The sequence below is a fragment of the Prunus avium genome, chromosome 2, assembly GCF_965620075.1.
Source record: "Prunus avium chromosome 2, drPruAviu1.hap1.1, whole genome shotgun sequence".
In the NCBI taxonomy this organism is placed as follows: Eukaryota; Viridiplantae; Streptophyta; class Magnoliopsida; order Rosales; family Rosaceae; genus Prunus; species Prunus avium.
Window position 1 is genome coordinate 5,584,417 of NC_142285.1, and position 135,616 is coordinate 5,720,032.

The 135,616-nt window shown below is 36.8% G+C and overlaps 10 protein-coding genes, 1 long non-coding RNA gene and 3 pseudogenes across 29 annotated transcripts; 5 read left to right on the forward strand and 9 right to left on the reverse strand.

Moving 5' to 3' along the window:
- Window positions 1-3,851: 3,851 nt before the first annotated feature.
- On the reverse strand, window positions 3,852-7,496 carry LOC110771709 (long chain acyl-CoA synthetase 7, peroxisomal-like). Of its 10 annotated transcripts, none has more exons than XR_015834006.1 (8): window positions 6,879-7,495; window positions 6,664-6,781; window positions 6,461-6,529; window positions 6,157-6,367; window positions 5,938-6,067; window positions 5,714-5,831; window positions 4,248-4,411; window positions 3,852-4,097 (listed from the first exon to the last, which is right to left on the reverse strand). XR_015834006.1 is itself a non-coding variant. In XM_088249408.1 (8 exons), exons 5-8 carry the CDS (start codon window positions 6,161-6,163, stop codon window positions 4,707-4,709), a joined length of 342 nt encoding a protein of 113 aa, XP_088105534.1. In that variant the 5' UTR covers window positions 6,164-6,218; window positions 6,304-6,367; window positions 6,461-6,529; window positions 6,664-6,781; window positions 6,879-7,496; the 3' UTR covers window positions 3,880-4,706. The 10 variants fall into 10 exon arrangements, 9 of the variants coding, with proteins under 9 accessions (XP_088105532.1, XP_088105534.1, XP_088105535.1 ...); XM_088249408.1 differs by having other exon boundaries at window positions 3,880-4,793; window positions 6,157-6,218; window positions 6,304-6,367; window positions 6,879-7,496; XM_088249403.1 differs by lacking the exons at window positions 3,852-4,097; window positions 4,248-4,411 and adding an exon at window positions 4,492-4,793 and having other exon boundaries at window positions 6,879-7,133; window positions 7,321-7,495.
- A 954-nt stretch (window positions 7,497-8,450) lies between these two features.
- Window positions 8,451-9,993, forward strand: LOC148296332 (uncharacterized). Its single transcript, XR_015834037.1, has 2 exons — window positions 8,451-8,649; window positions 9,795-9,993. It is a non-coding gene; the product is annotated as an uncharacterized LOC148296332 (long non-coding RNA).
- A 1,046-nt stretch (window positions 9,994-11,039) lies between these two features.
- On the reverse strand, window positions 11,040-15,298 carry LOC110770364 (Intron maturase, type II family protein). Of its 4 annotated transcripts, XM_088249457.1 has the most exons (3): window positions 14,968-15,298; window positions 11,791-13,830; window positions 11,554-11,687 (listed from the first exon to the last, which is right to left on the reverse strand). In XM_088249457.1, the coding sequence occupies exons 1-3, from the start codon at window positions 15,082-15,084 to the stop codon at window positions 11,682-11,684; spliced, it is 2,163 nt and encodes a 720-aa protein (XP_088105583.1). In that variant the 5' UTR covers window positions 15,085-15,298; the 3' UTR covers window positions 11,554-11,681. The 4 variants fall into 4 exon arrangements, with proteins under 4 accessions (XP_021830183.1, XP_021830184.1, XP_021830185.1 ...); XM_021974491.2 differs by having other exon boundaries at window positions 11,040-13,830; XM_021974492.2 differs by having other exon boundaries at window positions 11,040-13,958.
- A 1,246-nt stretch (window positions 15,299-16,544) lies between these two features.
- LOC110770355 (protein FAR1-RELATED SEQUENCE 5-like) lies at window positions 16,545-17,838 on the reverse strand (annotated as a pseudogene).
- Window positions 17,839-19,933: 2,095 nt separating this feature from the next.
- FY (Transducin/WD40 repeat-like superfamily protein) lies at window positions 19,934-31,250 on the forward strand. The gene is made up of 19 exons (XM_021974482.2): window positions 19,934-20,209; window positions 20,522-20,758; window positions 21,193-21,284; window positions 22,784-22,852; window positions 22,993-23,097; window positions 23,840-23,935; window positions 24,030-24,112; window positions 24,213-24,284; window positions 24,356-24,453; window positions 25,297-25,356; window positions 25,449-25,509; window positions 25,594-25,681; window positions 25,802-25,865; window positions 26,138-26,216; window positions 26,693-26,782; window positions 27,760-27,848; window positions 28,208-28,728; window positions 30,138-30,389; window positions 30,513-31,250. The coding sequence occupies exons 2-19, from the start codon at window positions 20,560-20,562 to the stop codon at window positions 30,579-30,581; spliced, it is 2,187 nt and encodes a 728-aa protein (XP_021830174.2). The 5' UTR covers window positions 19,934-20,209; window positions 20,522-20,559; the 3' UTR covers window positions 30,582-31,250.
- A 64-nt stretch (window positions 31,251-31,314) lies between these two features.
- Window positions 31,315-36,212, reverse strand: LOC110770357 (putative disease resistance RPP13-like protein 1 pseudogene; annotated as a pseudogene). 2 transcript variants are annotated; one of them, XR_015833585.1, is made up of 2 exons: window positions 36,053-36,212; window positions 31,315-35,873 (listed from the first exon to the last, which is right to left on the reverse strand). The product of XR_015833585.1 is annotated as a putative disease resistance RPP13-like protein 1 pseudogene, transcript variant X2 (transcript). The 2 variants fall into 2 exon arrangements; XR_015833584.1 differs by lacking the exon at window positions 36,053-36,212 and having other exon boundaries at window positions 31,315-36,031.
- An 8,166-nt stretch (window positions 36,213-44,378) lies between these two features.
- On the forward strand, window positions 44,379-51,607 carry LOC110770360 (SNF2 domain-containing protein / helicase domain-containing protein / F-box family protein). Of its 2 annotated transcripts, XM_021974483.2 has the most exons (9): window positions 44,383-45,172; window positions 45,993-48,605; window positions 48,697-48,910; window positions 49,006-49,293; window positions 49,387-49,446; window positions 49,556-49,686; window positions 49,950-50,064; window positions 50,136-50,282; window positions 51,233-51,607. In XM_021974483.2, exons 1-8 carry the CDS (start codon window positions 44,628-44,630, stop codon window positions 50,277-50,279), a joined length of 4,110 nt encoding a protein of 1,369 aa, XP_021830175.2. In that variant the 5' UTR covers window positions 44,383-44,627; the 3' UTR covers window positions 50,280-50,282; window positions 51,233-51,607. The 2 variants fall into 2 exon arrangements, 1 of the variants encoding a protein (XP_021830175.2); XR_015833819.1 differs by lacking the exons at window positions 49,950-50,064; window positions 50,136-50,282; window positions 51,233-51,607 and having other exon boundaries at window positions 44,379-45,172; window positions 49,006-49,187; window positions 49,556-49,635.
- Window positions 51,608-53,666: 2,059 nt separating this feature from the next.
- Window positions 53,667-56,178, forward strand: LOC148296333 (uncharacterized). Its single transcript, XM_088248488.1, has 3 exons — window positions 53,667-54,879; window positions 55,136-55,290; window positions 55,411-56,178. The coding sequence occupies exons 1-3, from the start codon at window positions 53,667-53,669 to the stop codon at window positions 56,176-56,178; spliced, it is 2,136 nt and encodes a 711-aa protein (XP_088104614.1).
- An 11,759-nt stretch (window positions 56,179-67,937) lies between these two features.
- LOC110770363 (PH, RCC1 and FYVE domains-containing protein 1-like) lies at window positions 67,938-77,233 on the reverse strand. Of its 2 annotated transcripts, XM_021974489.2 has the most exons (9): window positions 76,599-77,233; window positions 75,852-75,938; window positions 74,115-74,204; window positions 73,050-73,130; window positions 72,611-72,802; window positions 70,450-72,528; window positions 69,768-69,914; window positions 68,936-69,312; window positions 67,938-68,363 (listed from the first exon to the last, which is right to left on the reverse strand). In XM_021974489.2, the coding sequence occupies exons 1-9, from the start codon at window positions 76,665-76,667 to the stop codon at window positions 68,231-68,233; spliced, it is 3,255 nt and encodes a 1,084-aa protein (XP_021830181.1). In that variant the 5' UTR covers window positions 76,668-77,233; the 3' UTR covers window positions 67,938-68,230. The 2 variants fall into 2 exon arrangements, with proteins under 2 accessions (XP_021830181.1, XP_021830182.1); XM_021974490.2 differs by lacking the exon at window positions 73,050-73,130.
- Window positions 77,234-90,635: 13,402 nt separating this feature from the next.
- On the reverse strand, window positions 90,636-92,262 carry LOC110770353 (two-component response regulator ORR9). Its single transcript, XM_021974477.2, has 5 exons — window positions 91,859-92,262; window positions 91,601-91,710; window positions 91,413-91,490; window positions 91,099-91,169; window positions 90,636-91,008 (listed from the first exon to the last, which is right to left on the reverse strand). The coding sequence occupies exons 1-5, from the start codon at window positions 91,959-91,961 to the stop codon at window positions 90,813-90,815; spliced, it is 558 nt and encodes a 185-aa protein (XP_021830169.1). The 5' UTR covers window positions 91,962-92,262; the 3' UTR covers window positions 90,636-90,812.
- Window positions 92,263-94,002: 1,740 nt separating this feature from the next.
- On the reverse strand, window positions 94,003-97,960 carry LOC110770352 (protein NRT1/ PTR FAMILY 5.4-like). Its single transcript, XM_088249124.1, has 5 exons — window positions 97,793-97,960; window positions 97,450-97,667; window positions 96,988-97,239; window positions 95,921-96,195; window positions 94,003-95,160 (listed from the first exon to the last, which is right to left on the reverse strand). The coding sequence occupies exons 1-5, from the start codon at window positions 97,863-97,865 to the stop codon at window positions 94,275-94,277; spliced, it is 1,704 nt and encodes a 567-aa protein (XP_088105250.1). The 5' UTR covers window positions 97,866-97,960; the 3' UTR covers window positions 94,003-94,274.
- Window positions 97,961-105,357: 7,397 nt separating this feature from the next.
- On the forward strand, window positions 105,358-107,682 carry LOC110770361 (subtilisin-like protease SBT4.3 pseudogene; annotated as a pseudogene).
- Window positions 107,683-107,965: 283 nt separating this feature from the next.
- On the reverse strand, window positions 107,966-111,792 carry LOC110770362 (protein NRT1/ PTR FAMILY 5.4-like). Of its 3 annotated transcripts, none has more exons than XR_002528734.2 (6): window positions 111,378-111,792; window positions 111,070-111,287; window positions 110,736-110,987; window positions 110,034-110,293; window positions 108,809-109,726; window positions 107,966-108,198 (listed from the first exon to the last, which is right to left on the reverse strand). XR_002528734.2 is itself a non-coding variant. In XM_088248754.1 (6 exons), the coding sequence occupies exons 1-5, from the start codon at window positions 111,505-111,507 to the stop codon at window positions 108,871-108,873; spliced, it is 1,716 nt and encodes a 571-aa protein (XP_088104880.1). In that variant the 5' UTR covers window positions 111,508-111,792; the 3' UTR covers window positions 107,966-108,198; window positions 108,830-108,870. The 3 variants fall into 3 exon arrangements, 2 of the variants coding, with proteins under 2 accessions (XP_088104880.1, XP_021830178.2); XM_088248754.1 differs by having other exon boundaries at window positions 108,830-109,726; XM_021974486.2 differs by having other exon boundaries at window positions 107,966-109,726.
- Window positions 111,793-114,672: 2,880 nt separating this feature from the next.
- Window positions 114,673-117,802, reverse strand: LOC110765223 (Major facilitator superfamily protein). The gene is made up of 5 exons (XM_021968310.2): window positions 117,637-117,802; window positions 117,276-117,493; window positions 116,932-117,183; window positions 116,330-116,601; window positions 114,673-115,727 (listed from the first exon to the last, which is right to left on the reverse strand). The coding sequence occupies exons 1-5, from the start codon at window positions 117,728-117,730 to the stop codon at window positions 114,854-114,856; spliced, it is 1,710 nt and encodes a 569-aa protein (XP_021824002.1). The 5' UTR covers window positions 117,731-117,802; the 3' UTR covers window positions 114,673-114,853.
- Between the last annotated feature and the right edge of the window lie 17,814 nt (window positions 117,803-135,616).

Below are 135,616 nucleotides of genomic sequence, written 5' to 3' on the forward strand. Positions count from 1 at the left end.
AAATAAAGATCAATATACCAAAGGAAATCAACTAATATGCTTCAATAAATTGTATATGAAATACCACAAACTTGAGGAACACAAGCTCGAAGTTGAAAGCGATTTGAGAGCAAAGCTACTGAGATGATTTAACTCCAAAGCGGTTTGAGAGCAAAGCTGCTGAGATGATTTGAGAAGAATGGAACTGCAGTAGTTTATTTATGCTGATGGATGGAGACTACATAAAGGCCTTCTGTCTTTTGTCTTCATTTTTCCTGTAAAAATTTTGAATATCGTGTGCACGCGTTCTGTCTTCTGTGTAGAAAAACTCCTTTGCACTTCCTTATCTATCTGTATGGCCAGCCACTCTCCGTTGTCTGCCTTTGGAATGAGTAAATTTGCCTAAAAGCCTTATTCCTTTCAACTTTCAACAAAGAAAAGCTACTTTCAACAAACAAAAGTTCGTAAAGCAACATTTGTTGAAAACAAAGTTGGTACTTTAAGACAAAATATAGCTAGCATACCAAGGAATAGAAATATAAAAATACACTATGGCAAGCAATGTGATACTACATATAATATAATTATAATTAATATAATTAATTAATTATAATCGGGCCGGGCCGGGCTTTTAAAGGGCTTAGAAATGAGGCCCAAGCCCTACATATTAGACTTCGGGCCGGGCTAAGCCCGCCCATTACTTCAGGCCGGTTAAGCCCACATATCAAAAAATCGGGGCCGGGTTCGGGCTAGCCCATCGGGCCTGGGCTTTATTTACAGGCCTACTTTGTAGCGCAATACTTTGTGCAACGAAGTTTAGTAATTCGTCGCGCAAAGTCATGCAAAGATTTTAAAAATAATTTTTTTATTTAATTTTGTAAAGACTTTGCGCTTTGCGCGACGACATGTACGTCGTCGCACAAGACTTTGTGCAACGAAGTTTATTTTCATCGCGCAAAGTAACTTTGAGCGACGATGTTTTGTCGTCGCGCAAAGTGACTTTGTGCTACGATGTGTGTTTCGTTGCGCAAAATTTAGTCGCGTAAGACTTTTAGCAACGAGTTTTTTACTTTCGGACTTTGAGCGACGAATTTTGTTTCGTCGCATAAAAGTTGGTCGCTTAAGGGTTTTTTGTTACTAGTGAATGGACGTAGGCCATGACTAGGCAAGAGCAACTCAGGGCCAAGGGGACAAGCAATTGCAGCAAGTGTTGGTGGAAAGTGGAGGTCAGCTAGAGCATACGTCTTGTTCTTTGTTTTCTTCCTTTTTGTAGTAATGGCCTAGTCTCTTACTAGGGTCAAGTCCTTTACACATTTTCCGAACAACTATATTTTAATTTTGAGGATGCTTATTTCGTTTCGAACCATACTTGTGTTTTGCTTCTTGATTTTATGTATTGTTGATCCCTAAAATTGATTCAACAGAAGATGAGCTCTTCGAGACTGAGGTCGGGCAATTCTTCCCGTCTAGGTTAGCGTGACCAACCAAGTCATCGTCCAGAACCTGCAAAACATAAAAGCTAACAGTGGGCGACACCAGTGTGGTGCCAACCAAGGACCCTCCAACGCTTAAGTCAGTCGGGTGTTTGCAAGCAGATTGCACAATAGATTCTGGTGCTTATAATTGCATACTTTTGACAAAGAGTTCCTCCGTATTTTATATCATCTCAGACCACCTAGTCCATCTCATAGTAGAACTCTAGAACAACCTAGCCCTCCTTGAACTAGGACTCCAACACAACCTTGTCCTCCTCAGACTAGGAATCTATTTAGATAGGCGTCTCGGTGATCTCGAAATATCATAGCTTCTCTAAGACTAGGAGTCCTTTGAGTGAACACTGCGTAAACTCAATTGATGTCAACCTCAGGCACACCGGGCCCAAGCCCATGGACCAATGGGTCAACAAGCCCAACTAGGTCAAGGTGGAAAAATATATGGCAATAAGGCTCGAGCCCAGCTCGACCACTAACATTGAGCTCATCCCTACCATATGGGGCTAAACTCAACTCTGTCATCGTGCTTTAGCCAAGCTTGGTCTAGATGTATTTTACCTCATAAAAAGAAGTCCCCTAAATCCCCAAACAAGAAAGTTCTGTGTGGGGAGTTGCATTTTAATCATTTGGCCGAGCTAGCAATATTAAATCATATCATAAATTTTGTAGTAACTAACACATCGGCACCATGAAGAGTCCCCAGATCTCCATAAAAAAAACAAGTGTGGCAAAAGGACTTGGGCTGTAGCGAAGAAAGTAATAATTTGTCGTGCAAAGGAGAAATATAACTTGATGTGTAAATGGACTAATGGTATATATGCCATGTATCATGATGACATTAGTGAAGGAAGCTTAATTAAGGTTGATGAGTCTCAACGTCGGATCTTCGCCAATTTGAGGCTAAGCTCAGCACGTCGTGAGGTCGGATTTCCACCAACATGAGGCTGAGCTTGGCAATTTGTGGTTGATTTTCTTACCAATCTAAGCCTAAGCTCGACAAATGTTGAGGTTAGACTCTTGCCAACCCGAGCCTCAACTCGGCTAGGACTCCTGCCAACCTAAAAGCTTGGCAATTCGAGGTTGGTCCCTTGCCAACCTGGGCATGAGCTTGGTGATTTGATGTTGGTTCCATTCCAAGCTGAGTATGAGCTTGGCGATACAAGGTTGGTTATTTGACAACATGAGCATGAGCTTGACGAGGTGAGGTGGGTCTCATGCCGACCTGAGCACGAGCTTGGCGAAGCGATTTGATGTGGGTACCATCACCAACCTAAGCATGAGCTTGGTGAGTTGAGGTTGGATCTTTTGTCCATCAAGGTGCGATAAAAATTTGAGCTTGGAACTCTCGTCCATATGAGCTTGACAAGAATTTAGATGGGACATTTTTCCCATATGCGCTTGACAAAATTGAGCTTGGACCTTTTGTCCATCAAGGCGCGATAAAAATTTGAGCCTGGACCTCTCGTCCATATGAGCTTGACAAGAATTTAGCTGGGACATTTTTCCCATATGCGCTTGACAAAAATTGAGCTTGGACCTTTCGTCTATATGAGCTTGATAAAAATAGAACTTTGACCTTTTGTCCATTAGAGCTCGCCAAAAAATGGGCTTGTACCTTTCGTCCATCAAAGTTTGACGAAAATTGAGGTTGGACTTTTTGTCCATATGAGCTCAATAAAAATGGAGCATTAACCTTTATTCCATATTAGCTCGAGAAACAAGGAGCTTGGACCTTTCCTCCATCAGAGCTCCATATAAATTGAGCTTGGACCTTTTGTTCATCAGAGCTCGACAGAAATTGAGCTTGGACCTTTCATCCATATGAGCTCGATAAGCATGGAGCCTGGACCTTTCTTCCATCAGAGCTTAACAAAAATTGAGATGGGCCCTTTCGTCCATCAGAGCTGGCCAAAAATGAGCTTGTTCCTTTCGCCCATCAGAGCTCAGAGAAAATTGAGATTGGACTTTTCATCCATATGAGCTTGATAAAAATGGAGACTGGACCTTTCGTGCATGTGAGCTCGATACACATGGAGCTTAGACCTTTCGTCCATTACAGCTCTACAAAAATTGAGCTTGGACCTTCCTGGACCTTTCGTCCATAAGAGCTCGACACAAATTAAGCTGGGACCTTTAGTCCATATAAGATCGATAAAATAGAGCTTAGACCTTTTGTCTATCAAAGCTCGGCAAAAATTGAGCTGGGACCTTAAGGCAATTTTGTTCAGGAGCAGGTCTCTGGTGATTACGAAATTCTAGCTGAATTATTGTAAGGAAGTTAGCTTCGTTATAATGAAACAGTTTTCGTTATCCGAAAAATGTTTTCATACTGTTTTTGTTTGTGCAATGGATGCCATCTTCCATTTCAGCACAATCACATTATTTGAAAAATATAAAGTCTAAGTAATTAGTTTGTGTGAAGATGAATAAAATATAAAACTCCATTTTTGTAGTTCACTATCACATTATTTGCAATGGCCTCAGATCTTTTTCAAGTTTGCTTCCAACCAGTCGTTCTGTCTTCTCGATGCAGTGCTCTGTTTTGCCTAGTAGTGCCTGCTATGTTTTGTGTTCTGCACTTTAGTTGATGTTCAATGTTTTTGTATATTCTTGTCTCCTGTCATTCTGAATGAAATAAAAACAAGCAAAGATTATATAGTGCCGAAAAAAATTATCCTGGGATTAAAGAATTATTACTGTGAGTATAAATTTATGTTGAATGTTTTGGATTTTCGTCGTTCCACATGAAGCAAACCAAGAAAAAAAAGTACTCACCTTCTAATTTGATTAATTGAGCCAATTGGCTGTTACCTGCAATGTGAGGTAGCATCAGCAATTGAGTCAAAATAGCTATAGTTAAATACCGTGATCCTTCTGGAGAAGAGGATTTATCTTAGCTTCTGTTAGTCTTCTCCGTTGCAGGTTCCATTCGAAACTAACTGAAAAAAGATATATCAGTCATTTCCATGGGAAAAGGAAGCCATTCAATTCAAACATGTTTGTCTCAAACTAACAAGAAAAGAAAAGGGAGCTTTAGTAATATACCCAAAATAGGGCCTCAAATTATAAAAAAACCCTACATGAAATGCACTTTAGAAACATACCCAAAAATCATTTACTACATACAAAATGAGTGTTGAATTTCTTATAAATTACATGACTGCCACTAACTAACTTAAAAGAAGCCCAATACAAAAATCACCAAAAGACCCAAAACAAGCCCAACTCAGACTTTTAAAAAACCCCAAACTTAAGTATTAAAAAAAAAACACACGAAAACCAAGGGCATGTCCCCACGACCCTTCCTTCTCCATCGAACCTCTGCAAACCATGTCATAGAAGTACATTGTTAATACCATATCATAGAAGTACATTGTTAATACCATTTTATAGAAACATATTGTTAATACCATTTCATAGAAACAAATTGTTAATACCATTTCATAACAAAAAAAAACATTGTTAATACCATTTCATACAAAAAAAAACCATTATTAATACCATTTCATACAAAAAGACATTGTTAATACCATTTCATACAAACAGAACATTATTAATACAATTTCATACAAAAAACCACTGTTAATACCATTTCATACAAAAAAAACCATTGTTAATACCATTTCATACACACAAAAAAAAAATCATTTTATATAAAAAAAACCCAAAAAATCCCAGCAAGACATCCGATATCCTTTGAAGAAACCATCTCCAATTGTCTACAGTTTCACCAGATACAATCGCAAAGGCAAAAGAAAATACCTCTGAAAGAAAAAAAAAATACACTGTTAATACTATGTCATAGAACTATATTCCTAGTAAAAATTCACATTCTGCATATCATAAACTTCAAGTGCACAACCGTATATAAAGAGCAAAATATAGAGCATGCTTTGTTACTGAAAATCTATTAATATTATGTCATAGAAGTACACTGTTAATACCATGTCATAGAAATCAACTTAGTTGCAAGGTATGAACTGCTGTTATACTGTTCATACCAGTCATTGGAAGTTAACAACTAAATCATTTCATTTGCATAATCGGTATGATAAAAGTGTACAACTTCATACCACTCAAAATCAATTAAATCACTTCATTTGCATAAATAATTGATCCTTCATCACTCCACATACCATAAACATTGAAGAATCTGAAATGTGACACTTAGAATAAGATAATATGCTATCTAACAGCAAATTCTTATATACATTTGTGTATGATAAGTCTGGTAAACTCACAACAGGCAGGATTAGGGGACCCGACGTGGCCAGATAAGTTGTCACCTCATCCATCATGCTCATGGCACAAGAAGTCTCTGTCATACCATATCCTTCAATTACTTGACAGCCAAAGCACCTGCGATTTTCGTTACATATGCAGCAAAAATTTAATTGGTCTTAACACTTGAGAAAAAAAAAATGAAAGTTTTTTAAAATTGCATTCTATAAGATAGCCAACTTACACTCTAAGGAAGTCCATGACATCAGGGGACAAGGGTGAAGCACCGAATCCCATAAAACGAACTCGTCCTCCAAGCTTTTCCTTCATTTTGTTGAACACCAATCTGTCCCATATTGGTGATCCATTCGAACCTGAAATAATTGTTTAACATAGAGAAATTTAACAACATCATGACTTAAGTAATAGCCTATGAGAAGGTGAAGTTATTAGTGTATATTACCACTCATTATGGATTGCTTCTTGGAACTGTAGGCAGTTTGAAACAGTCTCTCCCTTAGAGTCCTAGATGTTTTAACAGAATTTACAATTCTGCGATGGACTGAATTAGATATGACATGGAGACCACATGAACAATAATAAACAATACTTTTAAGCAGCAGCCAACACTTGTATGCATCATTTCTCATTTATTGCATCTTCTTCCATCAGATCTATAACCATAAGAAAAGACCAGTGTGGCTATTAAAGCACAAACAGGGAAAACAAGGAATGACACCAATGAGATAGAAAGAAACATATTATACCACGACCACAACCAAAGTAGAAGTCGCACTCCCATCCAGATTCTGCGCGATAAGTGCTCCCAGTTGCAACTGATAAGCAAGCATTCAGTTGAGCTAACATTAGTACAAACTCTACAGCCACATGTACCTAAGATTAGATCTACAACAATGTATTTCTTCAATATGAAAACTAGCCAGCATGGTGCAAGAGAAGTTAGGGAAACCTTTATGATCTGGTGAATCCCGTAGGTCCCAAGAGTCATATGATGAACTCCATAGATCCCAAGCCATGAATTTCAAAGGCATATATATATATATATATATATATATATATATAATATCCTGAAACGCAAATACGACAAAGTCATGATTCTATGACCAGACATTAGAGCACAAAGATAGTTAAGTTCAAATGCTATAACTTGAAAGAGAGCTCAACCTTAGGCTCAGAATATCATGTCAACCAAGTCCAATTATCCAGCAACTTATTTTATGAAAATGGAACCCAAATCGTAATCAGCAGTACACCATTAGAAGTTTAATGAATAATGTAGGCCTCAGTGTTACGATCGTCGAGGTTCTGGTCGTTCATGCCTTCGATTGCGTCCCTCATGGCCTTCTCGTTGCTGAAGGTGACGAAGCCGAAGCCGAAGCCGAAGCCCCTAGACCTCCCGATCTCACGGTCGTTGATGATCTGGAAACACAAAAAGAAACCAAATCAAATCAGATCCGTCCATCAAAACCAAAACGTCAGAGTATAATCAAACAAATACACAATAATAAACAAAAATGAAAAGGAATCGATCGATCTTCAATCTTTGGGAGAGAAAGATCAAGTAACATAGAGAAACAGAAGATCAAGTAGCAGAGAGAGAACATGCGTCAAGTGGCCCTTCGATTCGATGATCTCACCGAACGGAGAAAAGACCCTCTCCAACGCATCATTGTCGGTGGCCCAGGCGAGCCCTCCGACGAAGCTTAGAATGATGAGGTTGAACAAAAACTGAAAATTGGGGTTGAAGATGAAGATGAGAGACTGGAGGTCATGAAATGAGTTTTGATCGATTAGAATTCCAATTTTATGTTAAAAAGGGTAATAAAGGAATTTCATCTTAATAATTAAATTAAAAAATATACAGCTGTTGATTTTTGGGTTTATTTTGGGTGTGTTTGTATACATTAAATAGTATAGGGTATTTTTATAGTTTTATGTCTAGGAATGGGTATTTAACTAAATTTCTAAAAATCATATTCAATGGACTGAACTTGTTGACGCACAGTTATGCCAAGGCCGACATTGCATTTGGGCCTCACCATTACGGGCCCAAGGGTCTCACTATGCCCAGGCCCACTGCCAAAGTCAGTTGGAAAAGGCCTATAAGAGGCAAGGGGGCTGATTACTCTCTCCTCTCCCAAGCTTCCTCTTTCTTATTTACTAAGGCTCTCAAGCTTATCCCAATGTAATACAACTCTCTACACATATATACAACTATTAAAGCAGTGGATGTACCCCGAATTTATGGGTGAACCACTCTGTCATTACGTTTTGCCTATATAATTGCGATATCATATCTATCCGATTTATACGAGTTCAACAGAACTAGGATTCAAATTAAGTGTTAAAACAATTACACACAAGCCACTAGGGTCTAGTCCAGTAGAATAAGGCATTTACTTGTACTACCGAGGTCTAATGTTCGAACCTCCATGCCCATCTTGGTTGTGTGTGTGTGTGTGAAACTCCATCCCATGTAGGTTAGACTATCGTTTGAATTAAAATAATAATAATTACACACACATATATATATATATATATATATATATATATATATATATATATATATATGTGTGTGTGTGTGTGTGTGTGTGTTACACAACCAAATTACTGATCACATGGGTTATATTAAGTTATATGGGTCATGGGAAACCCAACTTAAAGTGCCCTACCTTATAAATACATAGTCAAGCCTTGAGTCATCTTAGGGTTTTGAGTTTTTGGGATTGAGTGAGGCAAGTGAGGCACTATCACTCTTCCCTCACCATGGTCGGCCACACTAGGAGGTGCACCTCCTTGTGTTCTTCATCTCCTCCTCCTCTTCTTTCTTATTTGATATGTGTGAAATTAGAGGTCATGCACTCGTGTGGTTATCTTTTGGAGAATCTTTTGTTGAAGGCCCTCCATGGGCGATCAACCTTGAGTTGCATCAAAGGTATAAAGGGTTTTTTTTTTCCTCTCTCTCTCTCTCTTTTTCTCTCTCTCTCTCTCTCTCTCTAGTAGTGTGTAGAAGAGTCTAGGTGCTTCAATCCTTTAGGCCTAGAGATATGGGAAAATATTTGTTTTTGAACTCATGATTTTAATCTTTAAGCTGTCGTTGCCACAATAGTGATTATGCTCTCCATGTATGTTCAAATGATCTTTTAAAAACACAAGGTTTCCTTCAATTACAACTACAATATTTATATTTGAAAAAAGGGTTAAATACCTTTTTGGTCAATGGGTTTTACACGAAAATTCAATTTGGTCACTCTGAAAAAAAAATTAACCAAATTGATCACTGTGTTTCCTAAAGTTTACAATTTATAGACATTTCGTTATCTTCCACTAAGTGCATCTTATATTTTTTTTATTTTTTAGGTAGCACGTTTGATCTTCTTCCTAACTCAACGAATTTAGCTATACGGGTTTAACAAATTAGGGAAAATCTTGGGTTGAAATTGAAATTACGAGGTATAAGGTCACGGATTGGATGCTATATTGAAGCCTGAATCAATTGAGTGAGAACTGTATTGTGACTTCGGATGGCAAGGAGACGTAATCAAGGTAGAGCAACAAAATATATTGGTAAGTTGTTGATTTCATTTGAATTTAGTTTGGCCTTTTGATTTTCCTTATACCTCACAATTTCGATTTCAACCCAAGATTCCCAATTAGCCCAATTTGTTCTAACTAAAAAATCCTCAATTAGCCACTTGTTGCTTTCTAATTGGTTCTCAGTGTGTTATTATTTTTAAACTTAAAAATACAGCATAGTGTTTTTCTAAAGTACTGGACTTCAAGTGTTTTTTTTTTCTAAAATGTAATGTTATATTATGAAATGTAGACGCATATATATGTATTATGAATTGAGGGAATTTAAAACCTGGAAGAGGCCCAATTCTTTGCTAGTTTAATATATTTGGTCATAAGCTCCTCAATACAGACTACTGATCAGTGGGAGCTTGAAAAATTATGGATTGATTATTAATTTATCGAAAGAAATATATTACATAAAATATTGGTGGATGCTTCTTCCCATTTTTTCTGATTCGATGAAATCTTGACGATGTCCTTCTATTTCCCCACTTTAATTTGTAGCTTCAAAATACTGATGCATTCCAACTGCTTACCAGAAGATGTGCATGCATTTTACGGGCAGATTGGGTTGAGGATATGAAAACAAGCTACTTTCACAGTTCACATGCAGCGTCATCGTTCAGAGTAGTATTATTTACCCTTTTGAACTTTGGTGATGTGACATACAATGAGAAAAGAGAAGGGTGTTGGAGAACTAAAACCTTTCAATTCACAATCCTGCTGGTGGTGGGTCGTTCTCATTTTCTCAAATTTACAAGAACAGAAAATAATGTGCAAAATTTTTGGAGAGAATCTATTTAAAACCTCACAGAATTTTTACCCAATCTCTTCAGTCAAATGTTTTTGAAACCGTTTGCAAGGCGCTTGTAACTGAAGCTGTAAAATGCATTTACCTCTACAACCAAAGCCCTAGATTCTATTCCCCTCCCCCCAATATCGATTGTATTAAAAATAAATAATAATAAAAATTGAAACCTTAACAGAAATTTTAAGATGTTGTGAAGTGTGGATGCTCCTCTTAGTGACAGATGAAGAAACAAATGGGTTCATTTAATGCAAAGAAAAGCTACGAGAAAGCGTCACAACCTACGCCAAGCGAGAGAAAAATAAATCAAAATTTTAATTCATGAAAAATTAATGCCACGTAAATCATATCATCACATCTGATTAAATATATATTTTGTTGTTTTAAGTAATTCTATGCAAAACCATATTTGTAATTTTTTTTTTTAAACAAAACAAAAGGAAGATTTTTTTTTTGGTCAAGGAACAAAAGGAAGATAGTTTGAGCAATTAGGAATGGTAATAGGAGCACACAAATTGCAAAGGAATGTGATCCCAAAATACTCATCAAACCCCTTCACACACCCCCAAAAAAACACTCAATTACTTATAAGTTAGGCAACTGAAGAATAAGATGTTTCTAATGTATTGACCAAGTACATGTATACAACCTATGAGAAAAGAAATGATACTGCTTTTGACCAAGTACATTCATGACCAAGTTTTTTTTTTTTTTTTTTTCTCATCGTTCTAACATTCTTTTTTTCTCATTCCTTTTGTTATGTAGGATAGGTTTTCATGACCAAGTACATTTATACAAACTGCTTTTGGAGTTCATAACAAAAGGAATGGTATTAATGTTTGTATGTTATATGAACTTGGTCATGAAAACCTATCCTAGTTCATATAACATACAAACATTTAATTGACGAAAAATTAAATAAGAGCCTTTCAGCAAAACTATGAAAAATGAACAAATGCATATTTCAGTGACAACTAAACCATGTTTGCCTCGGTATAAATCATAACGTCCACAAAATAAGTAACTTACCATGTTTTTTTTCGTGTAAATGGCTCAACAAGCATTCAGACATCATTTTTCAGATACACACTACAAAGCCATCTGAGAGAAATCTTGGCACTTTCAAGCCTCCATTGAAAGCTTCAAAATCAATGAGCTTTAATACCCAAATTATCCATAGCTCAATAAGATATATTTTATTGAATGCAGTCATTTCCATACCCCAAAATTGATGGACTGAAGTGATATATGACCAAGATACAAATCCTTTAAATGTTGCTTGCACAACCCAAGTCTCCGTCTATTCAAGCTGGGATGAATACAACTTGAGAACCCTGTCTTCCAGCCTGGAAACTTCTGCCTTTCCATTACATGAAGAGTATAAACGCTTGGCGCTGGAGCCATACACCCATTTACAAAACAATTGCAAGGACGTGACTCACTTACCATTCTTGCAAGAGAGAGTAAACATAAGCCACTGTAAGAAATTCCATACGTTAATGCCTCATCATTATCATAAGATTGAGCATCTGATGTCTCATTTACCATCTCTTGCTCTATTTCTTGGGTAGACGGAATTCTGCTTAGTTCTGTGTCAAAACGTTTCGCTATCTCAGTTTCATGCACACGATACTTTGCTGCTAGAGTGCGAATGCAAGATTTTCTAACTATATTAGAAATCAAGAGCTTTACCTCATTAAAGTTATCACACTCAGCATACCATCTAAGCCAACGGCGAACAATACCCGAAAACCAATCAATGATTTGGTCATTATCTTGTAAGATTAGCAAAGAGGATGTGCGGGGATAACCATCAGATGTGGTCAATCCATATCGTAGGAGACGCTTTTTAATGGCATTAACAGGAGCAATTATCTCAGTGATAATGACAGATTCGGTGGAAGAAGCAGCACTTGGCAAAAGGGAAAGAGTAGAAGTGGTCTCAGAAGAAACATACGTTTTCACCTGTCTCTGAAATTCATAAAAGGAGTTTCTTAGTTCTTGGGGTAGAGCTGGCTCTGCAACATACTTGGACAGGATAGCATCCTCACTCTCTGCTGCTTTGGCTTTGACATCTTCCATCCATATCTTCAGCAAGTGCTTGTACCAATGATCTGTTTCCATACCGGATTTACGGAAATGGGAAATTTGGCTCAAAACAGACCTACAGTCAGCTAAATGCTCAATCTCCGACTCCTTTACCTTCTTCAGACCATGACCCAACCATTTCTTTCCTATACTAACCGTCCCAGCATTCCAGGCCTCTTCTTTTTGTAAACCAAATAAAGCAACTTTTTCCTTCAACTTGTGGACTGCTCTTGTAGCTGGACTTTCTCTTACATTTCTTCTAACTAAAGTGCCCAAAAAGTGGATCCCATGCGGCATTTGACATGATAATAACTCTGCTCGATCATCCACATCCAAGTGCAAAGACTTCTGCAAGTAATTTAGAACCTCAGATTTGAAATCAAGAGCAGCATCCTTAGAACCAGCCACTGAAAAAAATATCTCATCCATGAAACGACAAGAATGGACCCTTATGCTAAAACTCTCTTCACCGGCACAGCCACGATCATTACCTTTCAGGTGTCTCCTAAACCAGCTGCGCAGCTTAGACTGGGGCTTTTGATCATAATGTAAGCTTGGACTGAGAGCTTCATATTTCATTGACAATCTGTAAAATTCATGGTCAAATTGGTTGAGATAAATATTCATTAATATAGGAGACAATACGCCCTCCTGTGGAAGGCCATGACCTTTTGGGAATCCACCAAACTCCAAGTTGAGCACATTGGCATTAAACATGCTTTGGATCATAGCATAGAGGCTAGGGTCTTCTACTTTATCCTCCATCACAGTTATAAGTTTACCAAGTATACAAGCATCAAGCTTTTTATTTATGAGCAATGTAAACCACCAATCAGGATTAGAAATCTCCTTGCTGATGTACTTCAGAGCTGTAGAATGCCCCCTCCCACTTCGATAACCATGTGAAATCTTAGAGAAATCGGGTTTGTAAACAACTTCCAAAACAATTCTGATTGCTTCCTGAATGACCCTCAGATTTATATTTGGAAGTACCAAAACTTCTTCCCTTGCACCCTTTTTTGAGATAGAGAAGGTATTGGCATTAACATCAAAACTCCCACAACACAGCTCTTTAGCAATAGAATCAAAATAGGTATTATCATCATTGAATGCTATATTAATATTTGAGTTGAGTCTAATACAATCATAAGCATCCTGAAGAGTTTCTGGATTGGAAATGACTTTTGCCATTAGGTTTCGAAACTTCCCATTGACGTATTGTTCCTTCACCCTCTTCTTTATGCGCAATTCAAGAGACCTCTTGAGCTCCATTCGGCTCTTGGGTCTTCTCTCATCCATATGAGAAGACTCCTCTACAAGATTGGCTAAGTTTTCTGCCAATTTCATTTCATGAATGCCACTATTGATATCACCATCAGCATTAGCAACCGTGGAGTGATCTGCAAATTCTTGTATTCTTTCTGAAGCTCTACTAAAATCAGCTGCTGCGACCGGACTTTTTTCTGAGTTTGAATGAGTGTCTGACTGCACAAGGACCTTTTGCACCTTATCGCAGAGGTGAGCAGTGAGGGAGGTAGCTTTTCTGGCAATAGCGAGCCTTTTTTCATAAGACATAGAAGAAAATGTTGCTGCTGCGACTATTGCTAGAGAGGGGGCAGGGCCACCTTTGAGCTTCATGAGGCCCTGTTCAAAAATAAAATGCAGGCATGCATCCAGTTATAGTCAGCAGAACCCTCAATTGCATATGTCTGAAACATTTTGTCGAACATGTGGCCTGCATTCATTTTATGGGGAGATTTTGAAATTTCTTCCTGTACAGAGTTACAACACAAGAGGCATTGAAAACATAAGAAAACTTTACAGAAACCTACAAGTCAAGAGAACACAGTACATATTATGACCAAGCAAGAAAAACTAACGATGGCTCACCGACCACTTGATTTCCTATTTGTTTGATTAATCCTCATGCAGCATACTAGGAGCATTAGAGTTTAGATTAGATGAAGAAAACTATCACCAAGGCATCTTGATAGAAGAGAATCAGAAATTTGATTTAGACAATATAGTATAGTATATTTATCAATAAGCATTCTGGAGGAAAGCAAAAATTGGAAGGGATGAGTTTCAAATTGGACCAAATCAAAAATGAGAATAACACAAAATTTTAAGAACTTCGCTGATTTGGATCCTTCTTGATATCATATTATTTGTATCATTTGAAAAAGGACATGATAAGGAATTGGAATGGTACAAAACAAGGAATTCCTGACATACAATATTTAAATGTAGTATCATAACTTCTGAAGTTCTGATGAATATACGAGATCAAGATAGATAAGAACATTAAAGTCTATAAGACATGTCTAATCTACACCACTAGAATACCGAAAAAGATAGCATGAACACCACATGTGAGATGGTAGTCAACCCGAAACCAACATGTAAGAATCGAGACATGGAACACAATTAGGTTAGTGATGTAAATTTCCATTTTATTAGTTAAATCTTGTTTTTTTTATAAACAGGATTTTAAGAGGGAAAAAAAATAGAGTCAGTATGAACTTATTCAACTATAACCAAGAGCACCAAGAGCAACCCCAGAAATTAATTAGCTACAAATATATAAATCATGGTCATCTTAAAAGCTTTCCTTAAGCAGAAAAAAGACCCGTATTGTAGGATTTCAGCAAAATGTAAAGATACACTGGGCTAGATAACATAAAATGTTAAGATTCGAGGATGATTACTTGCTGAAATGATAACTGACGGAAGGTTTAAAGAAAGAAAAACCGAACTATAATGCAAACAATTCAACTTCACCTGCATATATCGCACCACAGTGCTAGTGTAATCAACTGCTCTCCTCTGGGTAAGCTTTCTCATCCTTTTTGCAGCAAAACCGTCAGGATGAGCTACAACCAGTGTTTTCAAAGGCATGCCTTCGCGCGCGTCGGAGCGAGGCGGCAGGAAATCGCCCGAGGCGGTCGGCTGTTTCGCGAGTTGCACGTTTAGCGCGGGGAAGGCGTGAGGAAGCGTTGCAAGGAGGAGCGAGGCGGAGCAAGGCGCGCCAGATCTGGACACTCTAAGCCGGAAGAAATTTTGCGACTCTGCAAATTGGCTGCGGCTCTGCGAGGAAGACGACTCGCGTGTTTTTTTTTTAGGTTTATTGTAATGAAACGACGTCGTTTCGATTGAAGTGTTTTAAAAAAAAACTTGAAGTAAAACGACGTCGTTTCACATGGAGTGTTTTGAAAAAAAACAAAACAAACACCGAAGTTTCTGTTTTTTTTTTTGTTTTTTGGTCTGAACCATGAGGTGGTCCTGGATGGGCCCCAACTATGGGTGGCACCTTTAAACCTTAACCACAACCCAGACTAATCCCCACTCACACCGGGTCGGCCCGTAAGGGGTAAAGTGTTGGCCAAAATGGTGACTCCGTACGAGAGCAGGGATCGAACCCCTGACCTCTCTTAAGGAATGAGAGTGCCGAACCACTCACACCAACCACCTTGGTTCTGTTTTTTTTTTTAGTAATGCTATTTAGACACACAACATTGACCACTTTAGCTGACCATCTTATGTGGGAATTGATATGTCATGCCAAGTCAATTAATGAATGTTGCCATGTCAATTAAAAAACCCTAGTGTTTCTAGTAAGTAGCCTCATGGCAATATTCATTAATTGACATGGCATGACACATCAGTTGCCACATAAGGTGGTCAGCTAAGGTGGTCAATGTTGTGTGTCTAAATAGCATTACTCATAATTTAATTGTATTGTATTATTCATAAATTTTTCTTATTAAAATAAAATTAATGTTCAAAAGGCTTACGCCTCAATGCTTCAAGGCTTACGCCTCGTATAGCGCTACTAAAAACGCCTCACCTTTGAAAACATTGGCTACAACAGACATGACATTTGTCATCCATTAAGAAAGAAACGGAAAAATCATTATCTACACTAAACTTCTAACAAAATTCTACTGCCACTTTCCAACCTTCGTTTACACTTTCAGCCTCACTGGCACGCCCTTGTAAATTGCCAATTTAAAAACTTCAGGATCCAAAACCAGGTCTAGGGGTCTAATTTACAACTCATTTCTTCAAAACCGTGTACTTTAAAAATGTAAATTTCAAAGTTGAAAACCCCAGTCAATTAAAGAAGTAAAATGCAACCAAAATCTTTTCTAGGATTTCCTAACATACTTGACTTCACTAGGTAAAACACTTCCATACACTTGAAATTCTTTTATTTTCTTTTCCTTTCCATTTTCCTAGAAACCAAACAGAACAAAACCAAAATAAGAAAGCCAAAAGGCATAATTTGGTACAAACCATCGTAAGGAGGAAAAGGAGGAGCGGGCCCATCGTTTCCGTTTACGGTACATCATCTCAATTCAATCGCCTTTTAGATCATATGTATCTATCATATGTTGCCAATGTTGTTCGAACGCCACTGGTGTCAAACCACCATGCACACAATAGCTAAACTCCCTTACAATTTCTGGGTTATTCACATTGGAGTTCACATTCCTCATGATGTGCCATGAACATAAACGATGATGTGCATCGGGAAAAACTTCATCAATCCCTGCGCGCATTACCTCATCCCCGTTCGTGATAATAGATATAAGCTTCTTGTCCTTCACAGAAGTCAAAAAAGTTCTGAGTACCCAACGATATGTATCAGCAGTCTCATCAACAAAAAATGCACAACCAAAAACAGTAGTCGCATTATGGTTGTTTACACCAACAAACACCACTAACGGCTTGTCATATACATTGGTCTTGTACGTGCTATCAAATATCAACACATCCCCAAAGCAACAATAATTGTGTAGAGATTGAGAGTCTCTCCAAAACAAATTTGTCAATCTATTCTCCTCATCTACAATAAACATGCAAACAAATTCCGAGTCTGCTATTGCCTTGGCATTCATGTAGCTTATTGCTGCTTGTGCATCACCATCCAATACCACTCTCGAAATCCATCATGTTATATAAATCCTTACTGGTGAACCCCACTTTCATGTATCCACCTACTTGGTTAACCATATAGTCGTATGTTTGACTGGTTTTAATATAGGCTTTTCTCTTAGAAATAGAATATGCTATGTTGGATTGCATAACACACCAGTGGGAACTAAGAAAAGGCACCTCATGTGAGTTACCAAGTCAGTGGCTGTGCTCCATTACAAATTTATTCACAATATAAGCATCCCGTTTAGGACAATACTTCACAGCAAATGCAATGTGACAATACTTTCTAGTCTCTTTCCTTGGTGTACGAACCATATCCTCTTTATTCGTCCATTTCTTTGATCTACTCCCTTCTTTTGAGCACGCCCATTGTCTTCCCATCACAACCCCACCCTCGCTACGTCTCAAATGACTTCTTCTTATGCTAAAACTAATTGCAAGAGCATAGTTCCAATAAAATCTTTCTGCTTCCTCAAAATTTGCAAACTCCCTCCCCTCTAAATCAGCAATGCTCATATTTGGGAAGTTTAACCTATCATACTCAAAGTGTCTGCTAATCTCAGTAATTTCTTCTATTCTGCCGTCCAAAAACTGTAAAGATGGGACATTTTCAGTTTCTTCAAGTGACTCAGCCTCCGCAAAATAACCTTCACTGTTAGGTATTAAGTTTTGGCCTTGAATTCCACTCTTTGTTCTTGCTTCTACATCCATTTCTTGAAAATAGGCAACATGTCTTACATGGTATAATTAATATGAAAATAAATGGATACACATCAATTGCATTTAGTAGAAGTATAAACATACAATTAAATTATGAAGGATTAGTCATTAATGAGAGATTCTACGTTTCATAATTGCGCACATATAATGGCAATTGCGCGACAAGAATGCAAAGAGACTGCTATGTTTTTCAATTGCAAGACGACAGTGCAATTAGAAGTAACTGTTTGTCAATTGCATTGACAAATCACATATGTTCTCAAAATTGAAGAGGCTACCAATAACATGGCAATATGGATACATTAATTGCAAAATCGGACTAACCAATTGGTAATTGGATTCAAAATGACATATTGAAGTACCTCTTGCATTTCCATTACCAAAATGCAAGGCTACAAATATCGTGGCATTTGCATTACAAGTAATTGTAATAACAGACTAATCAATTGGTAATTGCATTCTAATTCATAAAAAGGCTTCCCAATTGCATGCCAAGTATGTACACAAATTGCAAAAACCCCCTTACGATTTGGTAATTGCATGAGTTGAAGATGAACTCAATTTAAGATATCATTATATCATTACAATTAAGAAATTCTACCTAATGTTTTTTGAATGAGTCACAAACTTTTCAACATCAACAATATGCCCAACATGAAAGAAGAGAAAGATATTGACATTAATCATATTGTGTTTCTTGTCTGTGAAAAAATTCAAATTACAATGGTTTTCTTTTCAGCAAAACAAAAACCCATTAACCCCAACAACAGAATGGAATGTTTTGTACTCACAGTGACTTTGACGATAGAGCAATCGTTGGCTTCAACAAGTTTTTTTTGTTGTAAAAATGGGGGCTAAGCCCAGGAAGCAACTAAGCAGAAATTAATGCAGACCTCAAGATGCCAATATGATCAGCCTCAAGAACAGAAAATATCCCCTCAGTACGCATCTCCTCTAAGTAGTAGGGGAAGAGAGGGAGAGATGACCGAGAGAGTCGGTGGGATTGCCTCAACAGTTCAAGATCTTCTTTGCCCTTCTTTGTATCATTCTATTTTTCATTTTTTGTTTAATTTTGTGTTTGTTCTCTTTTACCTACAACAACTATTTTAACTGGTTACCACCATTCAACGGTGTGGATTTAACCCACATCCCCACTTACTCATCTAATGGTTCATAATAGGGGCGCATGGATACACCACACGCCACTGTAGAATTTTCGTCAAATTTGAAGCAACAAACTGAGAAATTTGAGCATGCTAAATAAAAAAGTTTGAGCCAAAAAGAGCTTAGGTCTCTGTGTTGAAGCAGGTTTTGAATCAAAAACATAAGCGAGTTAGGGCAATCGGAAACTTGATGTTTTACTTGGGTCCTTGTCTTCAAGCGGGTCATGTTCTCTCAAAATGGGCTGATATTTGCACTTAAATCCCTTGTTTCCATCCAATGGTGGAAATTACAATTATGCAACTGCTACTAGAAATCTAATATGAGTTTTGCACATCAAATTAAGGGTGGGCACGATCCGATTTGGTTCGGTTTTCATCTAAAATCAAAATTAGTACCTGTATTATTCATCTAATCCAGTTCAGTTCAATTCTTATAAAAATTCATTAACTAAATTGAACCAACCCGAACCAGTTTAAATTTAATTTGGTTTTAATTTTTCCGATTTGAACCAACTCAAAGGCCAATTGATTATTTTCCTTCATAAATAATGAAAATAAAAAAAATATTCATAATAATCGTAGATCAAGATAAAAAAAATTATCAATTGGCCTTAGAGTTAGTCTAAACCGAAAAAATCGAAACCGAATTGGATCTAAATTAGTTTGAGTTGGTCTGATTTAGTTAATGAATTTTTATATGAACTGAACTGAGCCGAATTGAATGAACAATACGAGTGCCAATTTTAATTTTGAATGAAAACTGAATTGAACCAAACCGAATTGTACACGCCTCTAATTTGATGTGCAAATCTCATATTAAATTTCTAGTAGCAGTTGCGGAGTTGTAATTTCCATCATTGGATGGAAACAACGGCTTAGATTTAAGTGCAAATCTCGGCCCATTTTGAGTGAACATGACCTGCTTGAAGACAAGGGACCCAAGTAAAACGTCAGGTTTCCGATTGCCCTAACCCGCTTATTTTTTTGTTCGAAATCCCTAACCCGCTTCAACAGAGAGACCCAAGCTCTCTTTTGGCTTAAACTTTTTTATTCAGCATGCTCAAATTTCTCAGTTTGTTACTTCAAATTTGAACTCTCTTGGATGTTTTCATCTTCACTCTTCCGTCTGCAAGAACCAAACCACTAGCATTTTTCATAAACCCGCTTCAGTCAAAGGAGGTTTATTCAGCATAAGAAAGGTACATATTTCTCCATTTCTCAGCTTGCTATGGTACACTGATGTCGTCACGAGGACTTGGTTTTTTTTTTCTTTTTTTCTTTCTTTTAAATTTAGGGGATGGTGCATTTTTGGTTGAACTAGTTCTTCCGTTTGATTGTTAATTGTAAATTTGGAATTGAAAAAAGGCATTTAATTTAAGAGACATCGATAATTGCTTATCTTGAATTATCTTGTTTTGGCTTCTGGTTTTTCCCAGTTGTCGAAAACTTTGACTCTCAGGTTTTGTTGTCACTATGCATTTACTCATTATTTGCATTTCTCTATCTTTTAGGATTAGGGTTAGGGTCAGTTCTTCGATTTGGGGCGACAATGATGTACCCTGATCCTCAACAGCAACACCACCAACAGCAGCATCAGCATCAGCAGCATCAGCAGCAAGGTGGAGAATTTCACAGGGGCCCCCCGCCTCCGGCGCCAATGATGCGTCAGCCGTCGGCCTCTTCGACTAATATGGCCCCAGAGTATCACCACCCATCTGGCCCCGCTCCTCCTCTTCCTCCTTACGATGGTTTGTTCCAAATTATGCCTCTTGGCTTTCTTATTTTGGTTTTGTTCTGTTTGGTTTCTAGGAAAACGGAAAGGAAAAGAAAAGAAAATAATTTCAAGTGTATGGAAGTGTTTTACCTCGTGGAGTCAAGTATGTTAGGAAATCCTAGAAAAGATTTTGGTTGCATTTTACTTCTTTTATTGACTGGGGTTTTCAACTTTGAAATTTACATCATTAAAGTGCACGGTTTTCAAGAAATGAGTTGTAAATTAGACCCCTGGACCTGGTTTTGGATCCTGAAGTTTTTAAATTGGCAATTTACAAGGGCGTGCCAGTGAGGTTGAAGGTGTAAACGATGGTTGGAAAGTGGCAGAAGAATTTTGTTAGAAGTTTAGTGTAGATAATGATTTTCCCGTTTCTTTCTTAATGGATGACAAATGGCATGTCTGTTGCAGCTCATCCTGACGGTTTTGCTGCAAAAAGGATGAGAAAGCTTACCCAGAGGAGAGCAGTTGATTACACTAGCACTGTGGTGCGATATATGCAGGTGAAGTTGAATTGTTTGCATTATATTTTGGTTTTTCTTTCTTATAACCTTCCTGCAATTATCATTTCAGCAAGTAATCATCCTCGAATCTTAACATTTTATGTTATCTGGCCCAGTGTATCTTTACATTTTGCTGAAATCCTACAATACACGTCTTTTTTCCGCTTAAGGAAAGGTTTTAAGATGACCATGATTTATTTATTTGTAGCTAATTAATTTCTGGGGTTGCTCTTGGTGCTCTTGGTTATGGTTGAATAAGTTTATACTGACTCTATTTTTTTTCCTCTTAAAATCCTGTTTATAAAAAAACAAGATTTAACTAATAAAATGGAAATTTACATAATAGGGACAGGGTCTTCCATGATTTAGATGTCAATATAACCACACTCAATAACTTCAAACCAACAAAAAAACATCAGTGAAAGCATAACAAGATCTAAGAATGAGCTGCTCTCCAATCTGGAAAAAAGCTCTCCTCCCGCAAATAATCCATCTCCTCCCTCACATCATAAAAAGCTCTCCTATTCCATTCCATTGATATTATTTTGGGAGCTTACCATCATAGCACATATTCCTAGAACCACACTGCTATTCCTCCCACTTAAGAACTTAAGCCTCTCAGAAAATACGGTATCACTTGAAGCTGGAATAAACCAGCACAGATTGGGCTTCCTTAACAACCTTAACCTTAAAATAATCCAACTGGCAATGAAGCACTCGTTGCGTTCCTTTTCTGCACAGAACACAACACTGGGGAAAAACAACCAAATTTGTTTTATGTTCTTTAGATGTTGGCATCACTAACCTAATTGCATTTCATGTCTCTATTCGTACATGTTGGTTCTGGGTTGACTACCATCTCACATGTGGTGTTCATGCTGTCTCTTTCGGTATTCTAGTGCTGTAGATTAGACATGTTGTATAATGTTCTAATCTGTCCTGATCTCGTATGTTTGTCAGAACTTCAGAAGTTATGATACTATGTTTAAGTATAGTATGTCAGGAATTTCCTTGTTTTGCAGCGTTCAAATTGTATATCCTGTCCTTTTTCAAATGATATGAATAATATGCTGTCAACATGGACCCACATGTGCACCCTTTTTTCTTAGAAAACTAAAAAAAATTATATTAAAGAAATTTGTTAGAAACCAACCAAACTAAATGCCTAAACAGGGTTTCCTTAGAGAGCCTACAAAGTCAGGGCAGCAAACAGTATCACAGAACTTATAGTAATGACCCAACCACAGAACAACCTCAGCAGAACCCTACAAAGTACAGAGCGGAACAGCAAACATCACAGTAAAACTAAAAAAAAAAAAAAAAAAATCTAAAATGGATGTCAACCTCACAAAAAATCAGTACACGTGTGTCCTTTGGATATATCTGTTTCATTTTTATATGTAGAGAGCCCTGAAAGATTCTGGTTGCCATTGTCTCTTAGTCTTGCAAATTTATATTGGTGATTGAATATCTTAAAATTACATATCATTGTTTTCCAGATTCGAATGTGGCAGCGTGATGCAAGGGATAGGACAGTATTGCAACCTACACCAGCAGCAGCAATTGATGTGAGTGGTCCTTTATTATTTATATTATATTTTCTTTGTGCATAAAATATGGTTTACTGGAAGCATGATGGTAGTCTAATTTTGGTCTGAACCTGGTGCAAGTGTTCATTTTACTTGAATAGTTTGCCCTTTTGGTGTAGATGTTGCCGACAGTTGCCTATTCAGATAATCCATCCACTAGTTTTGCTGCAAAGTTTGTACATACGTCCTTAAACAAAAATCGTTGTTCGATTAATCGGGTCTTGGTAAGTTACATTTTCTGGCCAGAAGTACATTTAAATCCTCTCTCTATATGTGTGTTTATTTATTTATGTTTTTCCAACCATTATGCATTGAGCATATTGATGTTTCTTTTTTGGAGTTTGAAGTTATATTGTTGTGTGACTTATGAACAGGTCGTTATTATTATTATTATTATTATTATTATTTTATTTCGGAAAGTGTGGTATTTGGGAATCTCCTATTTGTAGGGAGGTGTGTGGCTACCAGCTGGGCTATGTCCCAACCACTTTTGAGCAAGAATTAATCTTATTGTTTAGCTGTTGGATTGGCATTTGAAATCAATGACATGTAGACCCCAGTTGGTTTGAAAGGCTTTGTACTGGTTTCCGAGTTTTTACGTGTTGGACAATTATACATGCTACTGTCTTGGTTGCGTAGAAAATTGCTAATATAGTAATATCACTTGCCATTTTCTAGGGTTCAAATGTATTCCATCACACTATACTCTACCATTACAATGAAAGGAATATTCAAAGGGGTAGTGGGTAAACTATTCATACAGTTATTTTTCCTATATACATGAATTAGGCCCAACTGTTTTATTGGGCCATGAGCCGGGCAAAACGTTATTTTAAGTGTTCTCATATAGTATTGGGTTATGATGTTGAACTTGTTTGGGTGATAATAGGATTTTCTGACGTTACTTTATTGTTTTTAGTTGAGCTATCATTCTAAATTTGGCTGACACCCCCTCTTTTTTCAAAGTGGACTCCTACAGGGAGACGTCTTATTACCGGCTCTCAAAGTGGGGAATTCACTCTTTGGAATGGACAATCATTTAACTTTGAAATGATTCTTCAGGTTAATAATATTACATATTAATTTTTTTCTAAATTACAGTTATGATGGATGTCAGAATGAGAGCCTTTGATATTTTCGTTAATTCAATTTGTAGGCGCATGATCAAGCAATCAGGTCTATGGTATGGAGTCATAATGACAATTGGATGGTCTCTGGCGATGATGGGGGCTCAATAAAGTAATTAGAATTACAGATAATTTCAATTGTTAAGAAGTTTAAAAAAAAAAAAAAATCATAATTAACCTAATGTGTTCTTGCATATGGGTGTACTTTTTAGGTATTGGCAGAACAACATGAATAATGTGAAGGCCAATAAATCTGCTCATAAAGAATCTGTTCGTGATTTAAGGTAAGTGCTTACATATGTGTATTTTTCTTCATTCTGCTTGAGGCATGTGTTAACTGGCCCTTTTTTTACAGCTTCTGTAAGACTGACTTGAAGTTCTGTTCCTGTTCTGATGATACTACTGTTAAAGTTTGGGATTTTGCACGTTGTCAAGAAGAGCGCACATTGACTGGTAAAGTGCTTTGACCACACAACAGATATGGAATGAGCTTGTTGACCCTAATTCGGTAGCTCAATCCCATACTGTACTGATTTATTGATATGTTATCTGACTATAAAAAATATCCAATACCTGCCTTTTTTTCCTTCATCCAAAAGTTCTGAACACATGAACATCCACTTTCTATGTGAGTTCATCTTTATTTATTTAGTGATGAAGAAGCGGATCCCTCAGTATCCTTGAGAGGAGGTGAGATTTAATATCTAACACACCTTCTGCAGCTTTTCCATAATTGGTAGCCCTTGGTGTATTCCAGAATTGATCTATTTTTGGCAGTGGATTGGAATGTTGTGCTAGAAACTACACTTTATTTTGAAGTGTTACGTTGTTTGTGCGGATTCCTTATGATCTGCATTACAAATTATGACATCCCATTAGACTGGTGTTAGTTGAGACTTTGCCTGTTTATTTATGTTTAGTTTTCTTGAAAAGTTATTTATTTAACCTGGGTTGTGTAGGACGTGAGATATTTTATATCACCAAGTTAAACATATACTATGGCTGGTTGAAAATCACAAGTTTGTGAATTAAGGGTTAGGTTAGGGACTGCTTTGATTAACACCATTTGGATATACAAGCGTGTTGTGTTCTCAGTTTTAGAGATACTTTTAGGTCTCTTAGTAGTGTACTTTATTGAGTTCAAAGCATAAAATCTATGAACAGGTTATTTTAGTTTCATAATTGCATTAAGCGTTCTTCTTTAATAGATTTTGACATCGTGCTCTTGGGGTTTGCATGCTTAAGAAGTGCATGGAGTAACCTTAGAATTTCTCTATGTGGTTTGAACTCAGGCAGGCCATGGTTGGGATGTGAAGAGTGTTGACTGGCACCCTACAAAATCTCTACTAGTTTCAGGTGTTTGCAACAATTCTCTTCTGAGTTTATATTAATATCTTTTTGAAAGTTATTTTTTGACTATTTATTTCATATAATTGGTTTGTACTTAGGTGGGAAAGACAATCTTGTCAAACTTTGGGATGCTAAGTCAGGGCGAGAACTCTGTTCATTGTAAGTAGAGAAATATGGCAGTTAAACCTATAAGTTAGTTTTATTAGTTGAAAATCTTTATGGATGTTATGCATGTTTTTGCAGTCATGGCCACAAAAATATGGTGCTCTCTGTTAAATGGAACCAAAATGGTAACTGGGTGCTAACGGCTTCAAAGGATCAAATCATTAAGGTTGGTGGCCCAATTTTTTGCTCCTCAACTATCACATGAGTTGATATGGGATTTTTTTTCCTCGGAAATTTATAATTTTCCTCCCATGGCTGATGATATTGTTGCACCACATGCTCTCAGGTTTATGACATAAGGGCTATGAAGGAACTTGAATCTTTTCGTGGCCATCGAAAGGACGTGACTGGTTAGTGAAGTTTCCTCTCATATCACCTAAGCCTACTTTATCTTTTCTTATCATTAGTAGGTGCCATGTTCAATGTGTCTGCAAAACTTCTATTCCAAAGCCCCAGTTGTATTATTAGTATAGTAGAAAATTTCTGTCTGCAAAACTTCCTCCTGTCTTTATTATGCTCATGCCTAGCCATTGGTAGGCCAAAGTTATCGCACTCATTATATTTGTTAAGGTTTTGTATGATTATAATGCTTATGGTTACCATTCTTTGAAATTTTTATTAGCTCTGGCTTGGCATCCATTTCATGAAGAATATTTTGTCAGTGGGAGTTTTGATGGATCCATTTACCATTGGCTTGTTGGGTAAATTCTATTCCTTAAATCTAGTACCCTTCTATGGGTTTATTCTTTTTTGGGTCAGCGTTATAGAATAGTTTACACTCATGTCTTTCATTCTTTACAGTTTACCCATCAGAAATGGGGAAAAAAAGAGGAGAAGAAAGCTTTTTTCAGTTTCTTGCCTGATTTAATTCTTAATACACAAGCGAATATGCATGAACCTATTACTTTTGCCTTGTCTTTGGTGCAATATGTATGTATTTTCAAGAAGGAAATGAACTTTGTACAAAGTAAGGAAACCCTCATAAAATGATGGTGCAACCATTTGAATCTAATTACCAATATGCTGATTGCAAAACTGTATTGCATTCTCCATTGCCTTTTGGATGACTGGAGAAAAATGACTGATGCTCATAGCAAGTTTTCAGTATTGTTAGTCCTGTTTGTTTGGAAGTTTTGATAGCTCTTGTATCTGAAATTAAATTTATTTTGATGCACAGGCATGATACTCCCCAGGTTGAAATTCCTAATGCACATGATAACAGTGTGTGGGATCTTGCATGGCATCCTATTGGTTATCTTCTCTGCAGGTATGTATTACTGCTCTTCATAGTGTATTATCCCTTTCATTATTAAGACCTACCCCGTTTTGAACAGTTTTGTTGTACATGTGAAAGTCACCAACAACTGGTGGAATGCTCTCTAAACAATTCACTTTAAGAAGAGTTTTATACTTATAAAATGATCTTCTATGGTGGCCTAATTTTGCAAACTTATTTTGAAAGCTTTCTGACCAAAAAAAAAAAAAAAAATTTTGAAAGCTATGATCTTCTTTAGCCATCTGATTAAGGCATGCAATTTTCGACAGAGCACTATGTCTTATGATATAGTAGTAGACCCGAGATGCTCCGATGAAATTATTATTATTTTTGTTTAATGAATTTTAAGGGAACTAATCATAAAGGAAACCAGCTGAAGAGTTGAAGCTTATTGAATTACTAAAGAGGTTGTTGGCTAGAGTTTGTCCTTAATTACTTTGCTGGGCATCAGCTATGGGATGCTGTTGTAAAAGAATTTATAAATGTAAACTTTTATTCGAAAGAGGAGCAGAACACGACAAAATTTAAGTTTGTTTCCTTATAGTATCGTAATTGACGTGCAACCATTGTAGAATTTAGATCAAGGGGAGTAATGTATTTGGAAACCTTGTGGTTTGTCAGAGGAGGGATGTTTGTGGTATATGGAAATTCTTTGTGCCCTGGATTCTCACACACAATTCTTGGATTGGCTCTTATTGGTTCAGCTTTGAGTTTTGTATTGTCTACATTTACCCAAGTCCAAATTCTTTGTAATGATTGGACTTCGGCTAGAAATGTCTAATGTTGGGGTATGGACCAACAAAAGGGCCACCTAAACCTATATACTTTTGGCAAGTTGCATGTCCAAATTGGACTTCCTACCTGTAAGCATAGGCATCTTGATGTTTTGGATTTGTTATATTGAATAATATTAGTACGCTTTCAACAAGATTAGCAATGGCTTCATTCACTTGTATGTTCTTCTGCAGTGGTAGCAACGATCACACTACGAAGTTTTGGTGCAGAAATAGGCCGGGAGACACCGGTCGTGATAAATTTAACATTGGTCAGAATCAAGGTTGTACTTTGCCTAACCCAAAATCAAAATGTGAAAACTATATAGTTCGTTATCTTATCAAATAGAATGTTATTTTTAAAGTATACCCAGTTTCACCTGTGCAGCAGCAAGCATGGTAAATGTTCCCCTTTACGGGTATTTTTGTGATTTCATAAATAATTAATATGCAAGCATACTTGGATGTATATCGGAAATTTGGATGTATTCTGCTCTAAGTGCTTCATACTAGGGGTGATATATGTACGTGCACACACTCAAAAACCCACCCACCGACACCTTGCATAAGAATTTGTAGTTTAAATTGAGGTGGATGTGGCCCAACTTGAGCAAAGCATCAATGCTACTTTTATTTCTCGCAGGTTTTGGTGAGCAGAACCCTGCTTTTGGTGGTCGCATGACTGGTAACTTTCCAGTAGCTGAAGGACCACCAACTCCAGGACCATTTCCTCCTGGATTGACTCGAAATGAAGGAACAATTCCAGGTGTTGGAGTTGCTATGCCGTTATCTCTTGATGCATCAACTCAGGGAGACCAACAGCAACCTCATGCACTTTCGATGCCTTTAGGGGCTCCTCCTCTCCCTCCTGGTCCACACCCCTCTCTTCTTGCTGCTAATCAGCAGCAACAATATCAGCAAAATCCTCAACAGATCCCACAACAGCAACATCAACAACACCAAGCTCACCCACAGCAAATGCCCCCTATGCCTATGCCGCCTCCAAATATGCCACATCTACAGCCTCCATCCCATTTACCGTTGCTGCCCCATCCTCATTTACATCGCCCGCCACCCCAAATGCCCCCACTCGGGATGCCATCATCAGTGCCTGGATCCTTGCCTATGCCTTCATCAGTTCCTACCTCACATTCAATGCAAATGGTATGTTTTTTCTTCTCACAGAATTATTTAATTACTTTATTCACCTGTTGTTCTCATTGTATAAGTTGGATCCACCATGGGAGATTGCTTTATAAGTTAGAGATTCTTATTTGAAGTAAGAACTAGGGAAGGTTGCTTCATAATCCGTTTGGCTTGCTTACAATTCAAAAGTCAGCCTTCCCTCCATGTTTATTGCCAAAGATTCAATTAAGAAATGGGAAAATTTTAAATTATGTCCCTTGAATATATACACGTGTTTCAATTTGTCACCTTTAAAAATATATAATATATGTAGAGATGTCTATATCAATTTTTTAAAATTTCTAAATTTCTAAATATGTCACTTGACACTGACTCCATCCAAAATTCTGTTAAAAATTGTCATTTACTGTGCACATGCCTCGTGCTGTATGGTGTTTTAGTAATTTTACTAATGAAAATTTAAAAAAAATTTACAAACCTTAAAAACATAAAAACTTTCAGAATAATAATTTAAAAAACAAACCCCAATTCCCTTCTCCGACATCCCACCTCCCTCTCCCTCCCCCCCCCCCACCTCGCCAACCATCCATCCAACCACCCCCAAAAGCCAGACTTGAGGTTGACCTAGTACTAATGCAATTAGTTATTTTCTCCAAAACAATGGCCATCATCAGCACAATATCTTACCCTCTGCTCTGCACCCTCTGCTGCACAATCCTTTCAACCAAACCCTCCCTTAGTTCTCACCCTAAGACCCAATTGTGCACACCAAGGCTGGTTTTGGCAGGCATTGTTCTCATGTCCATTCCATATGTGATGTCTAGGTTGGGAAGGGGTGGGTGCAGGGAAAGGGGGTTGGTGTGGGTGGGGGACAGAGATGGCTGCGGATGTCGGGGATGGTTAGGGGAAGGGAGTGGGTTTTCTTTTCTGAGTTTTTTTGTTTTTGTTTTTAATAATGTTTTTATTTGTAATATTACTGAAATATCCTTGGAGGATGAGCATATGAGGTTGGTGTGGGTGGGGGAGTCAGGTGGCTATGGATGTTGGGGATGGTTTGGGGAAGGAATGGGTTTCGTTTTCTTTTGTTCTTTTCTGAATGTTTTTTATGTTTTCATGTGTAAAAGTACTGAAATATTCTTGGATGATGAGGATGTGCATGCCATATGACAATTTTTAATAGAATTTTGGGTGGAATTAGTGTCGGGTGATATATTTAGAATTTTTTAAAATCAATATGACATCTCTCTTAGCTTTCTTAAGTGACAAATTGAAACTCTTAAGGCAGACCCTCCATAACATAACTAATGAAAAGGAAAATTCTGGTGTTATTAATTTAAAATTTAACTAATAGCAATAACTAAAACTAATAAAAGAAACTTTCATTTGCAAATCTTATAATGGTAATTAACATTAGTTTGGTTCTTTAGGGAATGCAAGGTACAATGAACCAGATGGTTCATCCATTGCCACAAGGTCATTACATGGGCATGAACCCAATGCACTCAGGATCCCTACCTACAAGTGGAGCATCTGCACCTGTTGGAGGTTTTGCAAATGGTATGCCAAACATGCAGGGCCCATCTAATGCAAGTGGAGGCCAAATGTATCCTCAGGGTGGCACCTTTAATCGGGGTCAACCTGGGCAAATTCCAATGCATCCGGGGTATAATCCCTACCAGGTGAGACAGAATTATATGTACCTCTATTCACTGCAGACTATTAAAGATCTATGGTAGAGATTTTTCATAAATTTCAACATTACTCAGCTGTAGCTTTTGTGTCCTTGTCTTTGCTTATTGCAGACTAGGGGTCAGTCTGGTATGCCTCAACCTCCACCAGGTCCGCCACCGCACGGGCAAGCACCTCAGTAGACCATTTTCTATCCGACTTCACTTATCTAGGCCCCCCCTTCCCTCTTCTTCTCTCCCCCTCATTTCAGGACAGCTTGTTTGCATGTAAATCCTCACCTTTGCCTTGTAGCTTTGTTTGTACTTTAGCATAGAAGTGACTCATTGAGATGGCTTTGTCGAGCAAACAGAAGAAAATTGCAAAGAGTTATCTGGAGTGACTGGGTGTAAAGCGTCCATAGTAAGTCCATCAAATCTCAAGGCTAACCCTGGGCAGACAGTGGAAGCTACAAAATTGGAGTACCGAAAATCGTCGTCTGTTCAATTTTGTTATTGTTATGTACTTCGGCCTAGAATTGACTCATTGAGATGGCTTTGGTTGAGCAAGCAAAAATCATTTTAATTCCCCTATGCTCTTTTTGGTTTTATTGTTACTTGGTAGAAGCAACGGCGCGGATAGTTCTTCTGTCTAAAGAAATGAAAACTCTGGCGCTTCTTATGACAAAAGAAGCACAAACATCTTCTGCTCAATAGAGATGTTGAGGTTGGCCTTAATTAGCACAATGATTCTTTCTGGAGAGAGAGATGTTTGCCATTACCTCTAGGAATTGTGGTTTACCTGTGAAATGGGAAACGGTGTTGTTTTGAAGATGACTTATTTGATATCCAATTAATTTCCTTTTTCTTCTTCAATGTCGATGGTTGATCCTTTGTCCGTAATGAAATTTACAGTGCATATCAGAATTCAAGTACCAAGTCATTACACGGCCCAATCTAAGAACTGCCTTTTGAAGGATTTCATTCTTTCATGTTAAACGTGATTATAAAAAAGCAGAACAAATAAGTAATCGTTATTATCAACCCTCAACTGATCTTGATCTCTCTTTCGGTTTGTTGTTAACCTTCAATCTCAATTAGGCTACTGCAAGCTTAACCTAATGTTCGAGACAAATCAGTGAATGAATCTCTTGCATTAGCTGATCATTTCTACATACAGAATCTCAGTTTTGGACATCCCAAAATTTTACACAAAACCGCTGGTCAGAGGATATCCCAAAATTTCAAAATTTTGAAGCATCTTGGGTTGCTCCTCTTCGGAAAAAGTTTGAATTCTGTCACATTCTGATATCTCGAGATTATCAAGAGAGGTGAGATTATTGAGTCTTCTGGGAAGGAATTCAAGATTTGGCAGTCGATGAAGTTGAAGAGATGATAAACTGGTAGGCAACAACCAATCCTCTGGAAAGGACACCAGCCCTTGACAACCACCAAAGGCAAGGCTGTTGAGACAAGTGAGTCTGTGCAGCCCCCACTCAAATGAAGGCTTGAAATTCTCGCAGTCCAAGATTGACAGCGACAATAGATTGGTTGGTAATCCACCCTCTGGAAATGACACAAGATTAGAGCAACTCTCTATGCATAGTTCTTGAAGGGATGTGAGGCTGTGCATACGATTTGGTAGGGACTTGAGGCTTCCACAACCAGAAATTTTAATTGATTGCAGCATGGAGTTTGGCAGGCCAAATTCCGCGATAGACTGGAGAAGTGGACACTCAGTAACTTCCAAGTGATGGAGATGCACAAGGTTGTGTAGGCCATCAGGTAACAACCGGAAGTGGGCGCAGTTGTTGATGATCAGCTGTTTAAGGTTCATGACCATTGCAGATGTTACTGCAGGGAGACCGAAAGTACCTTTCGGAAAGGAGGTAACAGAATGACACCCAGAAATCTTTAGAATTTCAAGACAAGTGTTGTTGTGAATCATATCCTTGGGAAGGCACTCCAAATTTATGCAGTCTTTTATTTCAAGTTGTTTAAGTGTACTAGGAAGCTCCCCTCTTGGTAAAGACTTCAGAGAAGAACAATCTTCAATTACCAGATACTCAAGTGGAAACAGCAACTTGTTACTGTTTTGCATCTTCCACTCAGGTAGGAATTGTAATGCCTCACAATCCTTGATCTCAAGGCCTCTAAGCATGGATGGCAAGCCTGTTCCAGGAAAAGACACAAGCGAGGGACATCCTGAGACTTTAAACTCCTTGAGAGATGACAGTTTGTGCAAGCATTGTGGCAGCTCATGTAAGAATGGACATCCTAAAATTTCCAAGCGTTTGAGGTGCAACAGGTTGGGAAATCCAATCTCATTAGACAAAGTGGTAATCTCACTGAAATGTGCAATCTGCAACTCTTCAAGAGCCGTCAAGTGTTGCAGAAACCCTTCAGGTAGAGATGGTATCTGTGGAATTTGATTCAAATGCAAGTGGGTAACTGAGGTAAGTCCAACTATATTTTGTAGTACCCCCTTGTTGCACTTTTCAAATTCCAACTCCCGGATTGAAGGGAGTTTGGGCAGTTCTGCTAATTCTTGACATTCATTTATCTCGAGTACTTGCAGAGAAAGAAAGAGGCTAGGTAACTCCTTCAAGTTGGGACATGTCCATATAGAAAGTTCGCAGAGGTAAGGGAATTCTGTGCCTTGTTCTAAGCTGTCGTAAGCTCTTGAAAGGTTTGGAAGGGCAATCAATTCTTCACAGCACTTAATTTTCATTTCCCTCAAGACAGAAAAGTGTTGTGAGAACTTTCTTAGCTTTGGACAGTTAAGAATTTCAATCTTCTGCAGGCGACAGAAGTCTTCCCTGCCTTCAACCCCAGAGGATGACCAATCCTCCCAGTTTATCATGTTGTCAAACTTTAGAGTCTCCAATGACAGAAATGGAAGGATAGGAGAATTACAGTCGCCATAGAACTCAGGTCCTATACTTTTTATCCCCTCCATTCCTTCAACAATGAGGTCTTTTAGTGAAGGTAGTTGTCCAAGTGCTGGTATTTGCATACACTTCTTACAATCACTAAGCTTTAAAAATATGATATTGGAGAACAATGGAGACTCAATCCAACCAGGAAATCTTGTGCCTCCATAATCTTTGATTGTAACTCCTTTTATATTTGTATGAGGTTGAAGCATCTCAAGGACAACCATTTCAACTCTTTCATCTCTTGAATCATCCAAAATCCTTGGTCTCAATCTTAACTCAATGGCTTCTTGCGTATAAGCATCCATGGTTTCCTTAAAACTTGGAAATCTTGCAACACTTTGACCTCTGATGCTGAGATCTTCTAGGTTGCTATGTCGTTGTGGCATGTTAGGAGTTTCCCTCTCATCTGTATCAGTGAGTGAATAATCGAAACTGTTGCTCCATTGGAATACCAAGTGATCAAGTTCCTCCTTTCCCTTCATATTAGCCTCCATTGCATCTACAAAATTCACAACATTCTGTAGTCCAGAAATGAGAAGTGATCCCTTAAGTTGCAGCATGTCCCTCAAGTCTCTAATTCCCCATCCACTGTCTCTGCACACCATAAACTTAGACAAGGTCTGGAGATTCTTCAGTCTACACATTCGCGGTGGCATCTCTTTTAATCTGCTTCCAGTAATATGAAGATGACGTAGGCTTGTTAGGTTCCCCATCTCTTCTGGCAACTTAGTGAGAGAGCGGCATTCCACTAATAACAAAGTTTGTAAATTGCAAAGCAAACTTATTGAATCAGGCAACCTTTCAATTGCAGTGCGAGAAAGGTCCAGATAACGTAGATGTTTTAAATTTCCTATTGTATCTGGCAATTCAGTAATACGACAGGCATTGAAAGACAACACTCGTAGATATCGTAACCTTGGCAGCAGATCACAAGGAACTTTATTAGCCAAATAGCTGACTCCAATTCCATCAGTTGGATCAAATGAAAGGAAGGTGCGTAAGTACTCAAGTCTGCTGAAGGACTCAAACCTTGTATTTACCTCACGCTGACGACGAATATATGAAGAATGACGAGCCTTCTCAAACGCTTCACTGGCCATCTTATCCTCCAACCTGAAACAAAATTCTCCATAAACAAATTGAGCTAGCTCTTTCATGAGGTTGTGCATTATAAATCGTGATGTATCGTGAATTGATTGTTGAAAGAATGATCTGGATACCAGCTCCTGAAAATACTCACACCCAACAGCTTCCAATTTTTTATTTCCTTTAGGTTGCTCAAGAAAACCTTCTGCCATCCATAACAAAACAACTGAATCCGTGTCAAATTCAAATTCCATTGGGAACAAGGAACAATATGCGAAACACGGCTTCAGATGTGCAGGAAGGTGATTGTAGCTTAATCTTAAAGTTTGAAGGATGTTACTTTCATCATCTGGTAGATCCCATATTTTCCTACTCAATATGTCTTTCCATTCATCTTCTTCCATTCTAGGATGCAATAGGATTCCAAATCTTTTCACTGCCAAGGGCAAGCCATCACACCTTTTGACAATCTCCTTACCGATAGCCTCAAAATTAACATCTACGATTCTATTCTCAAATGCTTGACTCCTGAACAATAACCAACAATCTTCAAATGACAAACCTCTTAAATTGTGAGCTTGAACCGTACCCATGCTTGATGCAACATCACTATTCTGTGTTGTTACTATTATCTTGCTTCCACTTTTACCTGATTTCAATGGAATACACAAGAGATCCCAATCATTATTTCTCTTGTTCCAAACATCATCCAAAACAAGCAAGAATCTCTTTCCAGCCAATTTCTCTTTCAAACAAACTTGAAGTAGATTCAAGTCATCAAGATCTACTTTTTCTGAACTCACTGACTCCAGAATTGTTTTTGTCACCCTCACTGCATCAAAATGATCAGATACAAACATCCAAATTCTCAAATCGAAATGCTCGTCCACTCTATCATCATTGTAAACTAGTTGAGCAAGAGTTGTCTTACCAATACCACTCATCCCAACTATAGGAACTACACCAATTTTACTACTAGTTGGTTCATCACATAACAGAACTCGAATTATCTCCTCTTTATCACAGCTCCTGCCATAAACACACGATTCGTCTACCAAAGAAGTTGTTGGTAATCTATTTCTAAAGCCAAACAACCTGCCTCCAACATTCTCTTTCAAACCCAAGACATTTTTATATCTGGCAATCAATTCTAGCCTCTCAATTATCTTTACCAATTTATATTCTATCCCTCTACTAGATGGACTGAGAGAGGTGGAAATATGTTTCCAATTCCATACCTTATTTGTGGGGGCCTGAGATTCAGCTGCTATCTTACATGCCAACGCTTCGCTAGCGAGCTCATCTAGCATGTCCTCTGCATCATATAGAGCATCTTTGGTCATGTGCAGCCATTTCTGCACTGCATGGTTGTGAAACTGCTTGTCCTCAGCATCATGAAGCAAAGTAGTAACAGTCAGCAGAGTGACCTTCAACTTGTCCAGCAGGTCATCATATTTCCTGCCACATAGTAAGCCTACAAATTCATTGGAAGCCAATCTATCAAACAAAACTTGAAGAAACGCAGAGAGAAAGGCCTCTCCAATTGCCATGTTGCTGATGGTTTCTATATCCAGAGAGACCAAAGTGAAGAGAAGGCAAACAGAATTATGCAAGTGCATAATTAAAAGTTTTTTTTTAATTCTTGGAACCCACCTGTCGGCTGCCAGTGACGACTTTTGAGTCAACACATGTACAGATGTTCTTGCTAAATGGGATCTTTTAATAAAGATGATGACCAAGCTCACCCCAGAAACTGTAAACAAATGTAAAGCAAGATGCCTTCACCATAAATTTATGTAGTATCATAGAAATACCTTCAATTAGGGAATAGCATATGAAAAAAAGTACTAAAAGGTTTTCTCCGTTGAATCTTGAATTTTTACATTTTTTTTTTTCTTATTATGGATTTTTTTTTTATACAAAAGATATTGGGGGAGGGTGATTTGAACGCAGGAAGTCGGGCGATGGATAACTACTCTTAACCACTTGAACTACAAATCTCTTAATTTCCCTTTCTAATTTTTGTGACACCTTTCCATTCCACACGCTTTTGATATTTATAAAAAGAAAGGGTTTTTAACTGCAATGATATCCTTGGATAAAATAAAATAAAAAATAAAAAAATGCAATGATACCCAAGTTTCATTTTGAATAGCCTCACGGCTATACTATTTCTTTCTTAAGAAAATAAGAAAAAAGGACCCTCATAGTTGCATTAGTTTATACTTTATAGATATTAATTTGGTATAGCCATGCAGCTATACAAGTAAAATGTGTACATGTTTTATTCGGCAAAATTTTGGCAAATTACAACTTAAAAGTTTAGCCACTATAATATATGAGAATTATTTGTATAATATGTGAATTTTTTGCGTATTATTGAAAATTTTGTAAAAAATACGTGTATTAAATATGAAAAATATGTACGTACATATTCAATACGAGTATTGTATGTTTGGCTTTTCAAAAACGTGAATTTTACCAAGTTTTTAAGATGTATACAAAGCACGGATATATTATTGAAAAATAGGTACGTATGTGTATAATACAGTATTAAACATGAAAGTGCTAAATTCTTTATACGGGTAATAACTCTGGAAAAGTTAAAAATTCAAAGGGGACAATAGAGACTCGGGTAATGGCTAGTAATGGATAATGTTATAAACTTCTCTTATCGAGAAACGAAAATCAGGGAAAAAAATTTAAAAGAAAAAGAGAATCCTAGTATTTATAAATAAAGCGTATAGCCCCTCGGCTATATTATTTACCGAGTATAGCCGCGCGGCTATAATAGTTTGGAAAATACGAAAGAGGCTATACTCGCCTTTTTTAATTTATTTAGTTTTTAAAATAGTATAGCCGCTCGGCCATACTCGGTTTTTTATTTATTTATTATAAAGGATTATTCGCAGCAATGGTCCCTCAACTATACCCCAAGTTACACTTTGGTCACTCAACTCAAAAATTAGTTGCAAAAGTCACTCAATTAGGTGTTTTGTTGCACCGTTAGTCCTACCGTCAAGTCTCTCTAACGGTAGGGACTAATGGTGCAATACAACACCTAATTGAGTGACCAAAATGTAACTCTGAGTATAGTTGAGGGATCATTGCTACAAATAATCTTAACTGAAAAGTCATATTTGCCCATCAATAATCTAAGAGATGCTTCCCACGTCATCATTTTAAACAGAAAAAGTAACATACTTGACGGTAGGACTAACGGTGCAACAAAACACCTAATTGAGTGACATCTGCAACTAATATTTGAGTTGAGTGACCAAAGTGTAACTTGGGGTACAGTTGAGGGACCATTGCTGCGAATAACCCTATTATAAACTAGTATAGCCGATCGGCTATACTCGCGTTTTTTATTATTTATTTTTTTAAATAGTGTAGCCGCCTGGCTATACTGTTTTTGACACGTGGTCTCCTCATCGCTAGGTGCTAGGCGCTAGGCGGGTCCTTTTTTTAATATATTTTATATATATAGTATAGCCGCGAAGCTGTACGCTTCTTTTTTTATTTATTCAGTTTTTAAAATAGTATAGCCGGCCGGCTATACGCGTATATTTAATAGTATAGCCGTTTGGCTATACGCTTTTATTTATTTATTTAGTTTTATATATAGTATAGCCGCGTGGCTAGACGCTTTGATTTATTTATTTTATTTATTTATAAAATAGTATAGCCGATCGGCTATACGCTTTATATATATACTGGAATCCTTTTTCTTTCTTTTTTTAGATAATTTATTTTCCCCGATTTTCATGTTCACATAATAGTAGTTTAGAGCATTATCCATTACTATTAGGGCATTACGTGAGTCTCTATTATCCCCTTTTGATTTTTAACTTTTCTAGAGTTATTACCCATATAAAGAATTTAGCATTTTCACCTTTAATACTCGTATTATACACATAAGTAATTAATTTTCAATAATACATCCGTTTTCTGTACACGTCTTAAACACTCGGTAAAATAATATATATTAAAATATTATATAGTGGGCGAACTTTTTAGTTAAAATTTACCAAAATTTTGAAGAATAAAACACTTACGTATTTTATTCATATTTTTCTCGTTCAGTGTTTTACTAACTATTAATGAATTTAGTAGCACTCGAGAAAATGAGGTAGATAAAAGACAAACATTCCCACCAAAAAAAAAAAAAAAGAAGAAAAAATTGAACTCTAAGATTGATTTACTGTGAAATTTCTCTATCTTCAATATATGCTTTATATATGTTGAAACTAGCAAATTAATATCTGTAAACTAATGCAACTAGGAAGGTCCTTTTAGAAAAACAAAATATATAGCCGTGCGGCCATACTCGTTTTTTTTATTATTTATTTTTTAAAACAGTATCGTCGTACGGCTACACTTGTGTTTTTTTTTTAAATAAAAAATTACCGCCGCACGACTATACTCAGGTTTTTTATTATTTATTATTTAAACTAGTATAGCCGCGCAGCTAAAGATTTATATATATATATATATATATATATATATATATATATAGTATAGCCGGGCGGCTGACTTTTTTTTAAAATTTGTTTAGTTTTTAAAATAGTATAGCCGCACGGCTATAATCGTGTTCGGTATTTATTTATTTATTTATCGACATAAGTAATTATTTTTCAATAATACATCCGTTTTCTCTACACATCTTAAACACTCGGTAAAATAATATATATTAAAATATTACAACTTAAAAGTTTGGCCACTAGATAATATGAGAATTATGTGTATAATATGTGAATTTTTATAATCGTGTTCGGTATTTATTTATTTATTTATCGACATAAGTAATTATTTTTCAATAATACATCCGTTTTCTCTACACATCTTAAACACTCGGTAAAATAATATATATTAAAATATTACAACTTAAAAGTTCGGCCACTATATAATATGAAAATTATGTGTATAATATGTGAATTTTGTGTGTATTATTGAAACTTTTGTAAAAAAAAAATACGTGTATTAAATATGAAAAATACATGTGTACATGTTCAATAAGAGTGTTGTACGTTTGCTTTTTAAAAAATTAGAAAAAAAAAACGAGTATAGCCGTTCAGCTATACTATTTCTTTTTAAAAAAATTTAAACAACCGAGTTCAGCCGATCGGCTATACTATTTCTTAAAAAACAAATTAAAAAACCGAATGTAGCCGGGCGGCTGTACTATTTCTTTTTCAAAAATTAGGAAAAAACCGAGTATAATAAAAAGAAAAAAGAAAAAAGGACCCTCCTAGTTGCATTAGTTTATATTTTATAGATATTAATTTGGTATAGTCGTTCAGCTATACAAGTAGAATGCGTACATGTTTTATTCGTCCAAATTATGGCAAATTACAACTTTAAAGTTCGGCCACTATATAATATGAGAATTATGTTAATTTTCTGTTTATTATTGAAAATTTTGTAAAAAATATGTGTATAAGGCACATCACCCCTTCTCCGTTGGTCGATGTGGGATGTTACAACTATAATATATGAGAATTATGTGTATAAAACGTAAATTTTGTGTGTATTATTGAAAATTTTATATAAAAAATAGGTGTATTATATATGAAAAGTACATACCTACGTGTTCAATACAAGTATTTGCTTTTAAAAAAATTAGGAGAAAACCGAGTATAGTCACACGGCAGTACTATTTCTTTTTGAAGAAAATTTAAAAACTGCGTATAGCCGCTCGGCTATACTATTTCTTTTTAAAAAATTAGAAAACACCGAGTATAGCCGGCCAGCTATACTATTTAATATAAAACAAAAAATAATTAATATATACTTTATAGATATTAATTTGGTATAGCTGAGCGGCCATACGAATAAAACGTACGTGTTTTATTCGGCAAAATTTTGGCAAATTACAACTTAAAAGTTCAGCCACTCTATAATATTTAAATATAATTTTTTACAACTTTTTAATATATATTATTTGTATTCAATAATATGTGAGAATATGTGTCTATACTATTTCTTTCTAAAAAAAATAAAATAGGAAAAAACCTCGTATAGCCGCCCGTCTATACTATTTAATTAATAATAAAAAAAGCACCCTCCTAGTTGCATTAGTTTATACTTTATAGACATTAATTTGGTAAAGCCGACCGGCTATACGAGTAAAACGTACATGTTTTATTCGTCAACTTAAAAGATCGGCCACTTATAAGATTTTATATTAATTTATTTAAATATTTTAATATATATTATTTGTATTCAATAATATGGGAGAATAAGTGTATAATACGTCAATTTTGTGTGTATTACTGAAAATTTTATATAAAAAAATACGTACGTATGTGTTCAATACGATTATTGTACTATTTCTTTTTGAAAAAATTCAAAAAACCCGAGTATAGCCGCCCAGCGGTACTGTTTCTTTTTAAAAAAAATTAGGAAAAAATAGAGTATAGCCGGTCAGCTATACTATTTATTTCTAAAAAAAGAAAAAATGACCCTCCTAGTTGCATTAGTTTATACTTTATAGATATTAATTTGGTAGCCGCGTGGCTATACAAGTAGATATTTCATTCGGCAAAATTTTGGCAAATTACAACTTAAAAGCTCGGCCACTATATAATAAGAGAATTATCCGTATAATATGTGAATTTTGTATGTATTATTGAAAATTTTGTAAACAATATGTCTATTAAATATGAAAAATATGTACGTGCATGTTCAATACGAGTCTTGTACGTTTGCTTTTTAAAAAATTAGGATAAAACCGAGTATAGCCGTTCGGCTATACAAATAAAATGTACGTGTTTTGTTAAGTAAAATTTTGGCAAATTACAATTGAAAAGTTTGGCCACTTTATAAAATTTTAATATAAAATTTTAAATTTTTTTAATATATATTATTTGTATTCAATAATATGTGTATAATACGTGAATTTTGTGTATATTACTGAAAATTTTGTAAACAAATACGTGCATACATGTTCAATACAAGTATTGTACTATTTATTTTAAAAAAAATTCAAAAAACCCATGTATAGTCGCCCGGTTGCACTATTTCTTTTTTGAAAAATAAGGAAAAAACAGAGTATAGCCGGGCGGCGATACTATTTTTTTCTTTAAAAAAAAAATTGACCCTCCTAGTTGCATTAGTTTATACTTCATAGATATTAATTTTGTATAGCCGCACGGCTATACAAGTAAAATGTGTGCGTGTTTTATTCGGCAGGATTTTGGCAAATTACAACTTAAAAGTTTGGCCACTAAGGGTATTGTACGTATGCTTTTTAAAAAATTAGGAAAAAACCTCGAATAGCGGTGGATATACTATTTCCTTTTTTAAAAAATTAGGGGAAAAACCGAGTATAGCCGTGCGGCAATACTATTTCTTTAAATTTTTTTTGAAAAAACCGAATGTAACCGCGCGGTTGTACTATTTCTTTTTCAAAAATTAGGGAAAAAATCGAGTATAGCGGCCTGGCTGTAGTATTTAATAAAAAGAAAAAAGAAAATAGTTGCATTAGTTTATACTTTATAGATATTAATTTGGTATAGATGCGCGGCTATACAAGTAAAATGCGTACATGTTTTATTCGGCAAAATTTTGGCAAATTATAACTTAAAAGTTCGGCCACTATATAATAAGAGAATTATCCGTATAATATGCGATTTTTGTATGTATTATTGAAAGTTTTGTAAACAATACGTGTTTTAAATATGAAAAATATGTACGTACATGTTCAATAAGAGTATTGTACATTTGCTTTTTTAAAAATTAGGAAAAAATTGAGTATAGCCGTGCGGCTATACTATTTATAAAAAAAAATTAGGAAACAAACCGTGTATTCTATTTCTTATTAAAAAAAACCGAATATACCAACTCGGCGGTACTATTTCTTTTTTGAAAATTAGGTCAAAACCTAGTATAGCCACTCAGCTATATGAATAAAACGTACGTGTTTTATTCGATAAAATTTTGGCAAATTACAACTTAAAAATTCGGCCACTATATAATATTTTAACGTAATTTTTAAATTTTTTTAATATATATTATTTGTATTCAATAATATCTGAGAATATGTGTATAACACGTGAAGGTTTTGTGTATTATTGAATTTTAAAAAAAAAATACGTATGTGCATGTTCAATACGAGTATTGTATTATTTATTTTATAAAAAAATTCAAAAAAACCGAGTATAGCCGGACGGCTGTACTATTTATTTTTAAAAAATTAGGAGAAATCGGAGTATAGCCGCACTGCATTACTATTTCTTTATAATAATAAAAATTAGAAAAACCGAGTATAGCCGACCGGATATACTATTTCTTTCTAAAAAAAATTAGGAAAAAACCTAGTGTAGCCGGCCGGCTATACTATTTAGTATAGAAAAAAAAGAAAAAAGGACCCTCCTAGTTGCATTAGTTTATACTTTATAGATATTAATTTGGTATAGCGGCATGGCTATACGAATAAAACGTACGTGTTTTATTCGGCAAAATTTTGGCAAATTACAACTTAAAAGTTCTGCCACTATATAATATTTTAAATTTTTTTAATATGTTATTATTTGTAATTTTGTATTCAATAATATGAGTATAATACGTGAATTTTGTGTGTATTATTGAAAATTTTCTAAAAAATACATATGCACATGTTCAATATGAGTATTGTACTATTTCTTTTTTAAACAATTCAAAAAAACCAAGTATAGCCGCCAGGCTTTTTAAAAAATTAGGAAAAAGCCGAGTATAGCCGCCCGGCTATACTATTTAAAAAAAAGAAAAAGAAAAAAGCACCCTCCTTGTTTCATTAGTTTATACTTTGTAGATATGAATGTGGTATAGCCGGGCGGCTATACAAGTAAAATGTACGTGTTATATTCATCAATATCGGCCCTATATAATATTTTAATATAATTTATTTAAATATATATATATTTTAATATAATTTATTTAAATATATATATATATATATATATAATTTGTATTCAATAATATGTGAGAATATGTGTATAATACATGAATTTTGTGTGTATTATTGAAAATTTTATAAAAAATACATGTATTAAATATGAAAAATACATACGTACATGTTCAATAAGAGTATTGTACTATTTCTTTTTTTTTTTTTTTTTAAAAAATTTAAAAATCTGAGTATAGCTACTCGGATGTACTATTTCTTTTAAAAAAATTAGGAAAAAACCGCATATAGCCGACTGTGTTTTATTCGGCAAGCCGCACATAGTTGCATTAGTTTATACTTTATGGATATGAATTTGGTATAGCTGCGCATCTATACAAGTAAAACGCGTACGTGTTTTACAACTTAAAAGTTCGGCCACTATATAGTATGAGAATTATGTTTATAATATGTAGATTTTGTGTATATTATTGAAAATTTTGTAAAAAATAAGTGTATTAAATATGAAAAGTACATATTTACACAAAAGACATGATTCTTGTTGGATAATTAAATAAAAAATAATCTTGAATGTTTTTTTCCTTTTTTTTTTAGTTGAATGGATGTTTTTTTAGAGAATTGCGATAATGTTTAATATTGACTCTAAAAAAGACATGAATCTCTCAATAAGACGAAAGACACAACGACATTCCTCAAAACAAATATGATGGTAGGTCTCTCCAATCAAATTTTCTGGACTTAGACATCCTTTTAGGCTTTACTAAAACAATAAAATTTAAAACTTCGGGCCTTTTTTTCATTGCCCATAATGCTGGAGACATTAATTTATGAGAAAAATGTTACTTCATGTAGTTTCCTTATCAGATTTTTTACTTTCGTTCATTTGATTTTAATTATCGTGATTTGTTGTATATAATTTAATATCCATCAAAATTCGAGGAGAAGTCCAAATTTCGGTTCAAAATACTCCACACAAGAGAGACATGCTTATTCCATTACAAAAATTGGACAAAAATTTAGACATAGCCTTAAAAGTGGAAAATCCGACAAACTACAACTTTCGGATATTAATTAATTAAGAAGAGAGTGCGTTCCCAAATCCTCCCTAAATTGGACTTACCTTTACAAATCTACCAAATGGGGCAACAAAGCAAGCCCTTACCCGAAAAGCAGACCCCAACAGTTTCCCTGTTCAATTCAATTCAATATTCGTTATTCAAACACACTGATTTATCAACCAATGTGCCTTCGCCCGCACTCCCAACCCTAACCAATTGCATGCACTAATTTTCTTTTTTAGATTCTTCTCAATCTCTGTAAATCCATCCCTGTGTCAATTCCATGGAGGAGCAGGAGGATACGGTGTCGTTCTCCGACCACAAGCTCTGCGGTTTCCTCTGTGCCGTTCTCACTGTTACTTCCCCGGACCACCCTGATCTCCGCCAAATCTTACCTTTCGGCACCCGCTTCCAATTCTCCCAAACCGGCGTGAGTTTCGCGTCACGAAACGATGTCGTCCTATCTCCCATTGACGAAAACCCCAACGCCGATGATTCGACGAATAATGATTCGGAGCAATGCGAGGCTTCCTCTTCTTCGGAGTTGGGGAAGAAGAGGAAGGCCCCGGAGGTCTCGAAGAAGATAGGAATGCGGAAGAGGAGTATAGGGCTGGTGAATGGGAGCATAAGCGTGGTCCACCAGCTTCACTCTTTGGTTATGAACAAGTGCTTGATGATCGATGCTCGATTGGTTCGGGTTGAGGCCGGTGCCAATGGAGAAGTCAGGGCTGTTTTGCTGGTTGATGTCTATCTCCCAATTGCATTATTGTCTGGTTGGCAGTTCCCGAGGTCCGGCTCCGTTGCCGGTGCTCTGTTCCGACATTTGAGGTGACATGCAAGACGTCACTCTTTTGTTTTTCTTAATATATATGCGTTTATATATCTATATCTGTGTATATCAATTAGATGTTGATTAGCTAGTTGGGAAATGTTGAATGTTAGGAGAGAAATAAACTTTGACATGTTAGACTCTCCTCACTTAGACACTTAGACAGTCATCCTGATTTACATTCCGGCACGAAACATTACCTTATATTTATATATGGAATTAGACATTTGTACTTGATAAAACAACATGGATTAATGAGAGTTCCTCATTTACATTCCGGCAAGAAACATTACCATATATTTATATATGAAATTAGATATGTATACTTAAGAAAACAACATAAATTAATGAAAGTTTCTCACCAGTGAGGTGTCAGTATCACATTGGTGTGAGTTGGTTAAACAACTTAAGTTATCGTTGATGGTAATCATTGGTTTACACCCCAGAAATAGGATGTCCCTTGCCATTCACCTGTGTCTACGTTTGTCTTTTCTAATATTAATATGCCGGTACAGAGCACTGGTTGGCATGTGTACAATTTAGGTTTTGATTGGCCAGCTGAAGAGAGATGATGTGTGCTTGTTATGCCTTGTTATGAATCCTAGTTATTCTTGTCTGTTGCAGTATCTCCTTGACACAATTTCACTTGCCTTAACTAAGAAAATGGTTGTTGCAGTTTTCAATTTGTTTTCCTTTTATTATTTATATGTTTTACTGCAGTTGGTTTATTCAGATTCAGTGAAGGGTCCTTTACCCAACAATTGAAAACCTCTATATCATTCTTCTCACCCTAACAAGTTCAACAACATCACTTTGCAGTTCTGATTGGGGAGAGAGAAGCGCAATGCTCATCAATGGAGATTATCTCGAAAAGACTGTAGGAACAAATAGAAGCATATGGAATCTTTCAGATTGCCATGTTTTTGGTTGCAAGCTGCATCATAATTTCTCTGATTCTTCGAAGAAAAGGCTATTTGAGCTTCATGAAATTTTTCAGAGCTTACCTAGTGTTGCAACGACAGGCAAACCTAATTCTTCTAGAATACAGTCATCCGATGACTCTTGTAGATCTGGTATTTCGGAGATATCTGATGACATTTTACTTGGCATTCTTGCTGTGCTTAGCCCAATTGACCTTGTTAGGGTATCTGCAACCTGCCGCCATCTGAGACTGCTGGCTGTCTCAATCATGCCATGCATGAAACTTAAACTGTTTCCTCATCAGCAAGCAGCAGTTGAGTGGATGCTACAACGTGAGAGAAATGCTGACGTCTTGCCACATCCGTTGTACATGGCTTTCTCAACTGACGATGGATTTTCTTTCTACATAAACACCATATCTGGGGAAATAATCACTGGGGTGGCTCCCACTGTCAATGATTTTCACGGGGGAATGTTCTGTGATGAGCCTGGATTAGGCAAGACTATAACTGCTCTTTCCCTTATTCTGAAGACACAAGGAACACTGTCAAATCCACCAGATGGGGTACATGTTAACTGGTGTATGCATAATGGAGACCAGAGATGTGGTTATTATGAGCTTAATGGGGTTCATGCCACTGATAGGAACATGCTCTCGGAAAAGAGGGACATGGGTCAGAATGCTCAAAATATTCTTGGGTATTCCAAATACTACCGATCTAAAAGAGCTAGGGTACTTCTTGATGAGCAAATTCCAGGATTCAATAATTCATGTCCTGGACCTTCTGGTAAAGGAATAGAAACAGCAGCAGGTGCATACTCTGATCCAGCAATGCGTGTAGTTCGATGCACCAGAAATTTGAGTTGCATCAGTAAAAATCTTTTTCCCACATTTGAAGTAGCATCTAGCAAATCCAGAAAAAGAAAAGCAGGGGAAAACTCTAGTAGAATGAAGCATGTTTCTGATGGTCCAGGACATGTCACTCAGAAAAAGCGAGCTGGTATGCCACATGGACTTTCAAACAGTCATAAGAGGCTTGGGAAGGTTAATGGAGATAATTATGATTATAACGACACCTGGGTTCAGTGTGATGCTTGCTGCAAGTGGCGGAAGCTTCCAGAAAGTAGTAGTTCTGATGCTAGTGCAGCATGGTTTTGTAGCATGAATGCTGATCCTTTCTACCAGAGTTGTAGTGTTCCTGAAGAATCCTGGGATAATTGCCGGCCAATAACATATTTACTGGGATTTTACACAAAGGAGACATCCGGAGGAGAGGAACAAAACGTTTCTTTCTTCATTAGTGTACTTAAAGAGCATTATGCCTTGATAAACTCCATGACAAAGAAATCCCTAAATTGGTTGGCTAAACTTCCTTCTGACAAGCTCTCAGCAATGGAGACAATTGGTTTGCGAAGTCCTTTCATAAGCACCTGTGTAACGCCTGGTGAAGATGCCTATGGGTTTCAAAAAATATTTCAAGCATTTGGTCTCAAAAGAAGAGTAGAAAAGGGTGTTAATAGGTGGTATTACCCACGAAATCTTCACAATATGAGTTTCGACGTTGCTGCTCTCAGAATCGCTCTTTGTGCACCATTGGATTCAGTTAGGCTGTATCTTTCAAGAGCAACCCTAATTGTTGTTCCAACCAACTTAGTTGATCATTGGAAAACCCAAATCCAGAAGCATGTAAGGCCTGGTCAGCTACGGGTTTATGTTTGGAATGACCATAGGAAGCCTTCTGCACACAGTCTAGCTTGGGACTACGATGTTGTCATAACCACATTCAATCGTTTAAGTGCAGAGTGGGGCCCTCGTAAGAAAAGTGCATTGATGCAAGTGCATTGGCTTAGAGTCATGTTAGATGAGGGGCATACCCTTGGCTCAAGTCTTAGCTTGACAAACAAAATGCAGATGGCAGTTTCATTGATGGCTTCAAACCGTTGGATATTGACTGGAACTCCAACTCCTAATACACCCAACAGTCAGCTGTCGCATCTCCAACCATTGCTCAAGTTCCTTCATGAGGAAGCTTATGGGAAGAATCATAAGTCATGGGAAGCTGGGATTCTTAGGCCTTTTGAAGCAAAGATGGAAGAAGGACGATCTCGTTTGTTGCATTTACTGCATAGGTGCATGATTAGTGCAAGAAAGGTAGATTTGCAGACTATTCCACCCTGCATCAAGAAAGTTACTTTTCTTGATTTTACAGAGGAGCATGCAAGAAGTTACAACGAATTGGTAGTTACAGTGCGGCGCAATATATTAATGGCTGACTGGAATGATCCTTCTCATGTTGAGAGTCTTTTGAATCCAAAACAGTGGAAATTTCGAAGTACAACTATTGGAAATGTCAGACTATCTTGCTGTGTGGCTGGGCATATAAAAGTAACAGATGCTGGTGAAGATATTCAAGAAACTATGGATATTCTAGCTGAAGATGGTTTAGATCCCACGTCTGAGGAGTATGCTTTTATAAAATATAATCTCCTTTATGGTGGCAACTGTATAAGGTAATATTAGTTGTTGTCACTCCTGCCACAAAATTATAGATTTGCCAGAAAATTTTGATTTCTGATTATTGATTGCATTTTATTTTATTAGATGCAAGGAATGGTGTCGGTTACCTGTCATTACACCATGTAGGCATTTTTTGTGCCTTGATTGTGTTGGTTTGGACAGCGAAAGGTGTACATATCCTGGCTGTGGTCACTTATATGAGATGGAAACTCCGGATGCACTAACTCGGCCAGAAAATCCCAATCCTAAGTGGCCTGTTCCCAAAGATCTTATTGAGTTACAACCCTCATATAAACAGGCAAGCTTGACCCTCAAGACAAGTTAACTATTTTCATTTTGCTTTTTGTTTTTTTGGGACCAACTTTACCGATGTTTGCCTTTTGGTTTATGCAGGATAACTGGGATCCTGATTGGCAGTCAACATCTAGCAGTAAAGTCGCCTATGTTGTACAGAAATTGAAAGCACTGCAGGAAGCTAATAGCAATGTTGATTGCCCTCTGGATGACAACAATAATGCCATGCGCACTGACAATTTAGTTTGTCTGTCTGAGATGAGCAATTCAAAAGGACTGAGGCAAGTTCATGACTTTAAAAGGACCACCAAGACTCATGAAACAAATTTGGAAAAAGTTTTGGTATTTTCTCAATTTCTTGAGCATATACATGTTATTGAACAGCAGGTGACTATTGTATACCATACCCTGTTATGGATTTGTGTCGTTATGTGTGTTTGTACAAGTAATGGGATTTCAACTTCATTCTTTTTTTTTCAGTTGACCATTGCTGGTATTAAATATGCTGGGATGTATAGTCCAATGCATTCTAGCAACAAGGTACATGTTTTTTCCTCTTCTATTATATATTTTGTTTATTGTTGTATGCTCTTAGGTAATTCAAATTCTTATTTTTTGGTGTAAAACTAATTTACTTTCATTGGTTCAGATGAAGTCACTGGCGATGTTCCAGCATGATGCTAGTTGCACAGTTCTTTTGATGGATGGAAGTGCTGCACTGGGTCTCGATCTGAGCTTTGTAACACATGTATTTTTAATGGAACCAATATGGGACAGAAGGTTATCATTCTCAAATTCCTAATATCATGTTTCTATTTTTTTTTTCTAAAAAAAATATCACATGCCCATTTCACAAAAAATAAATAAATAACAACTCTGCTACTTGGAAAAGAACTTTCACTTTCTGTTCTAACCTGCCTATTTCACAGATCAAAGCTATTTATTTCATTCACTACATAGTTACTTTTAATAGTTTATAAATACCATAGTCAAAATGTTTCCCACATGACATTAATTTGTTCTGTTGGTTGAAACTTCTTTAGCATGGAGGAACAAGTTGTTAGTCGTGCTCATCGGATGGGTGCTACTCGTCCAATACATGTGGAAACTCTTGCAATGCGCGGTACAATTGAAGAGCAAATGCTGGAGTTCTTACAGGTAAACTCTAGCAATGGTTTCAGTTCGTGGTGTTTAACTTGTGAGCTATATACTTACTTATGTTGCTACAGGATGCTGATGAGTGCAGAAGATTTTTAAAGGAGGAGGTTGGAAAATCTGACCCTAAAGGGGCACGAACTCGCCGTTCATTACATGATTTTGCTGAGAGCAATTATCTGTCTCAAATTAGCTTTGTGCGGACAAATCCTATGTAAAAGGTTTGTGCATGATGTTTTGTGGCATATCATTGTGCTAGATCTCTGTGTAGTCATAGATTGAATTAGCATAAAATACACGCGCTGGCATTGGGACAGCAATCGTGGTTGACATTTGTGTTTTGTGAGGATAGTTTTATTGTTGGAAGTTTTCCCTCCCTCCCCTGTGTCTGTTGGATATGGAAAAATCTAGAATATAACTTTATGTGGTCAAATTTGGTAAACTTAAGGCATACATGCTTCTTGATGAGCAAAGAGTGGACTCTAGTATTGCACTGATCTTGCAAGTCCCGGCTCCACCCCTCTGTCTTCATTTAAAAAAGTAATTGTGATCTTACTGTTGAGTGTACTATGTATGAGTTTTTATCTACTCTAGATTCAACAGTGAGATCACAGTTAAGTAATTCTAATCACAAGGTGGTCACTATATGGAGGGTGTGCGGCCTTAGCTCTTATATGGACTGTTTGGTTGGAAATGAATAGATCTTTGATGCCAAGGAGGAAGTGGAAGCACCTTGGGATAGGATACGTTTTTTGTTTCTCCCTGGGCATCTTTGTCCAAACATTTTGGAGATATTCCATTTTAGTATAGTTTCTCTTGATTGGGGAGTTTTGACTTGAATGTAATTAGTCATTTTATTGGAAAGTTATTTGTTGCTATGAGAAGACGATTTACAGAAGAATTAACTTGGTGTGAAATATTGTTCTTTCAGCTTGCATCAGTCTTTCCTTTTCTTGTTTTCTTTTATTTATTTATTTATTTTAGTGTGGCCATGTATATGTAAACAACATTGGATAATCAAATGGGTGATTTTATATGGTGAATGAAATAATTGCTAACCTGTGGTTGTTTGAGACATTTACCAGAAGTTCTTCAATGTAGCATGTTTATTTAGTTTCTATCTACTTATTTTATGGTTCGGCTTGCTCATTTATTCTTCTTCCCTGTCCAGGAATTTGACCGTCATGTAACATAGTCGTCAAGAACATTTGAAAACTTTTGCATGGATAACCTGCCATTTTTGCTGGTATCTTGCCGATGCTGTTTTCCCTCAACAAGTCCCGCAATTGAATCAAATGCAGATCTTAGGACTCACTTGTGGAAAATCATCTTGTGCGAACAAATGGTGATTGGTCTTTGACCAACAAAGCCAACTTCGCTTCAGCTTTGTTTTTGGGAGCATCTTCTCGTAATTTTTTGATTGGGAATTGTATCATAGTAGTATGGCTTCTACAAGTGCTCAGGTCTATTATATTTATACATAAGGCCGGAAAAGAAAATGCTTGTAATGTTTATTGCCGATTAAATTTATTGTTTCATTCCATGATCCTAAATCGTTCCAAGGCTTTTTGCGTGTGGGTAGTTTGGAGGGCCGAAGCCCAAACAAAATCCTCAAAATATTGACCGTCTGGGAGATGCCACAGTGAGGGGAATTTTAGTGGGGGTTCAATGAGAGGGTTCAATGCAACCATTCAATCATTAAAAAAGTTTAAGTCCAATATTTTCTCTCATTGGATGGTGGGATTGAATCCTTCCCACAACCCCTCATTGTAGCATTATGTTCCCACAAAAGGAAGATCCACAAGAACATGACAACCCGGTACATTCTTACTTATAGATTGACTTGACCCGTTTAAAATGAAAAGAAAAAAGAGTTTTTAAAATCTTTTCTTTATATAAATAAATCAAACTTGGATAATAAAACAGTGCATAGAAACAAAAGGAGAAACCTTTTAACATTTTTGTATTACAGTCTCTTACCTATACGAACCTGAGACCTCTAGTATGCAAGCCAAGGTTTTTTTCCACGCGGCTAAACCCCGTTGACAAGACTTGCTTTTTTTAATTTAGAAATTTAGTGAAATACCCTATACTACACATAAAACTATAAATATACCCTAAACTATTTAGGGTATATAAACACACCCAAAATACACCCAAAAATCGACAGCTGTCGATTTTTGGATTCTGTGTATATGTTGGATTACGGTTTTGACCTTTTGGTTTGAATTTTGAGAAACAAGCCCAAAATTCGCCAGGTAGGATAGGAATGTCTTCAAATTTACGTTGCTGACTGAAAACTGTTTGGCAGCCTCGTGATTTTTGTTCCAGCAGATCGAATATTCCAAACGAGCGTCGTTCGAACGAAGCGATCTTCGTTCACCTTTTTCGAACGAAGCTCTGTATAATCTGGTTCCAGATCTCCTTTCTTTTTCGATTCTTCTGAGCTTGGTGTGAGCTGAGTTCTATTGCTTCATTCTTTGTTGAATTGGTGGTTTTTGGAGCGACATTGTGCTGCATGAGATTCGATTGGAGCTTGGTGCGATCTGCGATCTTCGATTTTGAGGTAATTGATTTTCTCTTGTGAATTCATATTCGATTTTTGAGGTATTCGATTATATTGTAGTATGATTTTTGGTGATTTCATGTTTGATTAATTAAGTTGCTAATTATGTTTTCGTTTTAAATTTTTGCAGTCTTGGAGTTTAAATTTGACATGCAGATCCAATTCTTCTTGATTTTATCCGTTTTTTTTTGTTATTGCTGATTTGGAGGTAAGCTATTGGATTTTCTGATTTCCTTCTAATTTGTACTTAGATATTCGTTTGAGTTTTAAATTGTGATTTTAATTTCTTTTTGTTTATAATTTGGATTGATTTCAGATTCTGTTTGGTTGTGGATTTGCTCGAGTTTTGGTTTGAGCTGCGGTTAGAAATTTGTGATATTCGATTTGGTTTTCATATTAATTGAGGTATGCTTTTTCAGTTGAATCTGAGTATATTCTTGCTTTTTCAGTGCTGTAACAGTATTTGTAGTTAGGAACAATGTTAATAAAAGGGAAAGAACTGTTCAATAAAGTTCTAGTATAGGGTAATAACACTTCTTGTTTGCTATGAAATCCTATTTCTAATGCACGTCTACCACCACTGTAAAGTTCCAGTATAGGGTAATAACACTGCTTGTTTGCTATGAAATCCTACATCTAATGCACGTCTACCACCACTGTAAAGTTCCAGTATAGGGTAATAACACTTCTTGTTTGCTATGAAATCCTATTTCTAATGCACGTCTACCACCACTGTAAAGTTCCAGTATAGGGTAATAACACTGCTTGTTTGCTATGAAATCCTACATCTAATGCACGTCTACCACCACTGTAAAGTTCCAATATAGGGTAATAACACTGCTTGTTTGCTATGAAATCCTACATCTAATGCACGTCTACCTCTGTTACGTTCCAGTATAGGGTAATAACACTGCTTGTTTGCTATGAAATCCTACATCTAATGCACGTCTACCACCACTGTAAAGTTCCAGTATAGGGTAATAACACTGTTATTACTAGTAGTCATTTTTGTTTTGTTTGTTGTTTTTTTTGTAGAGATATGGATGATTCGAGAGTGGCAAAGTGCACCTATGGTGCTGGAACTTTAATGGTTATTTTATCTTCAACTAATACTTTTGATTGGTTGTCCAACGAGTTGTGTAGTAGGTTTAAGCTTAAGTTAGGTCATTTTGAGTTGAGGTACTCCTTTACAGATTGCTCCAATTGTTTGTTGGAATCGGATGATGATTTGAAAGTCATGTTTATGGTATGTGGACTGATGAAGGATCAATTAATTCATATTTCTGTTAGGGATAAGGCTGTAGTAGTGAATTATGTTCAAACAGTTAATACGAACATAATTGCCTCTCCTTTTTTGTTGGAGGTTGTTCCTTATAATGACAATTTTGCACAAGATGAGGATACATGTAAAGATTCAAGTGTGGCTGGTAGTATTGTTGATTCCAGTGCAGCTTCTTCTTCTTGTTTGAGTATAGATTTTGATAGTACTAGCAGTGAGTTTGGAAATGATTATTTAGGCAAATATGGTAGTTGTGGAGGTCGTAAGTATTTGTCTACTGATTGGGAGGGTTATATTACTCATGAGGGTCAGAAGTTTGAGGGAGGAGTTTCTGAATTCCGCGATAAGTTGGCTAAGTATGCGATTGAGAATGGTTTTAAGATGAAGTATTTGAAAAATGAGCCTCGTCGCGTTACTGCTGTGTGTACTAAGAAGGAATCAGATGGCTGTGAGTGGCATGTGCATGCTGTTAATTCTAATGTAAATGGATTCTTTTATGTTAAGAATTTAAATAACGTACACAGTTGCACTGGTTTGATCCGAGAGAAGAGAAATAAGGCAATGGGGTCGCGTTTGGTGTCTTCAATTGTCAAGGATAAAGTTCGTAGCAATCCTTTGGTAAGGCCAATTGAGCTGATTACTGATTTGAAGGAAAATTATGGATTGGATATCCCTTATCATGTTGCGTGGTATGGGAAGGAGTCGGCTACTAAGGATTTACATGGTGATGAGGAGTTGTCTTATGCTCACCTGCCTTGGTATGTGGATGTTTTGAAGGCCAGCAATGTCGGATCTCATTGTGTGCTTGACTGTGGCGAGGATGGTTCTCGTTTCCAGCGGATCTTTATATGTTTCAAGGCCTCCATTGATGGTTTTCGATGGTGTAGGCCTATGCTGTTCATTGATGGTACTTTCGTCACAAACAAGTACAAGGGTACTCTTCTAGGAGCTACTGCAAAGAATGGAAATAAAGGTATGTAATGTAAATGCTGTAGTTGTTGATTTCCATTGAGTGGTATGAACAGTGTAGTTATGCAAATGTAAATGCTGTAGGTGTTGACTTCCATTGAGTGGTATGAACAGTGTAGTTATGCAAATGTAAATGCTGTAGTTGCTATACTGTTCATACCCTGCATCTGAGTATTTTTATGCATTGTAGTTTTACTCTGCTTCATGTGGTAACACTGTTATAGTTCAAACTAACTAATACAGTTCTCTGTTTCTTGTAGAGGTATTCCCTTTTGCCTTTGCGATTGTATCTGGTGAAACTGTGGACAATTGGAGGTGGTTTCTGCAAAGGATATCTGAAGTCTTGGTGGATGAAGGTAGGCAACTTACATTCATTTCTGATAGGCATGGTGCTATTATCGATGTTGTTAGGACTGTTTTTCCTTCTTCTCCCCATGGTTTTTGTCTATATCATTTGAAAGACAACTTGAAAAAGAAGTATCCGCATTCTGTTGGTTCCTCTTTCAAGGATCATATTTTATGGCTTTTTTGTTAGTTGTTGTATGCACCGACTATTGAGGAATATCAGGAGAGGTTGAAAAAATTAAGAGATGATGGCGGTGCAACAATAATTGATAAGTTTTTGGCTGATCTTCCTGTCCAAAATTTTGCTAATGCATTTTTTCTGGGAAAGAGGTATGGGGAGGTTAGTAATGCCTTGTCCGAGTCGTTTAATTCATGGATTAAGGAGGTGCGTAGGCTTCCAATTTATGAGCTGATTGACACTATTAGGATCAAAATGATGGAGATGATTTCTAGGAGGGAGCTTGCATCCGAGAAATGGTGTAGTGTTTTGTGTCCGGTTATTGAGGATGAGTTGAAGAATTTAGCTTCAAAGGGTCGTCATTGGAGGATATGTCGCGCGAGTGAATCTGTATTTGAAGTTCATGCTGATTTGAGTGTTATGGTCAATTTGGACGAGAGGTTTTGCTCCTGTTATCAGTGGCAATTGCTTGGGTTTCCATGTCAGCATGCAATTCAAGTTATCCATCATTCCGGGTTGTGTTTGTATGACTTTGTTGATGAGTATTACAAGGCAGACTTTTATAGGGCTACTTATGGAACCCCTATATTTCCCATACCTGATATTGAGAAGCCTCCTCCTGGAGATGTTGTTCTTCTGCCTCCTCATACAAGAAAGCCTCCGGGACGACCTCCAACAAAGCGCTTCAAGTCAAGCAGTGAAACTAAACGGAAAGTGAAGTGCAAGAGATGCGGTGCTTTTGATCGTCACAAAAGGAGGACTTGCAAGGCCCCTATTTGAAGTAAAGGTTCTGGAGTATAAAGAGTTGACTGAGTGTAGTTAGTTTTTAACTAGTTAAAGTGCTATACGATTGATTAATGACAATCATAGTTGAAAGGAATAGAAATTGATATGCAAGTTGTTAATATGGTGAAATAGCAGTTACTGCTTATGAATACTCTTTGACTTTTGGTATTAATACATAATATTTACCATTTTTGGTATTTTGCAAATTTTGGTTTGGAAGTTTGATATGAATTTAGCATTACTGCTGTTTGAATTATCTATAAATCAACAAACATTGTTTAATGCGCGCTGTTTACATCATTCTTGAAATTACAAGATAGTTCAATGACATAGTAATAACAAGATACTTCTATGACATGGTATTAACAATCTATTTCCATCATATAATACTAACATTGTATTTAGAGTGTATTGTTATTTGTTGGAGTTCAACTTTTTAGTTGTTTTAGTGTTATGGAGACCGTTATTTCAGGTTACATACACTGTTAATTCACGTAAATAAACTGGTTTTTGAATAAGTACATAATTTGAATTTTAAAATCACCTTACTTTAGTGTTCTAAACCAGCACAAGTCCTACAAAACTACAATATAAGCAAGAATTTTGGCAAAATATTTGATTACAACTTCATTCTTTTGCATTTGTCTCTTCTCTCTCTTTGATGGAAATCCAACTTCTTTCAATGCTCATAATCTTCATGAGGACTTCTTTTCTCATTTCCCAAACCTTTTCTTTGTTGAAATCTGATTCTATTGGTTGGTCTTTGGAAAGCTGCTTCATGAAGTGCATGACAAAGACGCCACAATCATTGCTGCATAATAGAGATACACATGCAGGAGTTAGTTCAGCCTTTTTTTAGTTGAAGAGGATTTAAGTTTCACTGTTATTGCTTAACTTACGAATTGTTTGCTTGTTGGGGACATTCTCTGTTCTCAGTCAGCTTGAAGTTAGTAGTCTTTTGACGAATCAGATACTTCAATGTCCGAGCATATTCTGGTGTAAGTTTGATGCTGGCAAGTATTTTTGCAATCATTTTAGCTGAAGCTTCATTCAGCCCTCTCGGCTTCTTGGCATCAAAATCAGGAATCGAGATGAGTTTTGTCTTCAGTGATGTTGCAGCACATTCCTTAAGAAGACAGAGGAATATATTTGCTATCTCAACCTGCATCATAGTCAAGTATGTACTTAGTTTCCTTTAAATTTAGTGTCCTATGTATTAACAGTGTTAATCACCCATCTTACTTACCAAAACAATTGCCTTCTTGTGATAATATTCGACAGTTTTTTCTGATGGCCTGAATGAGTTGAAGTGTGTCCACATTGCTGCACCGGTGTCAAAGACAAGCAGCGTATGGTGGTTCTCATCTGTAATTGGTATGAACACTCTATCAACTCTTCCAATATTTTCTAGGAGTGGCATATAGAAAGCATCATATGTCAGCTTGTATGAAGCACCTCGCAAAAACATCTGCAAAAGTCATATGTTGGTAATTAGTGAGCATGTTTGATAATATAATTTTGATGTATTAGATGTGATCTTACATAGTTATTGGCGGACAAGTCAGCATTTTTTTGTTTCTGAGTGTTCTGCTTCGCATCATCATTAAGGGCCTCTCCATAAGCATCGATGATTAGTGCAGAAATTGGATAATCTCCAATCAGCTTTTCAATGTTATGTTTGTACAATATTGTCCTATTGTTTAGGTAAAAAGCGTCCCTGCAACAATAATGTTGTTCAAATAATAATTCAGCAAATGAAAATCTCATAACAGTTTAATAACAAGACAGTTCTATGACATAGTATTAACAGTGTAATTCTAGATAGTTCTACTACATAGTATTAACAGTGTAATTCTATGACAGATTGGCTTACTCATCAGAATCAGATGCAGTTTTCCAGTAATTTTCCAACTTCTTCTTTGATATTTCATCCAGCCTGTTGAAGACCCCATACATGTGCAACTGAAGGTATCCATCTTTGTCCTTTTTTTTGTTGGCTGCTTCATCTTCGCTTTGGCTTGCTCTTTTTCGGGCTTTCTTATGTGCTTCGGGGTATGTGTAATCTTCTTTTTTTGCAGGCTTTCTGTCTTTTCTATCTTTGATTATTTTGATGCCAGAACGTAACTGCCGTTTTCCTACTTCTTTCGCTTGCATGATAACTGATTTTTCAGGAGTTTTCTCATCAGCATTCTCATCTTCATCATTAGGAGATTCTTGCATCTCCAATTCACTTTCTTCCTTCTCCTCTTCCATTGTGTTATCATCTTTCTGATTGTCTTTTCCATCTGTTCTTTCAAGGTTCTCTGCTAGTTTCTCAATTTTCTGCTCAATCTTTTCTCTGCTGGTTTCACCTTCAACTGCTCTGTTGTCGTCTCGTTCTTCTGCTATTCTCTCATCTTTTTTCTCCTTATCAGCTTGTTCTTTCATTGGAATTTCTCCTTGTTCCCCTTGTTTGAGATTTTCCCCCATCATATGTTTCAGAGAGGCAATAACAGTGTCTTTTTCTTTCATGCTCTCAATGCAGGACAACTTTTCCCCTTCAAGTATTTCATGTTGTTCCTGTAGCTGTCTCCTGTTTGATTTAAGTGCATGAAGTTCCCCTTGTAATTTTCTACTTTCTTTTTCCTCTTGGTCAAGCTGCTTTTTCAGTATTTCGATTTGTTGTTCCAAATCTTCTTTTTCAGCCCATATTTGATGAATGAATGTATTTTTCTTGATGCAGGATTCTATAGCAGTCTGCATCATATCCTTTCGAGTATCTGCCTTCTCAATCCAATAGTCGACTGCTTCCTTCAGCTCTTGGATTTTCTCATGGGGAGGGACTATTTCATGCTTGTAGTACTCTAGGATTGAACCCACCATGTCCTCAAAAATGTTGTCGAAGTTGTCTTCCTGGCTGTCAAGTTCTGGATCCTGTTGCCGGACATTAACAGTCGGCTCCTCCATCATTGTGTCTGCACTAAGGTCAACTGCTTGTTCTTCAATTTCATCATCTGCTTTGCATCCCAATGATTGTGCATTGTCTTCATTTTCCTCCTGAAGCACAAGAGTTTTTTTTTCTGCTTAGGTTAATAATAGAACGTTCGCAACTAAAACTGATAATTTTGTTTTTGGTTTCTGGTTGCATTTGGATATTTAAATGATTTACATTTGTTTTTAAATTGCGGAGAAATTTTACCTTTTGCTCCTCCTGTGGAGTTTTTGTCTGAGTTACACTTTGGTCCACATTTTCATGGAAGCTGAAGTTCTGTTTCTGGGTAATAACAGTCTGCTTTTTTCCTTTTTGTGTTTGACTCTTTAACTGTCACAAATATTAGAGAGGAGAAAAAAGAGGATTAGCAAATTTATATACATTTATATGTGTTTGTACAATGTTTGATCATTGTAGGTTATCTTACCCAATCTTTAAGTGTGATAACAAAGTCATCATCCTCTTCATTTTCTTCTTGTTCTTCATGGTCTGCATGATCAGTCTTTGTTGCTTCTTCTTTTTTTTCATTGCCAGCAGCTTTTATCTGTTTAATGATTGGAGTCAGTAGTAATTATGGTGTACTGACATTATATATGTTTATGGAAGTAAGAAAATACCTTAATGTTTTCATATTTTGCAGTATTCAGCTTGATATTGAGCTCCGGAAGGCTCCATTTGACAGCCGCTGGTTTGTGATCTTCTCTTCCAGGAATTGGACTGATCAGGTTAGTTCTTTCACACAGCCAATACTGCACACAGCCAATAACAGTATTAATACCCTATACTGGAACTTTACAGTGGTAGATGTGCATTAGATATAGGATTTCATAGCAAACAAGAAGTGTTATTACCCTATATTGGAACGTAACAGAGGTAGACGTGCATTAGATGTTGGATTTCATAGCAAACAAGCAGTGTTATTACCCTATACTGGAACTTTACAGTGGTGGTAGACGTGCATTAGATGTAGGATTTCATAGCAAACAAGCAGTGTTATTACCCTATACTGGAACTTTACAGTGGTGGTAGACGTGCATTAGATAGGATTAACAAATAATATAATAGGATTAACAAATGGATGTAGTTTCTTACCAGGATTAGCACAAGGCAACCACTCACACTTGGTTGATTTGTCTTGTCTTTTTTATTTTTCATGGCTTGGTCCAGTCCAAAATGCATGTAATCTAAGACTCCTTGTGCCCAGTTGTAGCTGTTCATTGCTTTTAAGGTGTCGATCATTGTCAAAAAGGTCCAAGCCATTGTCGCCCCAGAGTTGCAAAAGAGATTTGTGATGAAGAGCTCTAGGATTAACAACCTCACAACATCCATTGCATTCTTGTTTCTGTCATCTGCTATTGCTGTGTTCAGACACCTATCAACTTCAGTTTTTGTGATTTTTTTTGAATTCTTGAAGTATTTCTCTTCAAAGTCCAAATTTGTTCTCGTGGAAGTTGTTGTGCTTGGCAACTTGTTTCCTTTGTTTGGCAATCCAAAGATGTCAGACACATCGTTGCTTGTAATTTCATACTCGTTGCCTTCACTGAATTTGAATTTTTTGGTTGCAAGGTTGTAGAGTCTGATCAGTCTAACTATTTGACAATTAGACTTCTGGCACTCTGTCTTGGTGAACTGTCCTGCCATGTAAGCCTTGATGATGTTCCAAAATGGCATTTTTGTTAGGATCTTGAGGACATCCTTTCTTGCTTCAAGCTTGTCTTTTACCGTTTGAATTGTGTTGTCAAATGTGAGCATGTTGCTCTTGATCTGCACATAATTTGAGTTATTGCGTCTGCTCGGTTTAGGTTTTTGTGTTTGGGATGGTGTTCTTTTCGTCTTCGTTGTTTTCTTCGGTTTCAGTGTGTTTGTGGGTTTGGGTATGGATGGTTTTGGTGTTTGTTTAGCTTTGGTTTTTGGTTTAGGTGGATCGGCTTCAGGTGTTGACAGTTTGGCTTTTGCTGTTGTTGGTGGTGTGCCTTGTGTGTTTGTTGATGCTATTTTGACCTTTTGCTGGCTTGGGATCCTTTTGTATGCTTTTCTTTTGTATTTCAACCCGGTTACCTTTTTCCATGTGACCACCTGCTAAGTGAAGCAAATAGGTTACTTTAACTAGACAAAAGAAAGATGACAAATGAGAATTAATACTTCTATTACATAGTATTAACTGTTTACTTCTATGCATTTGAACCTCATGCTTCTCTTTCTAGTGCACTACAATTTTTTTCATATGCATTTCTAGTGCATGTTATATATTTTGGTCTATGACATGGTATTAATCAAGATGCATAGCAGTCGCATATTTTGATTAACAAAGCATTCTATATATTTTGAAGTTCTATTACATAGTATTAACAGTTCAAGTTCTATGGCCTAGTATTAACAGTTGTGAAACATATACATTTGCAGTCGAAACATGCTTCTTTTCAAAACAAGTCAAAACATTGCTATTGGACTTTGAAGTTAGAGATTTTGTAATACCTGGGAGTTTGATACTGATTCTTTGTCAGTCATTTCTGAAGCTTCTTTGTTTGATTTGGGATTGTCTTCTTTGCTTTTTGCATCTGGAGTGCTTTTTGCTGTTTTAGGGTTTTCCTGTGTCGTTTTTGAAGACATGTCGTCGGGTTTCTCGTTGATTGGTGGTTATGGAAGTTGTGGGCTGCTTTTGGAATCGTTGATTGGTGGTTATGGAAGTTGTGGGCTGCTTTTGGAATCGGTGTCGCGAAGATCGGAGTGAGGTGAGTTGGTTTTTCAATTCAATTTGGGGGTCGTGCCTCTGTCGTCTATCCTGTTCTCTTCGTTTAACTGTTTTTTTTGCGTTTAAATGTTTTTTTTTTAATGGGCTTGGTTATATTGGGCTTTTTTAAAAAAGTTTTCTGGGCTTTTTTTTGGAGACTTTGTGATTTCTTTTAGTTTATTTGGGCTTTTTTTTTTGTCAAATTAGATTGGGCCTTTTTTCTGTTTTTTACGATGGCTTATTTGATTTTTTTGGGCTTTGGCTCGTTTCTGACCTCGTTTTTGTCAACTTGGGCTGGGCTTTGTGAAAGTCACTGTTAATGCGCATTTTGAAACCCACTGTTAAGAATTTTGAAAATGAGAAGCTACAGAGTAACAATTTTTTACATTTGAATTTCACTACACAGTAACTACAAAGTTAAGAAGCAGCAAAAGATTTTGTTTAGAAGCTACATATTAACAATTTGACATTTGGAAGTTAGAAGCTACATATTGGACAGTTCTAAATTCTGTGAAATCCATGCTTTCATCCTTTATTCCCTTCTGTGAAATACCAACTTTTTTCACTTGCCATTGTCTTCAATAAAATTTCTTTTCTCATTTCCCACACTTGGTCTGCACTCAAGCTTCCTTCAATTTTTTTCCGTTGCGACAACTGCTGCATGTAGTACATGACAAATACACCACAATCTTTTCTGCAAATTCACACACATATATGCATTAGAAAATAGGATTTCATAGGAATGAACAAGCAGTGTTATTACCAGATACTGGAACTGTACAGTGGTAGACATACATCAGAAATAGTATTTCATAGGAAACAAGCAATATTAATACCCTATACTGGAACTTTACAGTGGTAGACATGCATCAGAAATAGTATTTCATAGGAAACAAGCAATATTAATACCCTATACTGGAACTTTACAGTGGTAGACATGCATCAGAAATAGGATTTCAGAGGAAAAAATCAGTATTAATACCCTATACTGGAACTTTACAGTGGTAGACATGCATTAGATATAGGATTTGATAGCAAACAAGCAGTGTTATTACCCTATACTGGAACTTTATTGAATCATAGTTTAATTTGAATCGGGGGGAGAAACGTGTTATTGTGACACTTACGAATTTTCGGGTTGTTGGGCGCATTCCTTATCCTCGTTAAAGTCGAATTTGGTGGGATCATGTTTCATCAGATACTGTAGTGTTTGAGCAATTGCTGGTGTAAACTTCAGAGTTGGAAGACGTTTTGCAACATCTTCAGTAAATTCTTCATTGTAGATTGGCTTCTTGAACTCAAGAAGTGTGAAGCTGTTTTTTTCTAAAATTTTTGGAGCACATTCCTTCACACTATTGAGGAAGACATTTGAGGCGTCTACCTGCATTGTAGGCAAGTATGTTGTTAGCTTTAATGATTCTTGTTTAACTGTTTTGTTAATGCCTTGTATTAACAGTTCACAGTAGTAGTCTGTCTTACCAAAATTACTGCTTTTTTGTTGTAGTATTCAACTGTCTGCTCCGTTGCCCCCCTCAAAGAGTTGTAGTGCGTCCATTTCAATGAAATGGTGTCAAAGACAAGGAGGGTGTGGTGGCCGTCATCCGTTATTGGTATGAAAACCTTTGAAGTTTTCCCTATTAATTCAAGGATTTTGAAAAAATATTCATCAAACGCTCTTGTGTGCATTTTCCCTGTGAGATACCTCTGCAAGATTAATAGTTTCAGCATTAGAAAGAATGTGAAAAGTATAGGAAGATGAATAATTTGTGATATTCACTAGAGGTGATGAGATAGCTATTATCTTACATAAGCATAGCATGTGATGTATGCATTCTGTTGTCTTTCAGGGTCCTTCTTTTCGTCATGATGAAGTATCTCTCCATATGCATCTATGATTTGTCCAAAAATTTCAGTATCTTTTAATAAGCTTTGTATGTCATCTTTGAACAAAATGCTTTCCCCTTGCCAAAAAGCAGAGCTGTAACAGTATTTGTAGTTAGAAAAAATGTTAATAAAAGTGAAAGAACTGTTCAATAAAGTTCCAGTATACGGTAATAACACTTCTTGTTTGGTATGAAATCCTATTTCTAATGCATGTCCACCACTGTTGAGTTCCAGTATAGGGTAATAACACTTCTTGTTTGGTATGAAATCCTATTTCTAATGCATGTCCACCACTGTTGAGTTCCAGTATAGAGTAATAACACTGCTAGATTCCTCTGAAATCCTAATTCTAATGCATGTCTACACCCTGTAAAGTTCCAGTATAGGATCATAACACTGCTTGTTCATTCCTATGAAATCCTATTTCTAATGCATGTTCAACAATAGTGCCTAAACCCATTGAAAATGAATGAAACACATTGGCTTACCCATCTACTGAATGTTTCCAGTAATTTCTCAGCTTTTCTTGAGAGAGTTCATCCAGCATGTTGTAGACCTCATATGTATTCCATTGCAGGAATGAACCTTTGGCCCTCTTCTTTGATTTTTGACCTTTTTTTGGTGCCTTTCTCTTCTGTGCTCTCGTCTCTGCTTTAGGCAAGTTTCTTGATTTTATCTCTTCTGCTTCACCTTCTTTCTTTTCTCCTTTATCCTCTTCACTCTGCATTTCTTGTGCTAATTTTTGATCTCTCAAGGAGGCAATGACAGCTTCCTTTTCATTTAAAATCTCCAAGTAGGAAATCTTCTCTGCAAGAAGTTGATCATTTTCTAGCTGCAGCTTTGTCATGCAGGATTTTTCCTCATGAAGATCAAGTTGAATGGAATTCTTGTGACATGCTTCTTCCTTAACCAGCTTCTGCAATTGCTGCTGCTGCTTCCTTAATTCTTCTTTTTCATTGTATAGCATCTGAATCAAATTATTCTTTTTTATGCAGGATGCTATTACAGCATGGATCTTTTGATGCTCTCCTTTCTTTGTCCAATATTCAGCAGCATTATTGATCTCCATCATGTACTCTTTGGTAAGCTGTATATCATCCTCCTTGTATTCTGGGATTGATCTAACAACTTCCTCAAACGTTGAATTCTTGAATTTTGGGATTTCAGTTTGGATGTCATCTTGTAGCTGGTGGTGTTGGTGGACTTCATGTTCTTGGTTCTCATCATCCTCTTCTTCATTTTCTTCTTCAGCAACATCATCATGCTCTTCATCCACTTCTTCAGCAGCATCATCCTCCTCTTCATTTTCTTCTTGAGCAGCATCATCATGCTCTTCATTCACTTCTTCAGCAGCATCCTCCTCCTCTTGAACTTTAGTGCTTTTTATCTGTTTGTTAAGTAGAGTTTAGTATTAACAGTGTACTTCTATTACATGGTATTAAGAGTGTACTTCTATGACATGGTATAAATAGTTTACTTCTGTGACATGGTATTAATAGTTAGCTTCTATGACATGGTATTAATAATGTACGTCTATGACATGTTATTAACAATGTTGTCATACCAGCTGCAGATTATTTGAAAGGAAAGAGTACCTTTATCTGGTTGTTCTTTAGATGATGAAGCTTCGCATTCAGTTCTTGAAGACTCCATTTGACAGCCCCTGGTGTCATTTTTTCTCTTCCAGGAATTGGAGTGATCAGGTTAGATCTTTGACAGAGCCAATACTGCACAATTTTAGATGATGAAGCTTCGCATTCAGTTCTTGAAGACTCCATTTGACAGCCCCTGGTGTCATTTTTTCTCTTCCAGGAATTGGAGTGATCAGGTTAGATCTTTGACAGAGCCAATACTGCACAATTTTTTGTTTGCAATATCACTTGTCAATTCATATCATTAGAATAATTCTACGAATTTGCAGTGTGGAGATTTGTGTTCTTACCAGTATTAGGACTAGGCAGCCACTCACGCTTGGCTGCTTTTTTTTGTCCTTCTTGTTCTTCTTTGCTTGTTCCAATCCAAAATACATGTAGTCCAAAACTCCTTGAGCCCAATTATATTTCCCCATCTCTTCTAAGGTGTCTATTGTGGTTGTGTATGTCCAAGCAAGTGTACAACCAGAGTTGCAGAATAGATTGGTCATGAAGAGTTGTAGGATTACCAATCTTGTTACATCCATCGGACCCTCTTTTGTTTCATCTTCAAGTGCTAAGTTCAAGCACTTATCAATTGAAGTCTTTGTTATCTTCTTATAACCGCTGAAGTATTTCTTCACAAAATGCAAATTTGGCCTTGTTGAGCTTGTCGTGCTTGGTAGCTTGTTGCCTCTGTCTGGCAAGCCAAAAATTTCAGCCACATCTTGGCTTTTCATCTCACTGTGACCATCATTAAACTTGAACTTCCTTGTCTTTGTGTCATAGTCTTTAATGAGTCTCACGATGTCGTAGTTAGACTTCATGCACTCGACCTTTGTCAACCTTTTCTGCATATATGCTTCTATTAGTGGCCAGAAAGGTGTCTTCGATAGCAGTGTCTTGACATCGTTCCGGTTTTCAAGTTTTTCTCTAATGTTGTCAATTGTTGCTGCAAAAGAGAGCATGTTGCTCTTGATTTGCACATAGTTGGGGTCGTCCCATCTGCCCGGCTTCTTGTTTCTTTTTGTTTTGGATGATGACTGTTGTCCTTTCTTCATTATTTATTTGGTATACCTGCATTAGAAATAGCAACATGATAGGCATTAATGAACATGACAGTAAAGTAGCAGTGTTAATACCCTATATTGGAACTTTACAGCGGTAGAAATGCATCAGACATAGGATTGCATAAGAAACAATCAGTGTTATTACCGTATACTGGAACTATACAGTGTTAGACATGCATTACAAATAGAATTTCATAGGAAACAAGCGGTATTAATACCCTATACTGGAACTTTACAGTGATAGACATGCATCAGAAATAGGATTTTCAGAGGAATGAACAAGCAGTGTTAATACCCTATACTGGAACTTTACAGTGGTAGACATGCATCAGAAATAGGATTTTCAGAGGAATGAACAAGCAGTGTTATTACCCTATATTGGAACTTTACAGCCATTAATCAGAATGACAGTAAACTAGCGACTAAAATCCTGATAATAAGCAGTCTAGTTTCAAGATTTTGTCCTTGATTCAAATCTAAAATACTGTTATTACCCTGGACTGGAACTCTAGCAATTAATCAAAATTACAGTATAGGTTTGTAAATGTCTTACCTTTGAAGCGCTTTCTCGTCGAAAATGTTCTATGAATTTTTGTCTTGGTTTTGAAGGTGGAGGTCAGTGTGGTTTTCGAACGTAGATAAAGCAGCTCGGTGGTGGTTATGGATTTCGGTTCTGGAGCGATGAAGAAGACGCATTGATGAAGACGGTGACTGAAGGGACGTTTCGCAGAGGGAAGTTGGGTGCTGGAAGTTACTTTTTTGTTTTCAATTTTTTTGAACTATATTACTGTTTTGAGATGGTAAAATATTTGGGCTTGTTTATAAGTTTGGGCTGGGGTTTTTTTGGGTGCGTTTTGAGTTTTTTTCTGTTGGGCTTGTTTATAAGTTTGGGCTGGGTTGTTTTGGGTGCTTTTTGAGTTTTTTTCTGTTGGGCTTGATAATGGCAGTTCTTGTAATATATTGGAACTTCAATACTAATTTAATAAATGGGTTTTGGGTGTGTTTATGAAGTGATTTTCATATGGGGTTTTTTTATAATTTCAGCTCCCATTTTGGGTATATTAGTGAAGCTCCCTTTTTAATTCATATATTTCATGCCAAATGATAATTCTAGTTGTAAAACTGAATTCAAGCGCCAGGACGTTTTACCCTCTTAAATAAAAAAGGCAGTGCTTAACAACGACATCCTCTTCTTTTGCAAATCATATTATATTTTGTTGCCTTTTCGTTTCTTATTCTTTGGTAGCCCAAATACGTAGGTTTCATGCATAGAGGGATTAAACTGAGACAGTTTCAAGAATGAGGAAATAGGGCATCAGAAATCTGACCCAAGGAAAAGTAGGGGATCAGAAAATCACCCTGTAATTCATGGTAACCAGCAAAAGAAAAGTTTCTGAAACTTTTGTATTTGAATTTTTTTTTTTCTTCTTTTTGAGCTTTTTATGTAAATAGTTCTTCAGTAAGGATTTACAAGGAAAGCTACTTTGAATTTAACTCGAGTACTTACAAAGAATATACATGGCCTACCTACTCATATCACTTCCCTCCCCCAAAGAAGAAAACAAAAAAAGGAAAGAAAAAGGCATAGGTGAGTTAACAATACATTCAAGGGCCAAAGAATAAGAAGGGTAACGACAAAATTCAAGGGAAGAGAGAAAAAAAATACCACATTGCCTCCTTAAAATGAAAAACTAAAGGTGCAATATGCTAACCATTCTCTCTCCCCATGCCCTTCCACTTATATCTTCACATTACAAGCTCAATGAGCTAACCCTTCTCTCCCCATGGGAATACCCGGTTTTTCAACCACCGGAACATTGTACTGCTGATATACTCTACCCCTATTTGCTGCCCACCACTGTTCTGCTTGTTTCTCACTGAACCGCTTTCGACTGACAGAATTCAGGCACTTACAAGTTAGTCATTGTCAATTAAATACACGGCAAAAAAAAAAAAAAATACAAATACAATTTGATAATATAGGCAAAAATTATAGTTAACACAGATGTCATCTTCCGTTACTAAGAAAATACATAGGCCTTTTAAGCAAAGGACATACAGGAACCCGTGAAGAAGAGTTACTAGCAGCAAGATGAAAAGAAATAAAAGATAAAGGTTAACATAGAGATGTGATTAAATACACACCAACTTTTAGACTTAAAGGTTATATTCTTCGATAATGTGAAACTTCAAATTTATGAATGTCAAAATGAAAATCTAAAAGCATGACCAGGCCCTGAAATTTACCATGTATGCAATACATAAGTTGTGGAATTTTATTAGTTCCATTAGCCCTGGACTAGATTAGACAGCTCCTAATTTGTGGTATGCGGACATGCATATGCATACAATGACAACATTAAATCCCACCTTGGGAAACCGACAAAAATTTATTTCAGAACAGATTTAGGAGAATCTTTCGTTAAAAAGTGACTGCATGACATAATCACAAAAAGAGACATACCTGAAGCGGACACGCTTGAGATCTTTGACTCCTCCAGGCAAGGAAACAAGGGTAATATATACACCAGGCTCATCTTGCTCAACCCATTCAACCCCATGTGTTGCTTCAGTTTTTGTTCCCCTGTTCTTATGCCTAGCTGTTGCTTCTGAATGTGTCACTTCAGTGTGATTTGAAGTGTGGTTATTGCAGGACTTTGGCAAGTCAGAAATCGTCAAGCTGTTTGATACAACTGAATATGGTTCATGGAAAGTCAATGGACTGCTTGTTTTCTCAATGGCTGCAGTAGAAACTTCATGAGTGGGACTGGGAGAGTCTAATGGACGAGTATCAATGTTTCTTGCTGTTCCAATCGGTAACCTTTCAGCCATTTCCTTTAACTAACATAAATAAACAAGGCATTAATTCAGATTGTTGAGACAATGATATTTCAGCTACATGGTTAAGTGGCTATTGTACTGTCAAAAAGAATGTTATACTATCCTGGAACTCAAAAGGCTTAGCGAAGTAAAGGGTAATATGAAACGTCCTACACATGATAGGGACCGCACTGCGCTTCTGAAAAGGGATAAAGTTGCAGTTTTCTTAACAACTACATAATAATTTTGACTTCCGTTTGCACCTTGTCCTGGATTTTTTCGATAAGACGCATCACCGATAAAACTTAGATTTTAGTACGTCCTAATAGAATTGCCAAATTATTGGTTATAAACTATAAATAAGGCAGATGAGTTTAAAACACTAAACATCCTTCCTAACTACAATACCACTCTGTTTCAAACACTAAACATCCTTCCTTATGCATAAACACTATAAACATGAGCATGAAACTTACTTGGGCTGTGAGCGACTTAATTACTTCCTTCGCTGCTTTACATTTTGTAGTTTCTTCCCCTGCTACTGTAAGAGCCTCCTTCAACTGTTGGGTAGTTCGTTCCATCTCAATATCTTGAAGTTGAGCTTTACGAGTAAGATCTTCAACCTACATAATGAGATTGATTAGTTGAAAAGCACGAATTTAGACTCATCCATGTAATTTTGCATGATGAAGGCAAGGGAAAAAGAATAAAAAGCACAGATGGTGTGGAAATTGTAAACTTGCATAGACTCCGATCTACCAGAAATATGAACTCTAGAAACCTAATCTCCATGGTAAGTTAGCATGAAAGAAACAACTGTAAGAGAACAAGAAAAGATAGTTGAGATACTTTGTTGCTTTTCATAGCCCAAAAATTTGTTATATAACTATAAGCATCATAGTTATTACCCACTAGTACTACAACCTTTTCTCTTTTTTTTAACAGACCCACTACAATTAGTAATAAAGACAGATATCACCTCAGGAGTTGCAAACAACATTAAATTGTTACTTAAACCGGCTGGGCAAGTTATCCTCAGGACAAAGTGGATTTATTATTCTTATTTTTTTACCAACATGGATAGCTATATACTGAACAGCAGAAGCAACTTTCCACACAAATTGACATGAAATAAATAAATAAAAACAATCAATATACCTGAGCTCTTAATTTAAGAACTTCTTCACTCAGACTGTCATTTGTCCTTTTAGCATCATCCACAACTTTTGGCAAAGTAAGCCCTGAAAGAGCTGGGGTTGGGGTTGTTGCACGAGGTGGACTAGACCGTCTTGATGTTGGTGATGTTGCTCGGGATGCAATTCTGGATCCAGGAAGCGAAGCTGAGAAAAACTTTTTGGATGATCCAAACATTGGGTTGAAAGATTTAGTCGCATTGACTGCACGGCGCTCAGAAACTCCATTTGGAATGGGAGTAACGCAATTGCTGCTAAAATCCAGTTTCTTGTTTCTTTTGGAAGATCCACTTTCCATTTCCTTAACATTGTTTTCAATTAGTTCATTGAATCCCTGATTCATACTTCCTCTTCTACTAAAAGCAGGCCCAGATGAAGAGTTGGTTTCGGTTGCCTTCCTAAGTTTGCTAAAACAGTTGTCACAGACACGATAAGGTTTGTTTGGGTTTGGTGCCATGGAAGCCTTGAGACACTTTTTGCTGCTGCATGAATGGCATAACACAAGTCCACAATTATAACAATTGTGTCTTTTTCTTTTAAAATTAAATGGAAGGCGACAGCCAGAACACATCGAATGATCAATACCAGAGACCCATTTATGAAGACAGATAGCTGCTGTAAAGTTAGTGCCACAAACAATACTCTTGACTTGTTTGTCTTTCAAAGCCTCAACTAATGTCGGCGAAAATTTATCTTCTGTATCCCCAAGACCTAATCGACCATTTGCACCCTTTCCCCAAGTGTAAACTTCAGTTCTCGAAGTTAAAACTGCAACATGATAAGCACCACAAGCAATTTCTTCAACAAAACTCTTCAGTAGCTTTCCCTCCACACGGCATGGAAGTTTCCCATCAGCTTGAGGGACCCCTAGTTGACCAAAAACAGGGCTTCCCATTGTGTAAACATGGCCCGTAGTTGTAAGTGCAACAGTCAGACTTTGTCCGCAAGCAACTTTACAGAAGTTGGGTTCAACCAAAGCAGCAACACAAGTGGGCACAAGTCTTGCTTCCTTATCACCATGTCCAAGTCGACCTTTATCTCCATCTCCCCATGTAAAAAGCTTTCCAGAAGAACAGTTGCTGGAACTTGATGACCCCATCATAACTTCAATCACTGCTGCAGTGTGCCAAACACCACAAGCTACTCGCACAGTGCGGAGACCTTTAAGGGACTCAACCTCCCTGGGTACCGGAATACTCTTTCGATCCCCATGACCTAGAACACCAAAAGTTCCGTCTCCAAAAGTAAACAATTGGCCAGCAGAGGTCACAACAGCTGTGTGCCATGGTCCACAAGAAACTGATGAGACGTGAATCCCCTCTAAAGGTCCATTTAGCTTTTTTGGGACCCATTGACTTGATTGAAACCCATGGCCAAGGAGCGAGAAATTGCAAGTACTGCCACCCCATGTGTACATGTCACCGGAAAGTGTTACAGCACAAGAGTGGTATTCCCCGCATGCTAAAAATTCAACATTGATATTTTTAAGAGCATCTATGAGCTTTGGATGCGAAACATCAGCATCCACACCATGTCCAAGTCTGCCTCCTAACTCTTCGCCCCAAGAAAATACCTCTCCTTGCTTGGTTACGAAAGCAGCATGTCGTCCACCACAAGCTATACTTTGAACATCAAGTACTACAGCAGATTCCAAGACTTTAGGCACAGAAGAGTCCATCTTACAACTAGAAGAACTTCCAACTCTATGTGATCCTCCACCCAGAAAGCAATCACCAATGCCTTCCCCCCAAATGAAAACATCCCCTAAAGCATCACCGTCATCATGACCAGAGCCTTGACTTGATGAGCTAACAGCACTTGATAAACTTACTCTAAAAGCATCCACACCTGCACCCTTTATTCGTCCATTCATTCCATCTGAACCTCCTGAAGACAGAGACTGGACCGAGCCACAAGCAGCATCTGAAGGAAATGGAATTTTTGGAGGCAGGGCATATAACATGACATCTGATAAAGCCTTCTCCAAACCAACTTTTGGAGGGCTTTCAAATGTAGCTTGAATATGAAAGGGTTCCACACCATCCTGCATCAGTTATAAGAAGACTATTTACTTGTATATTACAGTTTTACACATGGAATTAACAAGAGAGGCAAAAATAGAACACCTTCTGCGAACTATCACCACTACAAAATGGAGAGCTCAAAGGAGAACTTCTTTGGGTATGTGATCTCGGACTATTTGCTTCAGATGTAACTCCACTTCTTGACTCTGCTCTCCCCTTCTGATGAAGGCCACGTGATATTAATGATTTTAGACCAGTAAACCAAACTTCAGCTTCATCTTTATCCTTGCATATCTGGCATAAGCAATAAGTAAATGAAAGTTATAGAAGGGCATAGAGGGTGTGGTAGGCACCGAAAGTTATACATAGAAAAGTTAAACGTACAGAAAGAAATATATTGACAAGAGAAATGAAAGTCGCGAAAGCAAAACATAATTTATCGTATAACAGTTTAATATAAAGGGGAAGACTAGTTGAGCATAGAAAATAGAATATCCAAGAATCAAATACAGCAGAAATCATCAACAAAGAAGATGCTTACCAAATCTAAAGACCTATCATTATACATAAGAGAAAATGATTGATATTCCTTTTCAGGTCGAGGATACCTCTGAAAGGTTTGCTGCAGTGATATCAAATAAAAGAACGTTCTGTTAAGTCATAGCTGAGAATAAATGAGAAAGCGATCAAACAAGTATTACAGCATTAAACATCCTTATCAATAGGAGACCCAACATTGTCCAGAGGCATATGGTTTCAGAAATATATAAAGATAAGTCTCCGGGGCAAAAAAAAAAAAAAAAAAAAAAAAAACCATAAATTCTGACGCCACACAGTTTGGAAACATCTAATTTACGAGTTACAGATTAGTCATGCAAGTACAAGGTCTAAGCTTAGAACCAGGTTAAAACACCAGCCTAACCCCACCATCCAAGCCACAGTGTAAGGTCCCTATTCTTTCTTTTCCTGAACTGTATAACTACTCAAACCACAGCCTACCATGCAACCATATATGATAGTCTAGACACGCATAGGCGAACACATACAATATACCATATCAGAGACTATAACCACTCCAGATGATGATTATGGTTCTCTAACAAATGAGATACAGAGGTTTCCAGCATGAGTCTTCCATAGTTGATGTACTGATTCCAAGCAACAAAACAAGCAACATTGACGAAAGAAATATGCCCAAAAACTTGCTGAACCTTTCCTCTTTCGTCTAGCCAGAATAGATTCAGTAATTGAAATGTTCTGTTATGGCATATAATTCTTGGACTTTTTTTCACTTCTTTGAGGCCCTCAGATGATTAGCAATAAGGCAATTAACCTAGGTGTAATTTAGTTCTGAAATCGTATGAATGGAAGATTGAAGCCTAATAGTTTTCATACCGCATTTAATTATGCTAAAGCCTTGCTCCTAACTTGGTCAATGTTTAGAATAAGCTAGACAATGCAAATGAAATCAAAAGATACAAACCTAAAAGCATCAGATGTGAAATTATCACATTCTATTGATATATTCTTGTCATCTATAATTGGCATATTTATTGCAGTATTCACCATTAAGGAGATGTAGGAGATCTCAACACGAAGAACTTACTGTTCGCTGACCAGGTATAATTCTGGAGACGTGGCTTAGTTTAACATATTTCTCCTCTTTCCCTGAGTACCATATTAGAGCAGATTCATCCTGAAAGAAGTAACACGGAAGAACATTCAAAACCTTAGTAAAAAAAGAAGGAAATTCACTGCAAGATTTCTCTGCTCGCTACATCACAAGAAACTGCGATAAATGACTCATACAAAGTCTGATTATCAGATCCGTTAAAGCTTAAGAAAGTGATCATAAAAAGTATAAGAATTTTATAAGGCCATGTAGTTCCGAACAAAAGAGCTTCAGATAAATAATTACTACAACATCAAGAATGCTAGATATAGGCATGTGCAAGCATCCAACATTATTTAGGACTGCAAAACATCAGGACCAACATTATTTAGTTCAGAATAAAAGGCCTTGTTATGTCATTAACTTCATGCTTTTTTTCTTTTACTTTCAATGTCATATAAGTAGCACACAAAAAGGTTTGCATGGTGTTCAAGTGCCTAATTTAGCATGGGGATCATATTTGAAGAAGCAAACTCAATGAAGGTTTCAAACTCTAACCCTCCGTTTGGACGAAGGAATTGAAAATTACATAGAATTCTAAAACGACGTAATTTAGATTTCCATCATTTCAATTTCTGGCAATTGAAGATTTCAGTGTTTGGATTTATGCATGTCGAATTTTGTAAATGGAACTATGAAAATTGTGAAATGACGCCTATTTTTGTGAAAATTAAACTCAGGAAATTGATGCCCAATTTCCACGAATTTTGGATTTATGTGAAATGACGTCATTTAATAAATTCCACGCTTAAGTTACCAAACAAGGGAATTGTCAATTTCTCCTTTTAAATTCCCGACTTTTAGCTACATTCTGAGTTATTTTCCCTCATCCAAACGGAGGGTAATGTTGGTAAAAACATAATGCACTAGAAAACCAAAGCTGATTACTTCCACAGAAAGTAATTTGAGGAAGGGTACTAACAAATCTTGTAGTCATTCCTTCTCCACTACACTCCTGTATTTTTTCTTTAAAATGAAAAAAATTGTTGGGGTGTTTCATTAAAAATTGGTTCCACCTATTCTTCTATTTGCTATCCTCTTCTGAGGAACACTTGCTGACATTTCCAGTGATGAAAAGTTTGTCAGAGTATGAAATAACTCATTCCACAAAGCAAGTTTTTAGCCAACCCAATATAGATACACGTAAAAAATAGAAAAGAGCACCAGTTTCTTATGTATCTGTATCTTCTCAAATTACTGCAAATATTGCTGGAATATCAAAGGCACTGCCTAATGAGTGCAGAGATAGCAGATATTTCCTTTCACCTAATGTGGCCTGCCTTGCAGCATACCATATATATATCAAATAATTTTTTTCTTGCTAGACTGTGAATGAGGACTGTTGGTGCGGTAGAAAGTGCGGCCCTGATTCACAGTCTAGTAACATGCCAAAAATGCGACAAGAGACTATTCCTCTATATATAATTCTTATACATTTTAAAGCCATCAAATATTTCACTGCAGATCCCTTTGACATACCTTTAGTTGTAACATAAACTAAGTGAAGCAAGAAATAATTAATAAATATGCACTAATCAACTTGAATGCAAGAGCAGCTACTCATAAAAACTCAAATTTACATTTGAAAGTCCAGCATAAAGAACGATAAGCAATAAAGAAAAATATGCGTGCAAAAACATTAAGAAAGTACTTTAGTCTTCAAAGACATACATTGGACAGCCTGAAGGGGCAAAATTTGGGTTTTCCTCTGCGTCCATACTTGAGTAACTGTGCACCTTTTTTCAGAGCAGTGATGGCCTGCTTTGAAATGAGCAGAGAACATGAATTAGAACAAACTACAAATGTTCTCCAAACTGGTAACTGTATGGAAACAACAATACTAATAGCACCATAGAGCAAGAAGAATCAGTGGGGAATAGAAGACAGTACACTGTTTATACATCTTCTAAGTTCATTAAATATTAGCCAAGAGCTTTATTTGTGGCAAAATGGTTTCAACATTGAACTATAGTTTTTCTCATTCATTTTTCTCTGTCTTTGGCACAAACAAACAAACATGTGCGGCACATCATAATAGGAAATAATCCATGTAATATGGCAATGTAGACACGAAGGTTGAGCTATCTCCTAAGTGAATGCACAACTCCTTCAATATTCTGTAAGACGATCCAACAATAAATGCCACATGAGATTATGTTGATGAACAACACGTAATTCAGTGGCTGCATGCATTGCATCTCTCATCAACTATAAGACCTTGCAAAATTTATACAAAAATAACAACAACAAAAAACTATAAATATGAATGATGTTAACAATTCACAAAAATGATCATTAATGAAGCTTCTCATTCACTCATTAACTAACGCTTCCAACTTCAAAGGGGCAAAGCGTCAAGAAAATAAATTAAAACAAATAAACAATCAAAAAAAAATTCCAAAGTGAATGAAAAATCACCAAGTCAATGTCCCTTTCGAGTGGGCCCGCCTTTGCCTGATCCGCAGTCATCCTCTCCATGCGCAACATCAACGAATCAATCTCCCTTTCCCTTCCGAAACCCTAACTTCCATTGCACCCAATACGCCTCCCATTGCCTCCTTCGACAGCTCCCCCTCTCTCTCTCTCTCCCTCTCGTAGAGAGACTCAATCACAGCCGTTGATTAAACTGCTTCACGGAGATCAATCACTGATCGAATTGAAGTTCATTTCCGAATAGATGCTCAATTTTCTAAGGCTTCGCAGCTCAAAATCGAGCTCAAAGATGAGGAACGAACGATAACAATGGCGGCTTAATAGGACTGAGTTTATATCCCTAAACGACGAGCCAATGTGGCCAAAACGGCTGTAGGAATTTGGTGATTTCCAAGATTCTCGGCTCGTTTACTTCGAGGCTCTGTGTTTGTATGGGAGAGAAATTTGGGCTCTGTAGAAAAGGAAAGAGAGCCAAAAAGCGGGGGAAAATAGTGAGAGAGAGAGAGAGAGAGGGAGAGAGAGAGAGTGTGTATCTGAGTGAGTGATGGTGTCGAAAGTGATTGATTGATCCGGTGGGAGACTGAGACTGTGGCGTTGGCTACTCTGTTTTTTTTTTTTTCTTTTTTCCATTCTTTTTTTGTGTTTTTATTTTCTAGCTGTGAAGTCAACTGCTGACTATTGTGGTCAATGAGCCATTCACAAATTGCCACGGCCGCATGAAACAAGGCGGAACATTACGCTTTTTTATTTTGTTTTATTCTGCTTTTTTTTTTTTCTCCAACAACAACAAAGAGTGACAAAAATGCATTTTACCCACTAATAAATTAAAAACAATAACTTTTTTTTAGAAGAGAAATTTGCCGAAATAGCATCTTCACTTTTAGGAATATGCGTGATTATTAATTGAATTTACGACTCACTGATCATTGCATTCATTTGGTAAGCTCTGCTATTGGATTTTCCAAAGCATGCCTTCTCTTTCGATGAGTTTATCTTCAATGTCATCAATTTGTTGGCCTAAACAACCTCAGCTAGACAAGTGTTGTAACTTTAGCAAAAACAGCCGAGAGCTCTCTAGAGAGCTCTCTTCCTCCTCCTCCATTTTGAGAGTCCCTGGCTTCTCCCCACCCGAAATAGGTGTTTTTTCCCTGAGCCTTGTCTCAGATCTGGGGCTCCTTGCCTCTACTTCGGTTTCCTTTGATTTTTTTCTGTTTTTCCCTAAGGTAAGCCCACTCTGTGAGACCCTTTATCTCCCATATCTCCCTCTCCTTTCTTCCCCAGCCACCTTCACTTTTCACCCTCCGCTTCTTACATCTATCCTCCCTTCATCACTTCTCTGTTATGTAGCCGTCCACACATGGCCAGCGACTTCGTCTGGTCGCCAGTTCTCAACCACCACCGTTTGCTCCTCGGTTCCGCGTCCACTGCTCTCGTTGTTCTTCCTCGATGGCGTGTGGTGGTCCGTGGCTGCGATTAAAGTGCATACTGCACTTGATTCTTGGATTATGGGAGCGCTTCCGCGCGAGTGGCCTACTCACCCCCATCTTCCGTTGGCCTCTTTGATACCCCCTGGTATCGGTTACTTCTCCTTGGTGGTGGTGGATCTGCTCTGGTGGGATTGTTGGCATGCTATGTGCGGCTGCTCCTGTGTTTCTAGATCTAGGGTTTCTTTGTTAATGTTGTATGGGCTTTTGTGTTTATTAGGTTATGTTTCTCTGGGCCTGCTTTATTTGTTGGTGTTGGGCTGCATTTGAAATAAGTTTCCTCAATTTGTAATGTTTCCCACTATTAATGAATACAGTTCCCTTGACCAAAAAAAAAAAAAAACAACCTCAGCTAATGTCTTCATTTCTTTGGAACATAGTAGAAATTGCATGTGGGCAAGGAATCCCACATAAGTCCCATCTTCTACACAAGCAAGTCTTTTGCTCTTAGATCTACAGCAAATTCTCCCCCATACATATGACTTATTTAATATTTCTTCCCCCCAGCGAACCTTGGTATACATTGACTTAATGCCAACTTATTTTTCTCTATTATGTTGAAGATTCTAAGACCAACAGTATACCTCCAATGTTGACAAGATGCCCTTCTATTAGCCATCTGAATCATAATATACATCCTTATTCTCTCAAGGCATGTTAGGATTGGATTATCCCTTGCATCCATAATCGCTGCATTGAAGCTTTCACATAGGTTATTCAACAACAAATCACACTTATAGTGTGTTGCAAAATGAGATCTTGACCAATTTTTTGCTGGCCTCTCAATTAGCCACCCCCAAGCATCTGCATCCTCCTTCTTCATATTATCCATCTCTGCTTCCCACCAAGGCAATGTGGTTGCCCTCGCAGCAGCCCATAGCAAATGTTTCAGACCAAGTCCTGTGTGCTGGCCTCTGAAGTTGTTATACAAATGTCTCACGCACATTCTGTGTTCAGTATTTGGTATAACTGTTTGCATAGCAGGAATTAGCCCCTTCTGTTTATCACTTATAAACACCCATGCCAAACCATTTTGGATCCCCAAGTCTGCAATTAAGAGTTCTAGAAACCATATCCAACTACTTTTTCTTTCTATTTCAACTATAGCATAGGCCAATGGGAACATACCATTATTCCCATCAACATCAACTGCAATTAAGATCTGCCCTGAGCAGGGTCCTTTTAAGTGGCAGCCATCAACACCTACGACAGGCCTACACCCTTCTAAGAAACCCTTTTTAGAACCAGCTAAACAAATATAAATCCGTTCAAACAATGCATCATCACCTGCTAGTTCAGTTTTAATTACCACACTACTTCCAGGGTTGGTCTTCTTAATTTGCTCTACATAATCCCTTAATCTCTCGTATTATTCCTTGAATGACCTTCTTAGCCATTTTTTTTGCCCTATACACTTGGTTCTGTATAACGTTCATTGCATAGTGTTCTCTCACCTCATCTTGAAGTTGCCCCACAATCCAATTGGGATTTCTTCTCATCTTATCACAAAATCTTTGTGAAATCCATGTTGAATTAGCATATCTCAACCTGTCTACTCTGCCACATGTATGTTCAGCATGTATAGCCTTTACTACAAAAGTGGATTCCTCTTTATCAATCCTAGATGCATAAAGAACAAATGCACAGTTCCTAGATCCACGACACACGACCTTCACCCTCCTCTTGTCATTTTTATCAAATTTCAACAGCTTGCCGTTTACAAGGCATACTCCTTTATTGCTTCTTTCAAGTGCTCCCGATTTGCAAATTGCATCCCCAAATGAAACTCTAGATTTTTAAGGTCGGTAGCTCTCCTATATTGCTTGAACTTTGGTAGGCGAATCCTCTACTTTTTTGTCACATGTCGACTGCTATTCTCATCATCTGAGGTGTTCCCATCAAAATATAAAGTATCAGAATCTGCCCCATCATCAGAAATCTCTCATGGCCCTTGTGTTACAGTCTCAACATTCGCTTCTTCATCACAAGGCATATTGATGTCTACATTACAACCTTTGTTTGCCTCCTCATCTTCACTAAACTCATAATCACTATCCACAAACTCTGAATCTTCTTCTTCTTCATCAACTGCAGCTTCACAATCTCCAAGCGAAACAACATGCTCATCAGTATCTAAAGCCTCATTAACCTCCTTCATTTGTTCTTCATTAAATCTCCCATAGTCGTATTCTTCACTCTACAAACTAGGCCATTCCACAGATGTTTTAATCCATGTCTTTTCACTTCTTTTTGTGTCAGTATAGTATAACACTAACACTCTATTACTTGTTATGCAGCCAACCATGTCACATATAACACTGTCATTGTCAATGAGTTTTACATTAGTTTCACCATTACTGTCATACATCTTACAATATATTTGCAAACCTATCTCCTTCTTAGTTAGGTCCACTTCATATCCTAACGCTATACCTATTTTCCTTAAATCCAACAATGATAGATAATCATCCACACAATTGTCCAAATAACACAATGTCCCCCCTTATACACCTCATCTTGTACAACACCCTCATGGTGAATTTCCAAAGTGCAGAACTAACCCTTATCTGCAAATGAAGCAGTAATCTCAGTTCAGTATATTCAACACCAATTTTTAAAATCTCTGCTCACCTAAATAAGGACAAATCACACTTCATTTAAAGCAAGGATAGTACTTACCAAGTACGCTAGTGTGTGTAACTGTGCAATCAATTGACACAAATCATTCCAATAGGACCACAAACCCTTAAATTCAACCAAGAATAGTAGGACCAAGTATGCACTCAATGTTTGACCAAAACACAATATCTGCATTCAATGTTGACATAAAGACAAAAGAAAACAGTTTTTTATTTGCCCAAAAGAGAGACAATAACAAAACCCTCAATTGCTGCATAGTTGGAGCAGACACACACTTCTGTCCAAAACAACATAAAGCAATTAACATATAAAAAAGCATTTCTTGTACTTCCATTAGCATCGCATAGTGTACATGGGGGGGGGGTCTCCAGACGACCTGAATTCAAACTCCATCAAAGTTGTCGACAACACCTATCGACCCCACAATGAGGTAACCAACACGTATCGACCCAGACGACCTTAATACACAACGACCTAGACAAAATCAACTCAAACTTTTCGTCCAATTCTTCAGCTTTTTTGCTTTTGTCTGAAAGCTTCAGCAGAAACCCTTTCGTCTGAAAGCTTCGTCTTTTCGACTCTTCAGCTTTTTCGTTTCTATTTGGTTTGTACCTCTGGTCAAAGTGATGTGTTATAACTCGTATCAGAGAGTCTATAAGAGTAAAAGTCTTTTTTGTCCCTCAAAACCAACCTGAAAAGACCCATCTACCCCTAAATTTCACGAAAAAATTGATGGAAGTAACGGTGGGACTAGTTGTCCAAACGAAACTAAAGTTAAAAGACCATGGGTACCATTTTGGAAATTGAGGTACTCAAATGCAAATTCGGTCCAAGTTGGGGGACTAATAAAATGATTAACCTTAAGCCTAGTATGAGATATTTCCTTTGGTTGAAAGATGGCACCATTCTTGTTTTCCATGTGTAGAGACCTGGAATTGATTTTAATCAAATCATCATTGCCATGCCACCTTGCATACTAGTAACAAGTGGTGTTGTGATATCATTGGCCAAAGGGGGATGAGTCACATTAGTCCCTTACTTTTCTATCTTATCTTTTGGTGGTGGTGTTGTGATATCATTGACTAAAGGGGGATGAGTCACATTATTTCCTTACTTTTCTATCTTATCTTTTGGTGGTTTAAAATATTATATATATAAATATTATTTGGTTGCATCTGTAGCCTCTCTTATATGTATAATCATTCCTTACTTCAATCATTCATTCCAATTATTTAGAATAGATTTCTACCATTAAGTAGTGTTTGAGAGAGAGAGAGAGAGAGAGAGAGAGAGAGAGAGAGAGAGAGAGAGAGAGAAGGAAGAAAAAGAAACAAGATGAAGAACGTATGTGTTTGTCTTGCAATATTTCATGCTTATCATGGTGAGTGGGTTATGTAATGTGTTCTAAAAGTTCTTATTTTGTGATAAATGTGAAAATCATGGACTTATTCTATTTACAAATCTCTCTCTCTATTTTCAAGTCAAGCATGTCTAATTTGTGCAATATTTCACACAATATATATTATTTGAAGTTTTTGTGAAGTACGTATTATTCATGGAACATGAGAACTTCAGTGACGGGGTATTCGAAGGATAAATGTACCAGACGAAGACATAAGGCAGTGAGGCCAATAGGGGTCACGTGCTGGGTACAATTTATGAAGGATAACCAAGATATGAAGTAATAATATGATATGATTTGAATTGTGTATCTTATTATTATATTTTCTAGAGTGTGTAAAATGACATTGCTTGATTGGCATATTACATAATCTACTCACTGAGCTGTGGTTTTGCTCATCCCTCACCTATTTTGTTTTTTAGTTCAATTAGTGGGCAAGACAAAGATGAAACGAGAGAAGTTGGATTAGTTTAGAGTGATAAAGTTTTATTTATATCTTATACACTTGTAAGATTATTATATATATATATATATAAATGAAATGTATTTTAACCAAATTTTTTCAGTCTTTTTATTTTATTTCATTCAATTCCTGCACCCTGATTCGGGAATATTCTTTGAACTCGGATCGGGTCGAGATAATTTTGATGACTTTTGTTTACTTATTATCTGGCTTCTTTTAGGCAAGAAAAAGCACCTAGTAAAACAGGCAGATCTTGAAAGGAATGTAGACGAACAAGCAGTTGCTAAGTCAAGGCCGAACGAAATGACGGCCGAGGTTCAGTTATCTTCACCTTTACCTCCTTCATTTGACCCAATGGTATCATCTTTACACCTAGATATTTTTATGACTTTGAACCATATTTTCCCAATATGAGTCCTTTATACTTTTGTGTAGGTTGCATGTGTCAATAGCTACTCCTTCATCTAGTGTAGTAATTAGTTTGGCGGTACCTTTGACGGTGATGGCTCTTTCCACTACAAAAATGACCGCAACTTCTCTCGTTATGGCATTGCCTGCCACCTTCCCATATTCAGCTCCCGTTAGTTCAATCATGATGATGACTTCGACCCTACTCAACACCGTATCAGTTTTTGTTCTCTTGCCTAGTCATATGTCATTACTAGCTCGTTTGCTAAGTGGTTCTGGCCCATCTCCTCTTAAGGAGATTTCCAAAGCATGAGAGTGTATTTGTAAGAATATAATCTGTTTTGCACAAAACCACAATCACTCTACAAGATTACAATCTCTTAAAGCCAATTTAATCAAGGGCAGTCCTACAACAAGGGCAAGATAGACAGCAGCCAACTCAATTTTTTTCCCAAAAAAAAAAAACCTATATGTAATCATACCTATTCCTACCCAGCCCATGTGATGATGTGAAACATGCAAAGCCCATGCCTACCCAAACACATTAAAAAAAAAAAAATTAAAAGCAACCCACAAATCAAAGTCGAGCCCACCCAAACATCAAAGCCCTTAAAACAACATCCCATCATTACGTAGGTACTGTCAAAGAAGTCCTTGTATGATCTACATCTAGAAAAAGCATTATAGTTCTTCGTACATAGTCAAAAACGTACTATGGGTATCAAAATAGATCTAGCCAATCACCCAACCGCAAAACCATTGAAACACATCCCATCACTACGCATGTACTGTCAAAGAAAGCCTCCTATGATCTAAAGAAAGCATCATAGTTCTTCATACATAGTTAAAAACGTTTTGTGAGCATCATAACAGATCCAGCCAAACACCAACCGCCACCTCCAATTTTCTTAATCCATAACCCCATCTGACAAGCAAGGGAGACCAAGATTGGCCTCTTAGCCTGAAGAAATTTCCGAAGAAAGATCTTCATAGTAGGGACATTCATCAGTTGCCAAGCCCACTAATGTTCCATAGGAGAATTATTAGGGAGACCTTGGAGACCCCTCAAGGCTGGTCTCCTCCGCCTTGTCAACAAAATCCTCGATACAAAAACTACTCTTACTAGAAAAAGCTATGCCACTAGCAATCAGATGTCCAACACCAGTTTCTACATGCTTCTGATTCCTAATTGGTGCAGCATACTTGTCACCCCGTTAAGTAGAACAGGCGGTGGCCACCTCTATAGCATTAAGATGGAGACCCCTCACCAGTGAATGGCTCCTTGGAAACCCAGAAAGGAAGCCAACGCAGCCACCCCAAGGAGAATAAAAGAGCAAAAAAAAAAGTCATACAAATACACCAAGAAGAACCCAAAGAGACAATCAGAGAAGACTAAGAGAGACGATGTAGATAATGAGTAAAGAAAACTGAAGAAACCCTTACCCTAGTCATCAAGGCTCTCCTCGCATGAAGGAGAGAGCGACCCACCAGCCAACCCTTTTGGTTGTGCATAGGCATAGCCGACAGTCCTCACCTCCTCTTTTCCTTGGCAACTTTAGCAGTAACTTCTCTCTTGGCAGCATCTTCTCCTATCTAGCAAAAAAACTTATATAGAACGGGGATAACACTGTTTTGCTATCCCCGGCCAATAACAGAATGTCACGTGGAAAAATTATCACGCATGACATACAATGATTGGTCGAGAATATCAAAATAGTGATATCCCCGTTTCATGCAAGTGTTTCTCCCTATCTAGGCAACAAGTATTCTTCTCATGCTCTCCTCTTTAATTATCTTCTCCTATTAGGTTTTTTCTAAAATAAATGTATGCATCTTAATTTTAATTTTAATTTGAAATGAGTATTCTAGGGTTTAATTAGGAATGAATTATAATTTGGGGATTTTATTGAAATTAATTAGGTCCTTGATTTTAGGAATTTTGTTGAGATGTTTGATTTGTTGTTGGTATGTTAATGTTTGATTAAATGCATTGATGCTATTATGAGAATTTGTTTGATCTTTTGTTGGGATGTTTGATTAAATATGTTATCTTTTATAATGTCGGATCACAATCGAAACCCTAAGAAAACAAAGAATTTGTTCTCTTTTTTTGTTTTTTGGGTCTAAATTTGTTCTCTTTTTTTAAGAAAAAAAATGATGGGTCATCATCTAGTACAATGCCTCCCATTTGTGATGAGCAAAATCCTCCCGACACTCCCACTATTGAGCCTCAAGTTGAGAAAGTTGAGACCCAAAGAGTCGCTAATGACGTGCGCGCGACTTCAAATTTTTTTTACCGTTGGCGCGTGCTGACGTCAGCCCTGCGCAAGCTCCAACGAGTAGAAGCCAGCTGTCAAGCCCTGGGCACTCCGATCTGCTTCTCTCCTCCAATCCAACGGCTGGCATTTTTTTGGCAATAAAATTATGAAAAAAAATCGAATTTTTTTTAAAAAAATACCAAAATATTCTGAATTTTTTTTCTATAAATACCTTTCAATACCCTTCACTTTCAACACCAATCCTCATACATTTTCTTCTACTTCTACTATTATTCACTCTTTACTCAACATTTTCCTCTCATTCAAATTGTATTTTTATTTCTTATATTTATGGCTTCTTCTATCGAAACCGGAGGGGTATGGAGCACCATTGAAGATGTTTCCTTATGTGAGGCTTGGCTCCAAATTTGTCATTGTCCCGTGACAGGCAATGAGATGAAATTTTTTCATATGTGGAAAAAAATTCATGCCGAATTTTGTGAAAAAATTCCGGGGTCGACTCGTACGGAAATGGCATTTTCTAGTAGGTGGAAAATTCTCAATAAAGAGTTGGGAAAATGGAGAGATGCCTTGGCCAAAGCGATGGACAACCATAGAAGTGGGGAAAATCTTAGTAACGAGGTAAGTATTTTGTAATTTGAGTTTTATTAAGTTTAATATATATATATATATATATATATATATATATATATTTTTTTTTTTTTTATATTTATTGCATTTTCAATATTTTGTTAATATTTCTTGCACTTCCAATATATTTGTAAGGTTAATTGCATTTCCATTAATTTTTTTTTTTGTTACTTGCATATCCAATATATTTTAAATATTTCTTGCATGTCCATTATTTTTTTTTAAATAGATGATTCAAGCACAGATATGGTTTGGTGCAATTGGGCAAGGCAAAAAAAGTTTCAACCATCATGAATGTTGGGACGTGGTGAAAAATTGCAAACGCTTCAGAATAATTCCCACGGGTCCCGCCGTTATGTTAAACGAGACGCCACTCCGTGATTCAATGACATCGGATTCACCTGTCGATTCCCCTATGAGTCAAGACTCACCCATCGAAACGGAGCCGAGGCCCATTGGCCGAAAGGCTGCGAAAGCAAAGAAAGGGGGTAATTCGAGTAGTAATACATCAAAAAATTTGGAGGAAATTGCAAGGCAGAGCGCCATAAGAGTTGAAATGGAACTGAAACGCCAAGACAACGAGATGGCAATGCAAGCACAATATGCACAAGAAATGGAGTATTTGCGGAAAAAAGAGATGGACAAAACGGATCGGGAAACCATGGCGATGGATACAAGCCATATGTCCCCTAAAACAAAACAATTTTGGAAGTTAGAACGAAGGGATGTTATGAGAAGAAAACTTTTCCGGGATGATGGGCCTAGCAACACGGATTGGTTAAATGATCAAAACCATTAAATTAGTTGGCATACCTTTTATGTATTTGTATTTTTCATGTTTTCTATTAAAGTTCTTGTAATTCATGTATTTTATTTTAGTAGTAGTAATTCTTAATGACTTGTATTGGCTTTCTTTATTTAATAAACAAAGCATTCAATAAAATACCTTTTTATTCAACATATTCCATACATCAAACAAAACATAATTTAAAGGAAAAACCACAACCAAAGCATAATAAATAATAAAAACAAAAACTACAAACAAGGCACAATAATAAAAACAAACCACAACCAAACCATAATAAATAAAAAAACAACACAACCAAACCATAAATAAATAAAACCTAACCAAAGCATCTATTCTCCATCATTCATCTTCATTGCCTTTCACCGCCCATAGATGCTCCATCAAGTCAAGTTGACGCCTTTCATGAATATACGAAGATTGCATCTCTGTATATCGATCTATTATACGGGTCATGAAACGACCATCCCTAACCAACGGATCTGGCTCAAACGGTTCTCCACTTGGCCCCATGGGCCTTTCATAAATTCGTGTCAAGGCCGTGTTCATGGGATCCGGTTCGTAGACCTCTGTAGCTTCATAATCATACTCATCCTCCACAATCATATTATGGAGGATGATGCACGTCATCATAATGCTTCTGAGGACCTCCTCATCAAACATACGGGCTGCACCTCGAATAATCAACCACCGAGCTTGAAGGATGCCAAAACACCTTTCAACATCTTTCCTGTATTTTTCTTGATAGGTAGCAAATAATTTTTGCTTTTGGGATCGGGGATTCGGAATGGATTTGACAAATGTGGTCCACCTTGGGTAGATGCCGTCAGCTAGATAATACCCCGTCTGGTAGACTGTATTGTTGACTTGATAGGTGATATTGGGGCCTTGGCCGCTCAAAACATCGTTGAAGACCGGGGATTGACCCATCACGTTGAGGTCATTTTGGGATCCAGCTACTCCAAAGAAGGCATGCCAAACCCATGTGTCGAAGCTAGCAACGGCTTCAAGGATGATACTTTTTTGGCCTTTTCTATTTCCGTAATCACCTTGCCAGGCAGTTGGGCAATTCTTCCATTGCCAGTGCATGCAGTCGATGCTACCAATCATTCCTGGAAATCCTCGAGATTCGGCTTTTTGTAGAAGCCGTTGGAGGTCCCTGGGAGTAGGTCTGCACAGGTAGTCCCTAGTGTACAGAGTTTCAACTGCATCACAAAATCTTACCAAGGCCTCCAACGTAGTGGACTTCCCCATCCGGGAAATCTCATCCACCTGATCAGCAGATGCTCCATACGCCAACATTCGTGTAATAGTTGTAAGCTTTTGCTCCGGAAGAAGTCCGACAACCACAGCAGCATCACACTTTTGAACAAAGTATGCATCATAATTGCAAATATCATGCATGACTTTATTGAACAAATGGGGTTGCATTCTATATCACCTTCGAAAATCAACATTAGAGTACAAACAAGTTGGGATAAAATAATCTTCCAAAAGATTCTTACCCCGAGACTGCCTATGTCTGTCCACATTCCGGTGACGGCCGACTTCTGAACCACGGCGGCGACCTTGGTTCTCTTCATCAAGCATAGCCACTGCTATGACAACTTGTTCATCTTCTTCTCTCTGCAACATATTTCTTTCATCTGCTCTACGGCTTCTCTCATTTGTTTCTCGCTCTTGCCTCTCCAAGCATCTCCTAAAATCTTCCATTTGAGAATGGAGTATGAATTCTAAACTCTCAGAAATGAAAATATAGAAAGATGTGGTGTGAGAGGTATGAGCTTAGCCTATGGATTTATAGAAAATTTTGGCTAGATAGAGATGCCACGTGGCTTGATTTGATTGGATGAAAATCTTATCCGAAATTTGAAATTCATCCGAAATTTGAAATTTGAAATTTATCTGAAATTTGAATTTTGAAATTCATCCGAAATTTGAAATTTGAAATTTATCTGAATTTTGAATTTTGAAATTCATCCAAAATTTGAACCCAAATTTATCTGAAATTTGAATTTTGAAATTCATCCGAAATTTGAACACAAAAATCTTATCCGAAAATTTTATCCGATTATGAATAGTCTTGACACATAGGAACCCGAAAATCTTGTTCGAAAATATTATCCGAAATAATTATTGAGGTAAAAAAATTTGTGAAAAAAACAAAAAAATGAATAGTAACTGCCCTTAGCCATGGCAACTGGTGGAAACACAAAATACTATTTGCAAGGGCAACTACTATTCACACGTGAATAGTGGCTGCCCTAGCTCCCCCCTTGCCATGGCTAAGAGCAACTCCACCCATTTGCCCCTTGCCATGGCAGGGGGGGTAGGGCAGCTACTATTCATGTGAATAGTAGTTGCCCTTGCAAATAGTATATTTTGTGTTTTCACCCGTTGTCATGGCTAAGGGCAATTACTATTCATTTTTTTGTTTTTTTCACAAATTTTTTTACCTCAATAATTAATTTGGACAAAATTTTTTAAAAAGATTTTTGGTGTGGGAAGTGAAAAATATGACTAAGTATTTATTTTTTAAAAATCTGAATTTTTTTTTCGATTTTTTTAATAAAAAAATTGTTGCTGACGTCAGCAGCCCTCGTTTTGGACCTGGGGCTGAACTGGCCTTCGAGCCAGCCCGACTTGCAGGGCCCCACACCCTGCCCGGGCCTCAATTGACCGCTGGAACGTGATTTTTTGGTTTTTCTCCCCCCAGCCTTGGGCTCAGCCCCTCGCTGGAATGGCTCTAAGGGCAAATGGGTGGAGTTGCTCTTAGATGTATCTTTTTATTTTTATGAATGAAATACACTCGTATCATCGAGTTTTTAAGACAAACGCCAGCCACTAATTTCATGTGTCATTGGTTGATCATTACGCACCCACATTCTATGTTGCCAAGTTCATGCATCCCTCATGTTTCAATTTGATAGCCACACCGTACGGCAAAACTCAATTAACTCTCTGTCAAAACCATGATTACCTCTACCGATCTCCATCAGCCTCACTCAATTATTCCTTGATTATTGTTATAGTATTTTACTTTTCTAGAATATATATATTTGCATAAATTTGGTGCTTTGCACTTTATGAAGCACCACACACATTATTTTACAGCCTCTTAATTAACACAAGGATGGTGGTGGCAATGGTGATGACGACAGTCGTTGCTTCTTTTCTAAAATCACAGTTTGGTGCAATTAGCAAATAACCCTCAACTCCCAATTTATTTATTTTTATATTTCCATGCTGAATTTAACAATTTTCTTGTTTTATAACCAATGTTGTTTATAAAATTTTGAGTTTTGCCTAGTAGAAATTTTTATATTTTTTAATACAGCCCATATTTAGGATCGGGTAACTGAATATAGAACCTCGCGGGTGTATGGGTAAATGTTCTTAATCACTTAACCTACAAATTCCTTGTGCCGAGTATTAATTTTCTCCATTCCAACACTTTCAAAAAAAATATAAACGATGATCTAAACTACAAGAAGTTAAATCTTTGTTTTTCAATATTCGCTTCTATGACTAGGTTACCTAATTTATTTAATACCATGAACGTATCAACCGTCAGCCTATATATCATGTAATTGTTCACACACCTTCCCAAAGTCAATTTCAAATACTTCTTAGCTTCTCCAACAAGAAAAAAAATAAAATTTTAGCTTTCTTTTACAAAATCTGCCCATTTATAAAAGTCATAATCAGCGAATATTTTTAATTCGTACATAATTGACTGGCAAGACACCAACAAAATTCAATGAATATTTTTCTCTCTGTTAGTTTACAATTAGATCTAAATTTGAAGATTTCTGAACATGACTCCTTTTCTGTCTTTGAGGAAATCTAAATCCCTATGGAGCCTGTATAATCAAGCTTGAAATATAGAAAGGAAAAAAAGAGAACAAATATAGAGAAATCTTCTGGGTATATTATAGTGATAAGCTTAGTTTTTCGACCGTTAGACGCTGATGTATGTTTGATCTACGGTGAGATTCACATATATCAACGGTTGACAATCGATCCTCAGTAAGTCGATGAGTGTCCTACGTTATACTCGAAAAACTAAAAGTAAAAACATCAATTGATCATGAAGTCACTTCCAAATCATTATACTTTGTTCTTGTTCTCTCTGGTGTTTGTGTTTGTTCCATGACCTTTCTCTTGTTAATGTTGGGTTGGTCTTCCATAGCCCTACCCTTCAACATGTGGGGTCTAAGCTTGTTCACATCCGACAATTGCACTGGTTTTAGAAAGAACTCTTCTGCTCCTTCCTCCAAGCATCTGATCAAAGAACCCATCAAGCCACATGTCAGATCATGATCATAAAATGAACCAAGCATTTCTAATTTGAGATTTGAAATTTCCCCTAACCTGTTGATCCTTGATGGCTCATTCTCTGAGGACATAATAACAACTGGTATGTCTTTAAGAACATGAGATTCCTGCAAATCAAAGTAAACTTTTATTAGTCTATCCTAGATGATGCACCAAGTTTAATAATTCATTCATGGACGATAAAAACTCCAATTCTACAAGTATAGGCCCAAATTTTAGCTTGATTGAAATGGTTTTGGGCTGGAAACAATTCCAACTGTGAATTCTGATACTGATCCTCAAAACTTTGCTGAATTGAAAGTAAGATGCATAATGGTTTTGGGTCTTGTTTTTTTTTTTTTTTTTTTTACCTTAATCTTTCTGAGGAGATCATAGCCTGTCATTCCTGGCATACAGTAATCTGTAATGATCAAATTTACTTCTACATCCTGTAAAAAGAGGCAGGGGGAAATGAATCAGATCAGACTGATGAAATTGCAAAACAGAAATTCAAATAAAAAATCACAAAATTGAATCAAACAGGAAACAACATATATACCTGGTGATGATTATCTGGAGACGGAGAGGGAACATCTGCATCAATTTGATCATCTTGATCATGCAAACCCAAAAATTCCAAAGCCTTACTTCCAGAATCAACAGCAGTAACTGCAGAAATTGAAAAGAAGAAAACAACCCAGAAAGATTTTAGCATTCAATTAAAGCCAAAACAATGATTCAAAAGCAGAATTGAACAAAACCCAATATTTTTTTTTTCTTTCTAAAGGAAACCAAAAACTCCATGAACATATAATACCTTGGTATGAAGAAGTCTTGAGAAGTCTCTCAATCAACTTTCTATCAATAACGCTATCATCAACAGCCAGAACATGAAATTGGGCCTCTGCAGACAAACCCATGATTGATGAACTCTTGTAATATCAAACGCAATGACACCAGGAACAGAGGAGGAGGAAGAAGAAGAAGAGAAAGAAGAAGAGCAGAAGATGATGAAAGGTAAGAAAGGGTGGGTGGGTTTTAAATGGGAAGCCATCGGAGTCAGAGAGATATAGAAAATCCTCTTGAAAATCTGACAGTTTGGAAAGAAAGATCCGACAGATTTCGTCCAGAATCTCGAGGATCTTCTTGGTTGATTTTTGAATTAGTGAAGAAGCAAAGAAGGTGCTGTTTTTTACTGTTTAAAATGTGGACTTCTTCATTATATTCCATTTGACCTTTCAGAATGACCATTTCGTTCGGTCCAATCCATTCAAATTTTTTAAACCAGATTTTGACACCTATTTCGATTTTTTATTTATGAAAATATATATTCGATCTAGTCACAAAATTTCACGAATGCTAGCATGGTACTTAGGGCGGTAGAATCTGGACGAAATCTTTGCTACTGTTTGTTGGGGCACCCTCCTGTTTCCTTTGTGGATTTGGTTTGGGCCCTCTTTTGATGTTATTCTGTTTGCCATTTCTTCGCCTATTATGAAGGCATCTTTTCGACCATAAAAAAGGGCAGTAGAATAATTTCAATTGCACACATTCTCATCTCATGTTTACTTACTAGAGATAACAGAAGTCATGAATCGGGGAATATAGATGGGGTAATTCAGGCACAGGAATCGGATCAAATAATTTCCTCTAGTTGATTTCGCTTGATTTGAAGGATATTTCATTACGGATTTTAATTAAACATGTCAAAATTTCACCAATGCTATACATGTGAGCATGATAGTTATCACAAGAGGAGAAAGATAGTGGGACTTAAAAAAGTTGTGGGAGATTTTCATTTTATATCTTATTAAAATAACTTATATTAGTTGCTTGTCCTCAATATATTTATTTTTATTTTCATTTAATAAGAATAAACTTGGTGAAATAAGGACATATAAAATATATTTTCTACAAGAATGAAAGAATACACAGTAAGAGAGATGTTTCCATGCAAGTGCATGACCAACTTCAAACCCAATACCAAATTGCATGTGTATTTTCTTAGCAAATTGTATGTCCTTTGTCACTGTCAAAGGGGCAGCCCTGCCAGAACAAATGTTTGTATCGTTGTGTCGACATAAAACAGTCACGAAGTCATGAAATTGACACGTATCGCCTAATTCCACACTTGAAGCTCTGAGATGAATTTTAGAATGTCGTTATGATTTTCTTTGGGTTGTTTGGAAAATATGGAGCAGTGGTCCTATTTCTTAGATTTGTTTTAGACTAATAATTTTTATAAATTCTTTAGGAGTTTGTTGTGATTTGCTTTCTATTTAGGATTTTATTTCTTTTTAGCTTTTGACTTTTGATACGGATTTGTTGTTTTTGCCGTTGCGGGTTGGATTTGTATTGTAGGTCTGAGTACATGTTGTTGTATATCACAGAAAAAGATTTACCCATATTCGACACATAGTTGCTTTATACTTTTGTTTGCTCTTTAATAATATACTATCGCTTATTTTCAACAACAACAAAAAAAGATGAATTTTTCAATAATATAATTATTTGTACTAAATTGAACGAATTATAGATTCAAGGTCGACCATGATGCTCGGACTTGAAAAAAAAATTGAATGAAGAAGAAAATTTATAGCTAGTGATTGTAAAGAATGAAACACCCCACCCCAACCCCAACCCAACATTGTTCTATTTTAGTGCATCCACGAATGAAATCTCTAGCGATTCTCTTTGATTCTCTTGCATGAAGTTGGAATCTTTCCCCTCCCCTTTGGTCTCGTTTTTAACCAAAAGGAAAAAGAACGATCAAATCCCTGAAACCATGATCCCAAGTATCATCAAATCAAATCATATCCTTTGTTCAGGTTTTCCTATATACAACTTGATCATTTCCTTCAATTCTTGCCATTCAGATTTCAGATTTTTAATTCAATAGAAAAAATCTGCTTCAAGCATGTTCATTGGAATAATTGGTGGGATTGAGCTTAAGACCTCGGGTGCACAGGTAAATGCTCTTACCCCTTGAGCTGTAAGTCTCTTGTACATTATTTCAATACATTTGATTAAGCATGTAAAAAAGTCTTTCATTAGGCATTTGAACTTAAAATCAACGACCTATATACCTAAATCGCAGAATGTGTTTCCTTGCAAATAAATAAGTACTTGTAATTGTCGAGCTTAACTTCTAGCTGCTAATGGTAGAGCACTTTATCCCAAGTTTAAGTTGTGAGTCTTAGACTTGTACTTGCTCTAATCTTGCCTTTTATGTCTCATGTCTCTCCTCCATCATGGTTCTTTGCAAATAAGCTCATCTCTGCCTTTAGTTTCTCTTCTACTCCAACCTTTCTGTACACAAAAGCCCTTGCAATTAACACATAAACACACAAACTCAGTGTGCTCAATACTGCTAGCACCCAGTAGAAGTAATCAAGGTGAGCCCGATTTATATTGTCCCCAAGCCATTTCTCACCATTTCTTGAGGTAATGGACTGCACAATACTTATAATACCAGAGCTTATAAAGCTGCCAACTCCGATAACACTAATAAAAGCCGCTGCCCCGATGCTTCTCATCTGCTCCGGCATTTGATCATAAAACAGTTCTTGAAGTCCCACGGTTGTGAATGCATCGGAGACACCGCAAATTAGGTATTGTGGGAGTAACCACCATACCTTCATTGGTATTATTGCTTTAGGCTTGTCAATGAGATTATAATGTTTTGCAACGTCGAGCCTTTTGGCCTCTACTAGGGCTGACACAACCATATTGAGTATTGATATAACTAGGCCGATCCCGATTCTTTGTAGCACGGTAATGCCTGAGGAGTATCCAGTATATTTTCGGGTTAGTGGGACGAAAAATCGGTCGTAGAGTGGAACAGCGATTAAGATGGCAATGCCAACAAGTCCTTGAAGTGATGCTGGAGGGACTTGGAAATGGGGACCGATTGATCGGATTGTTGTGCTACTTTGTTTGGTGAAGAAGGTGTGAAGTTGGGCTTGGATTACACCAAACATTAGGCAACTTAACCATATGGGAATGAGTCGGAGGACAAGCTTTACTTCTTCCACTTGATTGAGAGAGCATAGCCTCCATGGATTTCTGGTTTTGGTTGATGCATCTACTTCGTCTATGATCATTGCCTTGTCCAGAAATCTACATTTTGTTTTTCCAATAAGTTAATAAGCCTGCAAATTGTAATTACTATAAAGAAAAGGGCAAGGGAATGGCCATATGTCTTGTTCCTAAACTACAAATGGGAAAAACAACTTGGGGAAAAAGAAGGTATTAGTAATAATTTATGAAGGCATTTGGACAAAACAATAAGAAGGTAATGTAATTTCTTGGCCATCCGCTTAATTTTCTATTGAGAATTGTAGTGATATGATGTTCAGTTTTAATATTGTAACATTGCATTGTCGATACAGTGTGGTTCTATTACGTACCCGGTTTTCATGGTGTGATTCCCAAATTATTAATTCTTTATTCGTTTTGTTATTGAGGGTTTGACTTTAGGGCTGTAGGGTTTGACTTTAGGGCAGTAGAGTTTGGCAACACCTATACATATGCTGTTTTGTCACTAACATAAAACTGTGTAGAGGTTGAGGGATTGACTTTAGGACACAAGAGGTTGGCAACACCCACCTTTGCTTGTCACTAGCATAAAATTGGTGTAGGCCCACAAAGTGTTATGTGCAATATTAATCAACTAGCTATTGGTCATTATAAAGTTAAAACATAAAAAATAAAAATAAAAATAAAAAAGTTATTGGTCAGGCGTACTTCTTTTCCTTAACGTTGAAAGATGTTCCAAGATTTCGGAGTACTTCTTTTTCTAACGTTAAAAGATGTTCCGAGTTGAAATCTCGTAGCCATTGGTTTAAGAAAATTACTAGCATTTAATTATAAAAGTTACCTCAGTTGACTAGTACGAGACAAAACTAGAGCTTGAGGTTGACCTTCTACCATGGCTCCACCATTCTCGTCTCCATAATATACACTCTCGCAATTGAGTGTCTCATTCACGTGCCATTTCCGAGCTGCTGCCACAAACACTTGCGCCAGCGTTGTAAATGGGCTGCCAGGAGGCCTTTGCTTCCGGTACCTTTTAATTCCCACCAAGAATAATAATAGTGACACCATCAAGACCCCTGCCAATATTCCAAACCCTAATGCCCACCCAACATTATCCTACAACAATAATATTGATTTTAATTACTGTTCATGTGTAATTAATCAACCGCAAAACAGTATTCTAAATACTTTTTTTTGGGATAATATATATATGATGAATGATTTGGAGCCAATGTGGGTCTTAGTACAATGGTAGAGCTATTGGTATTCAGGCTAGTGGTCACTAGTTAGCGGTTCGATCTTCCATGGCACTGTGTGTGTGAGAATACCCTCTCTCATTTCTAATTGGAAAAAAAGATGTTAAATTAATGCAGGAGGGAACAGATGAACCATGCTTGTTACAAGAACACAATTAACTTACAAACCCTTTGACGCCATGACCATTTAGGTTTTTATTTTATTATTTTATTATTTTTTTGTATAATATTAGTTTGAATTGAAAAGAGAGAGGAAACAAGAAATTCAATGAAAGGCAACAAGGTATAGTTTAACGAATAAATATTTTTGGGGTCCAATTATGCACCCATATATAGTTTATCCAACTTTATTGACCACACAAATAATTCATATCCAACTATTTCTTTATGTATTATTATAATGGGTAGTTGTGTTCCATAAAAATAGGCCATTATCTTATTTTTCTTTTAATTTTTAAATTTTTAAATATGAAAAAGTGTGAATTTATCATATTATCCTTATTTAATTAATAATTTCAATTCTTAATGTTTGCATTAACCAAGGGCATTTTCTGGTATTTTGAATGTTTCACCATTCTCAGCCTTTTGCTTTATATATATAGATAGATAAATAATTCTTTGGGATGTGGGGATCTCAAAACGTAGATTTTACCTGGAGATATACAACTCCGAGTGCGGCAGAAGTAGCACCAAACACCAAACCCAAGTACCACCAGTTAAAAAATGAGCTCTTGGCCTTTCTTTCCTCCGGCGTGTTCTCATCGAACTGGTCTGCTGCAAAGGTTTGCACGCATGGCTTTTGCCCTCCTTGGGCAACCGATAAAATGTACAGCGCCACGAAGAACACCGCTCGGCGACTTTGTGAAGGAATTACTGAGACAGATAGAGTTAAAAGGACCATGCCCTATAACATGATATATCATATTAAATCCATGAACACAAAAGATATATATAAGTACTCAACACGAGCAATGTTTTCTTGGTTTCGTTACACTTAATTAACATGCTTATGTTGTCAAACTGTAAATCTGATTTACGGATTCACAATCCTACTCATATATACTTAAATATATGAAGTAGTGAAAAAAAAAGTAATGAATTTGTTTTTGTTTACCATGAAATAGATGGTGATGGAGAAGAGGATGGTCGTGAAGCGACCCAAATACGAATCTGCAACGAAGGCTCCGAGCACGGGGAAGACAGATGAGACACCGAGCCAGGCGTTTACATTCTTAGCCGCCGTGGCCAAGGGCTGGTCCAGAACATTTGTGAGGTACATGATGAGGTTACTTGCCAACCCATAGAATGCAAACTGCTGGGCCACCTCAACAACTGCAGTTAATAATAATCAAGCAAACAAATTAAATTCATAAAATTAATGAACCGTATAGAAACTCAGATAATTGTGAGAGTTAAATGAGAAAAAAATATGAAGATAAAGAAATTAAATAGCTTACAGATGATGAAAATAGCAGCATTCCAGCCACCCCTACTGGGTTTTCCCTGTGTAGGAGAAGCAATATTGTTCATGATTGATGGTGTTAGAGAGCTGAAATATTGGACATGGCGAAGTGGGAGAATATTTTTTGAGGTTTCTCTGCAAATCTGGGTGTGATTTGTGTGTGTGTGTGTGTGGGGTGGGGTGCGGTAGTGGTGGTAGTTGCATGTTGTGTGGCCCAAGCAGGGACGGACCCAGAATTTCAAAATGACGTGGGCTAAATTTACCTTACGTACCTATTGAACACTCAACGGTACGAGTAAATTTCATTGAGAACAAAAAAATACAAAGGGGGACATAATGAGCCCTAAAATTTCATTGATACTTCATAAACCCTAAATAATCCCCAAAATTTCAAAAGAAAAGAAGATGAACCATGGAAGATTACCTTGTTTGTTTTAACATGCATAATTTTCCTTTTTGTCAAAGAGCAGGAGTTAGTTGCTAGCGAATGGTCTGCTACTGCGCAAGAGATAGAGGGAAATTCTTTCTTCTTCTTTTTTTTTTGGTAAAGGAGAGAGGGAATGTCTCTGCCTAGTGTAGTGATTTTGGAATAGATGGGCACAGTAGCGGGATAAGTTAATAACTGTGGGCACTGGCGGACCCATAATTTTTTTAGCGGAGGTGCAATATTGACTAAGTATGAAAAATAGTTTTTCGGAATAATCATTTTCTCAAGATAATTTTTGGCGGCTTTTATTCCTTACACATCAAATAAGAAAACTTGATTTTATGGGATTTTAGTATGAAGTATATATTGACTTAATGAGCCATCATTTTTAGCCTAAATCGTATTTTGCACTAAAACCGATTTTTCATATTTTGATTTGGTGGGAATTTGATTTTCTAGTATTTTTATTTGAATCCAAATGGGGGGTACTTCCTTATTTACATTGTAAACTTAAGTAAATGGAGTAATATAAAAATAAATGAAAGTTAAAGGACAAAGACATTTACTTAAATGTTGAAAATGGAAATAAGGTAATCTGTACACCAGTTCAGCAAATGGGCAATTTAAAGCACCTACAATGGTCAGCCACTGGCTGTGGGGTTTAGTTCTTTTTATTTATTTGTTGGTCAGCCTAGTCCTTAGTGGGATTAGTTAATAATATTTTATTTGGGAGATCAGCTTAGTCCTAGTATGATTAGTTAATAATATTTTATTTGGATGACCTAGGCTAGAGTATTAATTTAATCTTAAAAAAAACAAGTTGCCTGGGCTTTAGCCCAGGTTAGCATGCTAGTGGGTACGTCCCTGGGCCCAAGACAGGAGAGTGTAGCGTAGAGCTTTGATTGCATGAGTGGAGGAAGGAGGAAACCCACCACGTGTATGTGAGGCATATTAATGATTATTATGAGGCAAAATATACTATTAAGAGGACTCTCTTATTATTACAATTCAGCTCGTGAGATCTATGCACAAACTGACATCACCGACTATTTTAAAAGTTTATCGCTTGTATTAAAAAAAAAGATTATCAATAAATGTTGTTGATGATTTTAGGGAAAAATATGTCTTTACACGGCATTATGGTATGCTATATTTTCTAAAACTTATCATATATTTGACGCATGTAAAATTGTGAATAATAACGTAAAGGAACTTGATACGTATGTCTAGAAAGAGCGAAATCCAAACTAGGAGCAATGTCAATTTTAGCAATTTTCTTTTTTCTCTATTGTTCAGTGGGTTAATTCAGTTTTATGACTAGAGTTCCAAAACTCCGAAGAAAAGAAAATTATTAAAATTCACACTTCTTTTGGCATCTAACCACGGGGAGAGATCAGAGAATACTTACCTGAACAGGATTAACATGACATTGCGTATCACAAAAAAGGCATATTAGTTGGAATGACAAGAAATTTGATATCGACACATCAATTTCTTTTTTAGATGTCTTCATTCGATAGAGCACCTTTTTGTATATATGTTTGTGTGTGTGTGTATATGAGTGAAGGAGAGAGTAGGAGTGTTAAAGGAAAGAGACAGCCAACCATATGCAATATTTTAGAAGACAATGACGTAGTCAATCATATTTTAGAACACACCAGATATCTGATAAGTCTTAGAAAATATAACATTCCAGAAATATAGTCAATCATTTTATTATATATTATTTTTACAAACAATGTGCTATTTACAATAGGGCTAGCCACAACTCGATATTAAGCTTTATCACAACTACATATCCTAATTGCCTCATTCATGTGAGGCGAACTCCCAAACCAAGTCGAGACAATTACCATTACATCAAAGATTAATCTTTGTTTACCAAAAAAAAAAAGACTAATCTTTGGATTATATGTAAGACACCCAGCGTTATATGTAGGGCACTTGGAGTTTTTACCCACGTAAATGTGAGTCATATTGATGAATTTTATGCGGCGAAGTATACTATTAAGAGGATTCTACTATTGATACAATTCGGCACATGATCTATGAACTTCACCGACTATTTTAACAGGTTATCAATAAGTGTTATTGTTGACAATTTTAGGGGAAAATTTGTCTTTGCTAGGCATATGGTATGTTATATTTCTTTGCTAGGCATATGGTATGTTATATTTTCTAAGACTTATCATATATATGGTGTGTGAATTAATAATGATGTAGAATAGATGACAAAGACCATCAAAGAGCAGCTTGATACGTACATTCAGAAACAACAAAATCCAAGCTATGTAGATTTGGATTCCGAGCTTTGAATTTGAGTGCATGACCAGTCATTTCAAAGAGAACGGCGAGACAAGTCAAACTCATCGCTTTGTGTTGACATATGAGCTTTTTAGGTGAAATGTTGTCGCTTGCTAGGTCAGAACAACGTTTTAAATTTTAAGGGTATTATTGAAATTGTTTTATTTTTGTATTTTGCTTCCAATTAGGCTTTGTCGACATGCGAAGGTTTGAGGTATTATCTAAAGCTTTGCGATTATAAACACAGAAGGATTGAATAATTGTGAATGATATTATAATTCTCCAAGGGGAGGATATGTATATATACAAGTACAAGTTGACTTTTCCTACAAGAAAAAGTATATAATTAGCTAATTACAAGTAATCCTAATTAGGTAACTATTCTAATTAGATAACATGAATTACACCAGGAAAACAGGGATCACGGGATTCCTTTAATTATGGCTCACGCAAACACTCCCCCTTAAGTTGGTGCGTAGATATCTCCTATGCCCAACTTGTCAAGTGAGTCATGAAAAACATTTGCTGACACCGCATGCGTTAAGACATCTGCCAACTATTCTTCTGACTTCACAAATGGTATATCGATTAGCTTATCTACCAGCTTCTCCTTGATATAATGCCCATCTACTTCAACATGCTTAGTTCTGTCATGTTGAACTGGATTATTTGCTATCTCTCTCGCAACTTGGTTCTCACAGTAAAGCTCCATGACTTTCTTTGGTGGAAAACCAATTTCGAACATGAGCATCCTTAGCCAAAGAAGCTCATGAACTCCTTGTGCTATGCCCCTGTATTTTGCCTCAGCTGAAGATCGAGCCACTACATTCTACTTCTTACTTCTCCATGTAACCAAATTACTCCCAATGAAAGTGAAGTCACCCGATGTAGAACATGAGCATTCTTGGGTTTAGGTGTGATACAAGCCGAGTCCTATATCTTCTTGCATCAGAAAAAATATGCAAGAACATTATTGGACAAGTTTGGTTTCAAAGATTGTAAAGCAGTTTCAACTCCACTTGCTATGAATGAGAGGTTGTCAAAGGAGGATGGAAGTGAACAGGCAGATGAAAAGGTATACAGACAAATAGTTGGAAGCTTATTATATCTGACTGCAACAAGGCCAGATATCATGTTTACTGCAAGTCTCCTAGCTAGATACATGCATGGACCAACTAGAAAGCATATGGGAACTGCCAAGAGAGTACTTAGGTACATTCAAGGTACTCTTGACTATGGCATAGCATATGAGAAGGGAAAAGAAGCAATGCTTGTTGGATATTGTGATAGTGATTGGTCAGGATGTGAAGATGATATGAGGAGTACTTCTGACTATGCTTTTCATCTTGGATCAGGTGTTTTCTCTTGGGCATTAGTCAAGTAAAGCAGTGTAGCTCTATTCGCTGCAGAGGCAGAATATGTTAGTGCAGCAGAAGCTACAGCACAAGCAGTCTGGCTGAGGTTTGTTCTATCTGATTTTGGTGAGGAACAAGTTGAAGCTACTCAAATTTTCTGTGACAACACTTCAGCAATAGCAATAACAAAGAATCCAGTGCATCATCACAAGACAAGGCACATAAATAGAAGATTTCATTTAATCTGAGATGCTTTGCAAAATGGTGAGATTGATTTGTTATACCGCAGAACTGGAGAGCAGAATGCAAATATCTTTACTAAGGCTTTGGCAAGGGATCGGTTTGAATATCTAAGGAGCAAGCTTGGAGTCATTTCAGCTAAACACTTAGAAGGGAGTGTTAAAGTATAAGTGTGTTAGCTGAGTATTTGTGTTATTTGATTTAATTGTATTGACTTAATTGTGAACCATTGGATCACAGTCCAATGGACAGCTAAGATGTATTCTTAGGTGTAGTGATTTAATTCTGCCATGTGTTGCTATCTCATAGGATAGTGAAATTGATGGCTAGATTTGGATGATGTAAGAACCCATCTGATATACTTTGCTGCACAGCTTGTGCGTGACTAAGAGGGAGAATAGACTTCATTTTTTCTAATCTTCTTCTCCAAGCTCTCTGTGTTTCCTTTTTTCTCATCAGATCTCCATCTACCAATAATCCAAAACACTAAACAGATCATAGTCTGTAAATTCTAACAATTAGGGTGTATCAGGGGTATTTTTGGTAGTTAAATAGGGTTTATTTAGATAATTTTACATTTTGATTTAAATATTAAGGTGCACTTAGATCATAAAGTACACTCATTTAATTTTAGAATTCGTTTAGCAGCACTCTAATTAATTTATGTGGTTGCTGCACACAAGAAGAAAATTGGTCTGTTGCGACACTGTGTTACGATGGAGCACGCGGCCCTCGGAAATACTCACTAATTTGGCACGGCGTGTTTTGGCGCGAATGTATTTTCTACACCATTGTAAGTGCGCACTACTTGCTAGAGCAACTTGTGATTGAGGCTTGACTAATTAATTAAGCACAACTGACACCAACTAAAAGCATGAAAATGTAAGTTCTGCAGTAGTTGCACGAAATCAACAGATCCAATCATCCCTCTTGAATAAGAGGAAAAGAAATTAAGCTGATTTGTCCACGTCCTGCAAGTTTCAAGAAATCAGACGAGGCTTTGTGTATTCCACATATACGTACTAATTTAAGCAAAAACTCAGAACTTGTCTGGTAATGCTTTTTAAAACTATTTCTGTAAAATGTTTTTGGAAGTGAAATTAAGAGAATAAATGTATATTTCTAGGATTGGCAGTTTAATTGAAACGTAATTTATGTGAACGAATCAAGAACAAGTAGATTGTTTAAAGTTTTGACAATGGCCTCAATGGTCGAAATCATATAGGCCAACGGAGTCTAGCCTAGTGGAAAAGGACCTTAATTTGCAAACTAGTTGTCTCAAGTTTAAACCCACATGACATCATAATAGTGTGTGCGTGTGTGTGAGAAACCCCCTCCCCTGTAGTTTAGACTCTCGTTACTAAAAAAAAATAGGATTTAACTCTATCTATTGGTTGCTTAACAAAATGTTACCCTTTATTTTTCAGTTTAATTAACCACATTTTTTTGAGTTTTTTTTTTTAATACAAGCGATAGTCTAATTAAACTACAAGGATAGGAGGGTTCGAATCTGAGATCAATGGTCTGAAACTCAATACCCTTTTCCACTAGGCTAGACCTCGTTGGTCACATTCTTTTGAGTTATATGTACTACATCTAAATCCTTTTGATTGAAGCTATGTCATGCAAAGCTAACGCTCAACCCACAAACTAAAAGACAGTCTCTTGGAAATGCAAAGCTATAAAATTTCACATCGAAACTTGACAAAGTAACTTACAACATATAATGAGTGGTTCCACTACTAATAGCACCGAGCCGTTTTGTGGTAAAATCTCACACTTACAAGACTTTGTAAGTGGTTAAGTTTAGGACAACATTTATATTATTAGTGGTGGGCCGATGGTTTGTCTCTGGCTATCTAATTACCCTAATATGCCATGTACAACATATAATTAATGAGTGATAAAACTCCACCATTTGTCAGACTAGCCGGGGCTACGAATATGCATGCTTCTAAAGATTACATTAGCTCTGCATGGTCTGGTGGAACTCGTGCTGTTAGAAAGTCCAATTCTCATGACACTATACCTTAATCACAATTTTATTATTGTTGTCAAATTAACCTTCGGATCAATGTCAAGAAGAAAAGGTACATTTTAGCAATAGTGATCAGATATCATCTCTCTTACAATTTTCTTTTTTCTCTATGACTATTGTTGAGTGGGTTAATTCAGTTTTATGACTAGACGTCCAAAATGCAGTGATAGGATAATTTTCTTTCTTTAATTTCAAATTCGTCAATTCTATCCCAAAAATGCTATATCAATTCTTTCCCAAAAAATGTTGCCTGAAATTCTTTCATTGGGAAAAAAAGAGTCATCAAACCAAACCGTGGGGAGAGCTCAGAGAATACTTATCTGAACTGGATTAACATGACATTGCGTATCACAAAAAATGCATATTGGTTGGAATAGCAAGAAATTTGATATCACCACATACACCATCAATTTGTATTTTTGACGTCTTCATTCAATAGAGCACTTTGTGTGTGTGTGTGTGTGTTTAAAGAGGACTTTGCTTGCACATATGAGTGAAGGAGAAAGAGAGTTGGAGTGTTAAGGGAAAGAAGGAGCCAGACGTAAAATCTTTTAGAAGACAACTCCAGAAATATTGTCAACCATTTTATTATGTACAATGTATATTTTTACAAACAATGGGCTAGTCACAACTTTATCACAACTACGTGTATAGTAATTGCATCCATGTGAGGCGAACTCTCGAACCAAATCGAGACAACTATCACTACATCAAAGGCTAATATTTGGATTATATTTAGGGCACTTGGCGTTATGTAATTAATTTAGTTTGGTTACGAGTGGATGAATTCCGTCAGAAGTCGGATGCTTGGATTTTGTTCAAATGAGACTTGAAACCTTAATTCTTGTCCTAATAATTCTAAACTTGTTGCAAAAGGATGAATTTGGGCCACTTTTGAGTACATATGCAGTTGGATGGGAAAAAAAAAGTACAAATGCAGTCAGTAATTTATGGACCCAGGAGATGTGTAAACAGCAAACTCTGGACTTATATTTTTGTCATCCTAGATGGAAAGAATTCTGGATCCTTTTAATAATGAAACCCATGGAAGGAAAGTAAAATATGGATGCGTATCTGTTGTAATAATGAATCACAGATTTCCTTATCTGTAATTGCAGAGAAGCAAAATCTGGATGCTTAAAGGCTAAGGTTTTGAGCATTCTACTATAAAGTATTGTTCACCAGTTAAGGTTTTGAGCATCGAACAATGGCTAAGCATGGAGCACTCTTGTTTACTCATGCTTTCTTCATTCTCATACTCAGTATGAGCTTATTTTGCAAAGCCATTGGTCATGAAGACAGAAAGCCATATATTGTGTACTTGGGGTCACTTCCTCATGATGAGTTGTACTCACCATTGTCTCACCACCTTGGTTTACTCGAAAGAGTTGCCGAGGGCAGCTCTGCTGCAAATGCCTGGATAAGAAGTTACAGAAGGAGTTTCAATGGATTTGCGGCGAAGCTCACTGACCGTGAGAGCAGAAAGCTTGCTAACATGGAGGAAGTAGTCTCTGTCTTCCCAAGCAGAACTTACCAACTTCAAACAACAAGATCTTGGGACTTCATGGGTTTTGGTGAGACAATCACTCGAAATGCCACGACTGAGAGTGATGTTATTATTGGTGTGATTGACACTGGAGTTTGGCCTGAATCAGATAGTTTTAAAGATGAAGGGTTTGGGCCTGCTCCTACGAAATGGAAAGGTGCTTGTAATGGTGGAAAAAATTTCACTTGCAACAAGAAGTTGATTGGAGCTCGGTTTTTCACATCAGAGGAGGAATCTGCAAGGGATGAAATTGGTCATGGAAGCCACACTGCCTCAACGGCAGCTGGGAATGCCGTAAAGGATGTGAGTTTTTATGGACTAGTACCAGGTACTGCAAGAGGAGGAGTTCCCTCTGCGAGAATTGCTGTATATAAAATCTGCACTCTTGAAGGGTGCACTGGAGAGGCTATCTTGGCTGCTTTCGACCACGCTATTGCCGATGGGGTTGACATCATTACAATTTCAATTGGACCAAATCATGCATTTCCTTTGGATGTTGATCCTATAGCAATTGGTGCTTTTCATGCAATGGAGAAAGGGATACTAACCTCAAACTCTGCAGGCAACAATGGTCCTGAAGAGGGTTCTGTATCAAGTGTGGCACCGTGGATTCTTACAGTTGCAGCAAGTAGCACAGATCATCGGATCATTGACAAGGTTGTTCTTGGAAATGGAAGCACACTCGTTGGGAGTTCGGTGAATTCTTTCAGTTTAAATGGAACAAGTTTTCCACTGATACATGGAAAAGATGCTTCAAGTAAGTGCCCCGAAATCTATGCTTGGATTTGTTTACCAGGTTGCCTAGACAGAGATTTAGTTAAAGGAAAGATTGTGGTATGTGATAAGTTTGGTGGAAATGTTGAGGCTCATAAAGCTGGTGCGCTAGGTTCAATTTTACTCTCTTCCACACCTGATGTTTCTTTTGTTGTCCCACTACCTGCAACGGGTTTAAGCTACCAAGATTATAATGTCGTGAAGTCCTACCTGAACTCCACGAAAGAGCCTGGAGCCAACATATTAAAAAGTGAAGCCATAAAAGATGATGATGCACCTATTGCCGCTTCCTTCTCTTCACGTGGACCTAATCAAATTTTACCAGAGATTATTAAGCCGGACATAAGTGCCCCAGGGGTAGATATTTTGGCTGCATATTCCCCTGTTGCTCCTGTCACAAGTAGCCCTGAGGACAAGAGGAGTCTAAAATACAGTATACTGTCTGGAACATCCATGTCTTGCCCACACGCTGCTGGTGTAGCTGCATATATTAAAACATTCCACCCTGATTGGTCTCCGGCAGCCATCAAATCATCTTTAATGACAACTGCTAAGCCCATGAATGGTACCAGCACTTCTCCTGGTGAATTTTCTTACGGATCTGGACATATTGATCCTGTGAAAGCTATAGACCCCGGGCTTGTGTATGATGCTTCGAAAGAAGATTACATAAGGTTGCTCTGCATGGTGTTAGATGAGGCCAAAGTTAGGCATATATCGGGAGATAACAGCACTTGCCCCAAAGGTTCTGAGAAAGGATCACCAAAGGATCACAATTACGCTTCACTGGCAGCAAATGTTACACCAATGAAACCGTTTACGGTTACATTTCACAGAACAGTGAAAAATGTTGGCCTTACCAACTCCACTTACCAGGCCAAAATCATGCCAAATCCTAAGATTGACATCAAGGTGGATCCTGAGGTTCTTTCCTTCAAGACCTTGAATGAGGAGAAGACTTTCAATTTGACCATTGTTGGAGAAGGTTTTCCAGATGGATCACATGTGTCTGCAGAGCTGGTTTGGTACGACGGAACTCATAGCGTTAGAAGTCCAATTCTTGTAAGCAGTGTGGGAAATTAACCACAATTGCCTTAATGGAAAACCATTGCTGCATAGCAGACAAATTTTCTTATTGTATCTGTCCCTTTGTCTAACAAGTCAAGTTCTGAAATAAATGTGCTCAAACCTTGGAACTTTAGTGTTACTCAAAAAATCTGGTTATGTGATCACCCAAATATATTTTTTTTTTTCTGTTTTTCAGCAGCAGTGACTAGAAGTTATGCTTTCTGTATGTTTACAATTTTCCTTTTCTATGAAAGTGGGGAAATTTTCTGCAGTGGGGGAACTCAATTTTACAACTGTCCTTAAACTAAAATAGGTAACTAAATAATTATCTGCACAAGGCACTGCTGCTAGAAAATGCGGGAATTCAATTTTCCTTTTATAATAAAATTGTTATGATTCTGTGAAAATGTCAAATGTTGAATTCAAGAAATGCGTCTTCAATTTATTGAAGAGGAGAAAATGGTTGAGATACTTTGTGCATTACAACACTGCATATGATGTTTCCAACAAAAAGTGACAATTGAATTTTATTTAAATGAGATTTGAAGAAAGCAAGCAAGGGGTGTTGCATAGCTCTACTGGTTGAAGAGTGTTTACCGTTGCGCTCGAGGTCCCGAGTACAAATGCTCATAACTTATAAGTTGTCACCCTACAGGAAAAGAACTGTCAGAGTCTTTTAAAGAGAATCCACAGGAAGGAAAGGAAATCTGGATGCTTGTTGTAACAATGAATCCCTGATAACACAATCTGTAATTCCAGAGAAGCAAATCTGGATGCTTAATGGAAATGAATTTTTGTGTCCTGAAGTCCTAGTGTAAAGTATTCTTCACCACTGAAGTAATGAGCAGTGAACAAGGGCTAGGCATGGAGCTCTCCTATTTTCTTATGGTTTCTCCGTTCTCATACTCACTATAAGCTTATTGTGCAAAGCGATTGATGAAGAAAGAAAGGTCCATATTGTGTACTTGGGGTCACTTCCTCAGCAGTGTAGCAACTTGACAATAAGCTTATAGTGAGTATACGAAACAGAAGTCAGATATTCTGACTGATTTGTCAAATACATTCATTCCGAATGTACCACATCTAGTTATTTCAAATACTTTCAATCCAATGTTTTCTCTAGTTTTTCTTTAGCAAGTTTAGCTTTGTTGTCAAATCTAAGTCATTTCTTTCAAATACCACCATCCAAATGGAGCCTAGTATTAAAATACAGAATGGACCGAAACACGCTTCCTATACCACTTTCTCGATGAAAATACCTTATATATAAGGTACTCAACTGCAATATAGGCCAACAAGCTTCACTTCTTGATCATCCGCATTAAGCCAGCTCTTTCTCCTTACTGGTTTCTTCAGCTTCAAGTTTTTTGTATACGAAACCTTTAGCAATCCACACATAAACACACAAATTTAAAGTGCTCAATGCTGCAATTAGCCAATAGAAGTAATCTAGGTGGGCACGATTGGGATTGTCAGTAAGCCACTTTTCACCAGACTTCGAGCTAATTGCTTGTACCAAAGTTATTATAGCAGTGCATATGAAGTTTCCAACACCTACCACACTGAGGTATGCTGCTGCTCCCATGCTTCTCATTGCCTCCGGTGTTTGATCATAGAAGAATTCTTGGAGCCCAACAATTGTGAATACATCAGACAAACCACATACCATGTACTGTGGAATTAACCACCACACTTTCATTGGCACTATTGCTTTCAGGTTGTCCAAGAGGTTGTGGTCTCTAACAATGCCAACCCTTTTGGCTTCTACCAAAGCTGCCACCATCATACTGATTATGGATAGAAATAGGCCAATGCCAATTCTTTGTAGGATGGTGATGCCAGAGGGGTGTCCCGTGAATTTTCGGGCTGTTGGGACGAAAACACGGTCATAGATTGGAATTGCAACTGCAATTGTGAGGCCAAGGAATATTTGGAGTGATGCCTGGGGAAGCTTAAAGTTTGGACCAATTGACCGGACCATCGTGCTTCCTTGCTTGGTGAAGAGCGTCTGAACAAAGGATTGGACTACTGCAAACAATAAGCAACACATCCATACGGGAATGAGCCGTAGGACTAGCTTTACTTGTTCTACTTGATTTAGTGAGCATAATCTCCACGGATTTCTGTTCTTGCTTGAAGCATCAAGATGGTCGATGATAATTGCCTTGTCCAAGCATCTAAAGTTTTCAACTAGTAAGACAAATCATTGGGGATAAAAAGGAAACAAAAACAAATCATAATTGAACTTCTAAAAATATAAAAAACACACATACACAAACTAGCAAGGCAAATCATGTTGGTCTTATGTGCATTAGTGCTAGAAGCATTAAAGTTATGGAGACATAAAGTTCCATTTTGATCTATATAATTTATAGATACAACTATTCTGACCTCAAAGGATGTCATGACTATGAAGCTTTGTGTATGTAAAATTGTACCTAAAGATAAGATGAGGCTTTGAATTATGGTGGCCTGTTAGCATACCTCAATTGACTGGTCTGTGCCAAAAGCCTCCTAGTCTCATGCTGATCCTTGTCATCTCTAGAATACACACCAAAACCAGCGGATGTTCCATTGACGTGCCGCTTCCTCGCCGCCGCCACAAACACCTGAGCCACCGTGGTGAAGGGGCTGCCTAAGGGTCCCTGCTTTCTGTATTTCTTGTAACCAAACAGAAACACAGCCAAAGCTACCGCTATTGCCCCTGTCAATATGCCAAACCCTGCCGCCCATCCAACATTATCCTGCACCAAGGAGTGACAAATTTTGGGAGATTCAGAATTCCAATGATCATTAAATTTTGGGAGATTTAGAATTCCAATAATCATTAAATGATTGTGAGGCTAAAAGGCCCGCAGTATTATTGTGTTGATCTTAGCATTCATACATAAATGACTACATGCACAATTCAAGGACAAAGTTTTAAAATGCTGACATATACTTTGGTATATTTTGAACATAAGGAATTAATAAAACAACAGTGTCACAAAAAATTTTCCCTAATTTTAATCACCAAGCAACTTACATGTCACTTTCTTACTGGTTGTAAATAAATGAAAAACTGTCACAAACGGGACACAGAATTTTTGGATTGGATGCGAAAAGGTAATTGAATTTCGTGTCTAAAATTCCCCCCAAAACAAACTATTTGTGTATGTAATATGATCAAAGGAAGAGGCTGTTGACCTGCACATATATGACTACTAAAATGGCAGCAGAGGCACCAATTGTGATCCCCAAGTACCACCAGTTGAAGAATGAGCTCTTCGCCTTTTTCTCCTCCGGTGAGTCTTCACGAAACTGGTCTGCTGCAAAGGTTTGCACACATGGTTTGTGCCCAGCTAGTCCAACTGACAACATGTAAAGTGCTACAAAGAACATTGCCTTCTGATAATGCAGAGGAATTACCGAAACTGTTATGGTTAGCAATACCATTGCCTGCAGAAAGACATGAAAAACTAAGAATCATGGTTTTTATTTAAAAGGGTAACTAATGAAATCAGTTTTGGCTGAACTTTACCAGTAAATAAATGATGGAGGAGACAAGGATGGTGTTGAATCTACCAAGAAACGCATCAGCTATGAAGGCTCCAAGTATTGGGAGGAGAGATGACACTCCAACCCAAGTATTGACATTTTTTGCAGCCATGGGGACTGGCTCATGGAGTTCATTTGTGAGGTATGTGATGAGGTTACCAGCCATACCATAGTAAGCAAATCTCTCTGCCACCTCAACAACTGAAACAATCAAATACAAAAAGATTTTGGAGATTAATTTAAAAAAACTCTAAGAAGAAGCAGAAGCGGAAGAGGACGAAGTTGGCTTACAGATTATGAAAATAGCAGCACCCCAGCCACCTCTGGAACTGGAAGGTTCTTCTTGGCAGATGAGATTCTGCTCTCTGTCTTCATGGTCATTTTGAATCCTTAATGGTGGTGCAGAGCCAGAGGTATCCATAACAAATTGTTGAATGTTTGAGGTTCAATTTTGAGTATATTCTAAGTGCACTCGCATACATACAAGTGGTACTTAGCAAACTCTGTGGGTATTTATTATAGCATGTCATTTTATGTAAAGTAGGTGCTCAATCAGATTTAATTGATGTTGACAAAAAAAAAGAACAGATTTGAAAAGACAAAATAAATAGAGGGGAGGAGAAGCAAAGGACACTAATGATTTGGAGCAATTGCTCTTTCAGATAAAGTTCTGGATTCGAATTCTAGAATTCGTGTAGTTTGTGTGAGTTTAGTATATTATCACTCCTCTTAATAAAGAAGCTCCTCAAAAAACAAATTTAAATGAGGAGGGAAAGAAGAAAAGCTGGCTTTTTTACTTGGACGGTGCGGACACAAAAGAGACGTGAACATTTTAGGTTTGGCTGCTATTGGAAAGGTAGGAAAAAAAAACAAGGTACGTAATGGTTGATCTCTCAAAATCATGTATTTGTTTTCTTTCTTTTTTTTCTTTTTAGCAAAGTTGCAGGCTATTCTCATAAATGAGCATTAAGGATAAGGCAGAGGAATTTTTCCTATCTCATCAATTGTTGGAGATGAGCTCACTAAATCATAAAATAATGCTAGAAAATGTATACAATGTATTTTATATGTTGGCAAGTTTTTTTTTGTTTTTTTTTTAATTTAGAATTCTATTTATTTGGAACCTCCTCTATTATTATAAGCTTTTTTTACCTATTGGCGTTTTGCAGTTCCAAAAGCACTTTCAAATGAGCCAATAATTCAAGTACTTATTCCTAATAAGTAATCATGCTACAAACACTTTCACATCATATGATAGGGTTTTGAGTAAACGAAACACTTCCACATTATTTGGTGACTATATTTGATTATCCAAGTACAGTCATTAATTCAGTTAAATCATATGAGTCCAAAGAACTAAGATAACATAAGAATAAACAGGTTTTCGCAAAAACAACTTATTTTCCAAGTTTTGCAGCAACAAGTAAATCATTAACTACAATTAAATACACAAAGAACTCAATGGTGTGCTGGTTTGGAATAATTGCTCCCTCAGGTTGGGTTCGAGACCCAGGAATTTTTTAACGGAGGTGCAATTTTGAAAGGCTAAAAATTATTTGTGGATTGAACATCTAAGGCTTTTTATTTAGACTGAACATCTAAGGCTTTTTACCTAGATTGACTTTAGGTCCCTTCATTCATTCATATCATCCATGAAAAATTGTTTTATGTAAAAATATTGACTAAGTATGAAAAATGGTATTTTAAAATAATCATTTTCTCAAGATAATTTTTGGCGGCTTTTATTCCTTACACATCAAATAAGAAAACTTGATTTTATGGGATTTTATTATGAAGTATATATTGACTTAATGAACCATCATTTTTAGCATAAATCGTATTTTGCACTAAAACCGATTTTTCATATTTTGATTTTGTGGGAATTTGATTTTCTAGTATTTTTATTTGAATCCAAATGGGGGGCACTTCCTTATTTACATTGTAAACTTAAGTAAATGGAGTAATATAAAAATAAATAAAAGTAAAAGAACAAAGACATTTACTTGGACTATGGAAATAAGGTGTAATCTGTGCACCATCACCAGTTAAGCAAAACAACAGTTTGAAGCACCTACAATGATTTTTCCAACGAGAGAAAGTGCATGCACCTTCTTGCGTCTTTATAGATCCGCCATTAGTTATGTACACATCTCAAGTGCTGATCCAAGCTCAATAACTTGGAGCTACAAACCTACAACCTCCACCGCACTAACGTTCCTTGTCTTTTTATAATTTTCTTCAGTAACAAAAATACAAACAGATCACTACTACCTAAAACGTGGAACAACCACAACTTGATTTGTCAGAGTTTAGAAAAAGACTTCTAATAATAAAGGGAAAATCATTACTCGGCCACAAGGTCACATCCTAAATGAATAACATTTGTAACAATGCTCCAAAGTACTGTAAAAAGAAGGAGATTTAAGCCAATGGGTTCCCACCACAGTGGTGGTGGCATCTCCCTTCCCTCATGGATCGAAACACTAAGGTGGGTTGTCTTTCCTCTCAATGTAACCAAAAAAAACAAAGATTCAACTCTCTCTATATTTCCCAAACAACAAAATAATAATAATAATAGATGCGGGCAAATAAACTGGCAAACCGGCAAAATCGACCAAACTGGACCTGTGTAAAAAAAATAAGTGTATTGGGGACGGCTATTAAGATGGGCTGATACAGGAGTGAAATTATTTGAACCTGTGATTAAAGAAGCTATGCTCTCTTGGGGAGGGAGGTTGTCATGAGTGTGTTCTTATATGTGTTTGTGGCATATGTGGATTATTTGGCTTCAATCTCCTCTTAAAGGTGCTAGCTTAAGCATTATTAAGTTACGGGCTTTTTTGGCTCTAAGAGTTGAACAGGTTGGAGCCAGTCATATCTTAAGTAAGCTAAGCTCAGGCCCTAACCAAGAGTTAAGAATTTTTGGGCTCATGGATGGGCCTATATGGCCCTAACAAATAGGCCACATATAATTAAGAGTGTTATTTCCACCCCGTCCTATTTTCCCATTTATCTCATCTTCAAAATTTTAAAGATAAATTTACCTCTTTGTAAAATGACTTCTAAAAACTTAAGAAAAACACATCGGATCTGGATCCTCGGTTTATTTTTTGTCTGCTAGGATGTACTAGCCTTTTAATGATGACTCAATTTGACATCGTAGTTCTGTTGTTATCAATTTGACCATTTTGTCAAGTGTTGCCATCAAGAGAAATCTTATTGTTAATGTTATTTAATTTTCTTTTTCTAACTGAATTTTTTTATAAATCTAAATAATTAGATAATGGACTATATTGGCCAACGAAATCAAATATATAAACAAAATTGACCAAATCGACAGTACATCAACTAAATTGGCCTATTTTGAGTTTTCTATGGCATAACCACTATGAGATACTTCAGCTTCATAAAGTAAATTTTGATATTCCGCTGCCATGTTGAATGTATGTTGCAGTAACCATTTCTCCAATTTAATGAAAATGTTTGCGTTTTGTGATCCTGATCACAATGCAAAACTAAGCCATGTTTTATGTCTTTTTGTTGTTAGCAAGACCTAATTCAAGTTTATGCTTAAAAACCATCCACAGATAGCAATGAATTTTGTTTCTTAATGTGAGCTAGACAAAGATACTATTTAGGTTTTTGTGCACTCAAAACCAAAGCATATTGAACAGGGAAACACTAGCTACAATACAAGTGCACAACTTTGCTTTTTTTTTTCTTCACTAGGTTGCAAACCCACTAAAACCATCATCTCATCTATGGCCTCATACTTCTCCAGCCCTAGTGCCTGCTTTTTTTGCCCCAGTTGGTTTTTGGGCTTCAACTTTTTTGTACACAAAACGCTTTGCAGTCCACAGATAAACACACAAATTCAAAGCACTCAATCCTGCAAGTACCCAATAGAAGTAATCAAGGTGTGCTCGGTTAAGATTGTCTCCCAACCATTCGTCCCCCGACTTGGAGCTAATCGCCTGCACCAAAGATATAATGGCACTACTAAGGAAGCTTCCAATTCCTAGAATACTAATATATGCTGCTGCCCCCAAACTTCTCAGCCCCTCTGGCATTTGATCATAGAACAATTCTTGGAGCCCCACAACTGCGAATGTATCTGACAAACCACAAATTAGGTATTGTGGGAGGAGCCACCAAACCCTAATTGGTATAATTGCTTTAGGGTTGTCCAGGAGATCATGTTGTTTAGCCACACTAACCCTTTTGGCCTCCACTAGAGCTGCCGCAACCACGTTGAGGATGGAGAGAAATAGGCCAACGCCAATTCTTTGTAGCACGGTTATGCCTGCGGGGTGTCCGAAGAGCTTTCGGGCCATCGGGACGAAAATCCGGTCGTAGATTGGGACGGTGATTAGGATCGTGATGCCGACGAAGACTTTAAGCGACGCTGGGGGAAGCTGGAAATGGGGTCCCATGGATCTGTTCATCTTGGAACCTTGCTTGGTGTAGTAGGTGTGGAGTTGAGATTGAACGACATTGAACATTAAGCAACTCAACCATATCGGAATAAGACGGAGGACCAACTTCACTTCCTCCACTTGATTTATAGAGCACAGTCTCCAAGGGTTCCTCGTTTTGCTCGATGCATCAAGGCTGTCAATGATCATTGCCTTGTCCAGAAACCTATAGTTATCAAAAATCAACCATACTTTATTCAAAGAATATAACTACGCACATCACAAATAGACGTGAATAAGTCGCATTTCTTTTTAGAAAATATTTCAGTGTGATTGTAAATAACATCACGTGAGATGTTGACATTATATATGTATATATATTACCAATCGACCCGAAATCATGACACATGTAGCAAAAGATTAAGCACGAGTTATAGATTGAGTGCTTTGAACATATCAGTTGTTACTGTCACACAAAAGCATGGCGCATAAGATATAGTTGAAATATTTCTACTGGACTCTTCCATCCCCTTTTTTTTAGTAGTTGCTTCAGGATGCAAACATGGCCCTGCTGAGGTCACCATCCACAGTCTACACTTAATAATATGATCCACGTTGACCCTACGTTTTTATTTGTTTGGTCGAACGACCTTGCGTTTTACTCATGAAGTCCAACCAGGAAACTTGCCAACGGCCCACGTCACCCTTGGGCATGCCCGCCAAATGGACTCACTAATAACTGACTCAATGAAACCCTTCTTTCGATAAAAACCTTTTTTTGTTGGATTCAAATTCAAATCTTGTTGAAATTCATCACGTTATAAGTACCTGAATTGTTTGGTCCTAGCCAAAGTCTTGTGATTGGGCTGAGCCTCCATATGAGTCTCACTCCTCTCATCTCCATAATACACATCCCAATCATGCGTCTCCTTCACGCGCCACTTCCGTGCCGCTGCAGCAAACACTTGCGCCACCGCAGTGAACGGGCTCCCGAGGGGACCTTGCTTCCGGTAACTTTTGATTCCTAGCAAAAATAATATGATCCCGGCTGCTATGACCGCGGCCAATACACCATAGCCTATAACCCAGCTCACGTTGTCCTGCAGTGTATATGATATGAACTTTTTATTACTGGGATCTTTAGACTCCGGCCCTAATCTCACAAATTTTATTTACATTAATTTTTTATATGATTGGATTGAGTCTCTCATATAATGATTAGTATACGTGCTTGTGATGAATAAATTAATAAATAAAAATTCACAAGATTTTTCGATTAAAAGATAACATGTGTCCAAACTTAACCATCAATTCATTAAAAGATTATATATCCACATAATGTTTAATTGATGAATATATAGCGTTGAAGATCTAAATAAAAACAATAGAAAAATCACACAATAAATTAATAAGCTTGAAAAGTCTGTCACCTGAATGTAGATGACGACAAGTGAGGCAACAGTGCCAGCAATTACTATCGCTAAATACCACCAGTTGAAGAATGAGCTCTTGGCCTTTCTCTCCTCCTCCGAGTCCTCGTCAAACTGATCGGCGGCAAAGGTTTGGACACAAGGCTTATGCCCACCTTCGCCGACGGCTAAAATGTAAAGTGAGACGAAGAAAATGGCTTCGCGATAATGCGGAGGAACAACAGAGACAGATATGCATAGCAGAACCATTCCCTGTGTGATAAAAAATCACGGACTTTGTAAGCTTAAGCTGTCAGAAAATGAACCAACAATGTATAGCATAAAACTGAATGGAAGAAATTTACCATTAAATAAATGGAGGAGGAGAAAATGATGGTCTTGAAGCGACCGAGGTAGGAATCGGCTACCACGGCCCCAACCAGAGGGAAAAGAGACGACACACCCATCCACAAGTTGACGTTCTTGGCAGCCATGGATGTAGGTTGGTGGAGTTCATTTGTGAGGTACATGATGAGATTTCCAGCCAAGCCAAAAAATGCAAATCGCTCTGCTACCTCCACAACTGCACATCCCACATTGCATATATGTATAAATCTATTAGAAATTTACAGAACCCGAAAAAAAAAAGTTTGAACACCAATCATACAAGTTAATTGAGTCTCAATTTTTAGAAAAATAAAAATAAAAATAAAATAAAGGGCTTACAGATGATGAAAATGGCAGCGTTCCAGCCACCCCTTGAGGGTTTGGGGTGGGTGGAGGGGTTCTGGCTGAATAACTGGTGGCCATTTTCGGCCATGACTTCTTTGGGTGCAGAGAGAGGAGGGAGGGGGTTGGTATATAACGTTTGGGATGTGTCTTGATGAATTGTTTTCAGGGCTTTATGGATGCTTTATATAGAAAAAAAAAATCCCGGATGCGTTGCTTTCTGTGAACATTTGTTTTTGGCAGGACTTTTAGTAGAATTTGGCAATGATGTTTCACTAGTCGTGAGTCATCTCTCACATTCCATTTTGTGATTTTTTTTATAAATAAAAAGATATATATAGTTATAGAAATTATATATTTTTACATTCTCAGTTTGTCATTTTACATTCAAAAATTAATATTTTGTTATTTAATAAGAAATATATTTATGAACGAGCGTAGAATAACAAATTAAAAAATATTCGTGAGAACGAGTGTAGAATAACAAATTGAAATTACAAATAAGGAAAAAGTTATTTGTTTAGACAGTGCTAAGTTGTGAAAATGATGCTATACTGATTTATGAATTTTTATTTGAATGTTTGACAGTGCAGATTTAATGGTCAAGGTTCTCTTATTATTGATTTCTTTAATATAAAATTTCTGTGAGTGGACACCATATATTTGGTTGAAAATGAAGGCCTTGGGAATTTATGGAGTCACGAAAGAAATTGTCATTATATAGAAACTCAAATTCATCAAAATATTGAAATATATATTATTAAAATAACCTCCAACGAACTATTTAGTTATGTATTGTCAGGTAGATTCGTCAAAGATAATAATTAGTAACACTGTTGGGGTGTTACCACCTTCTTCCTACTTTTTATAAATTCACTGTGGAGTTTGGTAAGTCGGTGAACCCCTGGATTTTCTATTTTATATTTTTTTATGCAAATCAGAGAAGTATTCTATTAGGGCCCGTTAGATAATCATTTCAATTTTAGTGTTTAGATTTTATTTTTTGTGCTAGAGTAGGAAAATCAGAGTAAAAATGGGAGTGAGGATGAGAGGGGAGGATGGGATGGATGAGTAACAAAAGTGAAAACAAAAACTTGAAAGTGAAAATAATTTCAAATAAATTTCAGTTTTAAGTTTTGGTTTTCACTTTTGTTACTTCTCCCTCTCATCCTCTCAATCTCATCTCTACTCTCATTCTCATTTCCACTCTCCCTCTTTTTCCTCTATACTATAGCACAAAAATGAAAACTAAAAACTAAAATTGAAATGGTTATCAAACGAGCCCTTAATATTCCATTATTGTTTCTGATGGGGTGATTCCATGGAAAACCCTTGGAACCAAAGGGGTGGTTGTGCCCTGGTTTTCTTTTGGCTTATGGAGGAGAAGAGTCGAGAATTAGCAACAAAATCGTCCAAGATCGGATGTGACTTTCAGTATTTGTGGAGTTTGGTAGGTCGATAGCTAATATTTCAAGAAGATGACATAAGAATGATTTCGAATTGACGACCGCACATAAATACGGTGCTAATATGTCTTCTAATTATTATTATTTTTTTACAAATTACAATTTGACGCATATTTAGAACAAATTTTGTTCACGTGTGATTCTTGTGTGATTAATATAGGGCTTGGACCTTATCAATGCCTTCTATCGAGTCAGGTAAGAAGCGCGTTTCTTCTTCTCTTCTCTGCATACATAGGGGGCACACGAAATAGAATTGGTCACATTGGAAGCACTAGTGTAGTACTAACGAAACTCTTTCTGATGCCAAAGTAAGAGTGAAGTAGAGAGAGTTTGAGAGAACAAATGAGCAAAGTTTAAAAATGGTTGAGAGTTATTACCCTTGTCTGAATGTAGGTGACGAGTATTATAGAAGACCAATAGAGAGCATGTCTCCTTAAATCCAAGAAGAAGGGTGTCCGGCCATATTATCATTATGAAAAGGGGAAGTGACCATGGCCGATGACACGGTGACACGGTGACACGGTGAATTATCAAGCATGACCAGTATCAACCATGGCTGATGACACGGTGAATTAGGTTAGCGTTGCTAGGTATGGTTGGGTAAGGTACAACCTAGTAGTGGGATTTTGTTGTCAAGGCCATTCACGTGGTGTGCTATAAATGGTCAATCGACTCAAGGAAAATCATCTGTCAACAAATTCATTAAAAGCACAAAAGGGAAATTTTATATGCACTATAATTTGTCCGAAAAGAGAAGTGACTCCTTAAAAATATTGAGCCATATATTTTTCTAAATTAATGAGGTCTGAATTCATATATGTAGTTTAATTAATTTTCTAAATTAATCTAATTTTTCTGAAATAATTTTGGTTAAGAGTATTTATCATTGCACTCGAGGTTCCAAGTTCGATTCCCCGCTCTTCCAATATCACTTAAAAATATATATCTTAAATCAATTAGAAGTGACCCTGAATTCAAATTTCAAAATGACACCTAAAACTTTGTACACAGCGCATAGAGTAGTGCATTTGTAGTTGCCCTTTTCTGAAGCCGTTCCATAATTTAACCAAGTGGGTTCTTTTTGTCAAATTGATTTGACTGTGTTCCACTATCCTCAACATTCCTCTGATGTTTGCAGTGGTGAGGAGGTGGTGTGGTTTCCTTCCTTCAATGCATTATGCTTTCTTTAATCCAACACCTCTTAGACGACATATTCCTTATCACCATAGAAATGTTTAAGGTTATATTGCACCTCAAAATTATAAAGATTATCTTGTTTATAAATAATTAATTATAATAGTTTGCTTAAGTGTGCAAGAATCCTATATATTATTTGGTACCCCTCTTCATTTACTTTCACAAAGTTTTCTGGAGAATCCTAGCCAGGGCACCACATTCACTGGGTGGAGGGGGCGGGCCATGCAATCCACTTCCACCCTAAGGTTCTGTGTATCTATTCCTCATTACAAGAGGATTAGAAACCAACTCCAATCAATCGGACCCTCCAGAACAAAAATAATAATAACAAAAAAGAAAAAAAAACTCATGTTGCATTGCACCTTACCCATAAAATTAATTCTTTTTTTTAGAAATAGAATAAATTAAACCACCCTTAAAACAACAAGTGTCCATATCAAGAACCACATGATTATTTAAATTGGAGAAAAAAAAAATCCTAACCCCTCTCTCCCTCTGAAAGGAAAACTCCATAGAGCGCTTTGGGTTAGTGAATAAGTCCACTGGGACGTTTTGAATAAGAAGCCTCTTAGGGTGATTTCTTCTAAGCCATGCTCAGATTGAAGTTCCCCATCACTCTTTTTAGGCTGTGTTCTCAATCAAATCATTCTCTCAAAACCCGCTCTCTAACACTACTCATGTTCTCTAAATTTGGTTATACATCATCTTTGATGGATGTTGCTATGAATCACCCAATTGTTCTTTGGCATGTTGTTGTTTTCGTTTATTTGTTTGCTTTTATGTGCAGTTAGATCGCTGGAAATCATATTTTTCCTATATCTGTTACAAATGCGGTCTCTTGGAGGAGTCGACCAGTCATTTTGAAGCAGAGGCTCTGCCTGTGAAGGAATAAAAAGGGGCGACCAGTTGCTTTGAGGGGTCGACCGATTGTTTTGAGGCAGAAACTCTTCATGCTGAAAAAAATTTAGAATCTTCGGAGGGTTTGATTCTAAATTCTCCTTATGTGCTGCTGAAAAATATATATCATGTTCCTGGAACACGACATCCATAGAGGTATATATCGGTAGCCTTTTTGATGAGGAACATAGCCAATGAAAACACACTTTTTTGCTCAGGGATCCAATTTGCTTTATTGGTGATCAAGTAAGTGTACAAATACAACACAACAGAAAATCCCTGGTTCAAGGTTTGGGGTGGGAGATATTTGGAGATGGTGGTGAAATGTTTGAAGAGAAGTTTGGAAATTCAAGATACTTGAGGAAATCCTATTTATAAGGTAAGCTACTCCAAAAAGATCGAGGCATGTTGGCACCAAATAAAGATGAACGAACGACTTCCAATAAATGTTGGTTCTTTCGCTCAACAACCCCATTTTGTTGGGGAGTATATGGACACGAGTGTTGATGTATGACATCATGATCCTGTAAGAACTTGTTAAGGTCCTAGTAGAGAAATTCTCCGCCATTTTCATAACGGAGAACTTGGATTCGGGCTTGAAACTGTTGAAACTTTAAACTAACTTCCCCTTTAGTTTTGAGCTAGGAAACCCAAGTCATGCGTGTGCAATCATCTATAAATATGACAAACCATCAAAATCCTGCTGGAGTGGCAATTTTAGCAGGTCCCCAAACATGAGAATGAACGAGAGCAAATAGAACCAAACTCTTATTTGAACTTAATAGGAACAAGACACTATGACTTTTAGCCAATTTACACGTATCACACTGGAAGTTGGAAACATCAAAACTGAAAAATAATGATGGGAACAACTACTTCAGATAACCAAACTAGGCATGCCCAAGACTTTTATGCCATAACCAAACTTTGTCTTTCTTCCCCTCAGAACGAGTTCCACTTGTTGTGAAAACTTGACAAACCTTGGTCTCACTATCTAGTGCTCAGTCCAAGAAGTAGTGTGTGCCTCACCTAATACCACAACCAATCGTCTTCCCCGTGAGGATGTCCTAAAAAATACAATGATTCGGTCAAAATATTACAGTACACCCCAATGTAGTAGTAAGTTGTGCAACAGACAACAAGCTATGGTTCAAGGATGGGACAATCAATACATAATCCAGATAGATGGAGTTAGAGAGAGATGGAGTGCCCTCCCCAACCACAGGGGAGGAGGTACCATTATCATTAGACACTACTGGTTGAGTGGATGGTTGGCGACGAATAAGTTGGCCATGATCAAATGTCATATGATTCGTAGCACCCAAGTCAATAATCTATGCAGGCTTTGGAGAGGATGTATGAAAAGTAGAACCTTTGGTGGTGGCGATAGAAGCACAAGCCTGGGTAGCCGATTAAGCATGATTGGGCACATGCTTCTGTGAGTCTGCAAGGAGGGAGAGAATTGTAGGGTGTTCTAACATCGTAGCAGAAGTAAGATTTGATATAAGTGTGTGTTTATGGTTAAGGAGTTGATTTGAGATTTTGAGGGTTTTGATTTCAAGATTTTGATGTATAAATTTGATTTAGGAATTTCATTTGAGAGGTATGTGTTTAAGGAGTTTGATAAAAGGATTTGATTTGAGAGATAAGATTTGCATTTGAGGAATTTGATTTAGGGTTTGGGTTTGAATTTGAGGGTTTAGACACAACCTAGGATCGATTGCTCTGATATCATGCTAAAATATGAACATGGTTTGAATACTTTAGGTTAATTGTTCTCCATAAGAAGGTATATATGAGTTTACAAGAGTGTTTTACAAGGAAATAGATACAGTAATCAATTAGAAGAATATCTCCTAATTATACAAGAATATGTCAACTATATAAAATAAGGAAGTAAATCACCTAATTAATTAAGGAAATAAATTTCCTTGACTAATTAGGATAGCTAACGTCAACAAATACTAGTGCTTTGTATAATTTAGAATTCAATTAATAAGCCAAAAAGTGATCCATAATTAAAGGAGAAGAACTTCCCAAATACTTTTGGCAAAAACACATCGTTAATAAATGATCTAAAAGCTCTTATAGAAAAAATAGATGATTTAAAAACTCATAATCCAAAAAAAAAAATACAAAACGAAACAGCTTTGATATATGTTCAGCATAGCTTTACTAATTTTGTCTTTGTTTGTAATAAAAAAGCTGTTAACCATTAATAAATTTAAGCATCACAGATTCACATTCAATTCTCAAGCGGTTTTTTAATATTAGGCATCATGTTCGATATTCAAAGTTTGCATCCAAGTACTTATTTATATGGAGAAACTTTCATTAGAAGCAGGGAACAATCAATAAACTATTATATTATTTTTAATGTTAACAGAAAAATTCTAATGCATGGTTTAAATGATGCATTAGAATTTAAAGTGTACAATGCTAGACAATCCAAACTTTTTGACAAAAAAAATTGGCGTCACTGTAAAGCTATCACATGGTGTTATCAATTTATTCATATTAAAATATGTGTGTATATATTAATTAATTCGACATATGCTAATCGTTCACCTATGATATATAACAAGTGGATTAATAACATCACGTGACGATGTTGCAGTTACAAACATAAATTTCTTTAACCTTTTCTCCCAAATGGCATTTTCACATTACGAAGTGTTATCTTTTTATGCTAACAATGTCGAGAGCGTACTTGTCACCTAAAGTTGGGATAGAGAATTGGATTTAGTTAATTTAATTTACCAAATTCATTTTCAAAAACTTAAACCCATTGCCAAATTTACACAACTCTTCCAAACTAATCATATAATGTCTCCACAAGAAGGTAGCAAAACATGCATGGTACTGTTATAAAAATATATATAGTTTTCCTTTTTCGTAAAGTCAAATACAATACATTTATTTTCTAAATAACTTATAAACAAATTGGAAAGCTTTTAAGGTACAATGAAATTGAAGAAAACAAAATAATGGGTAAGTAAAAGCAAAATAAATAATAAGTAAGAATGTGAGTTTGGTACAGTGAAGCACGTCAAAGACGCTGTACTAAAGCCTTTGTAGCCTCCCTACGTGCAGGTACTGATGATCTACAAAACTCCAAGATACGACCACTTGTACACAAACTCAAGATCCGCTATGAGCACGTTCATAGACGGATATAGGTATCCAAATCACAAAACCATTGCCAAAATAATAATATAAAGTAGAGAATATATATATATAAGTAGAAAAAGAGAGAATTAGTTTGTGGTGGTGATTGTGGTATGTGATATTCTGATGTTGTATTGTGGTTGTTGCAAATGTGAAGGAGGAGTAGCCTTTTATAGGCATCCAAGAACATGTAACCTTCACCAACCAAAAAATTAAGGCATTCAATATAGAAATAAAACCTGAATATTAAATATTTATAACTCCCACAATAAATAAAATAAAACAACCAAAATAATAAATAAATAAAACAGTTAAATTTTTAAAACCTTGTAAAATTCCAACAGGTACCAAAACCCAGTCTCAAAATTTAGAAAGGTTCGATGGGATTACCAAAACCCACAAATGAAAAATGTTATAGTTACCTAAAATCCACAACTAGCATTATAAAATGTTCTTCAAAGGAGAGCCAAATATTGCCGGTTGTTTGATCTTGGGTTGTGTGGAGGCCGACAAGGTTTACAGATTTAGTGGTTTTGATGTTGAAATTGCGTTGAATATATTTATTCATATGAATTTGGTGGGCTTCCTTTTAAAGTTTCCGGGTTCATAAATTACTCCAAAAACTCAGGAAACGAATTTGAACATATTTTCTAGCATTTCAGAAAGGACTATTGTGGTATCTAATGGAAAAGGGAAAAGCATTATGGTATGAAATAGAATTATAGTCCAAAGTTTATAGTGCGATATTGTGTTATTATTAGAAATCTGAAATGACATTGGTTTTCTTGAGGGATAGTACTTAGGGTGCACCTCTTTATGCACTTCGTTTTGATTAATGAATCTTCACTAAATTATCATTTAAAGATCTCAATTGAAACTGTTCATTCTCTAAATTACCATTTAAAGATCATTTCTGTAAAAAAAAAAATCACTCAAATTAAAGAGGGTTTAGTCAAATGTATCAACTAAATGGACGGTTTATCATGATGAAGATCTTAATTGTTCTATACGTATGATGAAGATTCGTTAATCACAGCGGTGTAAATAAGGAGATACACCCCTTTATACGGAAAAAAAAATAAAATATTAGACGAACATCCTATCTCACACTTTTTGTATATCCCCAATATGTTTTTAAGAAACAATTTAAAAAAGGAATATTGAATTTAGAATAGTAGCATGAAACCAGACGCTACCATTCACCATGCTTTTGAATTATCAGATAAGAAACGTACAAGAAAAATCTGGCTTTTGAGCTTCACTTTTATATGGACATCAACCCTTTATGCAAAAGTCGACCTCAGTGCATATATAGACATGTAGACCCACCCTACCAGACCAGATTCATAAGTCATCACTGAAAGCAGCTCCATTCTTAGGATTTTGGGACTTTCGACAAACCCTTAAAATGGACCCCTCCATGCATTTATATGCATTCAAGAAATAAGTTTATTTAAAATCGAAAAAAAAGAAAGGGATATGGATATATCTCTGAGAAATCTCATTTAATTAGTATAGGGTAATGAAAAAATAGGACACCAAAAGAATTTGACCGAGCCGTATGAGGTCGGAAACTCTCGAGTATGGTTCTATACCAAGTTAACTACTGTAATTTGCTTGCACAAATGAAGGCTGCAAAAATTCTCCCCCAAATCAACCAAGAAAATGAAGTAAACGGGACACATTAACAACTTCAATGACATACAACATGGTATGTCTACATGGCCTATTTCAATTTAATGAATATCCAGTTTTTTAACTAGTAATTTTACCACGTTAAGATAAGGCTCGATGTGACTATCTTATATAGAACAGTTTTTCTTACAATTATTATTTAAATGATATATTGTGTTAGCGATAATCGTTCACATATCTTGCAGATTATTGTCAATTATCGATACATTGTTATCATGTAGGTTTATTGTCAATTATCGATACATTGTTATCATGTAGGTTTATTGTCATTTATTGATATATTGTTATCGTGTAGGTTTATTGTCAATTATTGATACATTATTGAGTAATTGTGGACATGTGGGGGACTTTCCTTGATACCACTTAGATGGTAAGTGAAAACCCACCAACTTAATTCTTTGTGAACAAGCGTACGGCTACAATATTAATGGACTCTAGTTATTTTGGCTACTTTCCACCAAGGAATAACACTGTTTCATGACCTGCAGATGAACATTAATTCGTATATTTTCCATCTCATGTTGAACTCTAAATGCACCCAATCAAATATCAACCAATTAAGAAAGCAACATGCAAAAAAGATGGACAATTATATTCTCCACTTTATGAGGTTCTAATGCATTCACTTTCTGCCTGCCAGCAGATATCATATTTTTGACAAAATCAGCATCCAAATTTTCAAAGTAAAGAGGCTTCTTCTTCTTCTGGTCATATATACAGCAACCTAAAGATTGCGTGTTGAAGATTTCATAGGAACCAAAAAAGAAAAAGACAAGCGACTATTACCAAACACCAATAATGTCTCTTTAACTTGACCACTTGCGCATAACTCAATAGGTATGAACTTTTATCACAAAAGACTCTGGTGTTATCACTAATGACACCACTCGTTATATTTCGTATTTTATTTTGTGAAGTTTCTGACATATGAGACTCTAAATTCTTCGTACTCGAGTGACAGAGACGTACATGGTGCTTTGATTAGCTCAAATATGGGATTTCAGATGGAACATGGTCAAGTTAAACTGGGCATGTGCTATAGTTACAGGCTCTTAGATAGCGCACGCTAAGAAAGCGTGTTTTGAACTGACTGCAATGCATAAGAGATTTTTCGTACACCAATTATCACCACTAGTGTGCTGGCTAGGTTAGCTAATTGGGTAGCTTCACCCACAAATAATCACTCAACAAACTCTCCTCCTTGTGTTTTCTACAAATTGGCAAGGTATTGAATTCAAGACATAAAGATGGGTTTGAATGGAGAGAATATTAATTGAACTTAGTATAATTATACATAATTGGGCACCGTAATCGAAATTTCTAGCTTGGATGGTATATATGTTATAGATATTAATGAAATTAAATGTTTTTCAAAAAGAAACCAACTAGAAAGAAATTGCTATAACAAAAATTGAAGTAAACAATTGTATTATCTAAAGGAAGACAAGTTTAAGATATTACATACCAAAGTAGATGAATGATATTCATAAAAGGAAACGAACATAAACTTTTAAATAGGACAAATAAATATATCATGAAATTGGCATAAGCATTGGCGTATTCAAGAATATTTATTTTGGAGTTGACATGTAAAATTCTCAAAAAAAAATACCTGTAAAAATGAAACTCATAGTATTGTCCTTCATGATTCATAAAAGAAACAACATTATAAGTTATTCATGATCAACTTTTATATTCCAAGAACATCATATTCAAGTCTCATTTGCATTACCTTTGTGTATGTTTAATTTCTGAGTTGTTACACATGCATGTTAGGTTTTTGGCTTTTCAAATATGTCTTAGTTGATTTAGGATTGTTTTAGAAAAATTAGAGGTATACCGATTCTTGTCCTAGAGGGATTAGGAAAGAATTTCAGTTTTCCTTATTCAATTTAGGTTTGGATTTCTAGAAGTCTATTTGGATTTGGATAAGTGTAATTTCCTAATCCACTTAGAAATAGGAATTCAATCAGCCTTGGGACATGTAAGCCAACTCTATATCTATAAATAGGGTGCGACAAGGCTTATTTTAAAGATGGAAAAACAGTCAGAGACAGCCAAGAGTTTTGAGATTAGTTCTAGGGTTTGCAAAAGTTTTGTAATCTCTATTATTAATCAAAGGAGCGGTGATTTCTCTAGAGAAATCACAACTAGACATAGGCAAAAGTTCTGCCAAACCAGTATAATTCTTGTGTGTTTCTAAGTTTTCTAATATTTGCTAGTTTAGTCTATTGCCGTTGGTTACATTAAAGAACAAGGTCTAGTGTGCGGGTTATTTAACAATTGGTATCAGAGCCTAGTTAAAGGGGTTCTACGATGTCTAAAGGGAAGATGAATGCGGATCTAGGACCTGCGTTAAAGCCCTTTGATGGCAAGGATGACTTCATGGACTGGCAAAGGATGATGAAGAACGTACTGATAAAGCGAGATTTGGATGATGCACTCAACGGTGAGAAGCCGGCAAGCATGGACTAAGGTTCTCAAGAAGGCCAAGAGTTCCATCGAGATCCATCTCACAAGATCAGTTCGGTCACACATCACTGAAAGGATGACTGCCCATGAAGCATGGGAAAAGTTGGATAATGTTTATATGGGCAAAACCGTGTCCAATAAACTTTTTCTAAAGGATGAACTATTCGGACTTCAACTGGAAGAAGGAGGTGATATTGAAGATCACGTATGCAGCTTCCAGAATTGCATAACTAATCTTCAAAAGGTCGAAGAAACTTACAAAGATGATGATATGGCTGTCATCTTGCTGAGGTATCTACCTTCATCTTTCAAGAACTTTCGAACAACTCTAATGTTTGGAAAGGAGTCCCTGAAGCTTGAAGACATAATTCAAGCTCTTCAGTCATATGCTAAACTAGATGATATAACTGAAAGCTCTCAAGGTCTTTATGCCAAAGGCAAGGAGAGAGGGCGGGAAAAGACAAAGGAAGAGAAAACAGGCAACAGAGGTAGGTCAAAATCCAAGAAGAAAAAGGAAAAGAAGGATGACAGGATCCGCCCCGAATTGCTCGAAACTCGAGACGAATCCTGTGGAAATTCCGACATCACACCGATGCCGGGCCCACTTACTAAAAATTTAGCCTCTTTTCCAAAATTAAGGGAAAAGAGCACGAGACTTTCTACCGAAATTTCGACAGAGTCTCCCTTGTAAATTGAACTCTTTCCCAAAATCTTCCAACCTGCAGAAACACATTTTAAAACACCAACTGACAGCATGCACAAGTTAACAACATGCAATCACAATAATAGGCCTCCGGCCTTCAGATAATTCGAAACAGAACCAACAATGTTCTTAGGTCAATTAATACATAAACCATACCATTTATGATCTCAAACAATCATACGATTACTCCCAAAATCATTAACTGGATTCAAGTCCCACAACCTCAATAAAATCCATTCATAAATTCAGAACCGTTCAAACCTTTTACACGCAATATAATTCGCGGCTGCACCTAGGTGAGACCCCAGGCTGCCTACGTACCCTGGGACAAGGGATCAAGCCACACGTAGTTCTCATCTCAACAGTCACAAATCCAATAATATTCAATTATTTAAAACAGCACCAACAATACATTTTAGATTTATCACTACTCCAATTTCGATAAAACACAATGAACACATCTCAATCTCTTTTTTTAAGTCAGTTCAATCCCGCAACCATACCCTATCCAAGGCGTATGTTGCCGTACAACACTTCCCAAACCAGGGCTTAAACATTCATACATGTACAGTGTACCCACAAAGTACAATCTCACAAATCTCAATCTAGAATTCAAAACCACATATACCAATATGTAACGTGTATGTCTAAAAATGAATATAAATATATGTATGTATGATAACACCCACCTCTCACCATCATCATGTACCAGGGGAAAACAATCCAACAGGGGATTGTTGACTAGTTCACAATTATCAGCCCTCAAACGACTATGTGGCTAGGGATGAGCCGTCCAACTGGGGGACTAACTCTCAGCCAGCATGTACGGACGAAGAATCAAGACCCGTACACCTGTAAACAGCCCTACGCGCGCTGACTACCCAATTAAGGGTCTACAGCGACACCCCGTTAAGGTATGCCCCGGGTTCCGCCATATCCAGACAATTTCCACAATTTCCATATATCAGTATCCAAGGGGAGGTACATGTGATGTTGCACATCATGTACTAGGGAAAACAATCCAACAGGGGATTGTTGACTAGCTCACACTTATCAGCCCTCAAAACGACTATGTGTCTAGGGACGAGCCGTCCAACTGGGGGACTAACTCTCAGCCAGCACGTACGGACGAAGAATCAAGACCTGTACGCCTGTAAACAGTCCTACGCGTGTAGACTACCCAATTAAGGGTCTACTGTTGTGTGGATTTCAGCTGCACCAAAATGGATTAAGCTGCATCCTCAACTTGTGATACTCGCAAGTGCACGAGCCGTTCGGTAGTATAGCGTATGTAAGTGCGAGGTCGATCCCACGAGGATTGGTGATTGAATGATCCAATTCATTTTCCCTACACAAAACAGAAATGAAAAAAAAAGCAAGGAAATAAATAAAACAAGGAAGAAAGAAATAACTCAAGCAAATAAGTTCCCAAGTTCAATTAGATTAACGGATTGATTCTAGCTAAAGTATGATTAAGCCATGGTGTGTGGTCATAACCTTGTGTTCCTAATTCCCTAATTTGATCATTTGTTGTCTAACCTAAAATTAAGCATTAGGAACCCATTAAGCATAGAAGAACATTTTAAACAACCAAGCATGTATCTAATCCCTGTTGTCGAATGTCCATACATACTCTTCCTATTCATAGTTCAATTCGAATTAAAGCATGGTGTCTACTCTTAATTCAAACCAAGATAGCTAACATGCAAGCCTTAATGGTGATCAATCATTCAAACTAGCATATTAACTTATAAGCATAATGAATAAGAACAAAAACCATAATTGAAACTTGGAAACTAATCAAACTTGAAACTAAAGAAAAGAATTTACATAATGAAAAGTAAAGTGGAACTAAGAAAAACTTAAGGAGAATTTCAGCACAAAGATCTCATTATAACAATTGAAAACTAGAAAGGAAAACTAAGAGAATTTGAGGGAGAGAAGGGAAGGGAGCTCTAGAGAAGTGTTTGAGAGCTCCCCCCCTTGGGGTGTTTTTACAAGCTTGGGAAACCTCACTATATATAGGCCTAAGGAAGCTGAAAATCTGAATTAAGTATGGCTAATGCATACAACACTTGTTTTATAAAATCTGAAATGGTTGATGCACTTCACTAATGCATACAACACTTCCATTATAAAATCTGAAATGGTTGATGCACTTCACTAATAAATCCCACCAGCAGCCCTAGCTCATCTTCATGTCACCATGACCAAGCTTCCAACCAGAAATAATAGCTCATCCTGAGGTCAGCATGACCAGCAACTTCAAGGGCTTACGAATTGGGCTTCCCTTAAGCAAATTAAGACTTTAAGCACTCAAACTTGAAGTTCAGAATGTCTTCTTTCCAGCCATATATCATTTGGGCCAATCCAAGGTCGGAGGAGGAAGTTAAGGCCAAAACAAATTGCTAACTCATTTTGCGCGCTGATAAAATCCATCCTGAGCATGGTTCTGTGTTTGCTAGGTAACAGACTCCATATTTATCCAATGGGGCTGAATTTTGGATATGTTATAGTATACACCCATTGGAACAACTTTCATGAAGAATGTGGCCTCATCCGAGCTATGTAGGTTGCTGAAACAAAGCTTGCAATATGACCTACGAAACTGGGCTGGCAGGGGACTGTAGCCAAAATTGAGTTTGTCTTTAAGCTCTTCATCCATTCATCCAAATTAGGCCCTAACATGCATGGATTGCATCATTTACTATCCAAAGCCCTCATTATTACCTAAAGCTCAATGAACTGAAAGATAAACACAAAAAGGATTAAAAGCACAAGTTTAACTCAAAAACATAACCAAATCATAAGCTAGAAGGGTACAAAATGATATGTAAATATGCACCGATCAAATACCCCCAAACCTAGATTTTGCTAGTCCTCGAGCAAAACAAAAGGAAAACAAAGATAAAAACAAACAAGAAGTTAACTAGACCACTTTCGTAGGTAACTCGATTGCATTGAGCATATGCAACAAGCCTTTAAACCTCTAGGCATCCCTAGTAGGAGGAGTTGTGTCTCCTGAGGGTTTAACAGATACGATACCCACAAACGTTTTACTGACTCTGTAAAACAAGGTAATTAGAAAACTTAAAAGATTGTTAGTCTTTAAGCAAAATAAAAAACAAAACAAAAAAAAAAAAATTACATTAACAAAAACAAAACAAAACAAAAAAATTACAAAAATAAAAAGAACTCAAAACAATCTTTCCGAACATTTTCTGAAGAGAAATGACTCATGCACATGACTCAAAAGTTTTAACAATAAAAGCTCAATTTTAAACATTATTCACAAAGCGGCAAAGTTCAAAACATAATATGCTCAAAGTGTGGTAGTGTGATAGCCAAATGCAACAAATTCCCCAATCTTAGTTTTCACACAATTTCAAAAATCATACAAAGCACAAGTTCAACTTCAAATCTCACCAAAGTTGTCCTCTCACAAATGAATCACTCGGAAGAGGGCTATAATGCAACACTCAGTTATAAACATGAGATTAGAGTTAAACCATAAAGACTTAACTCGAAATAGAAAGATGAAGAACTTGCATTAAAATGATCTCAAGAAGGATGCCAAACACTTAAAAGTAGAAAAATGAATGCAATTCAACCACATGACATTTAAGATCAATTTAGGTCTTTAACATAGGTTGTAATGGGGCCAAGGGTGTAAGGTGAGTAAGAAATGAAAGGTATGGATAAAACAAAGTCCAAGGAACTCAAAATATAAGAGCATAAAACAATTGTTTACAAGACTTCGAATCATCACAATGAGAATTTATTTTTCTTTTACATGATCAAAACTCCTTATACCTTCATTTACATTGATTCACTCCTTTCCTGAACAACCACCAATTTATTTTGAAGGCCCAAAAATGAAACCCAAAAATGAAATTTCATTCAACCACCACTTAATTACAACTTTTCTCTTTTCTTTCACCAATTGTGTGATTTTTTATTTTTTTTTCTTTTTCGAAATGTAACACCCATTCCCTATGAGTTCCTTAGAAAGGTAAATATTTGTGTTTCGGGCTAAGGCGAGGAAATAAAATTGGTAAATGAAAGAAAAGGTTTACATGTAGGCTTAAAATGGTTAACAATGGAAAATCATGCTTAAGCATGCATAAGGTTAGCTTGAAAGGCACAAACGATCCAAAGAGGGCCTTAATATCATTTCTTAAATGTCATGAAATCGAATTGCAAAAGAATGAATGACTTTTAAGTATTCAACCAAATCAATGAATAATGAGATCAAACAACAACTTTGATGACAAGAAAATAAGAGTATGTGTATAACACTCATGAAATGAAGCACAAGGCTCAAAAGCTCACATTTATGGTTATATAAGTCTAATTTATGCTTGATACAATTCTTTGGGTCATGCAAATCCTTTAATTGGAGAATTATGAAACAAATGGCAAGTGCAAAGAAGGTTTCGAACATATCATGCTAGAACGATGCCAAATTAATCAATTAATTAATTTTATTTTTTTTTTACAATAAAAATTTACAAGGAAAAAAAATAAATAATAAATAAAATTCAATTTTCATTTAAGTCATGCAAACATTTATCACAATCTCATCAAATGTGTTCGGAAAGTGAATAAAATCAAAATCAAAATCAAAATCAAAATTAAAGCAAGACTTAACAAAATAAAATAAAAATAAAAACAAAAATAAAATAAAAAAATTTATTAAATTAAGGAAAAACCAATTTTACATGCTAAACTCCAATACCCCCAAACCTAGAAATGAACATTGTCCTCAATGTTTAAAAATTAGGAACAAGCAATGTCATAACAAGAAATGAAAGGTACTAAAGTAAATATAAACCACAAAAAAAAAAAAAAAAAACACAAAAAACACAACAAAAATAAAAATAATTACAAAAATAAAAATTACAAAACAAACAAACAAATAAACAAAAAAGAAAAAAAATGAAACAGTAAAACACTCGAAACAGAAAGCCCTAAACAGACAAAACAGTAAGCCCTAAACAGACAGTCTTACGCAAACCAAAACCCAAACAATTAAAAGCCCAACCCAAAAGAAAGTTAACCCACCTTGAAACCTAAACAACGGTGAAAACCCGACCCACAATATGCAATTAAGGGGGTTGGGAAACGGGTGCGGCGACATATAGAGATAAGCCGTAAGGGCCGCACAGAACTCAGAACCGCAATGGCTAGGGTTAGCAAAAACTAAGTCTATAAAAGGTAAAAAAAAGAAAGGGTAAAAAACACAAACTCAGAAACACACAAAAGAGAAAAGAAAGAAAGAAGATAAGAAGTGAGAAATCAAATGGCCTCTTCCTACCCCTTTTCGTTGGATCTCAACCTAGCTCCACCGACTCAGACACGAGGCCAAGCAGCGGCACCAGTATGGATGCCCTACTTTGCTTCCGCACGGGGGCCTGTGACAGTAACTGACTCAATACTCTTGGACAACGATGTTGCCATTGGAGTGGCTAGAAATTTAGTGACTCCTAAAGATATACGTGTTCTGGGGACAAGGGATGACAACCGGGTCGTGAGCGATGCCCTAGCACTGAGCGTGCAGAGTACGGCAACAGTCGCAAGTTTGGGTCATCGCCTACTTGCGAAGTCCCATGAGGTAGAGGTGCTGAAAGGTCAGTTGGCGGCGGAGCGAAGTATGGTTGAGGAGTGTCAGACTGCTATAAAAAGCTTGAAAAGGGAGAGGTCAAGGATAGTGGAGGTGAATCGACACCAGCTAGAAGTATTGCGGGACGAGAATAGAAACCTATCAAAGATGGTAGAGTTGTACTCTCGCGACATGCGAAAACAGCTGGAGGACCTAGACCGACCGGGTAAACGCAAACAAGCAGATCGCGAGAGTAGTTACGCTCAAGCTAAGATTGCGATCTTTGGGAGCTCAAGTGATGAGCCCCAAGAAGCTGTGCGTGAAGCCCCGGAAGAGGACAGCCAGAGGGCCAAACTCAAAGCTCCAATGGTCGAGACACCAAGCACCGAGAAGAAATGATTTCCTACTGCATTATTGTTGTTTTTATTTTATTTTGTTGTTTTTGTATTTTCGTTATTTTGTTTCGGAAATAAAAGAGTAAGGTTGCAGAAAGAAAAAGAAAAAGAAAACACACTTCCCAACTAAAATAAAACAAAGACGACAAACGGAAAAGAAAACACATTTCCCTAACTATAATAAACTAAAGATGATAGCCGAAAGGGAAAAGCAAAAACACAAAGCTCTAGAAAATGAAAGTAACGGGCAAAAACATTAAACACCAGAAAACACGGAGGAAAAAAAAAGAAAAGTAAAGTAAAGGTGCTCCCCCTTGAAGCGATTAGGTCGAGCATGCCCGGGAAATCCGAAATGGTGTTGGCTCTCTCTCATCAGCATATG

Coding starts and splice junctions, on each gene's coding strand:
- LOC110771709 (XM_088249403.1), bottom strand. CDS start 6,343: ATGAGAAATGATGCATACAAGTGTTGGCTGCTGCTTAAAAGTATTGTT. Junction 6,068..6,156: donor GAAGCAATCCATAATGAGTG/GTAATATACACT, acceptor CAATTATTTCAG/GTTCGAATGGATCACCAATA. Junction 5,832..5,937: donor GTCATGGACTTCCTTAGAGT/GTAAGTTGGCTA, acceptor CGAAAATCGCAG/GTGCTTTGGCTGTCAAGTAA.
- LOC110770364 (XM_021974491.2), bottom strand. CDS start 15,084: ATGCCTTTGAAAACACTGGTTGTAGCTCATCCTGACGGTTTTGCTGCA. Junction 13,831..14,967: donor CTGTGGTGCGATATATGCAG/GTGAAGTTGAAT, acceptor ATTTTTGAACAG/GGCCTCATGAAGCTCAAAGG.
- FY (XM_021974482.2), top strand. CDS start 20,560: ATGATGTACCCTGATCCTCAACAGCAACACCACCAACAGCAGCATCAG. Junction 25,510..25,593: donor GGGCGAGAACTCTGTTCATT/GTAAGTAGAGAA, acceptor ATGTTTTTGCAG/TCATGGCCACAAAAATATGG. Junction 26,783..27,759: donor ATTGGTTATCTTCTCTGCAG/GTATGTATTACT, acceptor GTTCTTCTGCAG/TGGTAGCAACGATCACACTA.
- LOC110770360 (XM_021974483.2), top strand. CDS start 44,628: ATGGAGGAGCAGGAGGATACGGTGTCGTTCTCCGACCACAAGCTCTGC. Junction 49,294..49,386: donor TACATGTTATTGAACAGCAG/GTGACTATTGTA, acceptor TTTTTTTTTCAG/TTGACCATTGCTGGTATTAA. Junction 50,065..50,135: donor AAATGCTGGAGTTCTTACAG/GTAAACTCTAGC, acceptor ATGTTGCTACAG/GATGCTGATGAGTGCAGAAG.
- LOC148296333 (XM_088248488.1), top strand. CDS start 53,667: ATGGATGATTCGAGAGTGGCAAAGTGCACCTATGGTGCTGGAACTTTA. Junction 54,880..55,135: donor TGCAAAGAATGGAAATAAAG/GTATGTAATGTA, acceptor TGTTTCTTGTAG/AGGTATTCCCTTTTGCCTTT. Junction 55,291..55,410: donor TTATCGATGTTGTTAGGACT/GTTTTTCCTTCT, acceptor CTTTTTTGTTAG/TTGTTGTATGCACCGACTAT.
- LOC110770363 (XM_021974489.2), bottom strand. CDS start 76,667: ATGTTGCGCATGGAGAGGATGACTGCGGATCAGGCAAAGGCGGGCCCA. Junction 72,529..72,610: donor GTGGTGATAGTTCGCAGAAG/GTGTTCTATTTT, acceptor TAACTGATGCAG/GATGGTGTGGAACCCTTTCA. Junction 68,364..68,935: donor CTCAAGCGTGTCCGCTTCAG/GTATGTCTCTTT, acceptor GAATTCTGTCAG/TCGAAAGCGGTTCAGTGAGA.
- LOC110770353 (XM_021974477.2), bottom strand. CDS start 91,961: ATGGGTTTGTCTGCAGAGGCCCAATTTCATGTTCTGGCTGTTGATGAT. Junction 91,711..91,858: donor CAAGACTTCTTCATACCAAG/GTATTATATGTT, acceptor CAATTTCTGCAG/TTACTGCTGTTGATTCTGGA. Junction 91,170..91,412: donor ATCTCCTCAGAAAGATTAAG/GTAAAAAAAAAA, acceptor TTTGATTTGCAG/GAATCTCATGTTCTTAAAGA.
- LOC110770352 (XM_088249124.1), bottom strand. CDS start 97,865: ATGAACAATATTGCTTCTCCTACACAGGGAAAACCCAGTAGGGGTGGC. Junction 97,668..97,792: donor TGCTGCTATTTTCATCATCT/GTAAGCTATTTA, acceptor TATTAACTGCAG/TTGTTGAGGTGGCCCAGCAG. Junction 96,196..96,987: donor TCGGAGTTGTATATCTCCAG/GTAAAATCTACG, acceptor TTATTGTTGTAG/GATAATGTTGGGTGGGCATT.
- LOC110770362 (XM_088248754.1), bottom strand. CDS start 111,507: ATGGATACCTCTGGCTCTGCACCACCATTAAGGATTCAAAATGACCAT. Junction 111,288..111,377: donor TGCTGCTATTTTCATAATCT/GTAAGCCAACTT, acceptor TGATTGTTTCAG/TTGTTGAGGTGGCAGAGAGA. Junction 109,727..110,033: donor GCACAGACCAGTCAATTGAG/GTATGCTAACAG, acceptor TGAAAACTTTAG/ATGCTTGGACAAGGCAATTA.
- LOC110765223 (XM_021968310.2), bottom strand. CDS start 117,730: ATGGCCGAAAATGGCCACCAGTTATTCAGCCAGAACCCCTCCACCCAC. Junction 117,184..117,275: donor CCTCCTCCATTTATTTAATG/GTAAATTTCTTC, acceptor TTTATCACACAG/GGAATGGTTCTGCTATGCAT. Junction 115,728..116,329: donor GCTAGGACCAAACAATTCAG/GTACTTATAACG, acceptor TGATAACTATAG/GTTTCTGGACAAGGCAATGA.